The following is a 144,179-nucleotide window of genomic DNA, read 5'->3' on the forward strand; positions in this document are numbered from 1 at the left end:
GCTTAAGGATAACGAGCGTTCGCTCTTTTGGATAACGAGCACTAGTTGGTGAGAAGGTTTGAACGAACGGTCAAAAAGGCTTAAGGATAACGAGCGTTCGCTCTTTTGGATAACGAGCGCTAGTTGGTGAGAGTGCTGAGCGAACGGTCAAAAAGTCTTAATGATAATGAGCGTTCGCTCGTTTGGATAACGAACGCTCGTTCGTTTGGAATGTTGAACGAACGGTCAAAAAGGCTGAAGGATAACGAGCGTTCGCTCGTTTGGATAACGAGCGTTCCAAAAGAGGCCCAAGGCTCCCGGACGTACGCTCATTTCTGGGCCTGGCCCAGTCCAATGCTTTCTAACCTAGAATTTTCTAGGGGTTCAGAGATTCATCCTCATTCCCACTCCTTCACGCCGGTTCACACCTTCTCTAGAGATTCAAGGTCTCTTGTTCAGCACCACAACTGATCATCACCTCTGCCATGGCCGACCACCGTTGCTTCAACCAGAACACACCTTAGGCTCGCCGGCGACAACTTGCACCACCAGAACCACCACCAGCCACGACGCCACCTTCTCCGCTCTTCTCTTTTCGAAAACATTGATCTCCAGGGAGGGTCTTCCTCCGCCGCACATGTGCCAATACTTCTTCAAAACGATCACCGCGAAACGTCGTCTATGGCGTTGCCAGTAGCGTCGCCTGCCGCCGAAGCCGTCGTCCCATTCACCGAGAATAGCACAGAGAACCTTCTCCTCTTCCCCTCAGCACCACTACCCTAATCTAGTGTCCTACAACGGGATGGTGAGCCTGAAGGTGGTGGCGTGTGCCTCTTCCTAGATTGAACAAGAATGAATGGAAAGGAAGATCGGTGTTGCGCGGTTGAAGGCGACAGTGAACGACACAGTGGTCAATCCCTGTTTTGGCTCAATGAAGGTAAAGTATGGGCTTGTGTTTGGATGCTGGAAATTGGTCATTGTTCTAGACTGTGGCTTTGTATAATGCAGGTTGAGGATGATGGTTGATGAGTGAATGAGGGAATGAGGTTTGGTTGAGTAAATGGAGGAGTACCAAGTTTGCGAGACCGTGATGATGGGTGGAATATGCAGCAGGGAATGAAGATGATCATGGATATTGGAAATCAAGTGTTGGAGGTGAAGATTGAAGATGTTTGGTAATAACGAACATATACCAATATCCAGTGCATTCAACAAAATATTCATATACAAATTTAACAACAATCGGAAATATGCTCATGAACCAGTAACCCACTCAGTAGAACAAGGAGTGTTAGATATTACTTACCTTTCGATTGCCAATGCCAACCTTGCGTCTCCAATGAGTTTTTTTCTCCTCCTCTTGCTGGCGTCTATCTTTTTCTCCAGGTAAAAATGGTGAATCCGGATGATGATCCCCAGACGAAGGTCCCCCGTGTGTCTTCTCTCTTTCTTTTTCTCTCTCTCTGATCCCAACAAAATCCCCTCCCAAAATCTTGGGAAATATTCCTTTCTAACCGCCTGGTCCCCCTCACCCCAGACACGCCTCCCACGTAACCCTTTCCCACGTTTTCTATTTTCCCCTTTTTTTTTTAATTTTTTTTATTTTATTTATTATTTATTTTCAGTTTTAATTTCATTTTTTAATTTTTTAATTATTAACTCTATTAAAACAAAATTGAAGATAAGAAAAGTAGAAATTGAATTAAAAGCAAAAATCTAAATACATAAAAATAGAATAAAACAAAAAGTTAAAATAAAATAAAAAAAACCAATAAAAACACTTCTTTTTTCAACCCGGACAAAATTGAGTGTTGACAGCTGCCCCTCTTTACTTAGATATTACTAAATAATATGAAAATTTAATCTTTTCTTATTATTTAAGTAAAGCTAAGTAAAGATAAAGACACTAATTTTGTCCGGGTTTCAATCATGAAAGAAAACAAACAAAATGGTTCAAGTCTCGATGCCAAACGACCAATGTTAAGTAAAGTATCAGTAACAAAAAACTGAAACCTGGATTTGACCATTGCCTCGCAGAGGGCCAAACTCACAGAACATAAATTTAAATCCGACCATTGCCATGCAGAGGGTCAATAACAGAAAATTAAAACCTGGATTTGACCATTGCCTCGCAGAGGGCCAAACTCACAGAACGGAAATTTAAATTTGACCATTGCCATGCAGAGGGTCGATAACAGAAAATTAAAACCTGGATTTGACCATTGCCTCGCAGAGGGCCAAACTCACAGAACAAAAATTTAAATCCGACCATTTCCATGCAGAGGGTCGATAACAGAAAATTAAAACCTGGATTTGACCATTGCCTCGCAGAGGGCCAAACTCACAGAACAAAAATTTAAATCCGACCATTGCCATGCAGAGGGTCGATAACAGAAAATTAAAACCTGGATTTGACCATTGCCTCGCAGAGGGCCAAACTCACAGAACAGAAATTTAAATCCGACCATTGCCATGCAGAGGGTCGATAACAGAAAATTAAAACCTGGATTTGACCATTGCCTCGCAGAGGGCCAAACTCACAGAACAGAAATTTAAATCCGACCATTGCCATGCAGAGGGTCGATAACAGAAAATTAAAACCTGGATTTGACCATTGTCTCGCAGAGGGCCAAACTCACAGAACAGAAATTTAAATCTGACCATTGCCATGCAGAGGGTCGATAACAGAAAATTAAAATCTGGATTTGACCATTGCCTCGCAGAGGGCCAAACTCACAGAACAGAAATTTAAATCTGACCATTGCCATGCAGAGGGCCGATAACAGAGGAGAAAAACTTGAATTCGACCGTTGCCACGCAGAGGGTCAACAATACAGAGCAACGAGCTGAAATTGACCATTGCCGAGCAGATGGCCAGTAATACAACAACGAGATGGGATTAGACCATTGCTTAGCAGAGGGCCATAAAGCGAAAACTGGATTCGACCAATGCCTTGCAGAGGGCCAATATCGTAGGAGAAAAACTTGAATTCGACCATTGCCACGCAGAGGGTCAACAATACAGAGCAACAAGCTGAAATTGACCATTGCCGAGCAGATGGCCAGTAATACAACAACGAGATGGGATTAGACCATTGCTTAGCAGAGGGCCATAAAGCGAAAACTGGATTCGACCAATGCCTTGCAGAGGGCCAATATCGTAGGAGAAAAACTTGACTTCGACCATTGCGAAGCAGAGGGTCGGTATCGCAGAAGAAAACTTGGATTTGAAACTTTCTGAAACGTTGGTAAACACTTAGCAAAACATTGAATAAACTTAAAAGCAAATGTTGTATTAACTTTTTCACAACTTCTCTTGTGCCTAAAGGATTTTTTCAAACAAAATACCTTGCTTATTATGAAATGTATGATGTAATGTCATGAGGGTGCATGAATGAATAAACACATGAAACCTTTTTTTTTTTTTTTTTTTTTTTTTTTTTTTTTTTTTTAATTAGACTGCCTATGTTTGAAACTCATTGTCAACATTGTCATCAAACCTAATGTACGTTCAAAACGTAATCATAAAATGTCAGGAGACAGTGAGCCCTCTAATGAGAAAGAGAAAGGTGTAATCATGAGTTCAAGTTCTCTTTATCGCTTCCTGCAATCCAATTTGGCCTGAACCCGAGAAGGTGAGGGAAAAATAGGGACGAGAAGTAGATAGCTGAATGATTGTATGTGGAGCTAACATTTGTGTTCTCCTCATCTGGGGAGATATGGTTAACATAGAAACATGTAGGGCCCACAAGACTGCCCCAATTTTGTTGTGCACAAAAAGTACGATTTGGGGAGGTGAAAAGGTTTGGGTAGGAAGGATTGCCCCAGTTGAGGATTCCTTCTTGACATGACGATTGACGGGGAGACTTTACATTGTATTTTCACTTTTCATTTTCAATGTCCTTTCTTTTCTTCTAGCGATGTTATCAGTCACTACATCATTCCTTCCCAGAGTTAAGTTCGTAAGAAAGACCAGGACGAACAATCTTCAGTCGGTGTGGACTTTAATCGGCTTGTAACGTGGCTAAAAGGCAAACGGGTTATGCAAGAAATGGATAATGAAGGCCCAAATAAGTGTTTGACGGTTAAAGTTTTTAAACAAGAATCATTTGCAAGATGCCTAGTCAACTGTCTTTAGAGATTTGAACTTCAGGCATCCTTTATTGTTGTTTTTTTCTTTCTTTCCTTTTGGATCAATCTTTTTGTTGCCCCTGCTGTGGTCCTTTATGATACTTTCCTTTTCATTTTTGTTTTGTTTTTTTTTTTTTAGAGATTTCCTCCTCAACTTTGGATGCTTATGATGTATGTTTTTGAGTTGACGTCGATATGCTAATGATTCTTGTCTAGGGTAATGAAAAATGATTACGACTTACGGCTCAAAGTGGGTGCAATTGATTAAACCTCTTTTATCATTTGGATAAAGAAAAACGGCCACACGTCGTCCTGAAGCTTGCTTGACTTGCTTTCCACAACCTTAACCATGAGACGAAATTCTGTAGCGGTTGACACATCGACTTCATTTCATTTTTTTTTTCGGTTTGTTTTTTTTCTTTTTGCTCCCCGATCACGGATCATTGAGCATGGGCACAATGATGACAACTGCCCCAGTGTTATATCCACGACAATCTTTTGTTTTGAAGGGAAATGAAAAGGTTAGGGGTTCACGCCATAAGAAAGCGGATGCTTTAACGAGAAATGAACACAGGTTACCCCCGAAACTCTGAATTAGGAGAAGACTCTGCATCTTTGCCATTTCCAGTTATTGTGTTTTTTTTTTTTTTTTTTTTTTTTGTTTTTTTTTTTTTTTGAACGTACTATGCCCTAGACAACCTAATCGACAATGAATTCAACATGTGCATTTTTATTCTCTCCTTTTTTAATCTTTCACGACATCCCTCAGGAACGAGCTGGTGCCAACCGAATATACCCGTGATGCTTTTACTCATGTGTGCTTGATTATCATTACCTTTATTTTCCTTTATTTACCTAAAAGCTCAGCGCGACATGCAATATTTCAAGAAGCGTGCAACAAAAATTATGAATGAAACCATGCAGTATTTATTGAATGAAATAACACAGAGTACAACAAACTAGATTATCACGCTGAGCACAAAAACTAAACGTCAACCCGTAAGTCATGAATCCTAAAGCCCCGGGTGAAGCTATAGGATTACTGAAAACTATTACATTCTACTCAAATTAAGCATCACGGGTAAACTCGGAATTCCAATTGTTGAGTGGTGCATCTGGGGAGCCGGCCCGCACGAAACTTGAGCATTCAAAGCTATCTTCATCCTCCATGGCTGTTATATAGCCCGTGTTGATCCAACCAGCACTACGAAATTTCTTCCTGATGTCACGAATACGAATCTTTTCCACCCTGGGCTCACGCCTTTCTACACGAGCTAGACCGCGCTCTCTCCTTTCTTCCATCAGCCTTCTCGTTTTGTAAGGAAAGGGAGACGGCGCCCGGATGATGACAGACAACTTTTCTTCAGCCTCTGGCACAGGGGTGGTTCTAGTGAAATGGATCACCAACGGCTCAGGCAGAGTTACGTCGGATTCTCCACCAATCTGTGTAAACACTTTCCCCTCCTTATCCTTGCAGCATACTTGCATCAAACCCCGATCCAGCAGGTCTTGCAAAACATACTCAAATTCACCACATTCCTCAATAGAGTGCCCATCATCCGGATGAAGCGCGCATGTTACATCCTCGTCATAATCACCTTTTAAAAGGCCCACCTTTATTAGCGCCTTGAAGATAAACTTTCTGGAACTTCGGATTCCACCCGCGTCCCTTATATTTTTCATCCTCGATGGCATTCGTCGAGGCACTCTCATGCCCAGAAAGTGGGTTAGTTTCAATGCTGGGTTTATCTTCTTGAAACTTTAACCACCCAGAGTCGATTAGAGTCTGTACTTTGTGTTTAAAAGCCAGACATCTCTCAGTTGAATGACCAACACCTCCCCCATGATAACTACATTTGGCCTCTGCATCATAACCCCTGGGATACGGAGGTTGCATGGGCTTCATTGGACAAATAGCAACCAAACCCCTTTGGACGAGTTGGGGTAACAATTCTGTGTAAGTTGTAGGGATAGGGGTGAAATTAACAAATTGGTTCCTTCTTGGGTAAGTATTTTGGCCCGCATTCTGATTTGGACCTGCAATTGCCCCAGCCCTCCAAGTATCAGTTGGGAGCAATGGCGGTTGATAATACCCTTGTTGTTGTTGAGGCCTGGCCTGATGAGCAAATGCCGTATTAGCTGTAAGAGGGGGTTGCCCCAAGTATGGTCGGAAGCTATGAGCGGGAGCTTGACCTCTCCATACAGGCATTGTCGATGCCGCATGCACATCCCCTTCCTTCTTCTTTCCCGCATTAAAATTGGTTTTTTTGTAATTTGCAGTTGCGGGCGAACTGTATGCAATTTTCCCACTTTTAACCCCAATTTCTATCCTTTCGCCTATTATAATGATATCAGCGAAATTGGCAGACACGTTCCCGACCATGTGCTCGTAAAATGGCGGCTGGAGAGTGTTCACAAACATTGCCACCATTTCTCTATCATACAAAGGTGGTTCGACTTGTGCAGCCAACTCTCTCCACCGTTGGGCATATTCCTTGAAAGTTTCGTTGTCCTTCTTTGACATATTTTGCAGCTGTAAACGATCTGGCGCAACATGTGTATTGTATATATACTGCTTCACAAAAGCATCAGCCAAGTCCGCCCAACAACGAATTCGAGCCGGCTCCAAATGGGTATACCAATTTAATGCCACTCCAGCCAAACTATCTTGAAAAACATGAATGAGCAGCTGCTCATCATAAGCATATGCAGCCATCTTTCTGCAAAACATGGTTAGATGGTTCTTTGGGCATGTATTTCCCTTATACTTCTCAAAATCTGGCGCCTTGAACTTATGTGGAATTTTGACGCCAGGAACCAAGCTCAATCTAGAAACATCCCCAAATCCATAACTTTCATACCCCTCAACAGCCCTCAATCTTGCCTCTAGGCTCTCGAGTTTATCCTTTGCCCCGTCAACATTACCATTTACCCCCTGAAACGAGGTACGTGGTGCAGCCCCTGTAGAAAAGCCCTCTCCGGTAATCACAGGCGGCACCGGAGTTACTCGTATTCCATCAGACATGCTTGCATGCATTCCTTCATTTATCATGGGTGCGGACATTACAACAGGTCCCTGAATACTGATTGGCGGTACGTTGACAGTGGTAGGGAAAGAGAATGAAGCCTGCTCCCCTTCTGTGTATTCTCCCACAGGTGGGGTGTAACCTGAAGGTAATCCATACATTGGGAACGGAACAGATTGGCTCCCAGAACTGAACACCGGAGGGTAATATTGAGCACTTCCCTCGACTTGCGCAGGCGTCGCCCCTCCCGTAGTCTTCAGGGCTTCGAGAGCCGCCAAAATCTGGGCCATCTGATCCTTCAACTGGTTGACATCGGCCTTAATAGATTCGTGTGACTGCTCCCAATTCTCCATGACCTTTGAGTTAGCTCTGGTCCTGTACGGATGTCGTGGAAAATTTGCCGTTGTTTTCTCACTTGTACTGAGAATTATTTTTTATTAAATTATATTATATAAGGATGAAAAATGCAAAAAGAAAACATGATGCATGCTAGTGATAAGTGGAAATCACAGGATAACAATGACAATACTGATGGAAAATTAACACAAGCCGATACCAAACAAACATCCTCTATCTTTCATTTAAAGGAAATTTGATCCATTACATAGTCTAAGGAACAGAACACATAATTCTGATGTACATCAATCCCGCGCCCGGGCAATGAAAGATCTCATCTCTCCCACCAACCATTTACAATGATTAATAAACAATTCTATTTCCGCTGGTGAGTTACAAAAATGAGTGCTTGCTTCAGCATTCGACACCATCCTGGGGATGTCTTCAATTGCCCCGTTTGCCAAAGCAGCCAACTGAGAGAATCTTTCCTTCCAGTGCTTTACAGCCATTTCTTGCTCGGCGATGTGCTCTTCCATTCGCTTTATCAAGGCCTGATGCCTTTCTTCAAAATCTATCGACCTCCATCGCTCCTCCTGTTCCTCGATATATTCCTCCATTTGTTTTATCAGAGTTCGATGCTCTTCCTCTGCTTCTGTTAGCTTCCAACGCTCCCTATTCATATCCGCCTCAAACGACATGGTCATCTCTTTCATCTCATGCCCCGCTTTTTCTATCTGAATCTGCGCTTCTCTTAATCTCTTCAGGGCTTCTCGTTTATCTCTTTTGGCTTCTTCGTAGAGGTGCTTCCACTCCTTCCCCTCTTCTAAAGCCACCTTCTTCTCATTTATCCTCATGGATAATTCCTTACTCGCGACAGCTAGATCCTGTTTCACTCGAAATGTGTAATCCCTCTCAGCCTTCTGGCTTTTGACAAGGTTTTCATAAGCCCGCGACTTTTCTTCATTATCATTTCTCATATCCACAAGATCATTACGCGCTCTTTGTAATTCATTCTCCAACCTAGCATTCCTAATTTTCAATTTCTCCATCTCAGCTTTCAATTGTTGCACCTCTTCACTTTCTGGGGCTTGAGATGGTCCTTCACTAGTTGATTGATCCTTGATTGGCTTGAAAGGCAACTTGACCACTTTCACTCTCTCCAGAATCCAGGTGTGATAACTAATACTGCTATCCACTACTCCATCCCTCAAGTCCTTCTCTGCTCGAACAACATTTTCCCAGGCGCTTTTAACATTTCTTAACAGTTCGATGAAATGCCCGTCTTCGTAATAAATGAATAGGGTAGCAAGGTAATCTGATGAAGGTGCCCCTTTCATGGGATGCCCAAATTGTCTTTGCACCAAAAGGGGGTTGTAATTGATACAGTACCGGGCACCTATGAGAGGCACATTAGGAAAACTACCACAATGTTGTATAGCCAGTTTATTTCCGAGCCAAGGAAGGCGCCATTTTATACTTCTTTCGCTCAAGCCGGCAAGGAATCGGGCCCAATCGTTTCCTCCTTTACCTTTAAGCCCTTGGTGTGACAAATTCTCCGATAGACTCTTGACATCGACCATCTCCTTAAACACGCGAGTTGTCATCCATGTATACAACGCCGGTAAGCAACAAAGAATCTTCTTTCCCTTTCTCTCATGGCAAAAACTCAAAGTCCCATAAACATCCGCAAGAACTGCTGTTACAGGATTCTCTGATCTGGTTTTACTCGCCACGAAGACGTCTATCGCGGTGTAATCCACAAATTCTTCTATTTTGGGAAACAAGACAATGCCATATATGGTGAGGGCTAATACATCCATGAAAGTTTCCCAATCTTCTTTATCAGCCAGATGATGTAAATACTGCTCTAGATATCCCTGTGATAACCCATGCACTTGATTCCTCATCATCATCCTGTCTTCAAGCTCCTTGGGATGTAATTTCATGATGGTAGCAATAGTGGGTATAGAGGCATGATGCTCTAAATGTTGATAGGGAGTGGTGCCCTCCAATGGCAAACCCAAGATATGCTCGAACTCCTCTATGGTTGGCGCCAACTGAAAGTCTTGAAATGTGAAACATCGAAGCGGAGAATCATAATATTGTGCCAAGGCTGTGATAGCGGGTATTTGTACTTCAACCTCCATTAAATTCAACAAATTTCCATATCTTCTCTGAAAGGTTTCTCTCTTTATAGTCTTAAGCCTTTTGCCCAAGTTTATCAGCCCGGTCAAGTTTCCAACATGAGTCCTTAGACTATACTTCTTTCTTAAATCGGAAGAGTCGGTATGCCGTGTAGCATCGGATCTTGTGTTAACATCCATCTCGTATGCAGTCAAGTAGGTACCTGTGATTTCCCTTAAAATTAACATGTTACTAAATGATGTATGAATATGATGCATGATAATAAAATAACATGACAAAACAAAACACATGCATGGTATGAAATGTAACATCATAAAAAAAACGAACAGCGTGAGGGTTACAGAAGCATATATTCCTCCCATCGTGCCCTACCAAAGGTTCACTGCTTTGAGTTCAAGGTCAAGTATATGCAATCTCACAAGGATGATTCCCTGAACCTAAAGGTCAAAGGTCACTAGAGCTATGGCCCCCTTCGTAGCATTTCCACAACAGTCGAGTAATCAACTAGGTGTGAAAACACATATGAAGAGAACAGACTCTAGCTGGAGTTCTCACGATAGCCAAACAGGAAGTACATCCCAGAGTGACACCGCTACACAACTCCTCTAATTCTAAGCTACGCTCAGACCCGGGTATAGGGCCCCACTCATGATATGCCAAAAGTGTGTGTGTGAAGGGAGGAAATTATGCACACCCAAACCCTCACCTGCAAAACAACCAGAAAAATTCCCAGGCAGATATAAACATATTGTCTACCCTAGGGTTCAATATTCCACAGTTATTGCAGTTATTCCAAATATCACACATAGATAGAGAAAAGGGAAAGAAAAACACAAAGCAAAACCACACCAAATTCGCGCATCTAATTAAATGGCTCGACTCTCTAAACTTCCCCAGTGGAGTCGCCATCTGTCGCAACCGGAATCGCGACGGGACGACGATCCAAATAAGAAACGGGTTTTAAAAAGAGATTTGGAGTCGCCACCATAGTTTATTATGGAAAACTATGGAAAAACCTCAAAATGATAAAGCACGGTCCACGAAAACCATATTCTGGGTTCGGGAGTCGGTTACGTGTAGGGAAGGTGTTAGCACCCTACAACGCCTGCCCTAAGGCAGTACCTTTAACTAAATGCGCGAATATGATGTGGTTTTCAAAATGTTTAACTATCCCCTATAAATAAACAAAATATATTTTTTAGTTTTTTGGGCCCGACAAGGATTGACCTTGCTCCTACGTATTCTCATTCAAAATGAGAAATCAGGGTTACGTAGTTCTAGCTGAAAGACTGTTTGTTTGTTTGAAAAAGTAGATGTTTTTAATTTTTGGAGATTTTTATGTTTTTAATATTTTCGAGAAAAAGAAGGTAATGAGTACTAGGCCGACGCGAACGGTCGCACGAGTACTCATTCCTTTAAAGTGATATTTAAATACTTTTAATTAATTATTTTTTTTTGAAAAGAGAGATAACGATATTAAGCACTAGGCCGATGCGAACGATCACACGAGCACTCATACCGTTATCTACTTATTTAGGAAAACTTAAGGGTATTGAGTGCTAGGCTGATGCGGACGATCGCACGAGCACTCATACCTTCGTTTAATATTACATAAATACGAGAGAAAGGTATCGAACACTAGGACGATGCGAGCGATCACACGAGTGTTCAACCTTTAAAACATATTTTTGTAAATTTTATTTAAGGAAGAAGAAGAGGTTTTTAGCACAAGGACGACGCGAGCGGTCACACGTGTGCTTAAACCTTTAAAACATATTTTTGAAATTTTACTTAAGAAAAGAAGAAAAGGTTTTTAGCACAAGGACGACGCGAGCGGTCACACGTGTGCTTAAACCTTTAAAACGTATTTTTTGAAATTTTATTTAAGAAAAGAAGAAGAGGTTTTTAGCACAAGGACGACGCGAGCGGTCACACGTGTGCTTAAACCTTTAAAACGTATTTTTGAAATTTTATTTAAGAAAAGAAGAAAAGGTTTTTAGCACAAGGACGACGCGAGCGGTCACACGTGTGCTTAAACCTTTAAAACTATTTTTGAAATTTTATTTAAGAAAAGAAGAAAAGGTTTTTAGCACAAGGACGACGCGAGCGGTCACACGTGTGCTTAAACCTTTAAAACTATTTTTGAAATTTTATTTAAGAAAAGAAGAAAAGGTTTTTAGCACAAGGACGACGCGAGCGGTCACACGTGCGCTTTAAACCTTTAAAACTTTTCTTGTAAATTCTTTTTATTTAAACTATCAATATTGTATTATTAATATATATCTCAGGATAAGTAAACGTCTAAAATAAATAAATAGAACAAAATAAAATAAGACAATAAATAAACAAAAGAAATTGGAGAGGCTGAACGGACGCTGGGAAGAGATTCAGAATAACGAGCGTTCGTTAGGTAAAGAACGAACGTTCGTTGGGGAAGAGGACGAACGTCCATTGGGGAACATAACGGACGGACGTTTAGAAATGTGAGCTGAATGACGAGCGTTCGTCAAGAGATATGACGAACGGACGTTGAGAACGAAGGCTCAATAACAAACGCTCGTTGAAGGCATGACGAACGGACGTTGAGAAATTGAAGCTGAGTAACGAGCGTTCATTGGTTCGGAAACGAACGCTCGTTCGAGCGCTCTTCAGGGAGAAAATTTGAACGAACGGTCAAAAAGCTTAAGGATAACGAGCGTTCGCTCGTTTGGATAACTAGCGCTCGTTGGTGAGAAGGTTTGAACGAACGGTCAAAAAGTTTAAGGATAACGAGCGTTCGCTCGTTTGGATAACTAGCGCTCGTTGGTGAGAAGGTTTGAACGAACGGTCAAAAAGCTTAAGGATAACGAGCGTTCGCTCGTTTCGATAAATGTTGAACGAACGGTCAAAAAGGCTTAAGGATAACGAGCGTTCGCTCTTTTGGATAACGAGCGCTCGTTGGTGAGAGTTCTGAACGAACGGTCAAAAAGGCTTAAGGATAACGAGCGTTCGCTCGTTTGGATAACGAGCGCTAGTTGGTGAGAAGGTTTGAACGAACGGTCAAAAAGCTTAAGGATAACGAGCGTTCGCTCTTTTGGATAACGAGCACTAGTTGGTGAGAAGGTTTGAACGAACGGTCAAAAAGGCTTAAGGATAACGAGCGTTCGCTCATTTGGATAACGAGCGCTAGTTGGTGAGAGTGCTGAGCGAACGGTCAAAAAGTCTTAATGATAATGAGCGTTCGCTCGTTTGGATAACGAACGCTCGTTCGTTTGGAATGTTGAACGAACGGTCAAAAAGGCTGAAGGATAACGAGCGTTCGCTCGTTTGGATAACGAGCGTTCCAAAAGAGGCCCAAGGCTCCCGGACGTACGCTCATTTCTGGGCCTGGCCCAGTCCAATGCTTTCTAACCTAGAATTTTCTAGGGGTTCAGAGATTCATCCTCATTCCCACTCCTTCACGCCGGTTCACACCTTCTCTAGAGATTCAAGGTCTCTTGTTCAGCACCACAACTGATCATCACCTCTGCCATGGCCGACCACCGTTGCTTCAACCAGAACACACCTTAGGCTCGCCGGCGACAACTTGCACCACCAGAACCACCACCAGCCACGACGCCACCTTCTCCGCTCTTCTCTTTTCGAAAACATTGATCTCCAGGGAGGGTCTTCCTCCGCCGCACATGTGCCAATACTTCTTCAAAACGATCACCGCGAAACGTCGTCTATGGCGTTGCCAGTAGCGTCGCCTGCCGCCGAAGCCGTCGTCCCATTCACCGAGAATAGCACAGAGAACCTTCTCCTCTTCCCCTCAGCACCACTACCCTAATCTAGTGTCCTACAACGGGATGGTGAGCCTGAAGGTGGTGGCGTGTGCCTCTTCCTAGATTGAACAAGAATGAATGGAAAGGAAGATCGGTGTTGCGCGGTTGAAGGCGACAGTGAACGACACAGTGGTCAATCCCTGTTTTGGCTCAGTGAAGGTAAAGTATGGGCTTGTGTTTGGATGCTGGAAATTGGTCATTGTTCTAGACTGTGGCTTTGTATAATGCAGGTTGAGGATGATGGTTGATGAGTGAATGAGGGAATGAGGTTTGGTTGAGTAAATGGAGGAGTACCAAGTTTGCGAGACCGTGATGATGGGTGGAATATGCAGCAGGGAATGAAGATGATCATGGATATTGGAAATCAAGTGTTGGAGGTGAAGATTGAAGATGTTTGGTAATAACGAACATATACCAATATCCAGTGCATTCAACAAAATATTCATATACAAATTTAACAACAATCGAAAATATGCTCATGAACCAGTAACCCACTCAGTAGAACAAGGAGTGTTAGATATTACTTACCTTTCGATTGCCAATGCCAACCTTGCGTCTCCAATGAGTTTTTTTCTCCTCCTCTTGCTGGCGTCTATCTTTTTCTCCAGGTAAAAATGGTGAATCCGGATGATGATCCCCAGACGAAGGTCCCCCGTGTGTCTTCTCTCTTTCTTTTTCTCTCTCTCTGATCCCAACAAAATCCCCTCCCAAAATCTTGGGAAATATTCCTTTCTAACCGCCTGGTCCCCCTCACCCCAGACACGCCTCCCACGTAACCCTTTCCCACGTTTTCTATTTTCCCCTTTTTTTTTTAATTTTTTTTTTATTTTATTTATTATTTATTTTCAGTTTTAATTTCATTTTTTAATTTTTTAATTATTAACTCTATTAAAACAAAATTGAAGATAAGAAAAGTAGAAATTGAATTAAAAGCAAAAATCTAAATACATAAAAATAGAATAAAACAAAAAGGTAAAATAAAATAAAAAAAACCAATAAAAACACTTCTTTTTTCAACCCGGACAAAATTGAGTGTTGACATATATAATTAAAGGTGTGATAAAATGAAAAATATCTTGGAGATAAGAAAAACTTTTCAAATATTAAATTAACCAAACAATTGAATGACAATGAAAAATTTTAAATAAATAAAAAGTTCTTTAATGAAATAAAAGTTTAACATCAAAAGTTAAAAAAATAATTATTTTTTATTATCTAGTAAATAAAGGGTTTATGTGAATGACTAATTACAAGACTAAAATTTTTGTATATATTTGTTTAATTGTCATATCTAACCGGGACAAAATCTCTCAAAAATCACATTATATAATTTAGCAATTTTATAGCAATTTAGATAAACACGTGTGTTTAAGAAATTAAGACAAAGTAGTTACAATATATGTAATTTGAACTAACTTTCAATTACTTTATTATTTGATTCTTTTGTGTTTTTAGTCTTTTAACTTCTTTATTTATGGGACATAGAGGTTTTAATGTCCTAAAATTGATTACAACTTATATTGCTTCTTCTTCAACTTCTTTAAGTCCCCCTTCCTCAAAAACTCTCTTTAAACTTCTTTTTTTATTCTTTTGTTTTTTTCTTCTTTTGTCATTTTCTATTTAATTTTATGTCTCTATAGGCTTTTAAATAAGTGTCAGTCTCCAACTATTTTAAGTAAGAATATTAAATAAAACATTACAAAATAGTTATAACTAAGAAAACTACTGCTTCTCAATTTAAGTAAAGCACTAGTTTTATATTAATTAAAAAAGTTAATTAAGTTTCTTGAATTGCTTTATTTCATAAAAAAAAAAATCTTGAATCATATTTTTTGAAGATGTGTACAGATTTAAACCAAAAGTACTTTTAAAAAAATAATATTAAAGTAGTTAAATTTTCTTATATTACAAAACTGAGTTGTAAAATAAAATTTACATCAATTTATTCATTATAATTTTACTGTATTAATAGTCTATGTGAAAGAGTTTTGATATTATCTTAAAAAATAAATTTTAAATTTAATTTAATTTCATAAAACTAATTTATAAGATAAAATTTTCATTGATATATTATAAATCTACCTTAATTATTTTTAATATATGCGAATTTCTAATAATATATTTTAGAATATCAAAATTAATGTATTTTAAAAATACAGATGAAAACAATACGAAAATTTCATAAAAAAAATGTAAATTATACTTTATGATGAATTGTTTTTTCTATCGAAGAAAAAGAAAATGAAGCTAAATGATTATGATGTGGGGAAAAGATGAAGGAACATTTGTAGGTAAGTTTGGCATTAGCTCTAATAATTCAGATGCAATGATAATTAACACAGTTTTCTATGATATTTGATACAGTTTTTGAGGTCGGTTAAGATAATTAATTTAGAATAATAAATGGGGTTGGCAAGTTCTTTTAATTTGGGTCATCTTAAGAATTAATTAATAGTATAAGATTTTTCTTTTTGTTAACTTTGTTTAGAAATTTTAAAAGACTTGCGTTCCGAATCTTTGTACATGTTTTTGGTGCCTTTGACCACTAAATATCAGATACTGAAAAACATAACTAAATAAGGTCATGTGATGATTGATCTCGAGATACACTCTATTTACTACTATATTATTTTATAAGCTTTCGTGGTTGTTTAGGTTTTGACCTTAAATTGTTTTGTAGTATAACCATGTCATGTATATTTAATCCCTCAAAACTCTATTACTTTTTTCTTTTCATACAAAACTATTCATCTTTTTTTTTCAATATTAAAGTTGGTATTCTTTTTAATACAAAACTCTTCATCATCTTAAAATTGTTGAGTTTGGATTGTCATGTCTTTTTATATAAAAAAAATTAAATAAAAAAATACGTAAATAAATACCAGTTTTAAATTTGTACCCATTTTTCGTAAGTTACATGTATGCTTTTTTATTGTGGTACAGAAATGAAGAGAGATAAATAGAAATTTTAGGTTTAAATCCACTTTTAATCTTTATTGTTTTCTCAGTGTGTTAAATTTGTCCCATATAAGATTTTAATTGCAGATTTGATCATTGAGTTCTTCAAAAGTAAGCAACTTTTGGTCAACCTTAATACATTATTCAATTAGTAATATAATAGAAAATATTAACAAATATGTTGAAATAACATGCATTAAAGTTAATTGTTAAACTTATTATCAATATCTTACATAAATGAGTAATTGACACTATCATTAGTTTAGACATGCATGTGGGTTGTAAGAAATTAAATGATCAAAATTGCTTAATTTTGAAAAAGTGGGACAAAGGTGGATTTAGGCCAAAATTTTATAGATATTTTATTAAAATAAAAAAGTTGGGCTTCGATACAATTTCAGCTGTAGAAAAATGAAGTTTTAATTTCATTACCTCTTAATCATTCCTTTAATCTCAACTATTATATGACATTAGTTGATGGTTCATAGAAGTTCAAACCATCATTTCAAGTAATAAATAAGAGTGTTGTTATAAAATTCTACTATGTGATATCTAAAAAAAACTCTTAATCACTAATGCATTCAAGGGATATGACCTAGGTTATTTTCGGTTATAGGCACCGGTTCCGTAACCGAGGTATATACAGACGAGGTAAAAAATCTACCTCTGTTTTCCTCGGTTGTGAACCGAGTCGAAAAACTATAGGATTTTGCCTTGGTTTCTGCTGAACCAAGTCAATATCTTGGATTCTACTGTTCCGCTTGGACATGAACCGAGGCGTATAATGGTTTTCGATTTTCCAGAAAATGTTCCAGGAAGTTGTAGAAAGCACTGAAGCAGAAAGCACAGAAAATGTTCACGGTCTACTGCCATCCAGTGCCCTCAATCTACCTCACGATCAAACCCAACACAGATGCAACAAGTTCTAAGCTCTCAAAGAAACCCATACGCAGCGAACAGACCCAAATCTCACCTTCTCAGATCGAGACATTCTCCGCCACAGAGACACCAGCGACCACCGAACAGAGCCGCTTCTCCTCCTCCAACGCTGTCATCAAACCCTAATTTGCACCACCACCATCAACATCAAACCCCAATTGCACTGACCTTTTTCACCAAAAAACTCCATCACAGAAAACACTCTGTTCATCACCACCTAGCACTGCCGCCACCATTGACGCACCACCACCAGTTGCTCTTCCGTCTAGAGTCGACGCACTCGCAGGAAATTTTGGAGGCGAGAGCGAGGGGAGGGAGGCGAGAGCGAGAGCAAGAGCGAGGGGAGGGACGCGAGAGCGAGAGCGAGGGGAGGGACGCGAGAGCGAAGGGAGGCGAGAGCGAGGGGCGGGAGGGGAGAGCGAGGGGAGGGAGGCGAGAGCTAGGGGAGGCGAGAGCCAGGGGAGGGGAGGCGAGAGCCAAGGGAGGGCAGGCGAGAGCCAGTGGAGGGAGGGAGGGAGAGCGAGGGGAGGCGAGAGCGAGGAGGGAGCTAGGTTTTCCTTCTAACTTGGGAAAATTTTGGGGAAATAAGAGAGGCTTATATGCCTCGGGTCTTTATTGTGCCTGAGGCAGTAGAGGCTTATGTCTCGGTCCTTCCTACCAACCGATGCCGTATAACTTTTCCACCTCGGGTTTCTCTTAACCGCGTCAGAAACTGCGTCAAACACTGATAATTTGGCACCGGTTGACTTCACAACCGAAGTGATAGCTCTTTTTGGCACCGGTCTAGTCTGAACCGAAGCCTATAAGGTCTCGTTAATTACAAAACTGCCACCGTGTCTGAATAGGCAACGATTTGGTGTAAAAAGAGGTATATTGTGCGAGTTTAAAAGCATATTTTGTACTAGTGTAAAATACAAATAATTAATAAGTTTTTGATAACTTTGTATTAATAAGTTTTTGATAACTTCGTATTGGATTAAGTGTTTATCATTATGAAGTTATTATTGATAATTAGAGTACAATTTTTTTTTCTATTTTTCAAATGTAACGATTCAATGACTTGTTTATTTATGGTTTAATGTCTCAATAGGTCCCTATTTTTGTTCAGAATTTGAAATAGGTCCCTTTATTTTTTGGCGTCTCAATTAGGTCCTTATTTTTGTTAATTTGATGCAAATAAATCCTTTCCGTCAATTTCATCAAACGACGTTAATGAATGTGTGACGTGGCCTTACACGTGTCAATACTGTCCTCAGGCCACGTCACACATTCATTAACGCCGTTTGATGAAATTGACGGAAAGGATTTATTTGCACCAAATTAACAAAAATAAGGACCTAATTGAGACGCCAAAAAATAAAGGGACCTATTTCAAATTCTGAACAAAAATAGGGACCTATTGAGACATTAAACCTTCATTTATCTTTTACCACGGAAACAGTTAATATCACTTGTAATAATCTTTCTATTAACAATTATTTTGATGAGAATTTAACATAAAACACTAACTTTAATATTAATTAAAGATTATATGATTTAAAATTAGAACAAAATATACATTAATATGTTCATAATTAAGAATAGGACATGATTTTATATATAAGATAATTTAGCTTTTGTTATCATAAAAAAATATCTTGAAAGAAGTTAAATCCTCTAGATGGGTACACGAGCATCTAGAGTTTTAACTCTTTCAAAATTGACCCTTATTAAAGTAGGTACTTAAAATATTTGATAACATGTAGAGGTATGTGTTAACATGTGAAACTATCAAAATTAGCACGAGAATAACATTATTTAAAAGTAACAAAATAAATGTCTAGATCAAATTCACATACTTGTTACACGAAGAATATTAAAAATACTAAATAATTTTTTAGGGTATCAATTTTAATTCTGGTCAATTTTAAAGGTAATAAAAACTCGTTGAAATCCAAAATAAATGTTATTTAGCTTATCTTAAAATGAATATTAAGATAGCGATTTTAAATGTAACAAAATAAATATGAAGATCAAATTGACATATTTATTAAATGTAAATACAAAAAATACTGAACAAATTTTGAAGGCACCAATTTTATTATGGTTTAATTGTATAGGTATTAAAAACTTATTTAATCTTAAAATAAATTTTCTTTATCTATCTTGAAATGAATATTAAGATTTGAAAGTAATGATTTTGAGTGTTTGAGAGATAAAGATTATAGAAAAGTATTTTTCAAGAACTATAGTCAAAATTGACATATTTTATATGGACTAAAAGAAGGCATTTCATTTTTTATAGTATAAAAAACAAATCAAAAGTTATTAAGTCAAAAACAGAAACACACTAATTTTAGTAATTTTACAAAGACTGAAAAAATATGTAAAACATTTTTATTACATTAATTGGTTTATATTAATAAACTATAAAACAACAGTTGACGAGATAAGAAAAGAGGATTATTTAAATGAAAACACTAAACTTTTATTAATCGCAAAAATTTATTATTGACTTTTTTTAGTCATTGATTATGTATAAGATAGGATCTTAGTTTGTTTGTAGGGTTTAAGATTTTTATTGTGTCACATATTTTTTATTTTTTCTTGAACGATTCTTGAAAAATGTAAAAATTTAGGAGATTGATTTGATCAGAATTATTAAATAATTATGACAATTAAATAATATAATTTCTTATGTTCTAATCTTATTATTCTTATACATTTTTATCTGCATCGATTTATATGCTTTAAAATTTTAAAGAATATTGAAGATAACAATATCAAATATTTAATAATAGGATTTTTTTCATCTAGTGTAATTAAAAAATTATTATTCCTTTGTTTTAGCAAAAAAATATTATATTGTAGCATTAGTCTCCTATTAATTATAATGACTCATTTATGTTTTGCAAGAGTTTTGTATATCAATCATTTAACCTATTATAATTTATTGTGAGAGTCGTTTAGCTATCTAAATCGCTTCCAACCAGCTTTTGTTAGGATGAGTTAGAGATAAGATGTTATAATTTGCTAGAGATCAATTAGAGATTAGTTAAAGATTTAATTTGTTATGGATCAGTTAGGGTTAGTTACGACTAGTTTGTTATTGATAACAAGATATTTGATACAACCTATTTGTTACAGATCAGTTAGGGTTTGCTACAACTAGGAATGACAAAATGGGTCAGGCCTGGCTAGCTAGCCCTAACCCGCCAACCCACCACAAAAAGATGGCTCAAGATAAAGATTTCAACCCCTAGCCCGCCTTAGCCTATGTCACTCAACCCGTCAACCTAATGGGCTAACCCATGTGTCTAACCAGGCTAGCCCGCAACCCTTTTTCTAGAAAGAAAAAGGTGTGTTGCACTGTTTCCTTTCAATACTTGCTTGCTTGCGAGCTTTGTTACTTAAACACTCTCACATCTCAAACAAATATTGTCATCTCATCTCACTCTCACACTCAGATACACTCATTCACTCAGCCAACACGATGTCGAAGAAGCAACTACCACCATGAGTGTAGGACGAGTGTGTCACGAGCCAATAACACAACATTGCCACAAATGCGATTCAACACCACCACAAACAGAAATTCCTCGAGAGAGAGAGTGACGACCACCACTGATGTGACTCGACGAACAACGACGGTTCTGAGGTAGTGGCGACCACCACGACTTGAGGAACATGTTTCTCGTTTTGTCCTATTTTACATGTTTACCTATTTTCATGATTTGTTCTATGGATTTGTTATTATGCACGATTTTTGAAAGTTTATTTGAGATGTCGTTAAGAATCAAAATGTCAATCTCAGTGATAATTTCACATTTGAATTGGGCTTGCATTTATAGGGAAAAAAACATCTCAAATGGGGCCTTAACTATTAAATCAGTAAAAAAAAATAAAAACTAGTAGGTCAGTCTGCTAGCCTACCTTGATGTGGGTCAAGTTACGTGTTTTAGCTCGTTTTCATTTGGCGAGCTAGTTCGACTTGTTTTCAGCGAGCCAACGATGGACCGAGCTAAAAGGGGCTAAGCTAACCCATTTTTCCACCCCTAACTACAACTAGTTTGCTATGAATAAGTAAGGGATTAGCTACAGTTGATTTGATTCAAATCAACAAGGGATTTGTTACAACCTATTTGTTATGGATCAATTAGGGATTTACTACAACCAATTTGTTATAAATTAGCGAGAAATTTATATTAGTCAGTTTGTTTTCGATCAACAAGGGATTTTTTATAAGTTTTGCTACAAATCAACTATGAATTAGCTAGAAATTGCCATGTTCTTTTTAAAATTCATTAACGAGGCTTTAGAAAGATATTTGCTACAAAAATGACAACAATTAACAACTAAATAGTTCCCTCCCTACTTAGATACCTATATTTTAATTACGTCACATTGTTTTTATTGTTTTCTCATTAATCATTTTACGAGTGATTAGTTAAGTATTATATCAATGCAAATTCATCGATTTCTTGAGGTGTGATAATGGTCAACTAATTTTTTTTAATATTTACTGCTTAATAGATATATCTCATAATATATCTATTATTCAATAATATATATATATATATATATATATATATATATATAGGGTTTGCTAACTTGCGTACCCTCTTTTTTCAGTTGGTACATTTTAGCAATGTGTACCGGGTTTTAGTAGGGGTATTTGAATAATTTTCATTCTCAAAACTAAAAAAAAAACAAGAAACCCCCAAACCCTTACTCACCTCCCTCATTCCTCCAACCCTTTCTCTTTCATCTCTCTCACTCTAACATTTTCTCCGTGAGTCCTACTGTAGCCCCAACTGAAAAAATCAGAAACACTCACTGTTAAACAATTTTCCTTTGTAAAGAGTTAAGTCATTGGCGTATTTGCCTTCAGGTAAAGGTTCATTCAAGATCTCTTCAATTTCATCATCTTCATTAACTTCTCTAATTTCATCATCTGCAGATGTTCTAAAAAAACCCTCTAGGCTAATTACCAATTCCATCGGATGTCATTATGCTTGTGTAAATTAGATAAGACAAAAATTATAAAATGAAAACTCGTTACAAAATCATTTTTTGTAAGAAATTGTTTAACAACGAGTGTTTCTGACTTTTTCCAATTACCAATTCCTTCGGATGTTACTATGCTTGTGAAAATTAGATAAAATTAGATAAGATAAAAATTATAAAATGAAAACTCACTATAAAATCATCTTTTGTAAGAAACTGTTTAACAATGTTTCTAATTTTTTCAGTTGGGGCAACCGTAGAGATGACAAAGAAAATGTTGGAGTGAGAGATGAAAGAGAAAGGATTGGGAGGTAAACAAGGATTTGGGAGTTTCTGTTTTTTTTTTAGTTTTGAGAATGAAAATTATTCAAATACCCTTGACTTTAAAACTTAGAATCCATAATATATGAGGGTATTTTTGTCTACTAAAATCTGATACACATTGCTAAATGTACCAACCAAAAAGTTAGCAAACCCATATATATATATATATATATATAAAACTTAATTCATCATGTTACAATATTAACATTAACTTCATAATGAAGATTGAATATATAGAAAGCATGTTACCATCTTCCACGTTTTCTTATAAAGCATGTTTAAGTTAAAATATAAACATGTATTATATTTTATTTATTTGACATTCAGGAATGAAAAGAAAATCATTTAGAGAATAAAACTACAAACACTTAATCAATTTGATGTAACTTATCAATATATGAAAAGAAATTTGATGTACATAAGAAAGATAATGGATTTGGTTTGTTGTAATAAAAAAATAAGAGTTAGAAAGAAAAGAGAGAAGTTGAAAGAAGTTTTTTGTTGGGTGATGATTTGGGGAATCTAAAAATGGATTTTACTGGCAATCAGATAGTTCAATGAATGTAGATATGATACGTTTGATATTGTACGCAATCAGAAGTTAGAATGTGGAACATGCAGTTAGTTATTGAGACCAATCCTTGTCTGCTTCTCAGCAAGTGTATATAATAAGACCACGTATTTCAAGTGGACATTAGAAAACCACTTTCAAACCATACATGCCTTTGCTTCAACATGCCACACATCAATCCAAAATAAAAACTGCTACAATCAATAAACATAAACTTCATATTTATATTACTTTCTTTATGATTAAAAAGTTTACTTTTCACTAATACGATATTTTAATCTAATAAGAATTCAGATTTTATATGAGATCTTATTTTAATTAGAGTAAAACTAATTTTGTAATATATAAATGAGAGCAAACCCTTGATTAAATAAGATTAAGTTAGGTTGAAAAAAATGTGTTGGAGATCTTAACTTTAGATGTAAGATCAAATAAAAAAAAACAAACCTCAAAATAAAAACTACCATAATCAATAAGGAACAATTTCATATTTATATTATCTTTGGGCTTAATCTCCTTATGATTAATTAAAATGTTTTTCACTAATGTTATATCTTAAGAAGAACTACAATCTTATAAAAGATTTCATATCAATGAAAAATAAACTAATTTATATTTATAAGAATAAGGATAAATAGTTGGTTTAGTGGGATCAAACTTTACTCACTAATATAGTAAGAGACCTTTAGCGTCTATCAAAACCGTTTAAAATCTATCCTAACCAATATTTAGGCCTTTGTGACATTTATTATTGGATTTCCTTTATTTCGACACCAATATTCTTAGTGTAAAGAGTGTGTGAGATCTCACTTTTATTAGAATTAAAGTTAGGTTATAACATATAAATGAGAATAAAACTCCCCTTATTGAATCATTATTTTATGAGATTAAATTATATTTAAATTTTATTATCTTGTTATAATATCAAAATTTTTAAAAACTTATTCCAATTAAAATTTGAGTTTATCATATTACTCACTATTCAAATTCTTCTATTTCCACATTTGATATAACCTAAATTCATGATATTTTTAATACGAAAAAGAATTAAAAATTTCGTATCAATTAAAAATAAAATAAAATTATAATATATAAATAAATACTCTTTTTTGTTCATTATATATTTAATACTTTTTCAATATTTTATTTAACTTTAAGTTTTGCAAACACATCCATTATTTCAAACAAAAATGAGAGGAGAATCTTTGAAAACATTTCAAGTCATAAGAAAGACATCACCCTAAGAGCACATTAAAATGATCTTCGAACATTAAAATTTGCCCTAACCCTAGTTAGTTTCGAAGATCGAAGTGATATAAACTTTGAGGAAAACTTAAAAAAAGAAAAGAAAAGTCTGACACATGAATTATTATATAGAGATGGTATAATAAAAAAAGGTTAGATGAAGATGTATTAAAATGCAACTAACTCCATAACTGTAATAACTGAAATAGTAGGATATGTAGAGTATAATATTGAGTCAAAATGTTCCCTGGTGGGAGAGAGAAAGAGATGTGAAACATGGAGACACATGTGATCACATGAATGTTCGGAGAAAAGGAATACGACAACAGAGGTTGAGACCTTAGCTCAGGAAATGGTCAATGGCCTTTAAATCACCAAATAAGAATGCCATGTGCTTGACAAAATGCCAAGAAACACACACCAAGCCAAATAATTAAATATGCTCAACCTAGCAACCTCCAAAACTAATATTATCTTTTTTATCATCCATCTTCTTTCACAAAAAATCCCTTTTTTATTCCTTGCTTCCTAATAATATTTTCTCTATTTAAAACTCATGCATCATTTTAAAGGAACGATAAAAAATTAGTACCAAAAATTATGCTTTATCACCCACCACTTTTTCTTTCTATGCCTAGTTGAAGGGTGAATATATGTTGTCTATATGTGGTGTATGAAAATATAATTGTTTAAAATAGCATACATACTATAAATATATAATAAGGACTAAAATATGTGATAACAACAAATATTATTGTGCTTTATATACATCAAAATAATCTTCTTATATGTTGAGAATTTAAGTATGAATCTAAATTTTATATTTATTATCTTAAAGTTTTGATTTCAACATGATACTAAATTCTTAGTTGGTATTGTCTGAAACTCCTCAAAAGTCTATTATTTTCATTATCTTTTCCAAATGAAAGGAAAACATGTTCTAGTAAAAGTTCTAATTTATAGTTTCAACTTCCTTTAATTAATCATTATTCCAAACAATTTGAGAGACCTATTTTTTTTTTAAGTTTCCTTTATTTACATAATCAATGTTTTTTATTTCACTTTAACAAACAATAAATATAAGCATTTTTCTGAGCAAAATTTTAAACCAGTTTCTTCATTGTGAAGAACTAAATTATTCTGCTACATTCACACCAAGTCAGCTTTGAGTTTTAATCCACTTTATCATTTTTAAGTTGATATATGTTTACTTAAAAATAAATAAATCTCAATATAGTTTTTGTATTTTTAGCAAGAATTTTTTTACCACAGAATATAAAATATATTGGGAATTTTTGCCCCCAATTTATTTTAACTCATTTCAATTATGTTTCTCAAATATTAAAATTAAACGTAATAAAACTATTTCTTCAATGTAATAAAACTTTAGGGCGGAAAAGGTAACTTTGCTATCTGCACCTCAATAACTATTTCTTACACCCATCCTTTTAGTGAAATGACATAAATAGCCTTTTTAAATCCTTACTCATTTTGAAAATTTTTTATGTGAAATGTATTGAAAATATTTCATATTAAATACTCCAAAGCATTATAAAAAAATATTCTTAATTAAAAATACCAAAAAAAAATGTGTAATTTGAATCTATAATGAAATTTACTCTTATGGAATGAATTTTTCGGAACAACTTAAAATCTAATATGAAATATGCTTTCCAAAAGTATAAAAGTCAAAAAATTCATGTGTTCCAGGAAATTTTTCTTTGTAATAATGAAAATTTAAATTTTGTAGTTACAGAACAATTATTGAAGGAGAGCTACAGAGAATTACCATTATGACCCTCAATTGGACTCAAAATAAGTTCATTGTTACCTTATCAAGAATTACTTTCTGCACCCCATTAACTCCTTCCCACTCCCCATCAAATCATTTTATCGTCTAAAAAAATAATTTTTGGAATAAGTTTTCCAAAATTTCTGGAATAAAATTTCCAAAATCATATTTTCAGAATAAAATTTCCGGAATCATATTTTCTAAATAGAATTTCCGAAATTCATGAAGTGTTCTGGAAAAGTTTATCGGAATAGAATTTTCAGAGTAAACTTTCGAAAATTCATATAATGTTTTCCAAAATGAGTTTTCCATAATACTATACATAAAATATGTTTCGAAAGGGGCTTCCTGAAATATACAAATATATTTCGAAAAAGGTTTTCTGGAACAAGTTTTTTTTTTTCGTATCTTTTATTCTTCCTCTAAAGCATTCTTCTTCTTTCAGGCGGTGATGGTGGAAGTGGGAGTGGGAGTGGTGGCAGTAATGTGGAGCAATGGTAGAGGGTGTTTTAATCTTTGATGGGGTGCACGAAGTAATTTCCATTTTGTTATTGAAGTGAAAGGGTAGTTTGGTAGCAACACAAGTTACGTGTTAGTGGACTGAAATTTTCGGTAGCCCATATCAGAAATTAGATTTTGAAAGAATTGTTTTTTTCTCACATTTCTCAAATTGTGGAGTTTAATTTTCACAATATATATATATATATATATATATATATATATATATATATATATATATATATATATATATATGGGTTTGCTAATGTGCGTACGTCTGTTTTTCAGTTGGTACATTTTAGTAATGTGTACCGAATTTTAGTAGACAAAAATACTCTTATATATCATGGATTATAAGTTTGAAGGTTAGGGGTATTTTAATAATTTTTATTTTCAAAATTAAAAAAAAAGAAAGAAACCCCCAAACTCTTGCTCGCATTCCTCATTTCTCTCAATCCTTTCTTTTTCATCTCTCTCACTCCAACATTTTTCCTGTCATCCTATGGTAATGCCCGCGGTTAAACAATTTCTTACAAAAAGTGATTTTATAATGAGTTTTCATTTTATAATTTTTGTCTTATCTAATTTTCATAAGGATAATGACATCAAAGGAATTGGTAATTGACGTGGAAAAAAAATCAGAAACACTCGTTGTTAAACAATTTCTTACAAAAAATAATTTTATAATGAGTTTTTATTTTATAATTTTTGTCGTATATAATTTTATCTAATTTTCATAAGCATAATGACATCAATTAGTAATTGGCCTGAAGGGTATTTTTTAGAGATGATGATTCAACCTATGCAGACGATAAAATTAGAGAGGTTAGTGAAGATAGTGAAATTGAAGAGATCTTGAATGAACCTTTGCCTGAAGGTGAATATGTCAATGACTCAACTCTTTACAAAAGCAAATTGTTTAACGACAAGTGTTTCTGATTTTTTCAATTGGGGCTACAGTAGAGATGACAGAGAAAAAGTTGGAGTGAGAGAGATGAAAAAGAAAGGGTTGAGAGGAATGAGAGAGGTGAGTAAGGGTTTGGTGTTTTTTTTAGTTTTAAGAATGAAAATTATTTAAATACACTTAACCTTAAAACATAGAATCATGATATATATATAAGGGTATTTTTATCTACTAAAACTCGGTATACATTGCTAAAATGTACCAACTGGAAAACAGGCGTACCCCTCTCCCCTCCCCCCCACCCCCCCCCCCCCCCCCCCCCACACACACACACACACACATATAAACCTAGAACTTCTCTATTTGATTTTATCTTTACTTTTTAAATAAAGTATTCAATAAATCAATTTTTTAAATAAAGTAAGTTTATTTTGTATCTTGTTCTTAGTCAAAATTTGATCTATATGCATGTGGACTTGTTAGTGAAGTTTTATAACTTTTCTTGTTCTATTGAGATTTTAAATATGTGTATAGATCATTAATCTACACTATCTTTGTGTTTTTAGATCATTCTTTGAGACATAGAACTTAGAAGCAACTTTAAATTAAGAACTCCAAAAAAGGTAAGAGAAGCTAGTATTGATTCTTACTTGTTATAATTATTGAGAATTATAGTTTATGAGTGATTAGGTTATATGATATTTTGGTTTGAATTGGTGAAATGATTTGGTATGTGTAATTTTTATGGATAAAATATTTTGAATGAGCTTTGTCAAATAAGAGTATATATGTTTGATTGTGTCTGAAATTGGGGAAAGATTAAATGAAAGTATTGGGGGTTTGAACAATTGGTTTATTATGGTACATTTAAAAACTGATTTGGCATTAAAACTAAATTTGTAAAGGAGAAAAAGTATCAATTAGAACAAATTGAGCAAGTTAAGATGCTCACATTCATTGATTTCCTGAATTGGTGTTGGGCGATAGATGTAGGGCATTGTATGCTAGCTTCAAAATCAAAGTCAAAGAGCTCTAAGATCTAGGGTGGTGGACACTGCATTTACATTGTTGGGAGCTCACTTCATAATGAGCTCGAGGGTCCTAAACTTTAAGGTTGGTATGACAATGTTGGACACTCACTTGACAATGAGTCCCTGAGTTTAGAGCACTGGGTGCCCGTCTTGTACCGTCAAGTGTTACCCTATGTTGTTTGTCATGTTATGTTTTGTTGTTTTCTAGTAATTTTATTATTTATTTGCATAATGTTTGTGCAAATAAAGATGTATATGATTGGATTGATAAGGTACTCATGGAGGGAATTCTACATGTTTTCATATTTATAGTTTATAGCATTATGTATGAGTCACTCTTCTTAGTACGTTTTGAAATACTCTTTAAATTTATTTTATGATAAAAGCAAGATTATATGTAACATTATGAACTTTATTTTTGTGAATTTTTCTTTGCCATGATTATGTAAATTCCACTTAATAGTATACCTTAGAATGTTATAATTAGGATTTACATTTTGGCATGGTCATAAAAAATTTGTGGGTAAGGAATTACTAGGCTTCTGCTATGGGATGTGAGTAATCGTTTAGTTTGTTTGTGTGCAGAATGATATAACTACTCCCTTTTTATGACAACAGAAACATGGCACGTAGGCCTCTGAATCCTTCACCTTCTCTTACGCATGATATGCCCAATTTAGTTAGGGCTATATAGGTGATGGAAGTAGCCTTGCAACAACAAAGTGTGTTGATGGCACAACAACATCAAGCTGCATTACAATAAATGGACATTGTCAGATTTTCAAGCGAGGCCTCACAACAACACTTGATTTTCATTCAACAACTTGAGTCTTCAAGGGTAGCATCTAAATCTTCAAATATATGGAGTTTGGAATATTTTTGAAGACACAATCCTAAGAGATTCAATGGAAAGGGAAGCCCTAATGAAGTGGATTAGTGGTTGAAAGATCTGGAGAGAGGTTTTTATTCCAAGTTGTGTCTTAATGAGAACAAGATCTCTTATGCTACCTACATGCTATCTGGAGAAGTTGAACACTAGTGGGTGAGGACTAAGATATGGTGAAGGAGAAGGTGTACGACATCACATGGAGTAGCTTTAAGAAAAAGTTCTTAGAGGATTAATTTCCTGATAATGTGAAATATGCTAAAGAGGTGGAATTTCTACAATTGGTCCAAGGATCAATAGTCAAATATGCTAAAAGGTTTAAGAATCTTACACATTTTTGTACTTTGTCCACCAATGAGGTGTGGAGATGTAGAAAGTTTTGGGATGGCCTCAGACAAGAGTTGAAGGAAAGTAATTGTTCCCATGACCATTAAGGATTTTCCTACTTTAGTTGAGAATGTAAGGATGGTGGAGAAATTGAAGGAAAAAAGAAATTTGGCAATGAAGACTCCAATGGAAGGCCATGATCCTAGTAGACCAAAGAAGGCGGGATAAAGAAATCTTATTCTAGACCACCAAGCTTTAGGGGTGGGGTGTTTTCTTCTTACTAACCACAAGAACAACCATTAAGACAACAATCATAAAAAGGAGAGAGATGTTTCCAATGTGGGGTTCTCATATGAGAAGAGATTACCCTCAACTTGATCGTTTTGTGAGATGTTTCCATTGTCAAAGAGAATGGAACTATGCTAATCGATGTCTCAACAGAAGGGAATTATAGGGATTTCCATATCACAGTAACAATGACAACAAGGAAGAAGAGAAGGTGACCATTATTAAACAGTTAGGAGGGTTTATGCTTTGTCAAGGGTAGAAGTTGTTTGCTTAGGTAATTTGATAATATGGGTGTGTTTTTTAGCTGGTAGGAATTTGTGGGTGTTGTATGATTTTGAAGTTTGATCTTGTAGTGACAACTTTAGGCTCTTTCAAGTGTCTACCTCCATGGTTTTTTCTAAGTGTTCTATTGTGGTAGAGGGATGTAAATTTAAAGTTAACTTAATTTGCCTATCTCTACAAGAGTTAGATGTAATCTTAGGAATGAATTGGTTATTTTCTATTCATATCCTTAGTGATTGCAACCATAAACGAGTAATGTTTCCTAAGGAACAAATGTTGCCTTTAGTGCTAGCTTAACAGGTTGCTAGTGAGTAAAGAGGAAGGGGTGTACTATTTTGTTATACTCACACGTAAGGAAAAAAGAAATGAAGATCTAAAGGAGGTGATAACAATGGTAAGGGAGTTTATGGACGTATTCCCAGAAAAAGTACTTAGGTTGCCTCCAATCCGAGAAATGGAGTTCCCTATTTATTTGGTGTTAGTAGTTGGACCAGTATCACTAACTCTCTATAGAATGGCTCCAACATAGGTTTTTAAACTAAAGAAGTAGATACAGGAGCTGAGAAACAGTTTATACGACCTAGTGTGTCACCTTGGGGAGCGTTGGTTTCGTTAGTGAAAAAGAAGTATGAAAGCTCAAGGTTGTGCATCGATTATAAACAACTCAACAAGTGACCATAGCAAACAAGTATCCATTGCCAATGATAAATGATATGGATCTTAGGAAAAAAAAATAGTTGTATGACAAACTATCGAAGTGTGAATTTTGGATGAAAGAAGTATAGTTTCTAAGGCATGTTATATCAACTTAAGGTACATCGATAGATCCTATGAAGGTAGAAGCAATATTAAAATGACATTGTCCTAGTCAAGTGTATGAAGTAAGAAGTAAGAAGTTTTTTGGGATTATAAGGATATTACAAAACGTTTATAAAAGGCTTTTCAAAGATTGTGGCACCTTTAACAGTCTCAAAGAGCAGTTGTTTGTGTGGAAAAACATGTATGAGTAGAGTTTTGTAGAACTGAAGAAGAGGTTGAGTAGTGCCTTTGTATTAATCATCGTTCACATAGGAAAACCTTTTAAGGTTTATTATGGTACTTCTTACCAAGGAGTGATTTTTGTGCTTGTACAAGAGATGAGAAGAATTATCCTACTCATGACTTAGAGTTATCCATAATGGTGTTTACCTTGAAGATATAGAGAGACTATCTTTATGATGAACAATTGAAAGTATTTAATGACCAAACGAGTTTAAAATACGTGTTTGATCAAATGATTTATATATGAGACAACATATGTGGATTGAATTATTGAAAGTCTATGACTTTCAGCTAAAATATCACCTAGAGAAAGCTAATGTAGTGGCATATGTGTTGAGTAGAAAGACAATCTAAATCTCATCCTTTATGATAAAAAAGTTAGGGCTAATAGAGCAACTTAGGGATATGAAGTTGAATATGGATTTAGGTGATAATTCCATTAGTTGTAGTCAATTGACTATCACTAGTTATTTTCTTGAACTGATAAAGGACAAATGGTTAACAAATTCAAATATGAGGCATACAAGGAAATTTGTAGTAACTAATCAGGCCAAACACTTTGATATTAAAAATGATAGAATGATAATGTTTACAGAACGTGTTTGTGTGCCAAAGAATAAGATGATAAAGAAGATGATGCTAAAGAAGGACAATAAATACCATATTAGTGACATAATATATATATATATATATATATATATATATATATATATTAAATATTAAATGCGTCCTTCTTATACCTTCTATAAAGTAAGAGGTTTGATATCTTGTAATATTGTTTTTTCTTTTGTTCCTTTTTCTTTTTCTTTTTTTGCTTCTTCGTTTGGAGTTATTCATTATTTATACTAAAATGAAAGTGTGAATTTGTAAAAATATTTTGTGTTCCTTTGAATTAAAGGTGATGAGAGCATGAAAATTTGAGATGTGTCTTTCATATCATCTTATGTAATAAGAAGAGATTTGTGGATAAATTTATTCATTTGACAAAATTACTCTTGGTTTACCTTTAACACATGCAACCATGTTTGTTTATCCTATGTTTTTGCTTTTCTTTAATGAGTTATTATTTTGAGAGTTTCCTCAAATACAATTTAGCTTTCTTTCTTGCACAACATTTACCATTAATTACATTTAAGAATAATAATAATTTCTAGAAATATAAAACATATCTTTTACAATTATTATTAATTATCAAATATTACTAGACTTGTTTCCAAAATAATTAATAATATCTAAATATTTAATAGCAAGAAATAATAATAATAATAAATAATAATAATAATAATAAGGATTAAAAAGTAATTTTACATATTAATATACGTTTTATTATGTCATAATTATTCCATCACTTACAAACTTTTTCAAATTTTATTCTAAATCCATTTACTTTTATTTTCAAATCTCAATGCTCTTCCTCAGATTCATTTACTTAAGTAATGATTCCTAAAGTTTGGATTTAACTACTCAGTTCATTAATCATTAATCAAAACTTTTTGTTGACTATATATATATATATATATATATATATATATATATATATATATATATATATATATATATATATATATATATATATATATATATATATATTAGTTAGTAATAGATGAAGCATAAAATGGGGGTAAGTCTTTATTCCTCATATTCCACATAACCTTCTAAGAGCAATAAAGATCATTCATAGTTTTACCCTACTACATGGGTTTTATTATAATGTCATATAACAAATTTTATAAAAATTGCTATTGACTATGGTACAGTATTTATAAATTTCAAATATATATTACTTCCAAATAATCATTTTATTTAATAAACAATAAATTATAAATTATAATTATTATTATTATTATTATTATTATTATATATATATATATATATATATATATATATTTCTTTCAATGAAAATAATAATATAATTTTAAAATATTATAAAAGGTATTGTAAATATTTAAATGTTACAATGGTTATGTTAATTTTTGTTTAATTTTTGACATAACCCTTGACTAAGGAAAGCGGAAAAACATGGCCACAACCCACTTAATTTTCTACACACATTTATGTATTTTAAAAGAAATTGCTTTTTATCAATTAACGGCAAAATACTAAATGCATATTCACCTTTTTAAAAATGTATAGCAATAAATATATAAAGAAAAAATAAATTATTTATCTATAGTTAATTTGTATGGAAAATAAATAATTATGACAATATATAAAATTTAATGTCATAAAAAGTTTGGAAATATGGCCAATTCTTTTTTTTAAAATTATGATTTTAATTATAAATTGTGTAAATAATTTATTTTACAGTGTGAATAGTTATTTCTTACTTGAAACAACCTTTTCATTTTGTAAAACAATTTTAATTATTTTTACAATTATAAATAATATATATAAAGTTAACTTTCTTAAAATAACTTTTAGAGAAGTATACCACCAACAATTTTACTTAGTTCACAACATAAAAATATTTAATCAATACATATTCATTTAAGTTTTTCAATATTTATATATAATTGCATATAATTCAATTTGAATTAGATTGAATATATATATTGTTTTTAAATCAAATCCAAACATAAATTCAATGAAACTAGAAATTATTTAATTTTTAGATAAGTTTTTCAGTTTTTACTACGTTGGATTTTAAAAAATATTTTATATTGTAGGAAACAACTTCATTACGGTAATTATAATTAAAAAGAGTTACAATTAGTAACTAACTATATCATGATTAATAAATTAAGAAATCGGAAAATATAAATATAATTGATGTTACATATATAAAATTTTTATACCACTTTTAATTTATATTTGAGTTTTTTTGTGTTTAGGTTAAAATTGTTATTATAACGATTTAAGCAATAAATCATCGACTCTAAACAGTTTTGATATCACTTATGAATTTTTTCATATTAAAAATTATTAGGAAAATGTTATATATATATATATATATATATATATATATATATATATATATATATATATATATATTATATTATATTATATTAAGTCTAACATATATACAAATTTTATAGCACTTTTATTCTAAAACCTTAAGGCTTTGTTCTCTTTAGGTTAATTGGGGGAGATAATTTGGGTGGATTTGAGGGTAATTTTGTAGTTGTTTTTTTGAGTGGATTTGTGGGTAATTGAGAATGGATTTGGAAGTAAAATTTGTGAGAATTAGCGTAGGATTTGATTGATGTGATAGATTTAAAAAAATAGTTTAATTGTTAGAAATGAAAGATGACCAAAATGTCCCTAGGTATAAATATAATATAAAATGTAATTTATTAATGTTATATTTATTTGTAAAAATGTTTATATAGAGACAAAAAATATAAATAATTTATAAAATAATTAGAAATTAAATTATATAAATTATAATGTAGTATAAAATAAATTTATTTTTTCAAAATTTAGTATTTGTTTGTATAATAATTTACAAGCAAATCGTAAAAAATTTTATCGATAGGTAAGTGAGAGTGATTAATATTAAAGAAACAAATAATTAAATGAAATTATAATATTGAAGTACGTCAAATAAGTGACAACAATTTAACATACAAATATTTCTAAGGTAATAGGTAAGGTAATATATCAAACACACAATTCAATTTAAGGGAAATTAAATAATGTAATACATAATCGGAATAAAAATTAACTTAGTCATCGAAACGGTGAAGAATCTTGTTAACATTGTGATTGAGGTTAGCAAATTGACGGTTCATGTCCAAAGAAAGGTTTGCCAAGTTATCTTCAATATGTTGAACCCGAACCTGCATTTGTTCCATTCCCTACATTCGATGTTGCAAGTCTTGTACACCTTGCCACATTTGAATCATCATATTAGGATTTGCTGGAGGTGGAGGAGGCTACACAGGGTATTCATGATGGTCTGCTTGGTCTTCTTCTTCATCATCAGCATGACCGTGTTGCCAAACACCGTTGACATTAACAATATGCATCCTCTTCAAAGAATTGATTGAAAAGTGATGTCGGGACCCTATCTGAGTGCACGCGTCGGCATCAACATGAACTCCACAATATTGCAAGATCCGTGTGATAAGGACACCGTATGGGAGGGGTGTGTCACTGGCCTTGCATTTAAGCATATGCTGCATGATGTGATGAGGCCAATTGATAGATATATTATTTTTAAGTACCCATATCATAAAAATATCTTCCTGCAATAACCTAGCAAAATTCCCAGGTCGTGGAGTCAACATATGCACAATAACATAATGCAGAAGCCTGTCATTCATATTCAAACAATCAACTGTTAAAACACCGTGACCGTCCTCCAAATCTGGTATAACCATAGTAGCTAATGCCATGTCGCGGTCATATGGAAAGTCGTCTGGGATATTTGAATAACACAATTTCTTACCCTGGTACTTCAAGTTAGCTACATTCAACCAATCAGCAGGTTTCAATCTAATTCTTTTCTTGTTCACCTCACTGATCAAATATCCATTTCTAGATATCTTCAGATTGGAATAAAATACTTTGATTAAATCTGGATAGTAGGGTCCCTGCAATGTAAGCAATTCCACCACCCCTTGAAATAGAAGATGCTGTTGAAAATATAACCCTGAACCAGTAAATGATTCAAAATTCATTATCTTGGGAACAACTATACTCCTTGTATAGAAATCTGCTGCATAGTTTTCCATTTGATGACTGTGCGTGAAGAAACGACTCTGATCTAATTGTTCCTGTACAGATGGTCTTACATGGGGTGCATGTTCTGCCTCAGTGAGGGTTTCTTTTCCCTTACGACTTTTTCTTGGCCTTTTGGTTGATGATGAGGCCATTTCACAGGTTCTTGAACAAAGTCATACATGAGACAACAACAAAGTTAGTGATAATAAATTACTTATATTTAACAATAAGAGTGAATAAGAACAAAACATTACATCGTAACCATAAACATAATTTTAAAATCAAAGATGGATAAAATAAAGATAATTCGCAGTTAAAGTCACTAAGTCATCAGTACACATAATCATAATAATAGTAGTGATATAAGCCTTCCTAACAATCACCGCCCGATATCATTTTACATAATTTATTCCACCGCTTGTGTGGTGGAAGTCCCATCAACCTCTTTGTACATGTGGGGTTTCCACATAAGAAATCATAACATTGCTCTAGCAAATTTTCATCAGCAATGTTCATAGCACTAAGCATTTCATAAATGTCCACCTCTGTATATGTGTAATTGGAGTTGCGACGGAGTATTTGATTTCTGTCTTCCATAGCTGTTACTTGACGCACGGCTGCATCAGAGATCACACCAAAATGAACATTTGATGAGCTAAGCACACCAACAAAACCATCCAGCCTGGTCGTCAACTTATCAAATTGAGAATCGATAACATCGACCATAGGTGCCTTTCTTTTTGAGCCGCGTGAAGATGAAGTACCACCGGATGGGACAGAAGGCACAGATTGAGTCTGTCCTAGACTATATTCATCTACAGATGGAGGAGGAGATGGTGGGGTTGGGTCTCTATACCTCGTCCAATCAGACTGCTCTGGAGTGTACTCAATATTTTGGTTCAAATCAACACTTACACGAGGCCCAACTCGCTGTCTTCGTGCTTGACGAGCTGTTCGGACACCAGAACCTGTAGCTCGATCAGCTGCCCATAACTCAACCATTAAATCATAGTGTTTTATGCTATTAACTCTCTACTTTGCCGCAGTTGGCTTGGACTGAAACATGTACAAGAAACAAACTATGAAGATATGACTTTTAATAAAAACGACATAAATGTTAGTGTTGGTATAAATACCTGAATCAGGTCCATCCAAACTTCGTCCTCAGCATGAAATTTCATACTAACCGGGTTCCACGCAAATCCACTTAATCCAGAAAACAAGTCATGTACCTCACGCCATTTATCTTTCAAGACTTTCTGACGATTTTTTACATTATTTTTCGTAATTACGACATACCCACAGCTATGAAGATGATCAACTATGTTGCTATATGCCTGGGAAGTCCAGCTACCGTCAACCCTATTACCGATTCGTGATTCCTCAATCATACAGTGTAGAAGATGTGCGTCCATGTCCTCTGTCCACTTCATGAACTCTCTAATAGGAGCAGAGGACTCAATGGCGGCTGCCTTACCTCTATTCATTTTAAACCTATTCCATCAACAAATTTGTAAGAAGTTAAATAGAAACATCCTTAATATAATGTTGTTGTCATACACATAACATGAAATAGTCATACAATGCATTAAAATACAATAACTACGAGTTTTGATAATCTCGCCACATATGGTCGGCTATAGAATCCCTAATATTACTACCAATCCTATGGTCCTCTTCTCTATCTTGAGATGATGAAACATTATGGTCTTCCATTTCATTCAACTCGTTATCAACTTCATGAAGTAATGACTCATCGTTATCCACGCCACGAAGGAAGTTGTGTAATATACAACAAGCTAGTATGATGTCTGTCATTGTCTCCAACCCATAGTGTGGTTCAGTGCCACTTGCAATGATAGGGAATCGTTTTTTCAAAACACCAAAAGTTCTTTCGATAACATTTCACAGAGATGAATGCCGGTGATTAAACAACTCCCTTGCATTTTGGGGTCCTCTGCGTGTATATTCTTTGAGGTGATATCTTACGCCTCTATATGGAGTCAAAATTGTGGTTTTCAACATGAATCCTGCATCACCGAGGTAGTATTTTCCTACAATTTTGCGTAGAGAAAGATAATTAGTGACTCATACAAATAAAATCCTCGACATCGCTATGTAAACACTGACCTTGCGGGATAACCAATGGGTCATCTCGATCGAGAGCATTTTTTAAAATTCTTGAATCAGATGCAGTGCCTTCCCACCCAGCAAGAACGTATGTGAATTTCATGTCAAAATCACACACAGCAAACACATTTTGTATTGGCCAATCTTTTCTTCCTCGAAATCTCGCAGCTTCACTTCTTGGCACCTTAACCCTAACATGAGTACCGTCTATGGCCCCTAGACAATCCTAAAGAAAAAAATCATAACTAATCATTTAATAACATTAAATTTTTACCATCCTTGGTTCAAATAACTTTTACAATCACAGGGAATAACTACCTTAAAGTAAGGATAAAATCGATTGTTGTTCAACACATGTGGATGTACCTCATTTTCTGATGGTTGAATAAGAATTTCAGATTCTAAACTTAAGATAGCGTCCAGGACATTGTGAAAGTGTCTGCTAACCGTCGAGCCTGACCGATGCCAAAAAATGCAACACTTCGATTCTTAACATTATGGCCAATTATATGAAGAAATTCAGCAACTTGTTGTTCCACGGTCGAACGAATGGCATCCTTAACTAACTCTGTTGATCTTAGTCTCTCACAGAGATTAATAAATGCCTCTGGACCCATCCTAATAATGTCGCGGCATCGATTAGTGTGAACAAGATATGACATTAATTGCTCCCTACGACGATCTCTATCAGGTAGGTAATTGCTTATACTACTGCAATCAGTAGAGTACATATTCAAGATACTCAACGCGTGTGCAACAATGCATAACATTGTTAATGCCCCCAATGAAGTGGTTATTTGCAAGTGTTGACGAATCATTGCTATAATATTGAAGTTTACACCAACCACATCGTCATCTACTTCTTCACGGTCCAAATATGATAAATCTATAATTTCTTCCATCTAAATTTACTTAAACAATTAAACATACTACAATAAAAGTTTAAAATTCAAATATTCTATAATAAAATACAAATATACATTAATACATTCAACTAATGATTATAAAAAAAAAATAACATAATACCACAAAAACATTTAATATCTTTCTTATTAACTAGGTACATATACGTATAACAAATTAAATTAATATTTGAAATATTAATACGTTAATATATTTAATAAAATACAAATATAAATTAACATAACATATATGAAATAAATTATCTTATACTCCTAAGGTACAATGTGCATAATTCAATAAATCATTCAAATAATTATATTATACCCGTATAACAAATTAAATTAATATTTGAAATATTAATACGTTAATATATTTAATAAAAAAACAAATATAAATTAACATAGAATATATCACATAAATTATCTTATACTCCTAAGGTACACATGTGCATAATTCAATAAATCATTCAAATAATTATATTATACCCAAATAATGTAAAATACTTACCTCTTCAACACGTTCAACACCTATATGCACACTTGAAGATGCTTTCACCAACAATTAAGCAACCACACAGGCACCTCTTTCCTATGGAACCTGCAAGTTGGCACAAAAAATTGTAAATTCAAACAAGATATGAATAGAATAAATTTTGTAGTACGTGTAACTCAGGGACATTAACAGAAGTTGAAATCAGATTTCAAACAATTGTGACACAAAAATAATTTCAACTTGTGTTTCTAGATTAACTATTGATTCACAATTTTGATAGTTCACATTCATTTTTTTTATAAGCATTTTCGTAAGATTTGAAAAAGTTGCTCACTTCTAACCATATCTGGATTCTGAACATGTTCAACCATTTTTGACATCAATGCAAAATAAACACATTGGGTACAACCTATTTGTTTTCAAACTTTATTTCAAGTACAAGTCTTAGCACTGTAGGTGTAGCCATAACACTACTTTATTACTAAGATTATAGATATAACTTCTTCTTCTATTCTTGCCACCACCACTGCACAATTCATTTCATTATAACAAAGTAATACGAGAAGATGTTGTTCCTTCACCTACACCACATTTCCTACCTTTGGACTTCCAAATCTCCACCACCTTCACGCTTCTTGGTCCACCACTATAAACACCTCAATTCCCAGTGAACACCTGCATCAGAAACCCACTGTCAGACCACGATAGATCACCCAGTACCATCCACTCCTCATATAATCAGTACTCCCTTGCTTCTCCACCATTGTTTCAACACAACTCTATCTTCCCTCTCCGCCTTCTTATCTCTCACATGGCCTCCGCCACCCTCACCTCCTCCATAACTCTCTGCAATGCCAATGAATAACAACCATTACAACATAACTCTTGTTAACCACTCAAAAACACTCACCACTACCATACCTGTCCACTTCGGTTAATCATCTCCTCCTCGGTGGCATCCAAGAACAACCGTCGTGCACCCCATAACCTGCTCCAGACACCGGCCAAGCACCCAACACAATTTCACTCATTTTTCAGTCAACAGTGTAACCGGTTACCTGTGCCCGTAACCGATTACATGACGCAGTATAATTTTCTCATACAGACGTAACCGATTACGTCTAGCGTGTAACCGGCTACGAAGCCTCCACGTCCACTGTTCATCATCTTCTCCGCCTCTCACGCACGACTTTCGTCTTCTTCTTCAACCCTTTGCTTCTTGTTCACATCACCACGCACTTTCTGATTCTTCGTCCCATTCTACACACCTACTAATGCAAACGAACACATACATGATAATGGCTTGAACTTACCTCACCACCCTCTTCCTCGTCTCAGCAAATCGCAAGATACTTTGAACACCAGCAACCACTCTCCACACATTCGCACATACCTCTCAAACTTGCAACCAATTTATTATGCTTCTCCTCCCTCAATAAATACAACCACACCTACCCACTACCATGCGCGTGCTTGGTCCTATGGTCAATGTAGCTTTCATATTCAACACTGCACTTTGACTCTGATGCAGTGCAGGAATCTTTGTTGTTCATTGCTTTTAGAACGCAAGGTAACATCACTGAGCCTGTGTAAAGCACACGAATATTTCTAAAACCACGCCAAGCCATGCACTCTCGTGGTTCAACAGTGTTTGATCTGCACTTTCTGAGCAACGTACACGCTTGGAATTTAATTGATGTCTGAAGGGCACACTGGACTTTTTACATTCAATCCACGCAAATCTCTCCAATTTTGCGAGTGATGAAAATGGGGTGTATCCCGCAAATTCGTCCGCGAACATCCTTCCATTTCAGCTCAAAGGAACAACACAGCAACCGCAAATCGTCGCTCTCAAATTCGCATGAACAGTAATTTCTCTTCATGCGAACACAGGCTAAAATAATTTTTTTCATTTATCATGGTGTTTAACTCTATTATTACTATATAATATAAAATTTTGATTCATAAATTATTCCTAACAATATTAATAATGATACAAAATATTATATTTTTAAAATAAAAATTACCTTTTGTCCTAAGTTTATAATTTTGTAAACTCATATTATCATAATAAAAATATTATAATTTTTAAAATTTCCATGTCAACAAGAAAAGTGATGTAATATCCCAGATTATATAAAATTATATAATATAGTAGTTCACATTTTAATATAATAGAATAGTTAGAAAAGACTTGCAGATAAAGTCTTAAGGTTACAATCATCCCAAAATGGCTATAATTTAAAATTTCAAACTCAAAAGAGTATTTCAAAAATACACAAAAAGTCCTATGAATCCTAACTAGGCTAAGCAGTGGCGTCATCTTCCTCCAATGGCCTGCTCTAGAGGCACTTCACCTACCTCTGTTCACATCCAAATGGATGATCATTGCAAAAAGGACACACCACACACAAGCAGACACAAAACAAACAGAAGAGTGAAGCTAGATATACAAAAATCATGTTATAACAATCACACACAACATACAAGTTTAATTCCAAGTTACTGGATCACATAACATAACTTGTTACACTTTAAAACTTGACTCGTCCGAACTTAGAATGATTGTCGAGCTATGACGGGTCATGCACTCGTGGTGGCTTCTACTGCTTTGCAAAGCCATTGCCAATGGGTTTCACCCTACCACACTCACGAGGTTAGTCTGTACCACGCCTTGGAGCATACTGGAAGCCTCTAAGACTAAGCCCTCCTGATACTGCTTACGACATAGATCAATCCTCTCTAAGTGAGAAGAAAGACTATTGGAGCTTCAGGATAACCCCCAAGACTGAGCTTCCATGCACATCATTCTAAACATACCAAGGGCACCACCATGGATCCTCTCCTTGAGAATCATGGAATTATGTCCATTAACCACACTTTCACTTTAAACCATATACATCACTCTTATATTCATACACTTTCACTTTAACCATATACATCAATTACACTTTACATCTCAAACAACATTGTATTAAAACCAAACCAAGATAAGGAACAAAGAAGCACATACAACTCAAATGATTCGCTCAACGCACCTGATTCGCAAGGCGAGACAAGAGTTGCTCGCACATCGACACCTCTCGCTATGCGAATTAACTCGCAGAATGCACCAGACTTCAAACCTCTCGCATAGCGCACTCAGGTCGTTGTGCGAGAGCTTATGCACAGAGACCAACCCCCTAAAACCTCTCGTTATGCGCCCAATTCGCCTTTCGAATTAAACTGGCAGAGGCTCCAGGCCACCACCAGTCGCACAACGACCAAATTTGCTATGCGAATCACCAGACAAAGAGCAACACTCTCTAGTCATTCGCACAGCGAACCAGCTCGCACAACAAATGACTCAAACAGAGAGCACACCCTACAGGGACTCGCTATGCGAGACCATTCGCATAGCGAGTCTGCATAATCTACAGAACGCAAATTCTGCAGAATTATGCAACTCACACACCCTTTACCATTTCTAGTCATTCTCCCCAACTTCTAACACCCCTAATTCGTGTTTTATACTTAATTAAACTTATCTAGTTGATCCCAACCCTCCTTACCAATCTAGAGTGATTAAGACTCAAATTTAACTCTAAAACACCAATTTCCACAACTTAGGGACCCAAATCCAATTCTACTACTATGAACATGTTATTGACCATTTTAATGACTCAAACAAGTCACAAATAACCTCCATATACTAACCCAACAAGCTACAAGAGCCCTAGACTCCTAACTCTCAATTTCCCTATCTCACTTCCTCCAAAGTAACTTGAAACACTCCCAAAACTCCAAATTTTCTATCTAACCAAAGTTATAGCAGATTCCACACTTCAATTACTTCCAATTTGATCAATTATAACAATTCAAATTCATCCAAATCAATTTCAGACATCATAACACAATTTCATACATTTCAGTTTCAGCACATACCAAACCATATACTTAAGACCTAAAATACCACTCAAAAACAGCACACCAAGTTAAATTTTAGCATACATACATATCATACCACAAATTTAATGAAGTATTCTAACTTCCCTTATCTCAAAGTTGAACTGCCCAGCTCACAAAGACTCCTCAACAGTACCTTGAGTGGTGAGAAACCTAAACAACACCCTACAAACCACCATTGGGTGATCAAGAACAGCTCTTAGAACTAGAGTTTGACAGCAAAGTAGAGAAAACGTTTCTACTTACATGCAACTAGCAGAACCACATGTTCTAGGTTCCAAAAACAGCGGAGGAAACAGGAAGAACTACTTACCGGTCAGAATGAAGAAATTGATCGATCAAATACGGAGTCCTCTACGTTGTAGATACTTGGGCACCACCTGATCGAAAATTAAATGGCTCAAAGAGGAGGAATGGTAGAGAGAAGGTAGAGAGAATTTGAGGAACTAAGTTCTAGAGATATTAGAATGCTTAAGCTAATGGATCAGGATATTTGAAAAATCTATTTAAAGTCTGGTTAATAAACTTTTTTACTCTTTTAACCCTATTTTCGAGATTCTCACCAGTGACATATTATAAAATTATTTATGTAATCTAACAAATAGAACTATAAATGAAAAGGAAAAAGGTAAGGATTAAAGTTTAAAATTACAAGAAAATTGTGAACAATATATCCTTGTTATCTGCAGCAAGGTAGAAGATAGTTATAAAATTTCATTGCCTTTGTTTACACTAAAACTTATCTCAAACATTGTAAATTATAAACAAAGAGAGAGCCAATTTAAATTTAAAGTGATTCATGTAACCTACCTTTTAGACATTCTTTCAACACTAAAGTTATTAGATGATTCAAATTGATTCATAACAAAGTCATTCAACATTTTTAATAAAGATTTATTAGTGACCAAGTAAAATGAACATTTGTGAACTTTCAAGTATTTAGATGCATAACAAAAAAGAAAAATGAAAAAAGAGAGTAAAGAAAATAAAAGAAAAGAAAAGACATACAAATTGAACTTTATAATCCCTACATTTGAATGGAATAAAATAATTTAAACAAAGAATAATATTACTTTTTATTGTAATAAAAATTCAAATAATACAAAATTTAATATTTTTTTATTAAACAACTACTATATTAATATTTATTCAGTGATTATTAGGTTAATATTTACCAATTAATTAATTATTATTTATTAATTAGATAAATAATATATTAATAGTTATTAATTAAATAAATAATATTAGCAATTTATTATTCATTAGTTAAATAATAAATATATTATTTTTTATTAATTAAATAATTATTAGGTTAATAGTATTATTTAAAAAATTAATAAGTCAATTTTTATTGAAATAAATAATTTACAGATTACTATAATATTTGTTAAATAATTTATATATTAATATTTTATTAACTGAATACTTAATAAATTAATAGTTATTAACTAAATACTTAATAAATTTTATTAAGTATATTTCTTCCACTTTTTTATAAAATACACTAAACTTAAACAATGAATCCACTATTAAAATCATAAAAAGAATGAAGAAATAAAGGAATTTAGAACTAAAATTAAAAGTGAGACAATACCAGTTATATTTCTTTCAATAAAGGCCAAAACATTAAAAAATACAAAACAAAGTTTGTTAAGAGGAAGAATTAAAAAGGTACCATAATAACTTACTCTAAGAACAAACATATTTTTAAAATAGTAAAAAAATACTATATATAAAAAAGAGAAAGACACAAAATTTACAAGAACAAAAATTCATAAATAAATTAGGAAAAATAAAATGACAATGACTTTTATATTAACTATTGGAAATACAATGTGAATCTATTATTTTTTATGATAACAATAAATAAATAATATAATAATTTTTTATAACAATAAATAAAAAATAAAAAATTAGATATTATAATTATTATTAAAATGAAAAATATTATTAAATTTAGAAGAAAAATCAATATTAAAATAATTGAAAAAATAAATACTCTTTATTAATTTTTATAATACTAGAATTACAAAGTATTTAAGGAGAAATTATGATAAATTATTATGAAAGCACATAATAAAAGTAAAAGTAGGAACCATGAATTTTTAAAGTCTGAAAATTCACTTGTTTCCACTAATTAGCATTAAATTGATATTTTCCCTTGACTTTCTTGCTTCTCATAGCCGTCATACCCGACCCGATCCATCAAATCTTTGGTTTTCCCATCGCCCTGCCTGCAGTTCAAACCTCTCTTTCTGTCGTGTTTTATACGTTTTATTAAAAAAAAAAAATCTTTTCCCTTCCTCTTCCAAGTCTCCGCCTTTCTCATATTTTCTGCATCCAATTCCACGTTTCTTCTTTCCACTCCACTTTTGATCCCATACCCAAAAGGGTCGTGCTTATTTTACCACCACAACCTTGGTTTTTGTGTCTGATTCTATTTCCATGGTAGAGGAAGTGCAAAGTTTTGTTCTTTAGCTCCAAGTAAAAGTGCTTCAATCTCTACATCAAAGCCATCATTATAGGTTTTGGGTACTCAAAACTCTTTCTCTTTCTTATGATGTATCTATTTTTTTATCGGTAGTTCATATTTTGTGGTCGATTTGCTTGTATATATCATGTTTGATGTAATTTGTGAATGAATTTAGAGTCCTTCTGACTTGCCACTGTATTACTGTTATGGCTTCTAACAAGAAACCCCGCCTTAGACTTAGAGATGTGGCCTTGTGCCGCCTGTTATCTGTGGTTTTTGTTACTTTATGTGGAGTTTTGCTTCTGATTTTTCTTCTTGCATCAAATTCAACATCAACAACAATTGTGACTCATGATACTGACAATGTTGATGCATACCATCATGACTTGAAGTTTGAGAAGTGGCATGATCTACCCCAACAGAGTGACTTGTCACTTAGATTGGAAAAGATAAATGGGTTGCCTCCAAGAAACTTGGATTTGTATCCGACTCTTGCGAAGGATCATATCATTGTTGTTCTGTATGTTCACAACCGGCCTCAGTATCTTAAGGTGGTTGTTGAGAGCCTTTCTCATGTGGTGGGGGTCGGCGAGACCTTACTAATTGTTAGTCATGATGGGTACTTTGAGAAGATGAACAAGATCATTGAGGGTATCAGGTTTTGCCAAGTTAAACAGATATATGCACCCTATTCACCCCATTTGTTTTCTGATAGTTTTCCTGGAGTTTCGGCTGATGACTGCAAGGATAAGGATGATGCCACAGTAAAGCATTGCAAAGGGAATCCTGATCAGTACGGAAACCATCGCACACCAAAGATTGTATCGCTGAAGCATCATTGGTGGTGGATGATGAACACAGTGTGGGATGGTTTGAGAGAAACGAGGGATCATTCTGGTCATATTCTTTTCATTGAAGAAGACCACTTCATATTTCCCAATGCCTATCGCAACTTGCAGATTCTAACTTCGTTGAAGCCTAAGAAATGTCCTGATTGTTATGCTGCTAATTTAGCACCTTCTGATGTGAACTCTAGAGGTGAAGGGTGGGCAACTTTGATTGCTGAGAGAATGGGAAATGTGGGTTACTCTTTCAATAGAACTGTTTGGAAGAAAATACACAATAAGGCTAGAGAGTTTTGTTTTTTTGATGACTATAATTGGGATATCACAATGTGGGCAACTGTTTATCCTTCATTTGGTAGTCCTGTTTACTCATTACGAGGTCCTAGGACAAGTGCTGTTCATTTTGGGAAATGTGGCTTACATCAGGGTCAGGGGGAGAATAAGGCTTGCATGGACAATGGCATGGTGAACATTAATGTAGAACAGCCTGACAAAGTTTCTAACATTGAATTAGATTGGAATGTCCACACATATGAGAATCAACCTGGTTATAAAGCAGGGTTTAAAGGCTGGGGAGGTTGGGGGGATCATAGAGATCGTCACTTATGTCTGAGTTTTGCCAACATGTACCAATCTACACGCATTGCCTCACCTATGTAAGAGTTAGTTTTTCTGGCTGCTGCATCTCTTCTCTCTTTTTTGTTTGTTGTTAAGATATCTTGTGAGAAGATTAGGTTTTAAACACACGAATTGATATTAGACATTCATAGAGGTGTTAGGGTTGTTGATCACTTAGACAGACATCATTGAATCTTGTGTACTGGTTGTAACATTGAATGGATAATCATTAATATTGGTTGTTCCTAATATGAAGGAAGCCTTTGTATTACGTGAACTACTCTCTCACTCTCTCTGTCTATGTGTTAAGTTATAATAAAGTGCATGTTTTTGGCCTTTGAGAATTTTAGTTTTCTGTATTTGTTTCCTACCTTGTTTCAGAAACATGAAAGTAAGATTTATACGCTTCATTGTATTTTTGTTCGTCCTTTGCCGTGAGCTCAAGGATTCAGCCAGACACTGGATTCTACTTTTATTTGTAAGCTAAACAGATGGGGTTATATTACTATTGATGTTTGAACACATAACATATGGATTCAATCATTGATGTCATTGATACTCGGCATGATAAGCATGCCAAATGTAAAATACCACATAAATGCTTCTAATTTTGCTGTTGACTCAAACACTGGAACAGTTCAATTGTGTGTACTTAAGATGGACAGGAATGTGTAAGCACAAAATGTAACTTAATAAAGAGCATCAATTTTGTTTATCATTGCCTCAACAGTGTTACCTAAGAAATAAAAAGTGACAAGTTTTTATAGAAAATAACACTCTTTAACACTGAAATTTTATGCTGTTTGTGGAAGATAGAACATTCTTTTGCTGTTAAATAAAACTGGAGGCTACATTTTATTAGTTCAACCAGTTTTCATTAATTTCTTCAAGTTTTTCAAGTTGTACTATGCATACAAGTTATTCATTGGCATTGTGGCTTAACAATTTTTAAGGGCATATGCATTAAATATCAAGTTTAAAATCATTGAGTTGAGATGTAAATAAATGGGTTGTCAGCATGCAGAAAAGGGTTGAGATTTGGTCTTGAAAGTTGTTGAGTGAAAAATTTGAATGTTCTAAGTAAAGTTAAACTTGATATGCTATCTGACGTTTGTGTCTGGAAGTTAGTTATGAGAGATGTCAAGAGATTTTAGTTATGCAGAGAGCAATGTTATTTATTCGGAAATAGTTTCACTCAAATTGTTATTATTTGACAAGTTCATGTTGAACACCGGTTTTAGATTTTTGTTATTCTAAAGTTATATTTCTTTTGTGATCTGCTTGATTTTTTTGTAAATCCCATTCAAATTCTCCTTCGTAGAAGACATATCTAGCCGTTAGATGGTATTTTGATAAGGAATATTTAAAGGGTAATTTATTTTTATTAATAATTTGAAATGTTTTATGATAAATTATATTGTTTGGATAATTTTAAAAGAAATTGAAATTGTGAAAAACTATAAGAGTAATTTCACGAATTAAAATTAAAGAATTTCATATTTATAAAAAAGGTAAGTATTTTAAGTTATTCGTACTTCCCTTTCTCTTATCTATATTTCTTTTATACTTTCTTCATGGTTTGACTTGATTTTAGTTGGGACGTCATCAATTCAAATCAAATCACAACACCTTAACTTGATTGATATCAAGCATTGTCACTTTGATATTTTTTTAATTGGTATTGGTGGTGCTTTCTTTAATCATGGTTATTTTTCAGATAATATCGTTAGGTTTATTTTTATTTTTTATTTTTTTGCCAATGTTAGTTTTTTTTTGTTTTTTGTTTTTTGTCAACATCAATGGTGCATTTTGGTTAATGTGAAAATATTTTTTTTTTCTGTTGGGGTTATTTTCTGACCAATGTTAACTATAGTTGTTTATTTAACTACAGTAAGACTTTTTTTTATTAACACTGGTAGGATTATTTCTCAATCAATGTTAGTAAGGTTTTTCTATTGACCAATTGTTTTAAACCAATGTAAGTAAATATTTTTCAATCAATATTGATAAGAGTTATTTTTTGGTGGAATGTTTTCTTCACTTATATAGGCCAAGGTTATTTCTGAATTAATGTTACTCAAAGTTTTCTTTACTAATGTCCATAATACTATTTTTCAAATGCATGTTAATTATTTTTTTTTACATCTTTCATGGATTTTAATTTGTCAATGTACATATGGATTTTATGTTAATTATATAAGGGTCACTTAGCCCCAAAGTTTCCTTTTAAAGGGAGATTTCTTCACGTACCTCCATATATTTAAAAAGTTTCAATTTTTTTAGTGTATATTTATAATTATATAATTTATTATGTAATTTTTATTATTTATTTTAAATTGTATAATTCGAAATATATATTTTTATTTTAAATTTAAGATTATATAATTCAAAATATGAATTTTATATCTCAAATTATATAATTTATATATATTTTGAATTGTATAAATAAGAATACGAAATAAAAAATATATTTAAAATTATATAATCAAGTTCATAGGTGAATGTTGCAGGTGAATCAGTCTCTCCAAGTCTTAGTTTCAGTCTCAAGGCCACTTCCTGGACTAAAGTCAAACGAGTATTACCAATAGAAGGTGGAATGTCATATTATTCGTTTAAATCATGAAAGTTATAGACGCATCCTATATGTTATTACTAATTATAAAAAGTGAATAATACATCTGGTTTCTACAAAATTGAGTTTACTTAACAGAATTTTCTTGAACAGAGAAAGTTAATTATTTATTCTGTGCTATTTATACAACCATTGTCAAGAAATTCATGATAATTATTGTAATGAAACTCTTGATAACTTGAATAGAATAATGCAACTGGAAATTCAAGATCTCGAATTATTATATTTTTGACAAACGTGGAAGCAAAATAAACTTGAGATATTCCAAAGGCAAAAAGACTGCCTCCAAAAGAAGGTTTTTCCTATACATATTTATCTCAAACCTTGCCAACTGCATTGCAAGGATTTTATTCTTCTCACCATCTCATCAATGCTTTGGCAGTGTGCATGTCTCCAACTCCTGCTCATGAATAAGCTTCCAATGACAACCCAAAATCCAATAGCATAGCCAATTGCTATGACAAAGTAAAACCAGATTTTCTCCGGTTTATCCTCATTGCCATTTTCATTTTGCTCTTCAACTTCAAGGCCATGTTGGGAATCATCAAGAAAACACTCATTTGGCAGTGGAGGTCCACAGAGAAAAGGGTTGCCAGCATAAATAAAATCATCATCAAGAGTTGTCAACTGGGTTGCTTTGGGAATCGGACCTGAAAGGTTGTTGCAGGACAGATTTAAGTGGCTCAACGAAGTTAAACTAGATATGCTGATAGGATCTAACGAGAGGTTATAATGGGTAATAGATGCAGAAAATAGGAATTAATTGGTTGGGTAGTTAGAAGTGATTGCCTCTATAAGAAGACAAGAGGGGTCTAGTAGATTATTTAAATTAATAAAAAAACTAAAAATTATTTAAATTAATAAAAAAACTAAAAAAGTAAAAATGTAGGGCACGACGTCTTCAATTAAAGTCGTCCACCAACACATTTTTTATTTATTTATTTATTTTATTAATTTAAATCATTTTTAATTACTAATTTATGTTTTTAAATGTATTTAAAATAATGTAAATCATATAGAATTAATAATTTCAGTTTTTTAATATTATTAAAAATAAAAACTTTTAACTATTTTTGTAAGTAGATTAATATACTTAAATAATTTTTAAAAATATTAATTAATTATGTTTCTAAATATATTGTAATTAATCTAAAATATATATATATAACTAATAACAATTATTTATTTTGTTGAACTGTAATTTTTTCTTATTTCATTTCATATATTAAACTTAATTTCAAAACAATAATAGTTTAAATAATATGAAATAGTCTTTTCATTGCTGAGTACATGAACATTATAGTATGAATTAAATGCATGTTATGCTATTGTGAATGAACTGCATCCTCAAGGGCTATATGTTTAGCTAACTACAAGCTTTCAACCTTGACGTAAATGCATGATGCTGTCAGGCTATATGTTTAGTTATATGTTTTGGCAGCATATACAATAAAGAGTGGCATGCGCGCAACACCCAAAATTTCTTACTTTTTTACAACTTCTCTTTGCAAATGTTTTCTATATCCATAAATTCTCGTCAACTTCCTCTCTCAAACCCATATTCCTAATGGCATCCTAGAACTTCGGAGCATCATCATCATCGCAAATCATCAACGACGAATCTTTGATATTAGATAATGTTATGAATTTAGCTCACACGATGAGTTAGATAACTTATTTTGCGATGAAGAAATGATGACCAACAAATCACACAATCATCTCAACATGTCATTGCAGAACTGCACCAGCATATGCAATTCCAATCGAAGGAGGAGACAGTTTCTGCAATCAAACAATATCACATCAACAACGTATATAAATTCAATGTTGTTGAATCAAAGCCTAAAATATATGTTGTACGTTGTCTAGAATACCACAATGGTTGCTAATGGCATTTGAGCGTGGGCTATAGTAAAGTCTGTCAACATTGGGAAATCAAAAACATTGACAACCCACACATGTTTCTCAATCATACCATCTCATGATCATACAAATCTTGATAGTAATCATATTGTCGTCATCGTATCAAACCCTTCCATTCCCATCAAGAGTTTGATTGCAGACGTCAAAAATCAGTTTGGATTTTCTTTGTCATACAGAAAAGCTTGGATGGCCAAACAAAAGGCTCTTGCTATGGAGTTTGGTGACTGGGAAGATTTTTATCACCATCTCCCCATATGGTTACATGCGGTCAAAGATGCAAATCCTGGTGCAATTCTACGAGACACTGGTTCTCTAGTGGAGATTGATGGAGAACCTGGCAGTGATTGTTATATTATAAAAAGAGTTTTTTGGTCTTTCAGTCCTTGCATAGAAGGATTCAAATATTGTAAACTCATTCTCCAAGTAGATGGAACTTTTCTAATGGGCAAATATCATGGAACTTTCCTCACCGCGATCACATAGGATTACAACAAAAATCTTTTAAAATTAGCATTTGCCATTGTGGAAGGTGAGACAAAGGAGGAATTGATATGGTTCTTTCAATTACTTCAAAAACATGTTACCCCTCAACAACATATTTGCATCATCACTGACAAAGGGGAGGGTATCCTATCAGCCTTAAGATCAGAAGAAGTTGGTTGGGAATAGGACGTTTGAACTCTGTTTATTGCAACAATCATGGTTTCTTGGACGAGGCTTACAAACACAGTACATGCTACAAGCAGACCACCAATATCCAAAAGAATTCACTGACATTATTCGCAAAAATCAACAACAATCTGCATTTTGTCATGTTCATTGGAACGATCGTGAAAATTCAGATTTTGATGTTCAGGAAATTTCAACACCCCACCAATATCGCCCACATTCAAGTTCGTTTAATGCTAGGCTAAATGAATGGTGGCGTGATTGTGGTCACTTCCAAGTTACTCGCCTCCCATGTCATCGTGTCATTGCGGTTTGTGCATATTCCCATATACCACTAACCCAATATATTGATCCAGTGTACAATCTTAACAACATTTAAAAATATAAATTAAAAATTAAAAATGATTTAAATTAATAAAAAAAATTGAAAATGTACAGGGTGCACGACTTCAACAGAAGAAGTCATCCCCTACATTTTTACTTTTTTATTTTCTTATTAATTTAAATCATTTTAAATCAAAAAGAATGTTAATAATTAGTTATAATTAGTAAAAAAGTATAGTATAATTTAAAAATTAAACATAATTAGTTGTATGTAAAATTAAATAAATAAATAATTTTATTTTATAATTTAATGAAAATAAATTTTAAAATTATGAAAAAAAACTCATATGTACTTACCTACACCATAGCCTTCGCTACTCATTTGCATGCGTTTGCACCATTGCTTGCAATCATATCTCTGCACCATTGTTTTCCCTTTGTTTTTTTCATTTGAACCACATCATGCATTGACCAAAGATTATTGCACCTAACATTATTGATTCTTTCCATTCATCTCATCAATGACATCAATTGCATCACGTCAAGATGTGCCAGGGGAATCAATTCTCCCCTTCAATAAATGGTTGGAAGCATTTGTGCACCATACCATCACATTATACGGTTTGTAAAGCAATTGTTTGTGGAGCATAAGTTCTTTTTCTTGTCTTTGTTGTAGTCCAAAGGTTGGTCTCTTTTATTTGTTTTACGTCGAAGTCCAAAGACAATGACATTGCGTAATGGAGACACATACCTTCCACTTGCCCCTTGAGGAAACAACTATAACACTGGAAGACGTTGCATTGCAAGTCGGCCTTCCGATTGAAAGCGAGGCTATCACTCGCATCAGTAGTGGTCCACTGTTATTTTACTGTCAAATATTATTGGGGGATGTTCCTTTAGAGACATATGTTAGAGGCAACAAAATTAAATTGTCATGGCTGAATAACAGATTTTGACAATTGCCTCATGATATCAATGATGATCACATTCAACAATACGCTGAAGCATATATTTTGATGATAATTGGGAGCATATTAATGTGGGATACATCTGCAAGTATGGTACATTTGATGTATCTCCCACTTTTAGCCAACTTACACAATATGTCGAACTACAGTTGAGGATCTACAGTGTTGTCCTGCTTGTATCGTGCCCTTGATCATGATACAAGGATTGATCAAGACAATATCATAGGCTGCATGATATTGTTATAGTGTTAGGCATGGGAACGAATTACATGTATTTCTCCATAAATACATGAAGTCACGGATGAGGATATTGTTATCGGTGTTATTTTTCCCTTAGCGAAAAGATGGTGTCAAACCACACAGTCAATACTCCACGACACCACTACCGTTCAAAAATTTCGTCAAAAATTTAACGACCTTCAACCGAGATAGGTAATCAAAATTTCCTTTCTGACAGTATCTTTTATATGTCAGGCAGTGTAATAAAAATATAACTATTCTAACCAATAATACCATTATTCCAATTCATCTGGACTCCCTATAAATGTGATGACAATCGCTGGATGATTCAAGTGGAACTGTCTCTCACTTGTCGGGCAGTAGTGCCTCTCATATGCTTTTCTATAGTAGAATATCAATAATCAGAACGTGTGATGCGTCAGTTTGGGTTTCGACATACCATCCCGTCAACCCCAATGAATCTAGATGATATTCATAAAGAGGATATGAGACGACGAGCGGATTAGAATTAGCAACAACACCATCAACAATGGATTGCATTAAGGAATGACCGGCACAACCGTGTATTTAACGGGGTTCCATTCAACAAAAATGGTCATTTGTGCAATGATACAGAGTATATGCAATGGTATAAAAGTCATCATCCGCTATGTTGCCCTGATTGAACAGTCATCTGATGAAGATGTACCGGAATATTTTCAATTTCCATTTAATAATATATGTTTTCTTCTCACAAACTAACTTAAACAATTTATTGAACAGTATGACATGGATAATGAACAACAATTTCCACCACCACCTGCGTACCATGACCCGCAAGTCATCTTATGATCACCTGCAGTATCCATCACCATATCCAAGCTCCCAACAAAACATCCCACATACATCATCATATCCTCAAGTTGGAAGCTTTTACGACTATTTTTCACCAACAACATTGTTCACTAGAGCTCCTTCAGCATTTAGTGGAGGTTCTTCAACATTTATTGCAAGTCCTTCCTTCGTTAATGGGGTCCGTCAACTTTTGGTGCGAGCCCTTTGCATATATTTGGAACGTCCACAATGACACCACCATCTGCATACCAAGGACGTTCTTTAAAACTTCCATCGACCGACCATGGATTTTCAACCACAACAACAGTCCATTGAATTTGAACACAGTGATGAAGACACGCAGACTCCCCCACCACAACAACAAAGACGAGGGAAACGACAAAGAAGACAGCCAAGTTGTGATACTAGTGGACATATATAGGTAGTAAAAATATTAATCAATTGTATTTAATTATTTCTTTTGTATAATCAATCAAATATATCAATATTCTAATTATATGAATATTAAGGCAGGCATGTCACTAAAGTTGCTTTGAATGAATGCACATCACACATTTCCACTATAAATAGAACCAAACATGTCATGTAGCCTCACAAGCTCAAAACATCACTTTTTCGTTCTTGTTATTTCCTCTGAACTCAATTCTCCATTCTCATTCATTTTCAAGTCATTCCACACGTCATCCCGAACACAACATGAACAACTATGATAGTGAATCACAATTCTGATCAAATTGTGCAGTCAACACCTCAATCAATCACAATTCTACATTCAATGAACTCCTAACTCAAATAAGTGAAATTGTCCAGTGTGGTGATTGTAAAGTTGTCACACATATTGATTATTGTCATGCAGTAAAGGTACGTAACAACCACCTCCTTCATGATACAGCTTAAATAACAGGACCTTCCTCTATAACAAGAGTAACTACAACATGTGGTTCAGGCATCGAATGATAGTTGTGGGAACATATTCAACCACAACCTTCACAGGAAGAACCACCTTGACATCCACAGGAAAGGAGAAATCCAACTAGGAATAGGCAGCGACCACATTGTGGAATTGGACACCATTGTGGGGAATGATTAGCTAATTACTAATTTTAATGTTCGATGTAGTCATAATGTCAATCATGTTTCAGACTTTGTTATGCAAGACAATTATATTAAAAGTAAAGAAAATGTTTTATTCACTGATGTCAATCACTTCGTCCTCTTTTAAAGTTAATTATCGTGTCTTGGCTCAAAAAATGGAAAAATTGACCCGAAAAAGACCAAAAACTATCATGGGGAGTGTTGTTGTTCGAGTTGGAGAGTTACATTAAATTTTTTGTACAAATGACCCTCAGACCCCTGGTAATTGATTACATGAACCCTGTAATCGATTACCAGGGGCTTAAGGGTCATTTGTACAGAAAGTTCAATGTCACTCCCCAACTGGAACATCAGTCCCATGATAGTTTTTAATCTGTTTTGGGTCAATTTTTCCATTTTTTGAGATGGGTGAGTGAGTTCAATGTGAATGAGTGGTGTTTAAGTGCAATGATGGTCCTATTACCCATTTTTGCATTTTTTCATTTTTTGGACTTCACCTATCTTACTCCTATTACTCATATGGCCTTTTTTGTCCACATTGAAATGGAATAAGGTGTTGTTCATGCACTCAAAATTGATGGTGTTCCCACATGAAATTGAACAGACAAAGACGACAGCTTCAACAAGATAAAGGAGAGACCTTCAACCTTGAACAAGAGAAAGAACAGAGTTTGAACCCCAACACAGAGAGTGTGAAGAAAGAACTTGTTTTCTTTCGTGAGAAAGAAATGAGAGATAAAGGAAAGAGAAAGGACTGGAAATAATTTTAGGTTCGTAAAGAACCAAAAAATCTCTTTGTTTAACACTAAAACTCTCTAGTAATCGATTGCAATCCTGTTATAATCGATTACTAGAGAGTTTTTGCCTATATAAGATGAGTCGTGCCCTCCAACACGACTTCAGCAACAAACACAATTTCACCAAGCTATAATCGATTACAAAGCCTAGTAATCGAAGTCCTTATAATTGCTTTTGAGGTGCACGACTTGACCTTTGACCACTACGTTAAGTTGAACTCACAGGGACTCAACTTCTCGTCTGACCCTCCACTGCCCAAATCTTAAAAAATTTTGCCTAATTATGTAAATTCGTTATCGTTTTTGCCTACGTAAAAAAGAAAAAAAAAACGTAAATTGGTTAGAAACTAACATAAGAAGAGTTTGTAAAGGTTACCTGATTTGTGGCTTTGTGGCTCCGGTGTCCAAGATCAGTTTCCTTTCGACGCTTGTGAATTAGCAGACTCACCCGTTTGCATTTAATTCACTCTGCTTTGAGCGTTAACACTTCGTGAAAGTTTCATTAACTGATCGATCTGTTGAGGGGCAGAGGAATTAGAAACTTGATTCTTCCTACCATCGTTTTAAGGTGTCTTGATCTCCTTGCGAGAAGCGTTCTTTCAATTCTACCGTGGAGAAACTTTAGTTTGTTCTTGGAGAGAAGGGTTCGCTTCATCCCTTGCACCAAAAGTGATAGTTTCGTCCATCAAGAAGAGAAGTAACAAGGATCATGTCTGGGTTCTCTCCAGGGTGCAGGTAATATGGGCTTGACGGATTTTGTGTAGCATCGCTGGCTTCAATGGCCATGGTAGAACCAAGAAAGAAGCAAGAAAGAGGTGGGAAGAAAGGGAAAAATCATAGTAAGTGCCGCAGAACGGAAATGACCCGCTTTCATACCATATTATGGTTTATGGCTCGTCATAATGCAATAATAGGAATCTTGACCCATGTCAAAAGCTTCTAAACAGTGTTTGCAGGAAAAGAGAAGGGAGGAAAAGGACACCACGTGAATGATACATCCAAAAAAATATTATTCACTAGTATCTATAATAAATATTGATGGGAGATTGAATTTATAGGTTTTAGTACCAGGATGTTGAATTTAATTTCTCTATCGCTGAAGATAGTCAAAATTATACGACGTAATTTGCAAGCTTTTAGTTCATATTTTCTTTTTCTTTTTTTTTTCCTCCTTTTATGTTTGGTATCGTGAAATATTCAATTATGAGAACAACTCTCATAGTTTTATTCCACAAAGCATGATTTTTGTAATTTTATGGGCCTAAAATATAAAACTATGAAACTAATGCATGCATACTCTTTTTGCGTTTAATAATTTATAGTCTAACTCTCTTTTTTGTTGCATAAATTTCATGAGATGTTTTTTAAGTTGAATTATACATTTAGGCTTTTATTTTAAGTGTAAAATTTCAACTATAATTGAGTTCAATTGATAAAGAAAGATAGAAAAGTTATGTTGCAGCATTTTCCTTGGTAATTCAGTCCACTATATCATGAGGCATCACACACTCTCACAGCATTTTCTTGCATCACACAGCATGCAACAAAGGTTGAAAAGGGTTTTAATAACAAAATGATGATACTCAAATGCTATTGTTTATTCTCAAGAGCTCTTGAATCTGTGACAATGGAGCTGAAAAGTTGAGACCCCAAGGCAAGAGCTGATGAATGTTGTGTGACAAGAAAATTGTTCAAAAATTAAATGACCGATGATGAAGATGGAACCAATGGATACCCAATTTAGAACCACATCAACAATTAAGTGCTCAAGAATCCTCTTCCAAATCCAATCTTGGATCAACAAAATTCTATGTATATTCAATTCAACCTTTTTTAACTTGAAAAATGAAACAGTGACACAGAGGTTACTTCCCTTCCCATCAGAACAGCTCTATACAGGTAAGAATGGTGAACTCAATTATAGTTTTTGTATGGTCAAGAGATTATGAAGCTTCAATAGTGGATAGCAAAGGGAGTTCTTGTCCAGATTCTGGAAATTAACTGTTCTATCTTCGTCCATTACCCCATTGCCTCTTGTGATTTCCGGGTTTCAAATGCGGATTCCGGTGGCCAATACCTTGCTTTGGGAGGTCATGCAACTCCATAACCTGTACTGTCCTCTGCCTCTTAGCTGAAAATGAGAATCAAGAAGCAGTTTCATCACTATATTTAGTAATGAAATCAAGCTCTAAATTTTGGAAGGTTGATCTACCAAATCCTACATTTAAGGCTATACTATCACGAGTATATTAAGTGAAAGTTTGCTATTCTGTTTATGTAAGTTTGTACTCTTTCTTTTCAATCAATGAAAACCTTACTACATTATCAATATGGTAACAATATAGATTTTCTTCTGCTTTCTGAGATATTTTTCTTCTTTATAGATATCTGTCTTGGTTCTCCATGGTTAACATGGATGATTCCAAATCCAATCCCTCTTACTCCTCCCTTCATGTCATCCTCCTAACACCATACCTAAACCAACAATCCATCTGCCTCAATCTCTATTCAAGTTGAAAATTCTTGGCTCCTTGAAGCACTTTTTGGGTTTAGAAATTTCCAAAAGACACTGGTTATATATAAGTCTGTACACTTTCTTCTCAACCAATGTACCACTCTTAACAGCTAAGATTGTTTCCTTCACTCTTTGAGGTTATAAGTTCAAATCTTTTAAACAGTCTCACTAGGACTCTACCATGTTCCCTTCACTAGTGCTCACTAGGTTGCTTGATTTAACTTTATTATGTCAAGAGATCTAGAATCTAAAAATTATACTTAGAAAGAAAAATAGACATAGAGTTTGGAAAAGAAAAGACAAACCATTTTCAACTTGTTGATACCGCTCCTGAAGTTTCCTCTTACTGGCTTCTAACTTCACTTGGACTGAAGCATCATCCGAACACCTGGGTTTCTGATAGACAAGAAATGAAATTCAAACAAAATTCAAATCCACAAACTTGATGACCCAAGAAAATTTTTCCTTACATCTAGCTGACGAACATGAGGATTTTTTGGTATAGTATTCTTCACTGTATTCTGTTGCACCTTCGGCTCAATAGAGCCTTTCTTCTGCATGGTTGATTTTGGTGGTCTGCCAGGACCGGAATCACTGATAACTGGTTTATTTGGCCTCACAGCAACCTCATTTTTCTTTGCTTGCTGACCCTTACCGTCCTTGGCTATAATGTTTGCCTCATTTGATGCTTGAGGTTTCCTCCTCAGGGATGGACTTCTTCCATGATCACGGTTTTTGATGAATTCCCCACTATGTCGAGGATCTGAAATAGCAACCCACAAGCATAATCATCAATCTAAGAAGTGGGGATTCAAATAAAGAACCGTAGAGAAAAAGCTAGCTAGATTAGCATTAAGAAATTGTGAAGTCAACTCACTTCCATCATCATCCATGCCATCAAAGAACTTTGCATCATCAAATTATGTGACATCCAACCAAGTGAAGTTGAAGTTAGATTCTAACTATCAAATATTGCAAGGCATTAATACAATAAAGGTAGAGGAAGGACATTGAAGTAAGTACCTGGGAGAGTTCCATAGAACCTGTTGGTGGGGCAAATAAAGCCCCTTCATCCATAGGAGGTGATGGAAGACCTTCTTCATCATCAATAACAGATGGATTTACTGAATCTGGAGTACCTTCTGAACCTATAAGTATGAATATATTTCAAAATTAGAAAGAAGAGAAGATTTTTATGGATCACTTCAACAACAAGGCAGATAAAATGTTTATACCTGCAATAGCTGTGGTAGCCTTGACCCAATCATCCACCATTTCCTTCCAGGCTCTACAATTCAATAACAATGTTTAGAATGTATAGCTTGTATCTCATGCAAAACTACTACACTAACATGAATAAAATATGTAATAGAAGACTTTTAACAACGTGAGATGTTTGAGCATACAGACTGATAAATTGAACTGAAATCAGTCACGAGTCATGCACCTACATTCAGATCTGCATCAAACATAACTAGAACAGTCTCCATGCTTAAGCACAGAAAAGAACCCAATAGTTTCCGTTTACCAACTCATTTTTTCATTAAAAAACAGAATGCAGAGAGAGAAAAAGAAGTGCACCTAAATTGCATACAATGCTAACATGTGAAATAACCTGGTGGTTGGACACTTTTTATATTTGATAAGCATCACATTTGAGCGAATGAGAAATGATTCACCAAGCTACCAGTAAAAGTGCAATTTCAGAACCCATAAAATGGGTGTCAATCTGGAATAGTGGCACGTAGAAACAAAATCTAAAAAGCCTATATCAGGATGACATGAAACAAAAAAACAAAATTAAAAATTGTCATGACAAACAGTACAAACTCACTGTTTATACACATGATCACCATTTAACCAAGCAATGAGAAGATAATGAAATAAAAATAAATAAAAAATTCATCTATGAGCCATAAGAACATAGTAATAAATTCAGAAAATGAAAGATGATGATGAAATTAATTGAAAGAGAACATAACAAAGTAGATAAAATTACCAATTTAATTAGGAAGCTTAGAGAAACTAGAAAGAATGAAACACTAGAAAATATTGGTCCTATAAAATGTGAAGGAACAAAAGTAAAAACAGAGGCAACCTTAGAAATTGCAATTTTATCCAAATAAAAAAATTAATAACATTGTTTTGGGGGTTAAAATGGGTTTTATTGAAGCTGATATTTTTGTTATATTGAAGTAACAATGGCCATAATGGAAAATCCCTCCACTATTTGAATCCCCTAGCGGCCAAAGGCCACTCTACAATAATGCGCCATTTACTACTATTCATGCCAGTGAGATGAATGGATTAGAAAAACAATAGTGAATGAACTCATTGACCTTTACTAAAGTTCACAAATAATATCACAAAGAGTAACAAACCACTAATTGGCAAGGAAGGAAACTATTTACAAACATCAATCAATCCATGTAGGAGATGATAAAAAACCATTTATCATTTATAGATCCTGAGGATATACACATGAAACACAACTATCAAAGAAAAACCAATTCATACTCGATAAGAGTCCGCGCTAGTAGACAAATGTCACTTGATCCATGCTTTCGAAGAGGATTGACAGCCTTTCCAATCTCAGTTGCCTGGCAAAATTAATTTTTCAGACAACGGGAGGAGAAAAACACATCTGCAAGCCAAACAGCAGGAAAGAAAAATGGCAGTCTTAATGAATGAGCAAGTGAAGTGATGACTCAAATCAAACCTTCAAAAGATCCACTGTGAGTTCCATCAGCTGAAGCCTCCTCAATGAATCAAACAAAACTGAATCAGACTGTCACAACATGAAATATAAAACCATGAATCAGGGGACCGCAGGACACAAAACAATTTAGTCTTTCATGTAAGAACTTCACTCCCATCCAATAAAACCCTTTACATTCTAAGACTAGACGTTTAAAAAACGGCCACTGTGGTTGCAGCAAGACCATTCACATGATGGCAATCACATTAGCAAGGCTTATCGAACATCAAAAGTTGCAATGACCATAATTTAAAACCTTATTCTATAAATATAACTAACCAGAACCCTTCTCAGAAGTAAGAGAAACTTATTCTTCATTAAAACTCAAAAACAAAAACCAAATTGCAACACAAAGAAGCAACTATTGATGCAGAAGTAAACAAAAAAGGTAGGGGTGGAGTTGGTAGAGAGGTAATCTGGCACATAAAAACCAAACATTGCGCTAAAATAAATACCATACCTCTTCTTCACAGTTAAGCAAAACATCCTTGATCCTGAATACCTCTTCAACATATTGTGACTCTTCTTCAATCTCATCAGTCAACGCCTCAGCTTCCCCATAGCTGTAATTGCTAGCTCGGTTAGTGTTCATCACTCCAGGATCATCAACGCTGGCACTATTGACCTTGCTCTCTTTACTTGCGCCTGCTTCAGACTCAAACTCAGCACCGGCCCTTTCAAAGCCATTCTTACAACCACCACCATCATCATCCACTGGGACAGACAATTCCACCCGCTCACACCCCAAACATCGACTCAGTCTGCAAGAAAACAATCTCTCTGCAATCCCATCCCTCCTCATCCTGAACTCCTCGGGGCAATCAGAAGCAGCCACCATGATCGCATGGTCAATGATGCCAAATATGTCAGAGTTCGCAGCTCCAAAGTAATTCCTCCAGTAATCAAGTGACTCTTTATTCATTCTCAACATCAAAAACCCAAAAGCCACAACCCCGGATCAATAGATCGAGGGAAAACCAAATCCACCAACCACCCACAAATCAAAATCCAATTTTTTTAATGCCAATTGCCACTGATCAATGAAAAACAACAAGGGCCTCGATGCAACCTAGAAAAGCACTAGATTGTTGTCCTTCCCCTTGTCAGAAAACGGATTAAAAGGGTTCAATTTGGGTGGTCGACAGTCGATACCCAAAGCTAAAAGCTACGTTTTTTTTCTCTTTCTATTTTTTTGTTTAAGAAAATAATATTTTTGGTGTTGCGTTGAGGCAAAGGTTGGGTTTTGATTCGGGTCTAGGCAATGGATAAACGTTGGATTAAGAGGGGATGGAGGTTCACGGTAACACCACAAAATCAGAAACAGACACACAAGTCTAACTTTTATTATTAATATTATATCAACAAACGTCGATGTTGTTGTTGTTTCAGATTCTGGCGTTAAAGTAAAAACCTCCTCCAAGAGAGAAACACCACCTTGGCCTGGTTTTTCTCGAAGGTAAAACAAAAAAAAAATTATAAAATCTTACGAAAAATGGATGGTATTCACTGACGAAAAATTTGGAGCACAAAAACAATACAGAAGTTTCAGTAGATTCTCTGTCTACTTAATGAAACCTATGTGCGTATGTAATGTAGAGTTCTTCTGTTTCTGTTTCGACAAGCTAACAACTAAGTGATGCAAGAATGGTAGAGGAAAAATAGTTCAGAAAAAACGCAAATGGGGTTCTCCCAAACAGTCCCATTGAAAAGACAAAAGATGGTTTGTTGTGGGTGTTTTTATGTGAGGGTTCTGAATTTTGGTGATATTAGCCTTTTTGAGTTGAAAAAAAAAAATTGTGGCTACAAAAATACGAGGAAATAAATTGAGAATTTCAGAGGAAATGTTTCACTGTCTCTCTACATTTTTTTCTTAAAAAGTTATACAAATATTTCTAAAAAATTGATTTTCCAAATAAACCTGGGAGATCATTTTTTTTTTCTTCTAAATTCGATTTCTTATCTTCAATTTCCCCATCCAGCACTAGAAAACGGGTCAAATTTCTGTTCTTGAATAAACATTTTATAATTTGGGTTGAGAAATGGTCTTATAGGAATACTTTCTTACCTTCTAATTCACTGTTGATATTGGAAAAATTGATCGAAATTCTACTATTTCAAAATTGAATTCTATTTTATTCACTTTTTCATTTAAGGTTTATTGGTTTTAAGTTTAATATGAGAAAAGCTATTGATTAATTTATTTAATAATTAATATATTTAATGTAACTTTAAAAAAATGGTGTGTAAAAGTAATTAATTAACGTAAAAAAATATTTGTTTAATAAGAATTAAGAGTTTATAATTAATGATTAATTATATTTAATTATAAATTTTTGAATACGATTTAAAATATTATAAAATACAGCTATCAGTAGTAATAATATTAATAATTAATAATTATTTTAAAATTGTGCCAACATAGAAATAATAAAAATATATATGGTTAACTTTTAAAATATTATTTAAATTATTATGTAGTGAATTGTAAAGTTGAGAATAATGACTAATTTAAATTACACTTTATGCCAGTCTTAGTATGAAATTTAAAATGTTAGCTAAAATTATTATAAAGCAAATTATAAAGTTGAAATTATTGACTTAAATGTTTGTTGAATATTATTAATTGATATTAGTGATTTAAGTATATACTGATAAGAATTTAAATTAAATTATTAATTTTATTATTAGATTAATTAATAATATTTTTAATAATTTATATAAAATACCATAATAGTAAATTTATAATTATTAATATAAAAATTTGATAATTCATTCATATTAATAAATTAAAGTTTTAACGAAATATGTGAAGAAGAAAAGTTGTTGTTTTTTTTAAGTTAAAATGTTGGGTTAAATATGTTTTTAGTCCCTAAACTATTGGTCGTTTCTGGTTTTCGTCCCTCTTTCAAAGTAAGGTACGATTTGGTCCTTATTCTTTAAAAAAACGTTCGTTTTAGTCCTCAAAATTTTGTTTTTAGTCCTCGTTTTAGTCCTCAAAACGTTCGTTTTTTCGACTAAAACGAACGTTTTTTAAAGATTGAGGACCAAATCGTACCTTAGTTTGGAAGAGGGACGAAAACCAGAAACGGCCAATAGTTTAGGGACTAAAAACATATTTAACCCTAAAATGTTCTCAATTTTAATGGGTTTGTGTAGTTTTTGCGTCATTTATTTTAATAGTTTCATTTAAAGGTAAATATTCGATATTATTAATGTTAGAGATATTGTGTAGAAATTAGTAAAAAGAAAAAAAATGTATTGATGATATAATTAAAATCATGATACACGTAATATAGTTTAGTATTTATTTAATGATTTAAAGTTGAAGTTAAAAAATTGTTGAGAAGCTTGTATTTAGTGACATTAATATTTTTTATGATTTTTTTCTAAATATACATTTTTATTTTTTTATACTTGATTTTAGGCGAAATTTTTATGATCTCCATATTTTAGGAATTAGATACAAAATGAGCTGTGTGTATGGCGATTAATAGTATTTGTTCCTTAATTATTCTTGTGATATGTTATAAAGCTTGAATACTTATTTGAGTTTCTAGATATTATTATTGTATATGTTTGAATTGGATTATGTGTACTGTATGGAGTAAGTATACATGAAAGTGAATTCAAGGTTTATCTAAACTTCTCACACTCATACCATGATTCATTTATTTTGATTATGAAAATTTTCAGCTTGCTACACCTCTATCAATTTATGATTTCTTCTATTTAAATATTGTGGTTGATATATAAAATTCAAGCTCTATATGAGTGTTTATCTTTCATTATATATCTCTAATGATTTGGTAGCTACTTTGTAATATACATCTTTAATTGGGTGAAAAATTTATTATATTATATGTATGCAGCCTTCACCAAGAAAGAAATTGGAAGGTTTCTAGTCTTTTTCACCATATATATTCACTCAATCATATTGATTGTCATGTATCTCTTATTAGCAATGTTTAGTGGAGAGTGGAGAGAATCTTGAACTCTCCAATTATATATATATATATATATATATATATATATATATATATATATATATATATATATATATATATATATATATATATATATATATATATATACAATTTAAAATATTTTTTTAAAAAACTTTAATGTATTTTATATATTTGACGACTTAAAAATTTGTATACATTTATATAAAAAATTTGACTTTTCTAAAATATTTGTTAACGATCTGTCACTATCCTTAATGTAGTCTATTATCTTATACAAGTATCCACTTGATCATGGATTGTGTTCAATCATTTGTTGCTTCCTCATTTTCAACATTTACTATGTTGTAACAGAAATAAAATCATTCCATATGTTGTGCAACAAAAATAATAAACTTACCCATATTAGAAATATCTTTTGAGTTATGTATTCTTAAGTATCCTATAATATATCAAATGCAATCCAATTGATCGAATTTTATTTGGTCCAAACACTACACTCCCATGAGTATGCATTTCGTATAAAATTGTGGTGATTTGTTTAGAGATATCCTTATTAAAACATAGATTATTAATTCATGTAATTTTTGGGTGGAGATTAAACACAATAAAATATTTGAAAAAAAAAATAATATTAAGAGTTAGCAACAACCCAAAAGAAACATTTAGAAAGAACTTAAAAGATTTGAAAAATTAAAAAGCAAAATAATTTGTAAAATTTTAAGAAGATTCTAGAATGTTTTAGAAGTTTGTAGAAATGTATACAATTGTCATGAACCTAATAGAAAGATGAATAGAAATAGAAGATACATAAATTTAATTAACTACGAATTTAGGTACTTAAAAACAAGTTTATGCACCTAATTAATGTTATAAAGGTTGTAACTTTCATGATATGTCCCCCATCACATGTGTCACTTCTTGCCAGGAGTCTTTATAGAATTCCTGTATTCATTTTAAAAGCATAAAATAGATTATTCTCGTTTGTTAAAATTAAAATAGAGAGGGAAAATAATTATCATTTAAAAATTAGAATATATATATATATATATATATATATATATATATAACAAAATTATCAACAATAAAATTTTAAAAATGATTTAAATTAACTTTTATAATTATAATTATAATTATTATTATTATTTTGGTTTAAACCATCGTTTGGTCCTCATATTTGAGTGTCAATTTCAAGTGGGTCATCGTGTTTTTTTGGGTCTCAATCAGGTCCTTATACTTGTTAAAATGAGTCAATCAAGCCATCTCCGTTAATTTATCAGTAACGTCGTTTGCATTTGATTACATGATGCACAGATAATGAGCTCAGTTTAAAATATTTAAATACATGGATAATAGTTTTATGAAAAAAATTTATACGTGGCAGGGAATGAGGGAAGTAGTGATTTTGAGTGGCTTTTTATTTTAAGTTAAACAGAAAAACTGAAATGGGAATTAGAGATTTCATGAGTTAGGGATTTTGCTTTGGTGAGTGAGTGTGAGAATTAGGGTTGGGTCGACTTTGCGAAGACGAAGACAATCACGCGGTGGTGGAGGAACAGAATTGAAAGTGGGGGCCAGTTAAGGTTAGTATCCTATGTTTTTCGCTTTTGACCTTTACGAATATGTAGTTATTTTGCTTTGTTTATGCTTTGTTGTGGTCCCGAATTTGTTGTGTTGTGGTCCCGATAGTGCTATGTTTTTGCGTTTAGGTTATAGTTGATTTGGTACTGTTATTTTGTGATGAGTCCCGAGATTGGTATGGGTTATGGGTCCCAAGATTTTTATGTCACTGTTTGTTGAAAGGTGTAGAGTGTTGTGGTCCCAAAAGTGCCTTTATGAATTGTTTAGAAGTTGTGTTCAACTTTTATGTCTGAGTGTTTCCTTAGTGGGGATGTTAGTTTGTTCCGTTGTCTCGTTGATGTCTGAATGTTTGCTTAGTTAGTAAAAAGTGAGAAATAATAATATTCCCCCCCCATTGTACAGGTGTTAAAAGCTTGTGGTTGAATTATAATATTGCATGGCTGAACATATTAAAGTTGTGGTCCATCATTGTGGGCATTTTGTTAGTGATGAGAATGGAAATTTAAAATTTGATGGCGAGATAGCAGAATGGTCTTGTGATCTAGACCTGTGGTGCTATTTTGGAATATAAGTTTCAGTGAAAGACTTAGGTTATATAGACATAAAAGAACTTTGGTACAATTTAGGAGGTCAGTCAGTGGTGCCAGATAGGTTAGAATTATTGACTGATGATAGGGGTGTTATGCATATGCTGAATATAGCAAGGTTAAATGATGAAGTTCATTTGTACGTGGTTCATAATACCATGGAACCATAGATAATAGAAATGATTGATTGGGTTGATGGTGATGGGGTTGATGGTGATGGGGTTGATGGTGATGTTAATAATGAAGTTGATGTTGCAAGAGAAGTGGAGGGTGATCCTGAGGGTGAGGTTGAGGGTGAGGCTGAGGTTCAGCCTGAAGTTGGAACAGAAATGGAGGAGGGTCACTGTGAGGATGAGGTTGAGGTTGAGGGTGAGGCTGAGGCTGAGGCTGAGGTTCATCCTGAAGTTGGAATAGAAATGGAGGAGGGTCACTCTGAGAATGAGGTTAAGGGTGAGGGTGAAGTTGCTAAACAGATTGAGCATGTGGAGGATGGTGAAGTACATCATGTAGAGGAGGTTGAGGTACATGATGTCAATGATTTTGAGCTGGAAGATGTAGAAGAGGATGAGATTGAGGATGATCGTGTGGCTGAGGATGAGGGTGAGGATGACGCTGGAGATGATGGTCAGTATGAAGAGGCTGGAGATGATGGTGAGGATGAGTCTGTGAGTGAAGATGGTCAGGATAAATGTATACGCATTTAAATACTTGATTGCAATTCCACCTAGGTATGTAATCACTTTTCTCCAAACCTTATTGTGCTTTTACTGTTATATTTGCTTTGACAGTTTTATTTACTGACATTTTAATCTTCCAGGTTTTGGTCAAGATCTAGATTCAGTCCTAGATCACAATCAGACACTCTTGTGAACAACATGTGTGAGGGGTTCAATAGTGTGCTAGTTAGTAGTAGGTGTAAGCCACTTCTCAATGTTAGAAAACATTAGGGTTTACATCATGAAGAGATGGGCTACGAACAGGACAAAAATGGGTTTGTATCAAGGTTCTGTGTGCTCTAAGGTTCTCAACAGATTTGAAAAGTAGTCATGGTTAACCAGATATTGGTTACCAAGGTAACTTCACACCCACATTTAATTTTTGCTCATCATTAAGAACATGTTGCTAACTGTGTTGTCATTTTTGTGCTCATGACAGATGGTCATCGCATCAATTATTTGAAGTCTTAAATTTGGGGAGCAATTTGTTGTCAATATTGAAAACAAGGACTGCAGTTGTACAAAGTGGTTAATAACTAGAATTCCTTGCACTCACGCAATAACCACAATGAAATTCTTAAATTTAAATGCAGAAGACTACATTGGCCATTGGTTTAGGAAGTCAACTTATGAATAGACTTACAACACCATCATTTATCCTATTAATGGTCAACTTGTCTGGGACATAACTTCATATCCAGATGTATTACCCCCAAAGAAGAGGACAATGCCAGGAAGACCCAAGAAGAAACGAAGACTAGGGCCTTGGGAGTTGAAGAAGAATGACATTGAATTAAGAAAGGGTGGCAGCAAAAAAACTTGTGTTGTCTGCAAACAACTTGGACACAACAAAAAATCATGTCCACAACGACCTACAACACAATTTGTGCCTCCACCAGATGTGTCTGCTGACCAACCTACTCAACAAACACAACTCACAATCCCTCCACCAAGAGATGTGCCTATTTCTCAAGAGTCAGCTGAATGTCCTTGTGATGAATGAAGTCATATTTAATCTTAACTGTGATGAAGGACCAATGTATTATCATTTTTTTTTTGTGTAATGTGTATTGCTCAAGACATATTTAGTGATGAAAACAATGTAGTATAACTTTTATTTTGGTCTATGTGTACTTCATGAAGACATATTTGGTGTAATTTGTATTGATGAAGTAATATCAGGTTTATTTTCTTATGTTATTGACTGAGTAAGATTGATGAAGTAATATCAGGTTCATTTTCTTATGTTATTGACTGAGTAAGATTGATGAAGTAATATCAGGTTTCTTTTCTTATATTATTGATTGAGTAAGATTGATAACATAATATCAGGTTTCTTTTCTTATTTTAATATCAGATTTGTTTTGTTATCTTATGCATTGAGTAAGACAAACTTGCTATCAGGTTTTTTTCTTAAATGATAATGAAGTCCACTTTTTATTCAAGTTGTCATCATATGTTTATGATATTTAACAAAGTTGTTTTCTGATGTTACCTTTGCACTTCCTTTAACAACTACAATCCACATGAAATTTCATTAATCAAATAAGACAATATTAAACATCATTACAAGTCAACTTTATATTTAAAACAGACAACAACATTCCAAACATCCTTCCAAAGATCAAATTACATTCATATAAACCTACTTTCATCGTACTTTCATCAACCTAGTTTCATCAACATTGATATCACAATTACATTACAAACACATGTAACAAACCCGATTGAGACCGAAAAAAACACGATGACCCACTTGAGATTGGCACACAAATATGAGGACCAAATGAGGGTTTAAACCTATTATTTTTTATTATTATTAAAAAATATATTTAAACCCCCGGATGATCCTCATATTTGTATGGGAATCTCAGTTGGGTCCTCATATTTGAAACTATCTCAATTGGGTCATAATATTTGTAAAATTGAGCCAATTTTACCATATCCGTTAAGTTGTCCCCAATGCTGTTAACTTGAGATGAGCTGTATTTTTTTTATGGTCTGATATTGTGCGTTAAATTGAATGAGTGTTGTGTTATGCTTCTTCTTCCCTCCAACCAATGATCACCTTTCACCTCTTTCACTCCTCCACCTAAGTTGCTTCAACCGAAGTTTGCAAGTTACAACTTTTTCTTTCAATTCTAGATTCTATCACAACATAATCCATTATCTTAGTCAACACAATGAGCAACCCAACCCTTATAGGTCCACCTGAACTCTACATCGCCGAACCCACCGCAACCCTCGCCTAAACAATCCCCGACCCAGCTTCAATCCCAACAGTTACATGCACCACTCCAAGTGACCCCTTCATGAACCTAATGGTGTTCGCATTCAACACCACATCAACCCCAAACATGACCTTGATGGAAAATTTATCCCCAACATTTCTTACCACGGGGAACCCATGTCTGGACTTCTTCTTCCACGTGGTTCCTGACACCCCACCAGCGACCCTCCTCCAAAGACTCCAACTTGTGTGGGCCCTCACTTCATTGCCACCACCCCAAAACCCTCGCTGCTAACATTCCCTCCCTCACTGACTTTGGATACTTCAAGGACCTCCCAAAAATCCTTTACCTCCTTCTATAAGGTTCCGATCCCCGGGAAATTCAAAAAAGAGAGTGGTGCAAGGAAAAACTGTGGTGCAAGGCAAAATGGCGGATGATCAACAGAAGAAAAAAACGTAGGACTACTAAGACGCAAAAGGGGAAAAGGGAGGCTTTGAATGAAACAGTCGACGCGGCAAAGGAGAAAACTGAGTCTTCCGAGAAAGAACTTTCACATGTTGCCAGAGAAGAGAAAAGGAAGGCATTGGCGAAGAAGCTTGGTTATTGTTATACAAGTGACCCAGATTTTCGATTCCTTCATGATTGCGTCTCTCATCATTTTGCCAAGTGTTTAAGGAAGGATCTCAAGTTTTTGAAATCTGGGTCGGTGACGAAAATCAGTCTTGCCGTAAAATGGTGTCCCTCTGTGGACTATCTTTCGATCAACAAGCTTTGTTGTGTGAAACAATTGTGAAAAGGGTTTTTCCTCGTGAGGAATATAATGAGTACGAGGGGGTTGAGGAGGCGCATTATGCTTATAGAGTTCGCGATTGGTTGAGGAAGGAGGTGTTGGTGCCTTTGAGGAAGGGTGTTGGAGTTGCTTGAGGTGTTCATAGGGGACAATCGTCGGGATTTGATTCCTTACAATAGGGTTGCTTCTGTGGCTATGGAATTTTATAAAGATAAGTTTTTGAAGCATGACAAGGAGAGGTTTGAGGCTTACTTGAAGGATGTGAAGTTAGGGAAGAGTACTATTGTTGTTGGTGCTTCGCTTCCCCATCGGATCATAAGGTCATTGGATAATGGGGATTGCGAGGATGTGACTGAGTTGCAGTGGAAGAGGGTGGTTGATGATTTGAAGAAGAAAGGGATGATGAAGAGTTGTTTGGTTGTTTGTGATGTGTCTGGGAGTATGGATGGGTTGCCCATGGAGGTGTGTGTGACATTAGGGTTGTTGGTGTCTGAGTTGTGTGAAGATCCTTGGAAGGGGAAGGTTGTGACTTTTTCTAATGACCTTAAACTTCATTTGATTAAAGGGGCTGATCTCAAGTCCAAGAAGGAGTTTGTGAAGAACATGGATGTGGGCTGGAACACTGATTTTCAGAAGGTGTTTGATATGATCTTGGAGGTGGCTGTGAGCGGGAATCTGAAACCGGATCAATTGATAAAGAAGTTGTTTGTGTTTAGTGACATGGAGTTTGATCAAGCCTCAACAAACCCTTGGGAGACTGATTACCAAGCAATCACTAGGAAGTTTGGAGAGAAAGGGTTTGGCGATGTGGTGCCTCAGATGATTTTTTGGAATCTGAGAGACTCTAAGGCCACCCCAATGCCAGGAACTCAGAAAGCAGTGGCATTGCCCTGTGGGTTTTCTAAGAATTTGCTCACATTGTTATTGGACAAGGAGGGGGAGCTAAACTCCGTAGAATCCTTCATTTCTCTACTCTCTTTTTTTTTCCTTCTCAGTCTTTTACAATGTTGTCTTTGGACAAACACTCACGCAGGGGAAGAGGAGTTCGACAAACGCCGACGGCGGCGTTTTTTAGTTTGAGAGGAAGAAAGTGTGTGTGTCTAGGGAGTGAGAAGGAAGCAGTTTGGGCGGAGGAGCGGAAGAGGTGAAAGGTGATCAGTGGTTGGAGGGAAGAAGAAACATTACCGCCACGTGGATTTGATGATTCTAAAACACATCACTCATTCAATTTAATGCATAATGTCACACTATAAAAAAAAAATACAGCTCAGCTCAAGTTAACGGGTGTTTGGGACAACTTAACGGATAGAGTAAAATTGATTCAATTTTACAAATATTATAACCCAATTGAGACAGTTTCAAATATGAGGACCCAACTGAGATTCTCATATGAGGACCATCCGAGAGTTTAAACCTAAAAAATAAACACACGTTCTATGATGTATGTGCTTTCATTGGTAAGAGTTTCCCTGTTTCCGTGTACACAAAATTTTTTTCAATATTACATCTAAGTTTTCATTTCAATTAATTGTTTTTAAAATTTTAATTTTTCTTACCGTTTTTTTTAATTTAATTATTTTTTAAAATTAAAATAATGTTTTATAATAAAAAATTATCTACTAAATAAATAAAATTATTTACAACTGTGAAAAATATCTATATTTATTTTTATAATCATAAGTGAACACACATCCTATATTATATTACATATAAGAGAGGTTTTCCTTTGGTACACATGTTTTTTCTCTTCTTAGTTTTAGTTTACGTATTCTCTTTCTAATTTTACTCTTTAAGTATTTTTTTTAATTAAAATGATTATTTTACAAATTTTATGCTTTTTTTTAATTTAACTATTTCTTTTTAATTTGACCATTTTTTTAAAATTTGGTTATTTTTTGAATCAAAATAACTATTTATAATTTAAAAATTATTTAAAAACAATTACCCATAATAAAATTGTATTAAATTTATTTATCACAAATAAGTGAGATTCCTTCTTGTGTACATTTTGTTTCCAATTAAGTATTATTTTAAAATTTAAATAATTATTTTATCTATTTTACTCAATGATCTTTTGAATTTAACTTTGTTTATTTAATTTGATTTTTTTTTCTAAATCTAAATATTTTTTAAATTTAATTTTTGTTTATCATATAGCGCAAGTGTTTATATATATATATATATATATATATATATATATATATATATATATATATATATATATATATATATATATATATATATATTGATTTCTATTTTTATTAATTATTTTAAAATGGTTATTAGTTTTTTGGATTTTGAAGTGGTTTTGACTTTTTTAATTTTTGTTTAATTTAGTCTTTTTTTCGTGATAGCGTATAAATCGTTAACGACATAATATCCACATAGTGAATGACGTGGCTATCACATCATCTTATCTTCTTCCCAACATCCTTAACTTCATTGTCACTGCATAATCGGTCATCAAATTCTCCCTCCCCCCTCCCACCGTCATCTTTTTCCTCATACTACATCGCACCGTCATCTTCTTCCTCATACTACATCCTTGTACTATTATCGTGAGACAGTCAGCATCTTCTTCAAGCAAGCCGCAAATCGCAGATCTGCAACCTCAAAAGCAACTTGGAAAAAACCCTAACTCGTGCACCAGAATGCGAGAACCTCTACGCCTAGCCACCCAAACCAAACATGAAGTCACCAACAGCACAACCATGAACCACTACAGAAACCTTTATTAGCCACCACTTCCTCGCATCACCAACAAAAATCACGACGAAACCCTAACAACATATTTTGTGCCTCCTCTATACAAAACCTCATTGCGAGTTTGAACCTACAAATCAAAAAGTCAAAGACCACAAATTGAAAATGAAACCCAACATCTCCATCATTGCAACTTGAATCAACCACGACAAGGCACCATTTTTATTCAACCACCACAAATTCGCATAGCCGTGAAACCCAACTCGTGAATCATTATCGTGATCAACCATGGAAGCATCAAGAACCACGAAACCCTTACATCAGGCACCTGCAAACATAATCCCCAAACTAGACCAGAGAATTTCAAACTAAATCGTTGCAACAAGAAATCCATCTTCACACCGCCATGGAAAGCCAAATCATGAACTAGAAAACCCTAATTGTTTCACTGCCATGGCAACCACGTTAGACAAAATGGTAGTCACATCATTCACCTCACGTGGATATTGTGTCATTAACAATTTAGACGAAAAAAAGACTAAATTGAACAAAAATTGGGACCACCTTAAAAGTCTGAAACAGTCGATGACCACTTTCAATGAAATTGACGAAAATAGGGATCAAAATATGTATTAAACCTAAATATTTTGATTTTATTCTTATTAATATAACTTTTTATATTTAAATTTTCTATCTACTAATATAAAGGAATTCTTTTTTATAATTGCAATAGTTTTTTTATACACATTTTATTGTTGATTTTATCTTTATTAATATAATTATTTTATCTTTTAAATTTTATATCCATTATTTTATAATTAATTTTTTAGGAATATATTTTTTATAAATTTAATAACATTAAAGTAATAAGTGGGTAAAAGATACATTAATATTCGCTCAATTACGAATGAGGGACGAGTATAATATTATCTGTATGCATCGTGATTCGTTATCCATCTAAAATTATAATTTTATCCTGAATTTGTATTAGTTATCCTCTGTTCTCATTTAGGTTTTTCATCTTTCTATTTATTAGGTGATTTATCCTCTGAATTTCTCTCGTTGTCTAGATTTTCTCCACCACATTACACTCTTGTTGCAAATAGTTCACCGCAAGGTATAGTGGCATCATTGTTTCTCACAAACAGATGCTACTCATTTGGTTATAACCATTGTGATAGAACGCCCAGATGTTTTCAACAAACAAGTCTTTCGAAAGGACCTAAACTCTCCCACCCATTTTCCCCTTAAACTTCGAAAATTGACACTACCAATAACCTAGACACAAACTACTTATACTAGTATGTTTTACAAGGTTACAAATGTAAGAGGGTATGTTTTCTACTTCTAATAAGCTTGACATCCCAACTCGGTAATCTGCTTGGCATCCCAACTCGGCAACCTTGCTTAGCATCCCAGCTCTGTATCCCAGCTTGGCAACACGGCTTGGCAACAAGATCAACAAAAAACTGATAGAATATTAATACCCCGCCCTTGAAGTTCCATGGAACCTATTAATACCATGGCCTTGAAGTTTCACCTTGTTCTCAAGGTGAAACTCTAGAAATTCTTTGGTGATGACGTCTATAGATTCCTAGTTATTTTCACTCTCAGAAAGTTGTTGCCATTTTAGTAAGACTTCCATTTCACCCGCTTCATTCTGACGGGTGCATGTTGATAGGGGAGCAATATAAGTGTTAAACTCAATCCCTGATGTGTTTGGCTTTTTATGATGACAACACATTGATTGTAACAACACATATATGTTTTCATAAAAACAACATAAATGTGCATTTGTGATTAACACATGTGTTGGTATGTAAATGTTTCTTTATGATTGATACATATGATGATATGTTGTCTCGTCTGCATACTTCTATGATCATAATTGGATTTATATCTATTGTATGCAAACTAAATGTTTTGTGTGATAAAACCACAAGCACAAAGTAACTCTATATGAAATAATCGATTACAATGATGTTGTAATCAATTAAGTTCATGAGATAGCTTATGTTTTAAATTGTAGTAAAACAACAAATTTTAACCGATTACATTAGTGTAAAATTGATTAAAACTCGTGTTTTTGCAAACATCTTTTTGAAATGTGTTGTGATGAGTTTTGTGTTGAAAATGTTTTCAAAATGCCTAACTGTTGTACTTAACCGATTACACATTTTATGTAATCAGTTAAGTTTTTTATACTTTGAAAAATGTTTGTTGACAAGTCTTAACTGTCTCAACGGTCATATTTTTATATGTTTTGACTTACATGATATAGTAAATCGATTACATTATGTGCCTAATCTTTTAAATATGTTTGAATGTTTTTTAGGTGTAACTCTATTACTAATGTAAAACCGATTACATTATTATAGTAATCGATTAGATTGCGTCTGTTATGAGAAAACTATAAATTGACGCATTGCACACTGCTCTATAGACTTTTGATCATTCTAAACTTTCATATCTAATACTTTGTGAATTTATAAAAGAGATACAAATGTGCTGAGACGCTCCAAGAAACAAGATACACAAGAGTTGATTACCTTGAAGGATTCTTGAAGAACATATTTGGGTTTTCACTACTGATCAACTATTGACTACTGAGGTGTAGTCTTGATTGATCATATTTTGTTTTTAGCAATCTTGGATTGTGTGGTTCCCTGTGCGTTCGACCAGGAAGAAGAGCGAGGAGTTCTTTGAACTTTGAGAGGTGTCTCAAAGGGTGACTGCAGAAGAAGATTGTTCTTGCTACATGATTGTGTTGTTGGCTATATTAGATTAGTGAGTTAGAGAGGTGGTTACATTTGAGAGGTGGTCTCTGTAAAGCCTTATTGTAAAAACTCATATCTTTATAGTGCAATTGGCTTTCAATCTCAGGTTGATTGAAAGGACACTGGATGTAGGCATTAAGGTCGAACCAATATAACTTATCTCTTTTATTTTCATTGCATGCACTTTATTGCTTGGATTTCAAGATAGATTAAAGATCATTCTTAGTTTGCGAAAAGATTGAAAAGTAATTGTTTTTATTGATCACCAATTCAACCCCTCCTCCCCTTGGTAAGAGAAACTAGCCATTTATTTTCTTACAATTGACACCAGAACTGGTTTTCGAAAATTACTCAAAAAATAATCGATTACATTTTTTGTGAAATTGATTAATTGATCTTGATGGCCTCTGTTTCTCAAACTTTGGTGAAGGTGCTTCTACAAACAGACCTCCTTTGTTTGCGGGAGAAAATTGTCCTTTTTGGAAAATAAGAATGAGAATTTTTCTTGAATCTGTAGATAAGGGCGTATGAGATGTTGATTAATGGTCCTTTTGAGCCTACAATATTAGGTGATGGAAAACCTATTTTGACAAACTTTTCTGAGTGGAATCAAGAGGAAAATAGAAGGGTCAATATGATATAAAAGCTAGAAATGTTATTTCTTCTACACTTACCATTGATGAGTTTTTCAGGGTATCAACGTGCAAAAGTGCAAAGGAAATGAGGGAAGTCCTAGAAGTGACTCATGAAGGGACTGATGAGGTAAAAAGAGTTAGAAAGAATTCTCTAATCCAAGAATGCGAGATGTTCAGGATGAAGGCTGGAGAGAATATCTATGATGTGTAGAAAAGGTTCACCCACATAATAAACCATTTGATTGCACTTGGCAAAGTATTTGAGAAATAAGAGATCAACATAAAGATCTTGAAAAGTCTTAATAGAAGCTGACAACAATAGTCATATCTGAATCAAGAGATCTTACTAATATGAATATGGCTACTCTTTTTGGAAACTCAGAGAATATGAATTGGAGTTGGAAAGACTGAAAGAGGAAGAGGAATCTAAACAAAAACATTCTATAACTCTCAAAGCGATCAACAAGAAAGCCTCCAGGAGAAATGAATATGATGATGATTCTGATACAGACATTCCAAAGAAAGAAGTGATGAACATGATGGTAAAAAAATTTACTAAGTTCATGAAAAATAGAAATATTGTATCTGAATTTGCAGGCAATTCTAGAGTAGGCAACAAGAAAGGAAAATCTACAACTTTTACATGTTATGAATGTGGAAAGGAGGGACACATCAAACCTGACTATCTAGATTTGAAGATGAAGCATAAAGCTGATGAGAAGCACAATCAAGACAGAAGGAAGAATAAGCAAAGAATACATAGCATGGGAAGACTGTGATTCAGGAGGATCTTCAAGTGATGAAGATGACCAAAGCCTAGAGGAGGAGACGAATTTGTGTCTCGTGGCTAGATCAATTAACTCGGAAAGCAACAACAGTTTCGAAGATGAGCCTATTAAGGACAAATACTATCAACTGTTGGATGCATTTCAGGAACTCCATAATGAAGCAATGAAACTTCAATATAAGGCTAATCGACTAAACTCTGAAAGAAGAGATTTTGAATACTGAATCAATAACATTGTTGAAGAAAATGATAAGCTAAAAATTGAACTTGACAAAACTTTACAATCTGCTATAAATGTTAAATTTGAAATTAAAGTTGTTGAGAAGGATTGTAAAGATTGTCATGCTCATATTGAAAAAATTGAATATCTAACTAATACACTGACTAAATTTACTCTTGGTAGATCTAACACAGATAACAATTATATTAGTATCCGTTGAGTTATGTTTTGAGAACAAATATCATACTATCCGTACAGTAGATATTACACGTCTAAAATTGTAATTTTATCATGAAATTTTCTTAGGTTGTCTTCTCTTAATTAGGGTTTTTCCATCTTTCTTATTATTTTTGCAATTTTCTCTCCCATTGCTTCCCATCTAGATTCTTTCCCACACCATATCACACTCTTACTACGCCTCAGGCCACATCACGTCATCATTTCTCACAAATTTGTGCTACTCATTTTGTTCTAACCATTGTTTTGTTTTCTCTCTTACTTTTAACTTGTTTCTTCTAGGCTTAATACCCTATTTTGTCCCCAGTTTCGCTCGAAAATGTCAAATTAGTCCATCCTTTAAAAAATGCGTCAATTACGTCCTCACTTAATAAAATTTGCATCAATGAAATCCCTTCCGTTAAATCCGTACAAACGACTTTACTTAACAAGAGAGAAAAATAATTAACGCCGTTTGTGCGGATTTAACGGAAGGGATTTCATTGATGCAAATTTTATTAAGTGAGGACGTAATTGACGCATTTTTTAAAGGATGGACTAATTTGACATTTTCGAGCGAACTGGGGACAAAATAGGGTATTAAGCCTTTCTTCTACTATCATTTTGTACCACTATTTTTGCTAAGATCTTTCTTTATAAAATTAGTATTTAATTAGTTTGATTTAATTTTTAAGTTCATGTAATTGTTACATTTTAGATTTTTCATATTGAATTGTTAAGATGGTTTATAATTTTTTATGTTTAACTTCTTTTCTATCTCACTGGTTACCCTTGCTATTTAAGCACAAAAGACTTCTCTAGAAAAAGAAAAAAAATCTCAAGGCTAAGTTAAAAGTTGATTGATGACTATACTAGTTGTTTGATGCAAGGTTCACACTTTTTAAAGTGGATAAAAATATACAATCTTCCTTCCTCTTAAATATTTTCTTCATGCATAGGTGAAGGATTCATGGTTATAATTTCTTGTTTAAGTTAATCATTTGACAACGAACTATTATTAGTGCACTTATGACTTCAACATTTTTTTACATGGACTTGTAACATTGATGATGTCTCTCATGAATTTGCCTTACTAAATTCATCAATGTTCTTGCGTTTTCCTTGTATAAGTATTTAAAAGGATCATTGAAAATGTGTGTTTCATCAATGTTCTTGCAAGGTAGTGTTTTCCTTATATAAGTATTTAAAAGATCATTGAAAATGTGTGCTTATAGAGTGTGTTTCACATGAATACCTTTCTTAAAGGGTCATGACTTTCTTCTAGCATCATATGACTTGTTGTCTTCTTACTTTTTTTTTCTATGATGCAAGCTTTTGACTCTTCACCAAATTAGAGAATTTCTTGAACATCTTCTCTTCTCTTGATCTTTTTCTATAAAGATTGGAGTTGTTTGTTAAAGATATAATCATATAGCTTATATGAAAGATTACATTTAACAATAATGTTTATCTGGTTAAAGGTTATCTAAAAAGACCACATCTACTTTTGTCTTTTTTTATAAAGACTTAGTCCAAGTCATAAATAAGTATCACTACATTAGACATAAGACTATTTTATTTATGTTTATTAAAACTAAGGTGCAAATGACAAGACTTTAAAATATTTAGAACTTTTATCTTATGCTAGCTTATCTAAATTTTACCTTAATATCCTATCATCCATTTAATATGGTTTATTTTGAATAAGATTCAACTAATATATTCCCATTCATTTGCCCAACGAGCTTTAACCCACCCTTTTGATTACGTCATAAAGAGTAGGTCAAAATTAACTTCCGCTCCAAAGTGAAGAAAAGGACCTAATCTTCAAATTCTTCAATGGTCTAGTCTTGTGAGATATCCCTTCTTGGATTAGTCCTTCCCACTTTCCATAAGGATCAATGGAGATTACTATATGATTCAAATGTAATTAACAGAAGAATGACTCCAATAGTTTATCTTACTTAAGTGAATAGTAAGCATATAATGAAAGTAGGCTATTATTAAAATGGGGAAGTTTTTTATGAAGTTAATCTTAGAAGAAGAACCTTAGGCTTCCGAAGGAAAACTTTATTGGCTAATAATGATGATTAGAATTTCTAACTTGCAATTATGCCTCAAATGTTGCATTAACCTAATTAGAATTGTAACTTGGACTTTCAATGAATTGAAGAAATAAGTAGCCATATTGCACTAACTTTCTTCAGGCCACGTCATACAGAGAGAGAAACCCAAAGAAAATTCCAGGCCAGTGGTGACAGATTTGAGTGCTTCAGATCAATAGTGCTGAAGTTGACACTAAGGTATAAGGTTGATTTGCAGGATAAGTTTGGTGATAAGATTTGTGACCGAGTGGAAGGAAAATTGTGGCTTGGTTCAAAGTTTGGTGCAACTCCACTCCACATACGACTCAAATGCTCGTGCCATTCATTGACTTGGTTGTGACTTTGAATGTTAAGTCTGGTTTCAAACTGTGTCCGCTTTCTCTTGGATGCCATGCAACTTTAATAAAGTACCCATGTCAAATTCCAAGTTGTCCTTTGGCCTAAACCCGAGATGCGCCACTAGCAACCTGCAACGTAGACTTAACAACCATGTCACTTAATGGAATGGAAAACTAATCTTTTGATATACAAGGGAGAAAAACGTAAGAAGGAAATAAGAAGGTCGAGTGGAAGTAAATGAGAAATTAAAGTTGTTTGTTGGGACAAAAATAGGAAGGAGATCAGAAGAGAAATATATGAATATTGAGTAAGTACAATAAGCTCCACCATTTTTGAAATTATTTCTCTTCAACTATACAACCAATATTATTTCCACCTTCACTCATTTTCTCCTATCATCATGTGGAATGATAATAACTTACGCACCGAAGAGAGAAAATAACATTCACAATGACTATGATCATTCGAAATCGTGTGAGCTTAACATTCAAAACAGATAAAGATAGCAAAGGGTACCTTTGTGCATTAGAAGGTGATAACAGGTCACCAAGAAATCCATCTCCATGCAATCTTGTTACATTTGAAGGTGGTCTTCACATGAACAGTCCTAATTTGACAATTGTTTTTAGAGCTCGTGGTGTAATTAACTAGCTCTAACTCTCATCTTTCGTATTGGGGTATACATCAAATATTTGACAACAGGCCACTTATCCTCATCTCATACACCTCAAATGTTTAACATAAGAAAGTAAGGAAAAAACCTTCAGAAGAAGAAACTATAAACTTTTAAGTCTCATTCATTAAGACAAAGATTCGAATATCAGGAGATATCTCACATTACCTCAACTATAAGGATTTGAATACCTTTTAACGTAAGTAAGATACTTTAAAAGTAGTTGTTTTAGGTAAATAAAAAGGAAAAAAATAATGCAGTAATGTAAAACCAATTAATAAAATATATCAAAATAGCGGAAAATAAGTCCACTTCACTAAAACTTGTCACTCATTCTCAATCATCTCCTGAATCTCACTTATTACTATATGTGCTTTATGGCCACCAATAACTTCAGCTTGTTTCTTGCTGTCTTTCCACAGCTGCAACAACAAACATTTAAATCACTGACAGAGAAGAATATAATAAATTTATCAAATCAAACAAAAATGTGCTTACTTGTATGGTTGGCATTTTCTGCAGTAATTGAGAGCCGACAACATATGAATACATGACAAATGGAATCTAATAAGTATCAAGATAAATGTCTACATAGCAAACTTAGTTGAAACGAATATAAAAATGGTTGCATATCAATTGTTTGACTAATCAGGTAGAGGTATAATGTAATTATCATATATTGCTAGTGAGAGGTCAAAAAAACCACAAATTTTCCTCAGCTGCTCCTGAGTAAAGCATTCAAAGAACAAACAAAAATAATCATAACAAAAGCCTTTCCCATTAAGTGGGATATGGATTGAAATTCAAATAACATCATTGTGCTGACATGTTTTCAGAAAGTCCATTTAGACAAAAGCCTCATGATCAACTCTTCTTTCTAGGACTTTGATTGGTCTTCTCCAAACAATATATTAATTAAAGATACCAGAACATTTTCCCAAAGCACAATGCATATGATGTAACTGCATAATTTAATGGAAACTAAAAATATTCATCCAACGAGTTTGAATATAGGTTTTCCTAACAGGCACACATGATGTACCCACATGGCAACATCTGTTCATGGAAAGACATTGATAAATTCATGATGTAAAATATCAGACAATTTTCAATACATTACCCTAAGATAACAATTGAAGGAGAAAGAACATAATGGGGAAGCTACGAGAAACTCACAGTCACACCTGCACGAGCAACAAGTTTGTGTGAAACTGTATTAACATCTACACTGTAGAACTGCAACCTGCATGATATCCACATTAACAAATCCTAGATTAATGCGTTGATAAGCCTTATCACGTATTATTAAACAAAGTATGAATTAAAATATCATAACATAACCAAACAATTCCACATGCGAGGTATCATCTCTATGTTCTAAAATACAAATACCTCAGTAATGTATTAGTTAACATCTTGTGCATCAACCTAGATTCAGTAGCTTATGAGTAGCTTACAATCATTATAATACTAAACACATCTCAAAATATCAAGCAGCTACATTGATGTTGTAGTTATTGCAGTCAATTTGATCTACAGTTAACATTTCTAGATTTTTAGCTTAAAGCACAGGTAGAATAAAATGGACCATTTATACACAATATGCATCGCTTCTCAATTACTCTATTTGAAGGCAGTATTTGAGCATTACCATCCACCATGAGCTGTATCTATTGTCCGTACTAAGTTCACATGGAATTCCATTGTATATTAGGTTTTCATTTTGTTACTAAGTCAGAACCAGTTCTGTCCAATCCCATGTTCATTTCAGGTTAAGTCCTTCTGTTACATTTTAGGTATGTCATGACCCGGTCTTTGGAAATGATAGAGCTTGCTGCTAGTGAGGGCTAGATGCCCCAGCCTAATAATGTAGCTGGTGACATTTATCAGTCAGTTTGAATCTGACAATTGGTGGTTCAGATTTTGGTATATCAGTAGAACATTTATATAAATAATAAATTTGGTCTCAATTTGGAGAGGGACAATATAGCTCTATTTTGAAAAAAAAATAGGACTAAGGACTAAATTCAATCTGAGAGACATATATAAGAACTAAATTGAAATCAAGACAATGACACTCTGATACATGGCATTGCCCTGTCACGTGGTACTGATAGTGTCACATATCACATTAGAGACCTGACACATGACAACAAAAGTTTTTGCAAAAAAAGTTTAAAAAAAACTAAAAAAACCACAAATTGACACATGACATGTCGTTAAAGTCGTTAGTAATTTTGTTTTAAAAGGACCTAATTGAGACACTTTTTCAAGAGTTAGGACCCAATTGAAACTTTTTCAAACACAGAAATCAACTTGAAACTTTTTCAAACACGGAAATCGACCAAAGTGGGGACCAAACAAATAATTAAGCCTAATTATCTTATTGTAGTTCCATGACTTGGGAGAAGCTATAGTTGTTGTGTGTCTTCGATGAAAGTGGTTCAGATGTAGCTTTGCCATTTTTCATTGCAGAGATTCTAAAAAAATTATCAGGGGATTTGTACTTTGTAGTTTAGTTGTAGTTAGCTGTCTGAAATGGTTTCAAACAGAATTAAGGAAAAAACCAGTGCTTCTTTAATGATTTCAAGTGTCAGTTGAAGTTATTGGGTTGATCTCTATTCTGCTCTCAAATAGGTGTGGATTGAAACACTTTAAGCACTAGTACACCGTGAGTTACTTGTATGAAATCCAGTTCTAAAATGACTAGGTTGGGATTGAGGGGATAACTGGAGAGAATGGTCAAGAACTACAAAGTCTGGGTCATTGTCGATCTGTACATGATAGGACTGATAGTATGCCAAGAAGAAAGCTAGACCAAGGTTGAGGAATGAGGAGAGTAATGGTCAAGGATCTCTGATAGTTATCTGCCAAGGACATCAACAAAATCTTATTATTCCATGGGTATGAAATTAGCATGACCTCGTTGGTTGAGAAGGCCTGGGGCTCTTTTAAGATTTTGGCATTATTTGATTTTAGTTTTCGGAGAATATCACATCCCATTCTATGCTTGATAATTAGTACAATAGGGTAAAGCATTACAAACACGTCACACATATACAGCACAATTTATTAAAAGAAAAAAACTGCAAACCCTTTCTCAAACTTTTGAAAGCATGAAGTTTCATACCTTTTTCCTTTGCTATTACAACTTCTGCAGACAAAGTTGTAAACTCTCCCTTACTTCATTGCTTAAAATTTAGAAAACAAACATACGCACTCATTAATTTAGAACTTTCCTAGTTTCCTATTTTAAAAAAAACAAATATTCCACCTATCTCAGCATTAATAGATTATTATAGTCAATTTGAATCTACCAATAAAACAGTAAAGTATGAATGAATGTGAAAACAGGAATTTGGGTGAAACCCAATATTCTGTTTTGTTCATATTTACTTTAATATATTGCAAGTTTAATAAGCTTCAGCTTTAAAATACTAATCTAGATTCATTAGTATATTTAGCACATCTGTGATGTCAATCAAATACACAAGTCCTAGACTAAAACCTCTAGTTAAAGCACTTATAGGTAAATAAGCTGGATTGCATGCAAACATGCCACAATTTCTCCAAAGACTCTTGCTCAAAAAAAGAGATTTATGTTTCAAGACGTGCTTTTATAGACTATACTACATTAAATAACACCAGACGTGCTTTTCAATCAACGTTAAGGATTATAAAAGAAAACTCCCTCACATTGGTCAATGTAGTATAGTCTGGATTCCATTAGGTCAAGCACACCTATAAATGATCGATAAGCTCAGAAATTATTCTAGTTCTGTAGATAGAGGAAAACAAATCTAATCTCACCTTGGATAATAATCTGCTGCCAACTTTTCCAATTTTGGTTTTAAATATATACATTTTCTGCACCAATTTGCCATCCTACAAACCAGATAATCTCACCTCAAAGGCCATAATGGTAAAATAAAGATTCACTAATCAGAAAAATGAAACAAATAAGTTTATCTTTTATGTAATGCACAATACTATACATCTATTCAAGAAAACAAAAACTCAGATTATGGAGAAACCCATTCAAAGATGCCCTTCACCTACTAATAAAGGACTAAAATTTGTGCTTAAAAAATTGCACAGCTATCATTTGTCAAACAGACAAGCCAGTGCCCGATTATTACATAGCCTCCTCTATCCAAGTGCGTCACTAGTTGATTTTTACAAGTTAAATTCTGAATTATTAAGATTGCTTTTGTTCACATAAACTAATTTTAGAAAATACAAATTAAAAAATTGCTATTATTAATGATAATTTGGACTACACAAACCTGTAAGTAAAAACCGTGGTTTCACTACCTCAAAATGTAGTTTGATTAACATATTCACTTAAACCAAAAAGAAAAAACAAAATAGATTGAGTGATGCTCAATTACTTCTAGAAAATCTTTCTGTAAGGCCCACAATTACAATAGACCAGGCTCAAGGAGCACATTACACCATACACATTCATATATCTTGTTATTTTCCCTTTGGATGAAATCTCTCTCCCTAAATAAGATTGGCAAATACTTCTGTTTCCCTACAAAGCTCCTAGCCTGAAACTTGAAAGATCAGAAGTTTCAAAAAGGAAACAACAATCCAAAAAGTCATGAATAACAATAAAAATAGTTTAATTTTGATATACTGTTATTTTAAGGTTTTTACTCCTCTGAACCAACAGAAATCACCTTATAACTTATTTTTATTTTTATTTACTCGTTATAAAAAAATACAAAATGACAATTCACGAGGTTCCAGATTTTCCTGAAGAAAGGTATCCTCATAGCTACAAACCATGACACTGATTTCCCAACTCAAAGCAGAAGAACAAGCACCAATTTCCATCAATTTAAGATTATATAACATGTAACATTTGCTCTCTTTTTTTTCAATTTGGAAGCAGACTCAGTCATGGAAAGTAGGAAAAAAATCAGATTTTGGGGAAAGTAATAAGAAATAGTTTCTACAAATTACTTCATCATTTTCCTTTTTTTTTTCAGTAACAGAAAACCATAATTTATAAACAATAAAACGAAATTCCCTTGACCAAAACCTAAAATTAAGTTAAAATGTAAAAATTTAAGAAAAACTAAACAAGAGAATGTCTACAAATTAATTTATCCAGAAGTTAAGAGAAGTCAAAGTCTTTTTTTCTTTCATATTTTTCTCAAGTTGCTAAGGAAAGACTCATCTAAACAAAAGCATAGTAAAGATTTGAAGAAAAGGCAAAAGGAGTCTTAACGAAGAAGGAACCTACCAAACCACAACGACAGCTTGGTGGAGCCTTTGAGCCTGGTCGAGGAGAAGATCAAAGTGGGTTTCGCTTGAGACAGGTTGAAAGAAAAGGGAAACAGGTTTTCCTTCCTCTTGCAAAGACGCTTGATGACTGAACCGAACCGGAGAGATTTGGCGCGCGCATCCGCAGGAGACGGAGCAATGGAAGCCGAAGCTGAAGCGGAAGCAATGGAGGGAGAAAGAATGTGTATTGATCGTTGGGGTTTTCCAGGAGAGTGGTGGTAGTTGAAGAGTGCGAAGATGGTGTGACATTGCAGAACGAGAACGGAAAGCTCTGAAAGATACAAAGAGTATTGCTTGGTCAAACCCGACAAATAGTGCAGCCAGCACAAGGTGGTGTTAGAATTTAGTTTATATCATCATTTTCTCACTTTCTCAAAATCAGTTTATTTCAAAATATCTAACGTGATAATATAGTTTTAAGAAAAAACTTTTAAAGCAATAATTTTATATTAATGATGACTGAAAAATAATTGTGTTTTTTAATAAAAAAAATGTAATAATATTGTACAAGAATCATATCCACTTGTAAATCATGAACATTGTCTAATTATATTTTTTTTATTAATGTTAAATAATGAAAATGTTTTTAAAAATAAAAGAAAAATAATTTAATGTAAAAATAATATAAAGGGACATATAAAAAATAATATCTCTTTTATATAGTATAATAGTATAGATAACTATTATATAATGTTACCTTTTACCATCATAATTATTTTAAAAGCTAAATTAATTATAATTTTAATTGTTAAATAAAACTTTAGAAAGATCTTACATGTCCTATATTTCATCATTTCTAGTTGATCGATTATAACGAGGTTTAGGCCTTATTAGGATAAACTTTTCTTGAAGCATTTTGTAGATGAGCTTCGTTAAATATTTACGTGTATAATGTTAATTTTAAATTAAAAGTTTAATTAAATTTTAAGTTTTCTTATAAATTTAAGTGTTTTTAATTAAATTATTGTTTTAAACAATTATTTATTAAATAACTAAGTTTTTTTTATATTTTTGAATGATTATTTGTTATTAAATGTTTTTTGGATTAACATTTTTTCATTAGGCCAAAAGTTATTAGTTACAACTCTTTTTATTTAGGTTTAATTGTTTTGTTTGTCCTTACTTTTATTATTGTGTGTCAACTTGGTTTTCATTTTTAAAAAAGCATCAATTTCGTGGCGCATCAATGAAATCCAATTGTATTGATGATGTTTAAATAAATAAGGTTGACTTATTTGTGAAACTGTATTGTGCATATTTTGTTGTAATGATATTGTTGGGGGATATTTATTGTGACGTGTAAACCAATAAGAGGATGACGTAGAAATTTTACAATTAGGGTTTAGGTTTGGGAAAAAAATTAAATGTTATAGAATTAGGTTTTCGAACAAAGAAAACAAATTTGGAGATTTCTAATAAAGGAAGACAAATTAAGTTTGTGATTTGGAACAGAAAAGAATATGATTTATGATAAAAAAAAAGCATCGCATTTGGAGATTTCGAAGATCGAAGAAGTGAAACTGCAAAATCAACTCTTCCTATAAGGAAAGTTGTAGCCATAAAGCGAGCTAAAAAAGAGTCAAAGTAGGGAGCAAAAGAATTCAAACGTGAAATTGAACTTCTTTCCCAGGTCACCACAAAAATCTAATTAGCCTTTTGGGATTCTGCTTTGAACACGAAAAACAAATGTTGGTTTAGGAGTTCGTTCCTAATGAAACTTTGAAGGATACTCTCACGTCATATGTATGTATATTAAATATATTCAAATATGTAAAAGTAACAACTTCATCCAGTCATAAATTTCAACAAGATCACATTAATGAATCTGTTGGTTCAAGTGTAAAAAATTTATATTCAAAACAATCAAAACTTCTCCTTACTGTACCCATGTAAAATCCAACAAAGCGAGGTGATTATAAAAACCATATATCTTGAGGATTTTGTAGTAGTGTCCTCCACCTATCTTGGTCAAAATTGAATTGTGAGCGAAAAAGTTTACCTTTTTATTTGTTGTTGCATGAGTGAGAAAAGTTATCTCCTCTCTTGAGTTTGGAAAGAAAAAGAAATTGGTTGAGTTTGACTACGTTGAAAACATTACTTAATGTAGATGAAGTTGATATTTTTTTAAAAACAAAAACCAAGTGTTTCGGTGTACATTTGTCCGGTGTGTACCTGCAAAGATACTCCGACGCTCAAGTCAGATTTGAATTATGGAGCCTTAGCTCTCAAGGGAATAATTATGATACTGCCCTGAAATATTATTCAGGGTCTCTAAAGCATAAAGAGAACGTACCTCAACTCTGGTCCTGTTACTGTATTTATAAGCCAAATAAAAATAACCACCTTACCTAAAAACGTGGTTAGTTACTTAACTGTTTAAAATATCTAAGATATTTTATATAAATATCTTATTACATAACACCAAACATTAAAGTTATGTGGATAAAGTTGATATTTTTTAAAAACAAAAACCAAATAGATACCTACTTTAAAAATATGAACCAACATAGCAATTAAAATTTTTATTTAAGAATGCTATAACCCAAATGTCACAATTTGATTCTGACTTAATCTATTTGACCTCCTTTGGTGATGGAACAATTAATTTCAATATATAACTGAAGCTGTCATTTAGGTCAATGACAAACAGATTGATTCTGTCCCCTCTAAAAATATGTCTTGTTTTTTTTTTTTTCATTCAATTAAGGGTTATTTCAAAACCTTTGGCCCAAAAAATCCCATTTGAAGGGATTGAGACGGGATTTTGGTAGGAATAATCCCTTAATATTAATTTACTTCAAATTTTCACTTTCTTTCATAATTATTTCAAGTAAAATACTAATTTATTTAATTGAAAATTATATATATATATATATATATATATATATATATATATATATATATATATATAAAAGTATAACATGTAAAACATAATATTGATATTTTAAATTAACAATCCATAAAAAAACACAAAAATAATCTAACTAATATAAGAAATAAGTAATGTTTTCATTATATTGGTTAATTTATCATTACATCATTATAATACGTTATATACATACATACATATATATATATATATATATATATATATATATATATATATATATATATATTTCTAATATATTTATTTTAATTTACATTCTCAATTATATATTTTAAATATATTATTAAAGTACTTTAAAACTATATATATATATATATATATATATATATATATATATATATATATAAATCATAAGTTGAATACAAATATTAATTAAATATTTACATTATTAATGAATTAATTATCATTTATATACATATAAAATTATATATTTTATTAGATGTTTTAATATATTGTAATTTATTATATTTAAATTAATGTTTTTATATTATGTTATTAGATAAAATATATATAATATATAGTTTAATATAATTATTAATTATAATATATTTATTAATTTTATTAATTTCTTAAAAGAGAAAATTATAACATTTAATAAAACAGTATGTAATTTGGTAAATTTTCAAACACCACAAAAGAAATGCAGAGTCTAGTAAAAAATTATTATTCATAATTTCTTTATTTTAAATTTTAAAATTAAAATATTTTATTTATTTTGTATTCAAATATGTACGGATGTTTCACCAAAAAAACTAAATAATTACCTTATATATACTTTAAAATATGTTTAGTCACGAAAAAAAATTAAATATGTTTAGGATTTCAATTTTTTATATTATTGTATAATATTAACCAAACAATCAAATTTATTAAAACGTTTTACAACCTATTTGTTAGTGTGATTAAAATATTCGTAATATAATTATTTAACAAACTAAAAATATTTAAATTTTCAACATCTTAAAAATTACAATAATGTGAGAAAAACCAAATGGATAAGTTTCATATAAAAATTTCTTCCTCAATAATTATCACTAAAAATTTTACTATTAAATTGTGACTTGATCCACCACAAGGTTAATCATATATTATTTTATTTATTATATTAATTAATGTTTATATTCATTAAAATATATAATATCTTTAGCTAACACATACAAAACAATAAAAATCATTTATATTAATCGTGATATTATTTTATAAATAACACTGAAAATGGTAAAGTAAGGTAACAAATTAATATACAATTACCACATTTAAGTAATGGAAAATAAAATAATAAAAATTTAATTAAAAATATAAAATTTTACTTATTCAATATATTGAAAAGAATAATAAATATTTAATTAAAAATATCTAAATCTGTGAAAAACTTAAAACTTAATTAAATTTAAATTTAAATTAAAAATTACATAAAGTAAAAATTAATTTTCATTTTTTTAACATACTAATTTCTCTTTGAACAAAAAAGATTAAGGTAATCTCTTTTAAATTAGCTACTTATCCAAATAAAAATGTATAAGCATGAGTAAATATCTATTAGATTTTTCTCAACCATTTAATAACACATAATTATTATCATTTATTAAACTTTTATAATAACAATCTTATAATAGTGATGATGATTTATTTTATTGATAATGTAAAATTTTGAGACTGCACAATCATTAATTAATATATTTAAGTATGTAATTCCATAAAATAATTCTAAAATTCATATTTCAATATAAATTAACTTATTTATTATAACTTACATTTTTATAACATATTCTTTGAAATTTTAAATTTTCTTCAATAACTTTTTAACTGAGTTACTGAAGAATTGTCACAACATAGTATTTAAATTCATATAAATTTTTTAAACATAAAAAGTGGTTTCCATATAGTTGAAATTTATTAGCAAATAGATATTTTTAAACGCATATATATTTATGATTAATAGTTTGTAATTTGATGCATTTTTTACCAACAGTGAAAAAGATATTAAAATTAAAATTAAAAATATTACAATTGTATCATTACATCATTTATATAGAGCTTTCTTTTTTCTTTTTTTTATTCTAGAAACATCTCATACCCAACCCAGTTTCTTTCTCATTGGTGGCATTCTCCATTTTAGAACCCCAAATTCAGAAAAAGAATACGGAAGTTTCACCAAAGCACCATCCATACCAAGGTAATCTTCTCTTCTCTTCTCTCCCTTGCAATCACGATATACAGGTTTTCAAAACGTTGGTTTTGATTGCGCGTTTTTGTCTTTTTTGTTACGGATTACTTTATTCAATCACCTGAAAAATCGGGTTTTATCTTGAATCAATTGACTTAATTCCTACATATGATATCTTGATAATAAGGCAGTAGAAGAACAATAATCTTATGCACTCTATTTACACTTTGATTTATTCTTATCCAGAAAAGGTTGATTATTAGTCATGTTTCCCTTTGTCTGTTTGGTGTTGTGCCCTTCTTATGTGTTATTTGTGTTTTGGGGATTGCTTATGAGGTGGGTAATTTCATTTTTATGTCCTTATCTTTGGTGGTTCAATTCTGTTTGACTTTCGTGAAATTCTTTGCTTCTTGTTGCTTACTATTTGTTGTTCGAGTAAGGTGGGCTTGAAATTGTTATGTGCCAATTTCTCACAACAATGGTTTGGGTGACTGCTGATTTGAACTGCGTTTTGGCTTCTGTTGTGGCTTGCGTCAGTGTTTTTTTTCTATGTTTACAACCAAAATTAGTTGTAATTTATTAAGCCGCATGGTTACTGCTACATCAATAATTGAAAAAATCATCAAGATTTAATAATGCTCTTGTAGTATCCCTTTCCTTGGGGAATGTTTGGGGTGAGATTTTGGACTTTGGAGGGGGACAGGAGGACAGTTTTTATATTTTCAATTTAGAGGTGTGTGATGTTTGTAAACATAAACAAAAGATTTGGATATTAAGGTTGGGCTAATCTTTCGTCTTGTTTCTTTCATTAAATTATCAACATTAGAGAATATTTAGTAGAAAAGATAAATTTGTCTCCGGAACACACCCTAAACCTGAAATTTTTAGAATTTGATCCTCAATTGTAGTTTATTTTTGGTTAATATTTAAGTCAAATTGCCAGAAAAATTAGAATGAGTTCTGCAAAATTTTCAAATCCCATCATAAGTTGTAAGATTTGAGAGTTCACAATTCATTGGATCTTAGGAAGAATGTTAATAATATCTGACAGTTATAAAAGTTAACATCTGTAAAAAGTAACAATGGATATCCACACTAGTTAGAGATAAGACCAAATTATAATATATAGGTAGATATATATTTCACCTGATAAGCTGATGTGGTTTTGTTAGACTGAGTCCATTTTCTAAGATGGTATTAGAGTCATTCAAAGTATATCCTAGTCAAGTTTGTTGGGCCTAATATGTCACTTGCTATCAAGTTCCCCCTAGGCCCACATTTGAGATATTCAATTCTCAACATGAATTCAAATCTCACTATACAAATCGGTTTTTGTGAGGATAAGTTAGGTTTAAATTCAACTTTTTAAGAGTTGCGATAACAAAATATTTGAGATCTAATTTCAGTTTGTTTAAGCATGTCAGTTTGTCTTCTTCTTTTTTATGATTATGTTTCAATTTGGGATTCAGTTTTGTTTCCACTTTATCTCTTTCTGGTTATGAGCTCTATGGGCCTTTTTATGTTAACTATTAGGTCAAGTCAACTTCAAAACTGAAGTCATATAAAAAGTGTAGACAGGAGACTACAATAGCCACCACTTCCCTTTTGTTTGTTAAATTTACCTTGTTTAGTGTTGTATATTGAAATTTGACAAGTCAATATTTTGATAAAATTTGGTATGTAGTAATCGTTTTTCAACTTCTATCTGCTTAATGTTGTATCATCCTACAAACATAAAATAGCTTGGTAATGAATGTCCAAATGTTCTGTATTCCTGTTTGTTAATGTTGATGTCTTTTGCTCAACTGGATGCCAAATCATTGAGGACCAGTCTTTGTTTTATGACTAGGCTTGTTTCATTCAATATTTCCTATTAGAAGTTAGCTGCCGAGTTTCTTGGGCTATTTCATCATACCATAAGGGATGCATTTAAATTCTTAGAATGCACTGTTTTTCTGTAACTGAAAATTTTGTAGCTTTTACTGTACTTGAAGTATCGACCTTCCCTATCTAGAAAACTACATTGTAATTGATCACTATATTTAGGATTATATTCTCTTAAGCTTGTTATGTGTACCTTCTCAAATGATGGAAAACACTAGAATTCGTTTATAATTCAAGAATGAATTAAACTGAATTCTTGCTAGGAATTAGTTCAAAAATGGCCTATACGTACACTGATGTAAAATGAATTAAAGTACAGCACTGAGCACTTATTTCTCCATCTCCTGTTTGTCATCTACCCCTATTCTTTTTGAAACTAATAATTTGTTATCTGCCTCATCATGCAAACAGATAACATTTGGTCATAATCAAGAAGTGGACCACAATGGCAAGTAGTGTTGGCACTTCACCTCTACTTTTTCTAGGTACCACGATTGTATACATCTTGACAGTGCTCACTTCTAGCAACATAAAGCCATGACTTTAGTGCCTTAGCAGTTGCTTAAATCATGGAATAAGTTATTGTTCATTTTTATATATGCAGTTGGCATTAGAAGTCAGCCTGAAGCTGATGTTAAGCGTAATGGACCAAACATTGTTGGGCTGAAACCCTTACCATATAACATCAGAAAAGGAGAACTTAAGACTGCTACATTGCAGAGTTCATCATATACTAGACGTGCAGCTGCTTTGGTAAGTTATTATTATTCTTTTACTTTTTTGGTTCTTCTTACCTATTATTTGTTTGTTTTATCCATGTTATATATTGATGTAGTTGTAAAGAGGATGCGATGCTTTGTATTGTTTGCAATGTAGAATTAGCTGGAACCGAAAAGTTTGTGAGGTTCAGGTAGAACACTAGTAATCTATGAATATTATCCAACAATAGGAATCTGGCTCCTTACAAGAGAGGAAACCCTCTTGAAAATACAGGAGACCTCCAATCTTGCCCAGAATTCTCTTGTACTAGTACCTCCCCACAACCCACAAAACCATTTGTATAGAGAGCTCTCTATCTTATCTTGTCAGGATCCTTTCCATTCAAATGCAGCTAGCTCTCTGATCTTTTATGCTTCTATTCTCTAATTAAATCCCCTACTTGTTTGTTATCATTAGTTGAAATTCCCTCAGTACGTTTTTCCCGTCTTTCTATCTTTTCACATACACATGTAAGCTCTCATTGGGCTTATTACTCTTCAGTTCACTATCATTCAAATATAACACCGAAGCATAGAAACAAAAAAAAATGTCAATTGAGAGAGAGCTGCTGAACAAGTATTTGAGCCATTAAAAGACCCTCCTTGTTGCAATTCATAGAGACTTTTGAACTGGTTTTCTGTTTTCAAACCACCAAACTGCACCAACAAAGCCGCCTTTAAGATTTCTTTGCTACCTCCTTCGCTAGATAATGCAGTACTGACATGTGAATAATCAGTACCTTATGATATATGAGTCTCCATCTTCGTCTCCTCCATCAATCCTTGAAAACAACTTGGGACATCCAACATTGTTCAACCGACTTCACAGCAAAGACAAAAATCCTCGACAAATTCACTTTGCATCCCCTTCATTCCACCACAATTAGGTGTTGGTCTATCTTTTCTACCTCCTTCGCTAGATGATGCAGTACTGACATGTGAATAATCAGTCCCTTATGATATATGAGTCTCCATCTTTGTCTCCTCCATCAATCCTTGAAAACAACTTGGGACATCCTCCTACATCTGCTCTTGCACCTTTTTTGCATTTTTGGAAATAGACTTCATAAATGCTTCCAAAGAAGAGACTCGAGCACCATGAATGACAAAACTGATTCCTTTTGCTTTCCATGTAACTTCCAATGAGCAAATCTGGCAGGTTGGACCAATGTTACGAATCTAAATGACAAAATATCAAAAACTAAAATAAAGAAATGTTACAACCCTATAATCTCAAAATCAAACTCCTCAGACAGACAATTCTTTGGTGCCCACTAATAGAAAATTCCCCAGAACCTGATTCTCCTCATCCATTCACATTCTCAATACTCAGCTTAGCACCCTGATATTTTTCTTTTTCCTTTCTTGCCTATCCTTTTATACAGACCAAACTTTGGACTCACTTGTATTTTCCTTTGAGTCCTTTTTCTGATTGTGTATACCCTATATCACATCCCCTTCTAGAATCAATTCACGTGTTCTCATCTATGTTTCCTTTCCTGTAATTCAAAAGTAACATCAAAACAGAGAAAACAAAAAAACTTGTTAATTAAGAGAGAGAACAAAAGTTGTATATTAAGAGAGAATTTAAAGATTTATTTTTGTGATTTTTTTTTTCTACTGGAGGGATAAGGTAATGGATAGGCATAGGGTAGCAGGTGATTTCAGTTCTCCCCTTGGTTGTCGGTTAAGTTGTTTATTAGGTTCAGTTATTCTTAGTGTTTTGTGTTGATCAATGTTCTGGTGATTGAACTACTTTAATTGTGGTAAAACCGGTAGTAATAGTTAATAGATAACTAGTAGTAATTATATTTAGATCTTTAATATTATACAATATTGTGGTAATAAAATAAAATAATCAGAAATGGTTATTTTAAATATTTTAAATTAATAAAAATGGCTAGATTATATGTTTAATAAAATAAAAGTTAGTAATAATTCACTAAATAATCTATACTTATGTGAAATTTTTAATTATGCTTTTTATATGTATCTTAAAACTATTTTAACTTAAATTAAATTAAGAGATTGAGAAACTAAAACTTACGGATTGTTTGCAGCATACAAAACCAGTTTTGGGTTATCTACCTGTTTTGAGATGCTCTGTTTTAGTTTTATGTTAATGGACCAGTAATAAGATTGATTCCCACTTAGAACTTTCTAGTCTGGTAAGGTTTTCAAAAAATGGCGTTTATTTATTATTCATACACATTAATAATTTATCTTTTATCCTTTGAGAAGGAAATCTAAGTCTGCAATTTAACTTATGTGGGAATTTGATTTTTTTTGTCTGGAAATATTTTTCTCTGAAATAATGATTTTAAAAAGAATTTAAAATTCTAATAATTTGGGGAAACATTTCCAAATACTTAAAATTATAAAATTTGAAATTCTTGGTACTCACCACCTCTCCCTTCTTCTCTATCACATCTTTTTCCTCTCTCTCTCTCTCTCTCTCCGAAGGTTTAATGTTGAAATTTTAATTTTTAAATTTGTATTTTAAAGAAATACATAAAGTGGAAAGTAAATCTAGTAGAAATTAATAATTTGAAATTTAAAAAAAAAAACATTCAATTGATTCGTCCAAACAAAATGTTTTTTGAAAATTAAGGAAATTTAAGTCAAAGCAACCCAAATTTGATGGATTTCAAATCATTTGAAATCTTGAATTTGTCATCCTAATACAACTCTTAATTTTAGATTTATATAACAGAAGATTTTTAGGTCGTTATTTTTGTCGCTAGTTTCAGTTCAAGTCTTGATGCTGGGCTTAAATCTTTAATGACTATGATTGTTTGTTGTGAACAGAATACTAAATGTGCTGCTGCAGCTGCAAGTGCATCCCAGACCCTAACACGCAATGCTCGGTCAATGACTATAACACCTGGTAATAACCTCTCAATGTGTTAGCCCCTACCATTTGATTATATTTGTAATCTTCCTTTTATTTTTCTTCCCAGTCACATCCATCTGTGTAATTTCCACATAACTAAAACAGCGTGGAACTGTTAGTTTATATTAGGAGTGAAGGTGAGAACTTAGGTAATTTAAGAATTACGGCATATATTTTCAAATTCTTGCTTCGGGCCGATAGCTGTCCTATAAAGTGCATAGTTGATGATTTTCTTGAATTATTTTCATTATAATTATAAAACTGAAAGTTAGAGGGCTTAAAAAGTCTACTTATCGTCTTGAATCCGTGAGTGTATATATTGGTTAAACCATTTATTTGGTCAAGAGGCAATGGTAGCTTTTGTTCCAAGTATGTATTGTACGAGGAGCAGAAGGCTAAACTGGATTATTATAGCAAACTAGTACATTACGGAGTGTCTAAAGGATTTAGAGGGCTTAAAAAGGTTCTTTTTTTGAAGCTTCAACGCTGTCTTCTTTGCTGAAAGGTAAAGGAAGATAGTGTTGGGTGTTCTTATTAATTTATTTATTTCCTGTTGCAGAGGGGTTTCCTAGTAGACTTTTTGCGCTGTTGTGCTTGATCCTTTTCTGTTTTTCTTCTAATGTGTTTGTTTTGAAGAAAACCTTATAGTTTATTATCTATATTGTATTTTACCCTTGTACAATAATATATATATATATGTATGTATGTATTTTGTTTTCTCTATCCTAAAATGTTATATAGATGCCACCCTTTGGCATAAACGATCCATTACCCTTGTGTTATATGTTTCTATACAAGTATAAAATGCTAATTCATTATCTGAAATGGCAGACAAAGTGAAGTCCCCTAAACTTGATAACAATGGACCTGGTTTGCCACCTCGAGACGATGATGGAAATGGTGGTAATGGAGGAGGCGGAGGTAAGTTTTCAGGTGGTCTCCACCTTTTGGGTATTCTTGGTGTGCTTGATATTCTAAAGGACATTGAGAAACAATGGCAAAGAAAACACAAGAGATGATCTTCAAAATCAGGATTCATACGGTAAGATTGAAATTACTTTACAAATCTGATGCAAACTCCTACTTTACAACAGAGACAGTGCAGGGATTCATTTTCAAGTATACAAGCAACTTGGAATACTTCAAATGCTTATAGAAATTAATTACTGAGGAATGGCTTTACGATTTTTTTTTTTATGAAGGTTTATAAAGATAGAATGACTATGAGTAGAATTTCGATTCAATATTACGATTTTACCTCGAAACAGTATTCAGATTTGTATCTGTGGATAATTTTAATACATGTGTCTCCACAAACTCTGCGTATATTTCCGTATCCGAACCTATTATTTAGATTCACTAAACTTTAGTATGGATTTTATTATACGCAAGTTTTACAGAATAATTAAATTATATTGCAAACTTGCGTATTAAATTACAGAATAATTATTAAATATAATGATATTATGTAAATGGACATTTTAATATGTTATATGTAGTTGAAATGCCACTAGACTTTTTAAGGTTGTCATACTTAATACTTAATACTTAATCAGGAGGTCTAATAATTGTACGCATTAAAGTTGTATTCGTAAAAGTGTTTTTGACATTAAAGTAAATATAATGAGTAAGTTTGTATTTGTTTTGGTCAATGTTAAAAGTGATTTTTTTTATAAATAAGGAGATGTAAGGGTTAAATATATTTTTAGTCCTAAATTATTATGCAATTTTGGGTTTAGTTCTTATTTGGAAGTTTTGTTCTTTTTAGTCTCTTAGTTTTGAAACTCATTTTTAATCCTTAAAATTGAACAGTGTTAAATTTTTTTTGATGTGGTAAACGGCGAACCATGTGTTATGCTACATGTCCTTGTTATTGTATGTCACGTTTCTTTTCTTCTTTGCGATTCTATAGTCACCTCCACTTCACTTCCTTCGGTCCTATGTCGATGACACCTTTTCTACATATGCAATTGGAAGAAGAAGAAGAGAAGACGCGAATAGAAAAACACAAAGGTTCCCAAGTAGTTAGTAGAAAAAGAAAACTTAAAACCTGCGTTTGAGCTCGTCATAACATTAACCTGATCTAGTTTTTTCAAAGTTATTCATCTATTTAAATTGTTGCCACCCAGATGTAGCTCCCAGCTTGGTTTATGTTTCTTTTTTTATTCAGAATTCCATACACTTGATGAGCCAACACTACTAGTGTCCCGGGAAGTAAAAAAAATCCAATTTTTGAAATCTTCAAGATTTTGGTAAGCATATTAACAAAAGTCGAGATAGATTCTATGGAGTTTCAATTATGAATGCATTTAAAAAGGATACATAATTCAAAACCTGAACAAAATTTTAAACTCAAGATTCAATCAGAATATCATAACAATTTCAAGAAGCCTAGAACAAAAACTGTGGGGTTGGGAACAAAATGTGAATGGACTCGTCTTGACAAAATGAATGATGTATATGAATGTGAGATAAGAAATGTTATTAGGATGATCGAGCAGGGAAGAGAAGATATTGTTAGAACTTAATCCACCCACCGCTCGGTCTCAGTCATGCACCGCTCGGTCTCGATCATGCACCGCTCGATCTCGGTCATGCCTCCGCTCGGTTGCCAGGACTCAATCCACCCACCGCTTCACCGACCGCTCGGTCTCGATCATGCCTCCGCTCTGTCTCAGTCATGCCTCATTGGAAATGCATCCTAATCGTAAAAGCTTCATTCAGGATAAACAACTCAATGCAAATGAAGTTTTCAAAATCAACAACACAACAGGTAGTCTTGTTGAACAGAACCTAGACCCTCTTCCACAAACCCCTAATAAACAAATCTCAAAGAAGAAAAATAGTGGCACCAAGAGACCCCTAATTGCTGAAGTTGCTTGTGTAATTTTTGGTGTCGTTTTCCTCTCCACCGTTTTGTTTCTAATCAAATGCAGAAAGAACGTCTCTGTTAAAAGGACCTACTGAGAAACCTCCAATGGAAGTCCTGCTCACCGTCTCATTGAACAGGTTTCTTCCTTCTCCTCCCGTTTTTCCTCACTTTATTCCCTCACCATTTCTTGATCTGTTAATTGCGTCAGTTGGTTGTGATTGCGAATGTAGCACTCCATTGATTACTGGCTCTGGGGGGATCTCATCGCAAGCACCCCAATCTCGAAGAGGCTCTTGAACAGTGTTATTAGGATTCACCAGGAGGAGGCAATCACTTTTCCCCAATTAAAAAATAAAATAAATTAAGAATCCTAATCTGATTTGAGAAACCAAAATGTCGTGGCACAGTAACTTGCATCAGACGTGGCTCGTCGTTTGCCACATCAAAAAAAATTTAATGTCGTTCAATTTTAAGGACTAAACATAAGAGTTTCAAAACTAAAAGGACTAAAAGAAACAAAACTTTCGAATATGGACTAAACCCAAAATTGCGTGATAGTTTAGGGACTAAAAATATATTTAACCCGAAATGTAATGGTAACGATTGAAATATCTAAATATTTATGCTTAAAACTATGGATTTGAAGCGAATGTCTGACAAACTTTATCAAAGATTATCTTGCATTATTTTCTTATTATAATATTTACAACCTTATGTTCTTAGTATTAAGAGAACTCCAAATTATATCAGTATAAATTGTTTGTTATTATGTCATTAATTATGAGAAAAGATATTTTTTTTAAGTTTGAGTATAAATTGTTTTTTTTGAGACAGACTGAGCAGTGATAACTAAAAAAAATAATGTTTTTATTTATATTTACATTAGTGAAATTATTTTAAAAAGTTGAGAAGAATTAAGCATAAGAGTATCACATTCTATTTAACTTCTTTTAATGTCAACCTGTATTTTTATCTTAGGTATGATCATTTATCTTTAGCATCAATATATTTTTCAACATGACACAATCTCATTACCATTTTCTTTTTTGAAGACCTTCTCTCCATCAATCCAACAGACTTTGTCTCATTCATCTTAACCTTTGGGACTCATTATATAACTCCATCACCACTTTCATTTTCTTACAACACCAAACCACCCATCATCAACACAAATCACACCAAACAAAATCATCATTATTCATTCATCTCCATATACCTTTATCCAAAAAAAAACTATCACATATCATCTCCTCATTTCAAATTCAAAAAACTTTAATCTCATACCTCTATTACAAATTCATAAAACCCCAATCATATGTCTCCATTTCGAATTCAAGAAGCTTCAATTGATTGTGTATGGTTATGTATTGGTTGATTCTTAAGTGGAGAAGAATATAAAGTTGATTATGGTTGAGAGCAATGTTGGATGTATTGATTTTGTGAAAAGAAGATAACATAGAGAAAGTTTTTGTGTGTTGTGTTGATGATGTGTGGTTCTATGTTGAAAAAAGATGAATGTGTGAAGATGAATTTTGTGCGTGAAGGAAGAAAATAGAGTATGAAGATGAAACAAGAATTTTGTTGAATGTACAAGTCCTGTTTTACCTCTCTCATTCAACCAAGTCTAACATGTGATCCAATATAATGTCTCATTTCTAACGTGACATTTGATTGCTCTCTCCTAACAAGTCCACCAATATTAGCACAACAACAATAAACTCCAAAGTCATAATCGAAAAAAAGTTTCTCATATTAGGGAGATGAAGTGATACAAATACATTATTCACATTCAGCTCACCACCTCTCAACAAAGACTGATAACAATCCTTATCGGTTATTTCATAACTAATGTTGAATAAAGGAAATAATCAAGAATTCAGAATATATTTCTCAATATTGCCATTAAGAACTTTACTCAACTTAACACTAATTTCAATTCTCTCGATCCTAGACATAATGTTTGTGTTATACTATATAAAATGCAAAATTATCATCAAAATAACATCAAAATATTTTATTTACTAATTTCCCTATCCCATATCTTCAATACACATGATCAATGCAGTCCATGTGCAATGATGTATTCGATGGACCTCGAGGAAACCATTATTGAGTCTTTCACTCACAAAAAAGTTTGTTTTTTAAGTATGATATTTTAGGCCTTTTACGTATGACCTAAATATGATTGTGGAAAATGTAAATTTACGTATGGTAAAATATTATACATAAATTTTGTGGTCTACTTTTATTATATTTTTTTTGGCAAAATTTACCTCCACTGAAACCATGAAAAATAAATATATAATACAATAATATAATACAAATTTGCAAAATTTTCTAAGCTTTGTGGTATTAGAAAAATGGGTAAAAAATACTAAGAAACAAAAATGTAAATTATGGAATTTTTGAAATTTCAAACTCTTAATCCCCTTCGAGTACTAGTTAGTACATTTGCCACCTCATTTCCAACAAGTTTCATTTTTGGAGCGTCTTCACCCGATGTTTTTAACTAAAGTTATGACCATTTGAAGTTTTTAATTGCTAAATCTTGACAACTTCAATTTTGTGACTAATATATCATATGCGAACACTCTACATTTGAATACAACCTAATAGAAGTTATCGCAAAAAAAAAAATGAGTAAAAAATCATCGTCTACCTATTTTTAGGAAATTTTACAAAATCCAAGATCATATTAGTTAAGCTAAAATAGTCACACATAGGAGAGAAGATGAGAAAAACTAACCTCAATAAAAAAAATGCAACCTTTAAGCACATAACAATGATAGAAAACGCAATCTTGGTACAAAACACAACCTTATACAACAATGGTAAAAAACTCACACAATGTTTCATGTTTTTGTCCAACTGTTAAGGATTTTTGTTTGCACAATAAAAAAGTGAAGAAAAAAGGAGATCATGCTAGGATTACATCTGACTTATAAGTGTTTAGGTCTAACCCATGGGTCAGACATAAATTTATGTCTAACAGTTATAGGTTAAACAAATTTTGACAACTTAACTAAAATAATATCACTAAGTATTTTTCAGTTTGATTTTTATAGGTCAAACATAAATGGTGTGACATAATAATCCATTTTTGTGTTAGTTTTTTATCCCTCATCAATATCTGAAAGTGCATATGCAAGATCAACTACAACTATATCTAAGGATCTACATAGAAAGATTCACCATAATTTCTCCTTAGAATGGATCTTGTGAGTTTTTATCTTTCATCACCTCTAGTACCTTCATTTTAGGTGCTCCACCTCTAATTGTTATCATATATTTCTTTTAGAATGTTTTTTTAGAAACTTATTTACGGTTGGATTTTGAAAAAAGAATCTACAATGTGTTTTAAAATCCAATAACACTTTTTAAAAAGACATTCTAGATAATATTATTTTGTTTATTATAGAACAGTCATTCCAAGATATGTTTTTAGATTGGGTAAGTACTATTTTATTTGTTTGGAAATAAACATTTTAAAATGCTTTTCTAAATCTAAATATGACTTCCGAAATGAGCATTCCGGAACAAACAAAATAACCCACGAGGGCAACCCTCCCCCACCACATTTAACCACCACCAATGTGGTAACAAATAAATGATACAAGAAAACAGTCATTATTTTGTCATTCCTAGTCTGAATCCACTTTGCTAAAAGATAAATAATATAAGATAATAAACGATAAATGTAGTAAATGTATCAGATCAATTATCATGAAGCCATTACTTAAAAGAAGTCATTAATTAATTGAGATAAAATTTAACATATATTACTTTTGTCTAAGAAAACAGTTTTCGAAGCTAGAAAAGAATTATTTACATTTTATTGGGAAAAAAATACACTTCGCCTAAAATTTTATTATAAAACTAAAATAAAAATGTGATAACAGGGATGTGAAAAAGAAACTAAGAAGATAAATTATAAACATTCGGAAATTTGTGACGGTATAGTCATGATGTCGATATAATAAACCGAGAGGAAAAAGAAAAAGAAAGAATAAGTTAAGCAAGAGACACGTGGAAGCGGTTCTATAAACAACCAATTATTCTTGCTTCGTAACCAAGAAACCTTTTGAAACACCAAAAGGCAGAAATCTAAACAAAAGAGAAATTTAGTTAGATCTCGAAATTTCAATTTTTAATATATATAATTATCCTGTCTATTTCAGATTCAAAATCACATCACTTTTATTCAAATCCTAGAAATGTAAGTAAATAACCATTGTTTATACCAACGTAGGTTAATATAAATAAATTACATTGGTTTGGATTATTATGTTCATTTGATGGATGTTTGGAATGAACGAGGATTAATGCTTAGTTCACTTGAACAGAAAGCATTTTTTTAATGAAGATTTGAGAGTGATGAATTGAAATGATTTTTTGTTTATTTCAGTTGATTTGCGAAGACGGAAATGAACTGATTTGTGAGATATTTTTATTTTAACCATCTCACTATTTTGCTCGAATTTGTAGCGATTTACATGGAAATATCGTATATGTCCTCAGTGATTTGTAAAATACAACACTTTAAAATGTTACTCGAGTTTTGAATTTGAAAACGAAGAAGAATAGTCTTAATGGTAAGCGAAGAAGGTACTTTTATTCGGTTTCACAAATCTTGTATTCGGTTTCCGACGATGCAGACGCGGTAGCGGGTGGCAATATTGTCCTTGCGGAGGCCAAAGATTTTGGTGGAGACCTTGTGCAGCCTCGATCGTAGTCGACGAAGCCTTTCGTTTCCTTCAATGCAATCTTGTTCGATTTCTTCTTGTAGGAAATGGAAGTTCTACGAAATGGTGGTGCCGACGAGTTGGAGACAGTGAGTTGCGATGGTGGCCATGGATTATGACTTGGAGGGAGTGTAGTTGGAAGAATGGATTGTGGAATTGTGCTCACAAAAATTAGATTTCTTTTGGCAGCTTCCTCCGATAACTCTACACATTTCCAGCACAATGCTTATTTTTGTTTTATCTTCTTCCTTTGAAAAATATTACAAAATAAATTCATTTTTAAAATATTACATTTAAAAATAAAGTCATTTTATTAAATTACACTTTTTATACATTTTAAAATTAATTTTAATAATTAATGTTAATTTTTTACTTTTTATAAACTTTTTTACAATTAAATATAACATTAACAATTATAATATTATATTACATTAAAAACTAGGAGTATCTTGGTAATCTTCAATTTCTACCAATTAAATAAATTGTTTAAATCTGTCATATCAATCAAATCCTATAGTAATTCTTATAAACTTTACTTCCAAAACTTTATTTCCAAATCCACTTTCAATTACCTCCAAATCCACTCAAACAAACAACACCAAATTTATCCTCCCCTCAAATTTCTTAAAATTCATTAAAGCACTCTTCCCGAATCATCTCTCATAAATTATCTCAAGTGAAATAACACGTCTATGATATGAGATAATATTTAAGAAAAAGAACAAGGAAATAAAACTTTTTTATTAGTATATAAACTAGTTTTATAGTATTATTTATTTCATATAATTTTATATTTTAGTTTAATTTTTAGAAAATTATATTTTACTTCTTTTTAAAGGTTATCTTATCACACAAAACAAAAACTCTTCATCCATTTAACCAATCAAACTTCCAACAAAGGTGTTACACACCATATCTGGAACTCTCTCGCACAAAGAACCGTAAACCCTTTCTTTAGTTTTTCCACCGAACCTCAACCCATGGCCGCCGCAGCGCCGCCTCCGGCCCCAACTCCGGCTCCGGAGCCCGTCACATCGTTACCGGAAACCACCCCTCTCTTCACGCGCATCCGCCTGGCCACCCCCTCCGACGTTCCACAAATCCACAAACTGATCCACCAGATGGCCGTCTTTGAACGCCTGACTCACCTCTTCTCCGCCACAGAGTCCTCCCTCGCAGCTACCCTTTTCTCCCCAACCGCCCAGCCCTTCCACTCCTTCACCATCTTCCTTCTAGAAGCTTCTCCCAAACCCTTCGCCGTTTCAAACGTGGACTCGAACCCGTTCTTCACACCCCTGACGAAGTTCGTGAATCTGAGTATCCCCATTGAGGACCCCGAGCGAGAGACGTTCAAGACGACGGATGATGTGACGGTTGTGGGGTTTGTGTTATTTTTCCCGAACTACTCAACCTTTCTTGGGAAGCCAGGGTTTTACGTGGAGGATTTGTTCGTGAGGGAGTGTTACAGGAGAAAGGGGTTTGGGAGAATGCTTCTGTCGGCGGTGGCGACACAGGCGGTGAAGATGGGGTACGGGAGGGTGGAGTGGGTGGTGCTCGATTGGAATGTGAATGCCATTAAGTTTTATGAAGAGATGGGTGCCGATCTCTTGAACGAGTGGAGGATTTGCAGGTTAACTGGGGAGGCTCTTCAGGCTTATGGAGGTGCCCATTAGAAATCTTTCTTTCTTTCTTTCTTTTCTTTAATAATCACAATATAGGTTTTAGGGAAGGTTTTACTGCCTTAGGAACGACTGTTGTCTTTTTTCAGATCGTGATCGTGTTACTTTGAGTTGTTATGTTGTGATGAAAGTGTTTGATCATGTTTTAGAAGCTCGTGATCTTGTTCTTGGAAGGGAAAGAGTTATGGGTTTGTCCACTGTTGAATTTCTCTTTTGTTCTTCTAACAGACAATGTTAATAACATGTTGTACATTAATCACCGCATTGTTTGGTTTTGAAGTTCATGTCTCTGTCATACCTACCAATTTCCTTTTAAGAAAGTTTTTTGTGGAGTAAGAGTGGCTTCTAACCATATGAGAAACCAAAAGAATGTTTTAGGGGAATTGAGAAATTATGAGTGTATAATGATGATTTAGAGTGACTTTGGTAAAAACGGGTCTTGACATTTCTTAGACAAAGTTAAAATCATGTTGTTTTCTATTGAATGTGAAGTGATGCTTATCTCTAATGTTGTTTTGCCTTTTCTATACATTTCTTTCTCAAGTGTTAGTGTTTGAGGATATTGCAGTTGTTGCTGGTGATTAATTTGAGTTTGTCTGAAGCAAGATTTCATCTTTTGGATATTAAGTTTGGTTCAAGTTCAGTTAAAAAACAAGTTTTTCTCCAGATTGCACCTTTTGGACAAGAGAAGAAAAAGTTCACTCTTCAATGTGATTTAGTCATAGTTTATTTAAGGATTAACTTGACGTTTTAAAAAGATTAATTTGTCATTTAGTTGTATACTAAAGTTTAGAGACCAATTTCTTACTTGTATTTGTTTTTGGGAATGGGTTTCAAAGAGTAAGATCTGAAGAGAAATAAAAAAAAAAGGATGATGAAAGTTAGGGAGTATATAATGATAAAGTAATTCAAATTAAGTTATAAATAATGTAAATTATATTATAATGATGTGTATGAGTAATTATTTAACATGAAAAAAAATTTAGCTTTTTGATAAAAATATACTAAATTTATTCTTCCTGTCAGTGAATATTACGTATAATTTAGTATAATTCTTCCTGTTTCATTTTTTTATTACCCAATAGTACACTCTCACAATTAATTATACGTAATACCAATCATTGTTTCACAGAGAGAATTCTGGGCTAAAATGTTGGTTTTTATATATATACAAGATATGCAGATGATGAAATTAGAGAAATTAGTGAAGATGGTGAAATTGAAGAGATCTTGAATGAACCTTTGCCTCAAGAAGGTGAATATGTCAATGACTCAACTCTTTAGAAAGACAAATTGTTCAAAGGCAAGTGTTTCTGATTTTTTTCAATTGGGGCTACAGTAGGGATGAGAGAGAAAAGGTTGGAGTGAGAGAGATGAAAGAGAAAGGATTGAGAGGAATGAGAGATGTGAGTAAGGGTTTGGGGGGTTTCTTTTTTTTTTTTTTTTAAGTTTTGAGAATGAAAATTATTAAAATACCCTTAACCTTAAAACTTAGAATCCATGATATATAAGGGTATTTTTGTCTACTAAAACTCGGTACACATTGCTAAAATGTACCAACTGAAAAACAGGCGCACGCGTTAGCAAACCTCATATATATATATATATATATATATATATATATATATATATATATATATATATATATATATATTAGTATAATAATTAAAACAAAAATTCTTTATACTGTCTATTTCAGATTCAAAATTACATTCAAATCCTAGAAATGTAAAAAGGTAACTAATGTTTATACGAACCTAGGTTATTATAAATAAATTAACTTGATTTGGATGAATTAAATTTAAGTATTTTAATGATATAAAACTGTTATATTTTTCTATAAATTTAATTTTTTTAATTAAATTTTATCAAAAACTTTTTTATTAAATATTTAAATTTATTAAAAAGCTTATGAACCTCATCAGGAGTGAAAAAGAGATGAGGGCAGATATGTCTTTTCAACTTACTTATGGAGGTGTAGGAAGAAATCTCCTCCAACCCATTACTATCTTAGTTGGATAATTTGGATATTAAGTTTGTCTCAAGTCCATTAAGAAATAGAGGTTTTTCTTAATAGGCAATTGAATCCTCCATTTCATTAAATTTTTTCTCTCACTCCATAAAAAATTTCTGGAAAATACTTTCCGTCAAAGGAGAAGATGTTAGACTTCCGAAAAAAAAATTCTGAAATTTTTTATTGTGTTCCGTAAAATAAATTTTGGAAATGATGGGATGAAGGAATAAAATGATAGGATGTAGGAAATAATTGCCTTCTTAATATTCCACTTTATGATAAAAGAGGAAAAATATATATGAGAAATGGTCATTATACTCTTTCCAATGTAATTTAGTCATATTTTTTAAGGATTAACTTCACATTTAAAAAGATTAATTTGTCATTTAGTTGTATACTAAAGTTTAGAGATGAAATTGTAAGTGTTATTATTTTACGTGCTTGAAATTGTTATTATTATAATGATTTCTTAATTTTAAATGCTAGAAAAGTTATTTGAATAAATTTGACCAAAATTATTTTTTTAAATAATAAAAAAATATTAATAATAATGGTAATAATTAATTTGAAATTATTATTAACAAAAATAATTTTTTCATACTTTTTTATACCAGTAAAAACTGATTAAGAAAGAATGAAGCGGAAAATTTTAATTTTAAAATTGTAAAAATAAAAGAATTGGAAATTGGCATGAGATATAATTTGTTTTATATATTTACTAAAATAAAAAATAAAAAATAATGTAATAATATTTAGAAAAAAACTTAATTAAATAATATATAAAGATATTTTAGCATTTATTTAGAGTAATTGAAATTCTATTACTTAATAGTCAAATCTCCATGAAAGGAAAAGAAAGAACATGAACATACACTACATTATACTGAACTTTCAAAAATAGCATCTATAATGACAATTTACAATCTTCATTTTAAGCGTAGTTGTAAAATGGAGCAATCGATGATTTTAGAATGATGTTAAAAAAGCACAAATATACTCAAGATTGGCAACCATTCTTAAAAAAATAATATAGATGACAATTGCTACCCTAATAATAGTTATAAGTCATTTTTTTTTCGTAAATTTTTAAATACAAATTCATTATGCAACAAAACAGGACAACTCATTAATATATTCTAAACAAAACTTAATAAAAATATTAATTTTCTATGAACAAATTGTCTACTAAGTTATTATATATGTTAACTCTTAGTTCACGTATTTTTGGACAAAGGCTAATGGATTTGAAACTATAGTTATATCCTTAACTATAATATTTGTTGTATTCCTTCTATCCGACTTTTAATAATGGGATTGACTTAACCATAGTTGAAAACTTTATTTTTATTATAAAATTGTTATTACATTTCATTCGATGGATGTGATATTTTAATCATCTTTAATTTATATCATGAAAGACTTTTTTGTACTAGTGATAAATTTAATTAAAATTAGACAAATAAAAGTCAAGTGTGAATCTTATGTCAATGTAAGTATTACTTTGTATGTTATGAATAATTTTTTCAATAAATATTTGGTATGAGCAAAAGTTTGAATGTCATCACATGATTTTTCAAGATGCATACTTAAGTAAAGAAGTTAAGTAATTTTCAATGATTAATAATATATATGACATGAGCCTGAATTTTGATTTCCATGGTTTATTTACAACTTTTGTATTGTAGTACTTTTGTTATGATGTAAATTAATTTATTGAAATACTATTTGTGTTGAATTGTATTATTGAAATTAGAGCGAAATTATTTAGATTTTCTATTATAGTGACTCGTTGGATATGTTCTCCAAAGTAAAATATTGTTTTGGTAGAAGTAAAGTATTGTTTCAGTAGAACTAACGAAGTTGAAATATGTAGAAGAGATTACAATAGACAACTTTATAAGCATAATAGTTTCTTTTATATATATTTAAACTTATTAGACAATTCATTAACTATATTAAATATAAATTGAGATTTATAAGATATCATTTAACATACATATATATTTGTAATATTTCAATAGCATAATTGCTTAACTAGGCATTGGATTGTGAGTTGAACTTGATGATGATAAAATTCTTCAATGTTATGTTATTGGAAAGGTAAGTACATATTTTTTTTCTTTCGAGTAGTAATGGAAAGAGCAATTCTACGACATTAGAAAACAATTAGGGCACACATTGAAAATAAACACACCCTATGATTTGACCGTTTGTAAACACAACAACATAAGAATGAAAATAATTCTCAATGTTTTTGGCTCAAACCTTTTCCATTTGAGGATTAATATTGTGTTGCATGATGCATCAATTATCCTATGATATAGATAATGGATAATGTGGATCAATTCATAATTGAATCATAATGTTTAAATTATTACATTAAGTAAAAGAGTAGTTCCCTGATTATTAAACATAGGTTTTGACGTTCAATAGAACAAGTGGTATAAAAATCAAAATCATTAAGACATATGTTTTGAGAAAAAAAGATTGCTGCAATCATCCCAACCACCTAATGCAATTCAAACACGCCCATGCCTTTCATTTTGTTTTTAAATTCGTTGAGAAACTTGTAAAATTTTTCTGTAATTAAATTCTTTATTTTTGTGATATATATATATATATATATTTATATATATATATATATATATTTATATATATATATATATATATATATATATATATATATATATATATATATATATATATATATATATATAATATTGACTTTTCTTATAATGATACGGGGAAAAATTAAATTCAAATCATAATATATTAAATTCTAATATCACGAAAAACATATTTACTCTAAAGTAAAAAAATACATATATTTAATTTGGTAGAAAGCATTAAGATTTAAAATTCAAATCAAAATTAATGAATGTAGGTAATTGTATTTCAAAGAAACAAGAAAATGAAAGTTAAAAATAAAAATAAATAAAATATATAATATAAAATATATGACACAATAAGTTTTAAAAATATAGTTTGAGAGAAACGATTAGTCGTCAAATTTTCAAGTTCAAATCTTGTGATAAGTGAGACACTAGAACGTTAGTTTTTTTTCCGATGATAATCAATCATTAATCTAATGAATATTTCATATTGGTAGCATTATTAAAAAGAAATATAAAATAGTTAGGTATAAACGCAAAAAAAGAACTCGAACATAGATGTATAATTGATCATATATATAAAGAAGAAAAGTATGAGATGCAAATGTAATCATATAACGATAGCAAATGAAAAAGTGCCAAACTCCAAAAAGGATTGCTTAGTGGTTAAGTTTGATTTTCTTTTTCCTTCGAAAAGATTCAAACTTTTAAAAGTTGGTACCTAAAACAAATAATGAAGTTCTCTATATATGTTGTGTGGTTCCATAAATTCAATGAAGGAACCATATGGTTTGTGAAAAAAGGGTAAAAGGAAAAGAAACTGACGGGAGAAAATATTTCAAAATTATTTTTTCATAAAAAGTGAAAGAAAAAAAATATATTTATAAAGCAACATAAATATTTTGAAATAGAAATGAAATATAATAATTTTGTTGTAATCGCAAAAGGTGCAATTGTATTTATTAATTTTTCTCTCTCTTTCGTATGATTTTCTTTACAAACAGAAAATAAGTATTATTTTTGGATCCCTCTTTCCGATTTTCTTATATACCTAACAAGAGAGCTTTGGAATTTTGATGTGTTTGGACTTATATATAAGGAATAATAAGTAATTAAAGAGTACCTAATCACCTAATTTTAATGGACCCGTGATGTTATTTAACTGCGGAGTCAACTAGATATTTTGGAAAAAATATAGGCAAATGGAACTTCCTTATGCTTCTAGTGTGTTAATGAAGATGATTTTATTCAAAATATCTCATCATAAGAGTCTGATGTGTGCTAATCAAGGATATATATATAATCTAATTTAATTTAACTTTATTAAGATATCTAGTGTTAAAATATAAAACATATTTTCATATAAAGACTAACTAATTTTAGGGTAATGTAAACTCATTTAGTCTCTCAAGTTCAATGGATAAAAAAACATTTTTTAATTAAGAAATCCTAAAAGATAAATGTATTAATTTTAAAAATATATGTTCGTTTGAAAATAATGAATTTAGATTCTTTTTAGATTTAGATGTGGTTGAAACTAATTCACTTTTGGCTTATAATAATCTATTTATGTTTGATATAGCGACTTTCTATAATAAATCTTTAAATTTGGAATCGCATGGAACTAAACGTAAAATTGATGATGTTACTTCAAGATCATTGTAACATAAACGTTTAAGTTACATATTTAAAAATAGAGTTGAATGACTTGTATAAAAAGGGATATTGGATTTCACTAATTTCACTAAATTTGATGTTTGTGTTGAATAAGTTAATGGTAAACAGACACAAACAATGAGATTATGGACATATAGAGCTACAAATGTCTTAGAATTGATGCATACGAACATTTGTGGGTCATTCCCTACATCTTCATGGAATGCCCAACAATAATTTATATCATTCATATATAATTACTCTAGATATGCATACCTATATCTTATACATGAAAATTCTTAATCTTTGGTCGTATTCAAATCATTTAAGGCTAAAGTTGAGAATTAGCATAACAAAAGGATAAAAAGTGTTAGATATGATCATGATGATAATACTATGGTAGATATGACAATTTAGGTGAACAACCGTCCAAGGCCTTTTGCCAAGTTCCTAGAGAAATGTTGAATCGTCCTACACTACATTATGTTGGATTCATCTAATATGAATGGTATGGTTGAAAGACGAAACCGAACTCTTCAGGATACGATATAAAAACATGATTTGCCATTCCACCTTGTTATAGTCACTCTAAGGAGAGACACTAAAGATTGCAACTTTCATTTTAAATAAAGTGTCAACCAAGGCAACTGCCACAACATCTCATGAGCTTTGGGTTGGGTGAAAGCATAGTCTAAAACACTTTCGTGTATGGGATGCCCAACTGAATTAATGTCTTATAAGTGAAATGAAAAGAACATATGTTACATAAAAGGGTTATCGTCCCTGTTTGTTAGTACGTACATGCATTTTTTTTCTTGTTCTTTTCTTTTCATCCTCATCAGAAGAGAAAATCAAGAGAGAATTTGAGGTGCTTCGTAGTTGGAAGATCGGATACCATTATCCATCTACATTGTTCCAATGGCCAATCCAGATACGTTTATGCATACTACTATCGAATATTTAGGATTGTTCATGGTATGAAAGGCTTTGATTGCTCATTAATTATGAATCCATGTTGAATGCATAATCTAACATTTTTTGGTGTTACTTTTGGCTTATATAAGTACAAAAGACCTCTTTAGGTTATCTCTTAAACTTTCCTTGAAATTAGTAACAAGTAAACAATGTCTCTTCAAATTAAGCACAAAACATCTTTCTATACTAAATACCCAATGCCTCTTTAGACTAAGTACACAATGCTTCTTTAATTTATAGAATAACAAAATTGTTTTTACAAGGTTTCACATTCAACCAAGTGGATATAAAATACAAACTTTTCTTCTTTACAGGCTACTCACACAAACATGAAAGGTATATAAATTAAACACTTTGTTTTCCAAGTCATCAAGCAAAGCATTACAAGCTATTAAAGAATGAAACATACAATTTTTAACATATATGAATTTTTTATAATTGTTTTATCAAGTCTTTAAGTGGATGATAAGTTTTTATTTATAGGTGACACAACAGATCCATTATGACCTAATGCTATGTACTCACACTCCATATTTATACTCCTTTTCTTGAGTAAAGGACATGTTTTTATCTAAGTAACTATGCTGACCATAATAATCACATTGAAATGAGAATACATCACTCAAAGAACATGTTGTGTTATGATCTTCTTTAAAGCTTTTGAGTTTACTATTTCAAACTTGTAAATGATGTTTTAGTACATTGGAGTTGTCTATTGAGGTTTTGATCGCCTAACACTTTGTGTTCTTCTTGTTTCTAGATTGATCATCTTAAGATTTAGTATAAGATGTCCAAATCTGGAGTCGTTTGATAATGATTTATGAGACTTCTTAAGCTTTTTGTTTTGCTTATTGTCTAATCTTTGGTGATCTAACGATTCTTCTCTAAATGTCTATTAAATGAGATGATGTCTATTTAGTCTTAAAGAAATTTAAGTTTATTTACCTTTGAAAACTTGTTAAATATACCAAAACTTTATATTATTTATTATAATTGAAACTTATTATAACTTGTTAAAAATTATGTAAACTTATCTCTAAGTGTATATGCCTTAACAATCTATCCATAAGTGCTTGAAAATTTTCTAATATGTTAAGCATTAAGAGTGTTTAATTGTTAAACTCCTTGAACATATGAAGATTTCATGGAGATAACATCACACAAAATCTCATCTCTATTTTCTAACGAGAAGGTATCAAACATATATATGGTTTAGTATGAGAAGTGATAATTAAATAATGTATTCTTATACATGTCACATTAGTAATATTTCTTCTATCAATGATGAGAAAATAAAATTTATTATTGATTACACCTTGTATGAAAAACATTTCTTAATTTGATTCAACCAAATTGTAGACATAACCAAACATTCATATAGAATAACACACTCACATCACTATAGAATGCTAATAAGAACAAGAACTAGAAGGAGAAGGTGGAGAGGAATTCTCACTTTCAATCTTTCCTCCCTTTCTCTTATGACCACAAATCTTAATTGGAAAATTAGAAACAATATCTTCATGTCTTAAATAATATATATATATATATATAACCATGTTTAAAATTAAAATTTGAAATATTCATTAAATATGTTATTTGAATCAGCATGTATCGATCAATTTCATCCATTTTTAAACCCGTTCTTGCAAAATCCGGTATTTAATTTGATTAGACTATTTTCCAATTACAAGTCCTATTCTATTACAGTATCCATTAAAAAATGTTCTAATTTCTAAAATAAATTTCAAATGCAATGAAAACTTATTGGCTAGGGGTTTACATCCACAGAATTAGATATACTCTATTACTCAAATAATTCACAACATTATATATTAAAATAAATTGAATAGAAACTAAATCTAAATCTATATTTTTCAAAACGACTGGTTTGAAATTTTATAAAATTCAAATTCAAATGCACAGTCTTCTAAAATAAAATAGTTTTAATATTTATAAATTTGTTTAACATCGATTTTAAAGTTGGATTTTTATTTTCAACTGTAAACCTAAAATAATTTAAAATCAAGGATAGTATATAGATTTAGTGGATACTGAAATTTATTCAACATAAATTCACTATGAAACGTTATAGATAGATAAACATCGTTTATTTAAATAAATATTAATTAAAGATATAAAAATATATTATTATTCACTTTTACGCAATTTCATTAATTGCATTTATTTGACATACTGGGAAAATAAGAAAACAAATCAAACATATTTTGTACTTTTATATTTATGGTTTTTTTTTCAACGATAATAAATGCATAACACTTTTTTCTTACATTTCAACACTAAACTCTTAAAAGAGTACACTGTTTACTTTAATTAACAAGCCACACACTCAATTTCAGGACACATGTACATGGTAAACAGGTATCTAATATAAACAATGAATTATTTTTTTAAATTATTAATTATTAATAAATTAAATATGTTTTTGATTTTAAAATTAGAATTTGTATATAAAATTATGATACATCTTGTTTTTCAAACTTTAAAAATAAATAAATATAATTTTTTTAATCAATTATATTAATTTTTTATGTGTTGAACATATTTTTTTAATTGATATTAAAGTGAGAATATGTCAGACAAAGAACTCAAATATTAGCATAAAATTCTTTTAATATAATTTTTTTTAACATAATTATATTAAAAGGTTGTATATAATTATTTTAAAAAATTTAAAAATCAAAATATATTAATATTTTGATATAAATGAATTTTAATTTCATATTAAAATTTAATGATTAAAAACATATTTAATTTATTATTAATTAATTAATGTTATACATTTGCAAAATATGGACGATTCCACTAAAATTTAAATCTAATTTTGTTTCTTTCAAAATATATAATTATTCTAAATTTAAAACAAACTTCAAAAAAAAAATATCAACTCTAAAATCTACATCAAACAAAGTTATAAACATCCGAACTATTTTATCTTTTAAACAATATGAATTTAAATTCAAAATAGAATCCAGTTATTTAAAATTAGATAAACTATATCATTTCATTTTAGAAAGTATAAATTTAGATTTAATTTGAATTTAATTATGTGGATTGAGATTGAACTTTTGATTCTATTCTAATCCATGACCACCCTACTTTTAGGGATTTTCACTTCCAAGTTAAATCCTTCCAACACCTAATCAAAATCCTACTAACATGTCTAAAAATATTTAATCCACACTCAAAATTCAACTCAATCTTCCATTTTTCGTCAAAAGCAATTTTGACCAATTAGGCCCAACCCATTTGCTTTGCTCTATAATAGTTGAAACATAGAGAGAACCATTTGGCATTTTTAATCATTCAACCAAAGCCATAAGAGTCAATCATCATGGCAACATCAACAAGAGCATTGAAGTTCTTCACTTCCATCATCTTCCTCTTCCTTATCATCAAAGGTATTTCTCCAAAGTTTAAATTTTTCTTTCATCCAAGGCAACCCTTTTGCAATTTCATCATGATCTTCTATTAATTTCTGTTTTCTGCATAATTGGTGTTAAAAATTTTGATCAGGGTCCTGTGAATGTTCCTTGAACAACATCAACATAGGCACAGCAAGAACTGGTAGAGTAATAGGAGGGCAACCAGAGTGGAATGTTACTGTGATCAACAATTGTTCTTGCCAACAGAGTCAGATAAAGTTATCATGCAAAGGGTTTCAAAGCTCAGAAAGTATTGACCCATCAATTCTTTCCATGGAAGGTGATAACTGTATCCTCATCAGTGGAAATCCATTGAAGGGTTTTGACACTGTTAACTTCTCCTATGCCTGGGATCCTCCCTTTTTCATGTTCCCTTCAAGCTCTGTCATAGGTCCTTGCACATAGGGATTTCCTTCACACAATACTTCAACACTCATAGCTCAATAAGTTCCTCCTGTTTCCAAAATTCTTCTTATTAAATTTCATGTCTCCAAACAAAACCTTAGTGTTTCTGATATAAAACATTTACTAAACTTGTTTCTTGCTAATGTTGTTTTGGAATATTAGTTTTACCAGCATATATATATAACATGTTAGCATATGTGTGATTATATATGCAAATAATATCATGTTCGTCAAATATTAAGTATCAAAATAAAGTTAAATTCTTTTGGAAATAGGCATTTTAATAGGATTAATTTTTGTAGGTATACAAACTTATTTAACCCAAAATTTATTGGTAAAGATAATAATAATAATTGGGAGTAGATATATATATATATATCAATATCATCCTACAAAAGTGCTATTTTTTCAAATTAAATTAAATTTTATATTGTTTTAGTACTTTTATGATATTCAATATTCAATAAATATGTTTATTCGTTCCTAATATGTTCTTTTAAATTGTAACATGTCAATATATATAAATATCTTAATACGATTCCGTGGGAATAGTATAAATAAAAAATTAATAACCAAAATAACATATTTATTAAGTATTGATTTTAAAAAAATTAAATTGAAATTGTCTGGAAAGAACAACTTTAATAGGATGAATTTTGTTGTATGAAAACTTGTTTAACCTAAAAGTTATGAATGAAGATAATAATTGTGAGTGGATGTATATAGAAGGAGATGATACTAAAGACCTTTGAAGTTGGTTGATTTAGTATATTTTTTGGTTTTGATAATCATAAATACTAAGAAAACAAAAGGACATGTAATATGATTTGATCGAGAATTAATGTATGATTGAATTATTGTTGAGGGAACTTTATATTCTAATGTTGTTACATATGTTTGTGGATATAAGCAATTTAAAGGTCCTAATCCAGGAACATATACAGACTGTCTTTAAAGTTGTCATTTACTTATTTCTTTATTCTCTTTATTTTTTGTTCTATTTTCCTTTTGGCATTATTAATGTATAGTTACGTAAGTTGGAAGGAAACATGGGACACTCAACAATCCATATCCGTTTGAGAAATTCTTCCCAATGGATAGCAAGACAAGAAATTTCTTATGAAATAATTATTATTCAGCATTGCTAAAAATGTTTTTGAAACAGTGTTAAATAATGTGTTTTTAGTTTCTATTATAGATTATTGCTTTTAGTTTGATAAACTTTTTTTTAATTGTTCTTATAATTCTTTTTTAATTTTTATTCTTGTTATTTCATTTTGACCCATGTGGTATTTTTTAGTTTGTCTTTGTACTATGCGAATACAGTTTTGGTCCAATAATTTATTTTCAAAGAGACTTACGCAGCATAAACAAAAAGGCTGTAAGCTAAAACTAAAAATATATATTAAAAGGAATAAAACCTAATTACAAGAAATAAAAATAGAAAACCATACAAGGGTCATCCAAAAATTATTTTGCATAGAGAAAAAAAAAGAATACATTTTTTGATAACAAAAAATATACTTCAAAACTAACTTAAAATATTACAGTGTATATATAAATTTCTCGAGTTATTTTATCATAAACCATTTTTCAACCTTAACTATTCAAAATTGATTTAAATATATTTTAAGTTCTAGCAAATATAATTTTATTTTACCATAATTCATATAACAAATTTGGTTAATTTGTTTTCTTAGTATTTATTTTGTTTCTTAACATTAGTAACAGTTAGTATATTATTTTTATGTTCAATAGTTTTTTTAATATTATATATATATATATATATATATATATTTAAATATTAGATTTAAATATATTTTTAGTCTCTCTATAAATTTAGTAAATTTGTTTTCTTTTTAAATCTCTAATATTTTGATAGAGTCAGCAACTTGATCTAATATTAAAAGTTTCATGACTAGATTAAAAATGACAGAATGAAAAGAGTATAATGTTAGGTATCACGTTAGTTCACTAGTGGGTTTTATTTGATTACTGATTTAATATGTAATTTGTGGTCCTCTATTGTAACTCTTTTATGGATTTTTATTAGGTAAATTATTATCATAAAAAATGTTTTTTTTACGTCAGACTTAGTTTGATCTGACGTATATTTTAAATTTTGACTTAAATTAAAGTTTGAATTATAAATTTTTTAATATAATACAACTTTTAAAGTAAAATTTTCATAAATAAAAATCCAATCTAAAAGCAAATTTAACAAAAAATTACCTAAATTACTATATAAGGATAGGAAGGTTGTCCCCTGTTTTATATAATTTAAACAATTACATCATTTTTAAAAAATAAAATGGAGATTTATACCACTGACCTTAATCATAATTTAATTGGACAAAATGCAAAATCATTCACAAAAATGAAAGAACAACCTTTGGATCATCAATGAAGAGAGAAACAAGTTTGATGAAGTTGCAAAGAGAAAGTGAGAAAGATGAAGTTGCTCACAAAGATTCGAAAGACACTTGTCAAATGTTCTATAGTCAGATAATTTCAAAATTTATGTCGGACCAAAGCACACTCCAATGTAAATTTTGAAATTGTGTTGAACCCTAAGTATCCCATGTAAAAAGTTCTTTTAATTACAAATATATTAGACATAAATAACTCTTAAATTAGGAATTTGAGTTGAAAAATGATTCAGAAATTTCTTAGCCTTCCGAATAAAATCAGGTGTAATATTTGCTGTTATTAGTTTAATATCTCGTGTGCAAGTTTAGTGTATTTTTTATTCAAAGTGTACTTGTTAGGATTTTGAAGTGTTTATTGATGAAGTAAGATTTTTGAAATGAATTTCTATAAATTGGTCTTGTAAGATTTAAATTGATCTAAATTTTGGTCAAGTTACTCTCAAAGTGTTTTTCAATTTGAAATTGATTATAATGTGTGAGGATTAAAATAAAAATTAGGACTTTTAAGGTTTAGATTTATATTTTGGATAATATATAAAGTTATAATTACAATTTTTACGTCTGTTCCAATGCTGCTTTGATACTCCAACACATGAAAAAGCCTATAGAGTCTTTAGGATGATCATAGTGGAACAGGCAATTCATGTTAAATTCAATAACCATAATTTAAAAAGGAATTATCATAGTTATATGATGTTTTTTCTAACTTAATCCAAGTAAAATAAGAAACATTACCTATAACACTATACCTTAAAAGAGAATTTGACTCGAATTTAACTTTTTATTACATACAAACGTACATAAGTGGTGGATGTGTGCAGATATGTAAGGTATCGTAAAAAGAAAAATTCTCACTATTAATGTGTTTATAGATCTTCCAATTAAAATAAAAGACATCAAACAATAACAAAGATAAATAATTAATCACAAACATCAATCCAATTCAAATCAAGAAAAGAAACTTCCTCAAAATAGTAAAATTTAAAGACAAATGTACTTTAAAGTGAATACAATGGTTATCAAATTTAAAGTTTTTACTATTTTTTTCAAATTTTTTAGTATATCCTTAAATCATTGCATGATCCAAAGACACCCAGTTAGACAGCAATGGTTGGAAAAAAAAAACCAGACATTGGGAAGATCATTTGCAGTGGTTCCATCAATTTGAGAGTTGTGTTGTTGAAAGATTTATAGAGCAAGAAAAGGAAAAAAACATTTTGGATATGAAGCATTTAAAGAAGAACCAGAAAGACTATGATTGTTTTGCTCTGAGTCTGCTATTCCCAGAAATTTGTTGACAATACTTCTCACAAGCTGGGCCACACACAGCAATGGTAGCACCCTTCTCTTTGAGACACACAGGCATGCATTGTTTGGCACATTCTGACAGAGTTTCAGCCCTTTTAACACAGGCCATGCTAATCACCAAGCATATCAACATGCCAGCTATTGTTTTCTTTGAGATCACCATACTCTTCTTAATATACTTTTTCCTTTTCTTTTTCTAACCAGGTTATCAACTTCACTATTATCTTCTCTTTATATATGTCGATTAAAGCTTTCTCTCGCATGTGTGGTGAAGAGAAAACTACGCCAATGTTTTCAGATTTCCGCTTGTCTAGGGCTGCATGCCATGCATCTATAATTTTAGGAACCTAAAAAACAAACCTTTTTCATTCACCTAAATCTTATATCCTTTTTTTTTTAATATTTTATAATTAATATTCTAAGCATGAAAGGTCAATATGTGAGACGATTACAAATAAAATGATAGATACCACTGTCACTAATTATTGTTAGTGAATTTTATTTAAATGTTTTTTAAAAAAAATCAAGGGATAAAAAGTTGCTGTGCAGTTAAAATTTTCTTTCTAGATTTTTTTTTGTATTAATATTTTAATGTGTATTTTTATTTGAATTGAATTTTAAATTAATTTTTTTTTATTTTATATTTTAAAGATTTATTTTTAAATGTTTTAATTTGAAATATATAAAAAATATCTATAAATATTCATTTATATAAAAAATTTCACATACACAATAAATAGATGAATAATAGAGCAAATTTACTTGGACATAGACATAAGTGGTAACTGTCATTACCTGCCATCATACCTAGATTCATTACTAACAATAAACATAATTGAAAAAATATGCTATTAATATATATATATATATATATATATATATATATATATATATATATATATATATATATATATATATATATATATATATATATATATATATATATATATATATATATATTGTTTACAATAAAAATTGAAGCAAAGTTGCTCAATAGCTATCAATAATATTATAAAAAATTACATTTAAAAATTAAGAAACGAACTTATTACAAATCTCTTTTTGTTATCTAAGGCTGGCAAGAAAACACATTATCCAAACTAAAAACATTACATACATATATATAAACTTGCCCCATGTTGAGCTTGCCTATTCAAAATTTGTTGGGTCACCAGCCCATGATTATGCAGGCCCAAGCCCAAGATCACCATGCCGAATCCTAAGTGGTTGAATGAGGTCTTTTCTTCTTGCACCCAATTATTACTAACCGCAATCCTTGTTAAAAAAAACTAAAATACCATATCTCACTGCATCACACCACCACTGTTATTACCGGAAGAAGAAGAGAGATCTTATTCTGCAATGCATTTTATGTGTTACGAAAAACTCATTCCGAAAATATTTCATGTGTTCTAGAAATCTGTTTCAGAAATAAGGCTTGTTCTTGAATGTATTTTTATGCATTTCAAATTCTTTTTCTGAAAATTCTGCTCTAAAAGTTTTATTCCAGAAATAATGTTTTAGAAGATTTTCAAAACAAATAATCTAAAAATCATTTTTAAAAATGTAAAATAGTGATTTTGAAAATTATGTAAGTGCAGTTAGAAGTTATGAGGATATAGAAGAAAATATCTTGAATGATTGCAGCGGCCTATAGGTCTACTACATATTCTTTGTAAGAAGGGTAGAAGCAACACATATTTAAGTTGTACGACCCCTTTCTTAATTGCTGAAATCATGAAGTTGCTTTGCATTTTTCTTTTATTTTAGGTTAAATTCATTCGGAGGTCTCCATTGGGTTGTTTCAATTACATCCCCGTCTTTTAAGGTTTCCCAATTAAGTTCTTAATATTAAAAATTGAATCAATTGGGTCCCTGCCGTTAAATCAACTTAACGAGGTTAAGTTTTTGCTTACCTGTGAGGGTGGCGTGGATAATTTTAGAGAAGTGACGTGCACAAACCCTTATACGTGGTTTTTTATTAATGAAACCCTTGTATGTGACATTTTATAAATGAAACATTTTAAAAATTGGGGTTTTCTGAAAGATTTTAAAATTAGGGTTAATTGAAGTTTGAATTGAGAAGAGAAAATGTGAAGCTTCAAATTGCCAGGATGTCAACCATGGAAGCATCTCCGTTCTGCGTTCACCATCAAGCCCAAATTCACCTGCAAACAGAAACCAACCCAAAATTGTGCCTCCACATCAACAACCAAAATCACCATCTTCATCATGAACCAAAAGACGCGAAGCTCCTCCCATGGCCGCCATCTCCTTCGCCAACCTGCATCAGAAATCGGGACCAGAGAAAAGAAAATTTGCGCAACATCCCAAGAACCCCAAATCAAACCCTACAAGGAACCCTAAGCGCAAATTTCATCTACCCCTCTTCTCCATCTCGCGCCACTCAAACCTTCATCCGGCAACCATGGCAACCAATCAAACCAGAATCGCGTCACCCAGGAAACCATCAACACCAGTCCAATTCACTGAAGCCATGACAGAACGCGAGCAGCCGCCAGAAGCAAGAGAGTGTTTTCCCCTTGCCAATATGAAACCCTAATTGATGAAACCCTTGCACAGACCACTTCCGATTTTCTCTGCCATGGGCTTCAGTCTTTGTCTGTTGGTAACTGCGCTGACCTTGATGATATGGGGTTGATTGAAATTTCCATAGGGTGTTCTAGGCTGGTTAGCGGCACCGCAAGAATTGCGAACTCCTTGCGTCATCGAGAGACCACGCCGTGAGAGCTCCAACGCCTTCGTTTCTCCTCCTCGAGCAATTGCGAAGAATCATAAAATGTTTCAGAAAATCCCCAATTTTTAAAATGTTCTTTTAGGAAAATGCCACATGATTATTAAAAACCACGTATAACACTCTCTACAAGCCACGTCTGAAATTACATCCACATCACCCTCACAGGTCATCAAAAACTTAACATGGTTAAGTTGATTTAACGTCAGGGATTCAATTGAGTCAATTATTCAATAAAAAGGATCAAATTGGCAAAAATGAAAAGACGAGAATGTAACTGAGATAACCCCACAAAAATAGGGACCTCCGAATGGGTTTAACCTTTATTTTAACTTTTGTCTTTTATTTTAGCAACCTTATAATTAGGTAGTCCTTAGTTCCATCTGTATTTTCTATATTTTTTGTGTTTTTTATTTACAGTTGAATTATAACAAGAAAGTTGTTCATAAACTTATTAAAAGTTCAAATAGTTACTTAATGTAATACTTAAATTTAGATATTATTTCAATCTAATGAACTTATTTTCTTTTAGTTGAATTTTCTTCTTGTCTTTTTAAGATTTAACAAAAATTATAATTAACGTCGTGTTCACATACTTTCTAAAAGGTTTTTTTTTAAATAATCATACACCAACTTAAAAAAAATTCTTTTGTTTAAAATGTTACACTAATTTTAATTTATGTTAAATGATGAGATTGAAAAATTAAGTCTCTTTTTCACTGTTATCTATGGATAATAAATGTCTAGTTTCAAATTCGAAATATATATCTTCACATATGAGGAAAGTGTGTTGAAAGTTCCACATTATCTAGAGATAAGACAATTTCATAATATAAAAGAGGGTGCAAACCTAATTTTACATGTCAATTTTTTGATGTTGAGCTAGGCTTAAAATTCACAAATTAAAATATATATGTGAGTGCAAACCTCATTGTACAAATCCGTTTTAAAAGTTTTAATTACATTTAAAGTTTACTTCTTTATATTATAGTCAAAAAATTATATTTATGTTATATAAATATTTTTATTACTTCACTATCACTACAAAAAAAAACTGAAATTATTGATAAATGTATCTTGAAGGTAAAGTCCAAGTTTCATTAGTAATTCAATTTTTTCGACAAATTATCGATGGACTAGAATCCATTGATAATGTCCTTATCGAAAACTATTATCGACGAATATAGGTCATCGATAATTACCGACGACCTATATGTAGAGAGATTCAACACATACAAAGACCTCCACACTAGTAAGATATTGTCTACTCTAGGTCAAACCCTCATGAATTTTCTTTTGCAACCATCAAAAGGTCTATTACCAAGAAATGTATCTTATGTGTATATAAATCTATGTCCATCTCTTGTTTTATCCAATGTGGGAATTTATTTTTATCCTAACAATCCTCTCCTCAAATAAAGGATTATGGTTCTCCACCTCTCCTAAGAAGTTTTCCTCGAGTACATCATGGTCTGTAGACCCATGGTCACACCACTAAGCATCTCTTGCTCTCCACCTCCCATGATTCATCTGACTGTTTGTCATCGACTACTTGTTAGGACTTCACCTTACCATGGAGATACGTACTCATTTGAGCCCAATCACCAACATTAACCATCGGTTATGATACCAATTATAGAGAGGTTCAACACACATGTATACCTCCACACTTGTAAGATATTGTCCGTTTTGGGTCAAGCTGCCACAAATTTGCTTTTGGTACCACTCCGAAAGGCCTCTTACCAAAGGAGGTACTTATGTGTATAAAAATCCATGTCCATCTTTTGTTTTATCCAATGTGGGACTTTGTTTGTATCCTAACACTATATCCATTGGTAATTACAGGTGGATATAGTCACCAGTAATTATCGGTGGATGTTGGTCTTCGGTAATTATCGACGGACAAATCTATCAATTATTCGTTGGTAAATGGTGTAACAAGTTCAAGTAGTAGGCAACATTTGATACCCACCACATTGAACTTGGACATAATTAGAAGCAATCAAAACCAAAGAATGTAGACAACTAAGACATCAATCAACCAATGCAGTTGACAATGAAATCCATATCATTAAAAACATAATTATAATGTCATTAATACAAACATAGAAGTCTTAAAGTAAATCTACATAATTTAACAAAGGTCCTAATAATAAGCATAGTCATCATAATTATTTTATTTCATCTCGTTGTTGTTGGAGAGGTGGCTCGACTAGGGTGGGCTACACTTGAGAACGTCACTGTTGGGGTAGTGTTACTGTACATCTGGAGGCAAGGATCTCGTGACCAGATTTTGGAGATTCTCAAATCGTTGTTTTAAATAGTACTGTAAAAATGGGTTGAAACTCGTGAGCTAACCCGATCACTACGAGTTCGGGCCAGGTTAGGTTGGAAAAAAATGCAAAATTTTTGATGCGAGTCCATTTTGACCTGACTCACTAAGAATCCAGCTCACCCAAGTTGAACCCTGGTGAGCTGAGTTAGTTCACCAATCCACTTATTTTTTGTTTTATTAATTATTCAAAACGAAGTCTTACTTCGCAATATAGCCTTCACGCTGCGTTGTGCTACGTATCCAAAAGTTCCCCTCTTTGCAGAGCAAACCCTTACGCTGCCTTCATGCGACACAACCCTTCCTCTTCGTGTAGCATACCCTCTCCTCCCCCTTCGTGAAACCCTTGTTGTCCTCTAAAATATCTTACACTACAAAAATACATGGAATTACCAACGGAACTTTACCGACGAAATCATTTCCGTCGGTAAACGATGTATTACCGACGGATTTTATCGACGGATGAAAAAAAGTGCTTACCGACGGATTTTGACCTTCGGTGATTACCGACGACCAAAATCCGTCGGTAAATCCGTCGGTAAAAAGAGCGGCAAAACTCCCGCCCATTTTTCCTCTCTCACTGTCCGAAGAAGACTACATTTCAAGAGCATTTCTCACCGAAGAAGACTACGTTTCAAGAGCATTTCTCACCTTCTCTGCAACCATTTTTCACTCTTGTGCAACCATCTTCCGAAGAAGACTACCGTTTTGGAGCACCATCGTTGCCGTTGGAGAGCCACCACTGACCACCACCGCTGCCGTTGGAGCGTCACCACTGCCATAGGAGAACTCTACCATTGTCGTGGGAGAACCACGCGGAACGTCACCATTGCTGTGGGAGAGCGCCACCAGTGTCGTTGGAGAGCGCCACCGTTGCCTTTGGAGAGCGCGACCGTTGCATTTGGAGAGCGCCACTGCAGTCGTTGGAGAGAGTCACCGCTGCCATGGGAGAGCGCCACCAGGAGAACGTCGCTGCTGCCATGGATGCTCAAAAAATAATTTAGGAATTTTCCAAATTCTAGGGTTTCTAAAACAATTGGACAACTTAAGTTTAGTCTTTGATTTTGGTTTTGGAATGAATTGGATTGTTGTTTTGGTTTAGGAATGAAGAAAATTTGATAAAAAAAATAAAATTTGAGGAAACAGACGAAGGGGAAAGAGGAAGAAGATGAACCAGAGCGACATATTTACCGACGGATTTACCGACGGCTTTTTCCTTCGGTAATTACCGACGGCCATAAAAGCCGTCGGTAAAGTTTACCGACAACGTTATTACCGACGGAATTAGGTCCGTCGGTAATCCGTCGAAAAAATACCATTATCGACGGATTTTTGACGTTTCCGACGGATTTTGACCGTCGATAATAAATGTTTTTTTTGTAGTGTTAGCTAAGCAACGATTTTGATTTTTACAGTTTTCAGATCTCGTTTGCTCATGTATTTTTTGCCATAATAAAGTGTACTTAGTGGGGTGTTTTATTTTGAGAGTGAACCATGCATTGGGTATGGGTTTAGAGTCAGATTGCAGCAGTTAGTTAGAATCAGATTCAGGAGCTTAGTGCTTGAGTTTCATCTATGGATATTTTGATTTTGGAGCAATGATGACCCTGATTGAATGCGGTCATAGCAGTCCTAAGTCGAGAAGGTCACGTGCTCTGTTCGGCTCATTCACACTAGTACAAAGATCAATTAGACAATTACATAAGGCTTATTTACTTTAACTTACATAAATTGAATTAAGAACTTCTAATATTTCCTTTCTAAAATTTTCATCATACGCAAGTGTTTTTAACTCCACAAGTTGCTTTGATCATACTTTAATTCTATACTAATTATTCACATCATACACTTTTTCTAATTGTTTTCATTTGGAACTACTAATGTAAACTCAATAAAAAGGTATAAAAATGAGAGGAACAGTAAGAGAGTGAAACTAGACAGTTAGAGATTAGGTTTATGTAACTAAGATTCTTCAGTTTTTTTTATATTAATTATTTCAAAATAAACGCATGTTACTTACGATAAATAGGATTCTTCAATTTTTTTTGTATTAATAAATACAAAATAAATACATGCTACTTAATAATCTAGATTCTTCAGTTTTTTCGTTTCTTTATCTGTTTGATCATTGAATGAAATGTGGAATGAATTGTTGTTTAAAAATATATTTTGTGTATCTTTTGTTGTGACTGTTATATTACTAATATTGTATAATTATTACATAAGAAAATGAATTTTGAAACAGTAAATTATCAAATTATTCATGATAATTCGAATGATCACTAGTGCACACAATGGCACTTAGTCTATAGACATTGGTTCTTGACTCGAAACATATATAGACAAGGTAAAAAGTCTGCACTTTTATGCATCGACTGTGAACCGAGGCAAAATAATATAGGATTAGAACTCGGTTTAAAGGGAACCGATGCAGTATGGTCTTCCTATTTTTTCCATCAGGACGCCGTCGACCACCACGAGATCGTCATATTTGAACCTTCGTTGAGTTTGAATTATCTTCCACTCCACATGCCGCCAACACGACCATGCGCCACCATGATCTACCATTGCAGGTTCGTCTTTCTCACCCAAAACACCACCGTAAACCATCTTCGTCCTTCGCGAGAATCGTCTTGCCACCCAATTTGCGAACCACCATCTTCTTCGTCCATCATCAGAAATTTCCAGACCTGCAAAAACACCTAGCCAAGAACCCAGTTCATCATCCTTCTCAAGGAATGCCTCCATCAATCATCTAACCACCTGTAGTAAAAGCCAAAACCCACTCACACCAGAAATCTCATCCTAGAAACCACCATGAACCCTAATCATAGAGCTTTCCTCGCCATTGTGAACACTACAAAAAAATAACTTCTTCTCCAACGCACCACCCAAAACCTCCATCCGAAGAAACCTACAAATCAGAATCACAAAATCAATTCGAAAATTACCAAATTCGCATAGCCAAATCGTGATGCTTCACCATCACCACCGTGAGCCAAATCGTGAGTTCCTTCATCTCCAACAACCTCCTCATACTTCGTCCATGAAACTTGCATAAAAATCCCCAAATTAGACCATGGAAACCCTAATCGCGAATTCGCACCTACACAGAAAACCCCAATTCGTGTCGCCGCAAGGAAGACCAAACCCGATGCAATAGGTTTTTAATTTTAGGAAGGACTTTGCCGGAGACAATGGAGGCGTTGGTGGTAGACGAACTGTGGCGGCGCGACCTTTGGCGCAGCGAGAGAAATGCAATAGAAGGAGCGACGAAGGAGGGGTGAGCACACGACGGAGGGGCGAGCACGTGATGGAGGAGCGACAGGGGAGGTAGCACCGTGGGCTCCTTGGACGAAGCACCAGAGGCAACAGCGGTGGCAGTAGGGAGGCACCAGCGGAGAAGAAGAAAGCGTGAGAGAGAAAGGAAGAAACCAGCGCAAGGAAATTTTAACCTAACAAAGGCTACTACCTCGGTTAAACGAAAAACCGGTGCCTAAACGCTTAAGTTTTTTTTTCAAATTAAACTTATATGTCTCGAGTTACAGCTTAAGTGACGAAGAAAGTCCCTACGGCCTCAGGTAGGCGCCAACCGAGGCAATACAAATTGTGTTTGGCAGGCCATACTGCCGCGGGTCTGAGTAAAACTGAGGCAAAAGGCTTGAAAAAGTCTGCTTTTGCAGATGGGGCAGACGTGGCTGGTGAGGTGGCACGTAGTTTTATGTTTCGGTTCTCGTAGTGACTGCGGCAGTATAGGGAATAGGCATTAGGTTATGGATAACCAAGGCATATAATGTTTCAATATTTACAGAAATGCCACCGCATTTTTATACACTTCGGTTTTGTAATAACTGAAGCGTATATAGCACGTTAAAAGCCTCCTTTTTTACTAGTGGATTGTTTGTCATCCAACATAGAAGACATTGAGAATGAGGGTAAAGATTTTGATAGAGAAAGTAAGAGATGTAGGGTAAGTACTTCAAAAGTTTGGGATCATTTTACGAAAATTGGTATTCAAGATGGTAAAGTAAAGACAAAAAGCAATGCATGTGGAGTAAAGTATGTTGCTGGTGGTATGAAAATAAGGACCTCAAAAATGTTCTGTCATTTGTCAAAGTGTTCAATCCTAAAGAAATTAAAAGATAATGACGTAGGGAAAATGATAATTGATCATGTTGAGAAATTAAGATATAGAGAAATTGACTAAAAAAGTATATAGACGGTCTTATTTCAATGACTATTATTCAACATGGAGTTCCATATAATTTTGTTGAATATAAATGAATTAAAGAATTACTTCTATATCTAAATCCATAAGTAAGAGTTCCAAGTAGGAATACAATTATGCCTAACATTCCAACGACTTTATACGTAGTTTCTTGGTCAAACGGTTGTGTATGTCTCATTAAATTAAATTGGCAAAATTTTATGCTTGATAGCTTAGAATATATAACAATAGAGTTCTTTTATTTCATGATCTTTTATATCAATTGTTCCAACTATTATTGTTTCAATTTGATCGATCAAAGTAATATGTTATAAGAATCTCAAAAGAAGAGGGTGAAAAAAAGTTAAGTCTCATTGATGAGTGCATATTTATGCCCACATTTATGCTTTAAAATTAAAATTTTTGATGAGATTCATGTGCTTAAATGATTGATTTAAAGTGAATTTGTGATGATTGGAATTGTTGGGTTTGAGAATTAAAGAGATTTAAAAAGCGAGTTTTAGCGCATAAATTATTCTTGGATTTTCTAATATTTATTTGTGCAGCTGAAATTAAAGCTTTATTGGTCTAATTTACAAATTAAGGCCCAAAATCAGGTTTTATTTGTAAAATAATGTACAGATGGGCCAAACAGACAACTTTTACCCTTGCACCTCCCCATTTCCCTACACACACCCCCTTTTCTCTTAACCAGGCCCAATACTAAGCCAAACAGTAACCCTATTCTGAATACACCTCCTAAATTTCCCTACCCATACCCCTCCTAAGCTAAACTCCACCAGATCATGCCACATGTCCAAATCCTCCCCACACAGATTTAGCCAACCAGATCACCTCTCTCCGCCACGTCATCATCATCTTCCACCCATTGAAACCCTAATTCCCAATCCAAACCCTAGCCGTCGTTCCGCCTCCACCAGGCTATGCGCAGTCATCCGCCATCGTACCATCCTCACCATCGGCCAACTTCTTCTTCCTCCATCAACATCCACAACTGCCGTCGGTCACCATCGCAAGTTCCACCGTGACAGCCTCTTCCACATTCCCACGCCATCGTGCCATCACGCAACAACCGTGCTCGTCTTCACGTACCGTGAAACCGCGCCGCTCCACCAGCATCGGGAGTCCCTCACGCACAGTTGCCGTCACGCACGACCAATCTATCTTCTTCGCGCCGGATTAGCAAGCCGCCGCGACACACCTCTAGGGATTTCAAAACATGCACTCAGAAACCCAGGAACAGAACGCAAGGGCGACTCATCTACAACCTCCAACTGAGAAACAAAATCGCGTCAGTACAGCCATCACTGTGAGCCGCGAGGGCCTCCACCAGATTGCGAGTTCGTCCAGTCTCGAACCTTTGTTCATCTTCTCCATCCACCACCGCCAGAGCACCGCGAGCCGTCACTATTTTCGTCAACCTGCGAAAACCCAATCAGAAAAAAACCCAGAATCCCACACAGTAGTTCACATAATCTCCACCACAAATCGTCGCCATCTTCAATCATCATTGCACCAGCCACCGTCGCACCTGCTAGGAGGACAATTCAGAGAAGACCAGCGCCTCCAGAAAGCGAAACCTCTCTCCCATGCTAGCTGTAACACCCTAATATTTTAAAGGGTATTACTAATAGTAGAGACTAAATTAATTTGATATCTCATATAAACAATCAAACTTTATTTCAATTACTCCAAAGTACAGTACCAAACTTACAAACTTTAAACAATATAGTCTTCACCATTGAAATTTCAACTTATAAGTTTTACACAACATAATCTTCCCAATACAAATTTATTCTTTTTACAAAAATCCCTGAAAGTTTTTCCCCGCATCTCTCTCATCTCTAAGCTTTTTCAACCGCATCTGCAACATTATCTAATCACATATAACATGAGTTATATGATCATAGTACAAACAAATAAGGGTAAGCCAACCATATCATAAAATCATTAAACTTGTAATAAAAATATTATAATCATGTATTTCTGCAATTGATAAAATATCATTATTCCGATGTCATTAATTCATCATTATCAAAATCATCTTTTCCATTTCCATAAATCTTACAAGTGTACCATGCTTACTCATGAAGCCTTATGGTCAGACCGCTCTCTGCCTGCTTCCTTAAGCCTCACTTATATACTATGTCTTACTTTCTGAAGCCTTATGGTCAGACCCCTCTCTGCCTGCTTCTATATAACTTACGAATCATATGTTTATGTCAAAGCCTTATGGTCAGACCACTTTCTGCCTGCTTTCATAAACCTCAGGTGTTACATTGCTCATACCAAACTCTCATGGTATAACTCGAACATACTACTCCCGGTAGTAAACATCATTTCATAAGTAATGATTTCTCATATCCACTCCAACATTTCATAAAACCAACAATTCATACCCTCTTATCCACCTAACTCAATCATGTTCATTCTTTAATCATGAATTCATAATAACCCGTTTTGGTATCAATAAATTAAACATATTGCCATATATCATGCTTCATATTATAAACTCATTTTGCCCATAACGAGTATAACTCAACATATTTTCACCAAACAAAGATCATGGATCAACCAAAATATATCAACATATCGTAGGAACTACATATTAAAGTCTGGGCTCAATGTAATGATAAATAAAATATATATGAAATTTTTACCATGATAATATTATGCATCTACAATCAACTTGTTTTATTTTATTTTCATCCTAGTAGAGATTTTTCTTTACCCCAATTGGTCACCGGAGAGGACCCAGATGTCTGAACGCATCAAACTCACCTTCGACGCCAGCACATATGACTAGTCACAACTGACTGGACCAGACCAGGGCTGCTCTATGATCAGGGATGTGCCAACTCAGGTTTTTAAGGTTCCTCTATCCTACCAACAAAGGGAGGCCCTCAATAATTAATCAATTTATTTATTTAATTTATCTACCTTGTTGTCTTATGCTCTAAATCTAAAATGCCTAATTTTAATATTTTTACTTCCTCTCACAACAACCTCAAACAGTATCTGTATATCTATTTAATACTCATATATAAGCTATTACAGAACCCTTACTCCAGACCTTCTAACAAGATCAATTTCAGCCAACAAACTCATTCAATAAATTCATCACATCAGAACATGTACAATTTAACAGTTTCAGTTATAACACCCAATATAATAAAAGTCATAAAACAGTTTCGCAAGAGAACACCAGTTCAACATTCGTATATTTATAAATTCATACAAAAATAATTAGTTGCCCTTACCATCAAAATAATATTAATATAAAAATTCAGGGGAAACAAGAAGTTGAATCTGGCAGAGCCGGTTAGACAACTTCTCATCCTTCCACAAAGATGAAATAAAAAGAATAGATAAAACAATAAAATTTCTGGGGAAACAAGAAGTTGAATCTGGCAGAGCCGGTTAGACAACTTCACATCCTTCCAAAAATACAATATAAAGATATAAAAAAAAAAACAACAAAAGCTTTGGGGAAACAAGAAGTTGAATCTGGCAGAGCCGGTTAGACAACTTCTCGTCCTTCCAAAAATACAATATAAAGATATAAGAAACAACCAAAGTTTTGGAGAAACAAGAAGTTGAATCTGGCAGAGCCGGTTAGACAACTTCTCGTCCTTGCAAAAATACAAAAGAAACAAATAAATGTTCTCATTCAAAATTCAAGACCATACAGCAACAAAATACTACATATTCAAGATTTAGGATTAGAGAAAAGCAAAGTATAGGAGTGGCTTCCCTTACCTCTATTACAGACTTAATCTCCTCGCTCTCTGAAAACTTCCAGAATATCCCCTTTGCAGTTAGAAATTCTTCCAACTCTCTTCTCTCAACATTTTTCTAAGTTCTTTGGTGTAAATTTTCAGCCTCCCCCCTTGGCTATTTATAGTAAAAAAATTTACTATTCATTTGTACTATTCATTTGTACTATTCATTTTTTTATTCATTTTACTATTACAAAAATAATTTTTTATTTGCAAATTGGTGAATTCTGATCTCAAAGCTACGTGTAACACTTATCCTTTCCAAAAATAATTTTTTTTTTTTACTATTCACTTTTTACTATTTACTTATTCACAATTTACTATTCACTATTTTTTTTTTAATTTTTTTTTATCTAGTATCTAACTTACAAATATTTTCAAGGATCTTACAATCTCCCCAACAACAATTATTTTCGTCCTCGAAAATTATTTATTTAAACAAAGACTATTTAACAAAAGATTACTTACAAAAGAGATATGAATTTTCGAAAACCATTGCTCTGATACCCAATAGTGTAACACCCCGATTTAGGCGTTACAATTTATTTTTCCACAAAAATGCATATATTACTTTTCTTTAACAATTTTCAACACCAACAAAATATTAAGTGTTGTATTACAACACAAGTCTTCTAAAATAAAATTTCACACAGTTCATAAACTTCTTAAATTTAAAATTCCACACAGTTTGAAATTTCAAAATATATTTATTTAGAAATCCCCCATGTCTCTTTTTTTTTTTTTTCACAGATCTCTCATCTTCTAAGCAAGTCTAGAACCATATGCTAATTCATCTGAAATAGTTTATGCTCCCGTATAATATGACACATTATACGATCATTGCATTCACATACACAAACACAAACAATAGGGTGAGCTAACTGAAACAAGCATACAATCCATTCACAATCCGTTAATAATACATCCACAGTATTCAATACAGTTAAGCACACCCACTCAACATATTATCACAATATCATTGCTCAACAATTTTACTATTCCACTTATCAAAGTGTTACAACTTCACCTCATCCGACCTACTTACCAAAGTAGTACAAACCAAGTTATTCTCTCTACTTATCAAAGTAGCACCGCAAGACAATATTGTCTACTTATCAAAGCAGCACAGCAAGACATTATTGTCTACTTACCAAAGCAGTATGGTATAATTAATTCGCCTACTTACCAAAGTAGCATAAAACAAGATCTTCTGCCTACTTACCAAAGTAGCGCAGCAAGACAATACTCACATAGTTAATCTGCCTACTTATCAAAGTAGCCCGATTTATATCATTCTCTTTATCTCTTCATTCATCATCTCATCCTGCCTACTTATCAAAGTAGCGCAAATCACCCTGCTTACTTACCAAAGTAACGCAGACCCAACATCTACTCGCCTACTTACCAAGGTAGCGCAAACCAACATCATTTACATTATTTCAACAAATTATTCATAACCAACCACAACCCATCCAAAACTAATCATATTCAACAAACATAAGAGAACCGATGAACTTTTCTCAATTCCCTTCTGTCTACTTACCAATGTAGCATAAATTAACAAAATTACATTTTCCTAACATATCATTCATAACCAATCACATGTCATCTCAACCACTAATACCAAACCAATCATGCTCAACAAGCACATAATAACCAATCAACATATCTCAGTTTCAATTCTGCCTACTTACCAAAGTAGCACAAATTAACCAAATTACCTTTTTCAACATATTATTTATCGACGATCTGAACCAATCAAACTAATCAACAACATGTTTAGATCATATGGTAAGCTTTTCAGTCCAATCCAACAGTTAATGAGGCGGAAATCATCAATTTTTTTATAAATGATCCAAAAACATAAATTAAGCAATATTGAGATCCCTGAGAAGTTACAAAATTAATATCTCTAAATCGGTACCTCCGATCTAAAATCCGAACGGTCGAAGTATGTTCCTATCTGTTAGAAACCTCATACTAAAGTTTCAGGTTAATCTAACGGTTAACTAAGTAGATATGAAGGTTTTACCGAGGTAACTCAGAGACAGAAATTTAAGTGATTCTCGGTTAAACTCAAAATACGGAATGAATTCCTCTAAGCACAGACATCTAATTCCAAATCTGAACGGTTAAGATCACCTAATATGTCTTATGAACTCCATACTAAAGTTTGGGCTCAATCTAACGGTAAATGGAATATATATGAAATTGTTACCATTATAACTTAAGAACAGAATCACATTGTTCATCAAATATTTCAAACTTTCGAAATTTCTTTCTCTAAGCATAGACCTTCAATTTCAAATCCGATCGGTCACAGTGTATTAATATGTCTTAGGGATTCTATATCAAATTTTGAGGTTGATCTAACGGTCAAATAGGTCAGAATTCTATATTTTACTGAGACAACTTAGTAATTACAGGGGTAACTAATTTACTCAAACTTATAGGATTTATTTCTCCAAGTACAGACTTCTATTTTCAAATCCGAACAGTCAAAGTTTAGTAATATGTCTTAGGATTCACATATTAAAATTTTAGCTAAATCCAACGGTGAAAACAATTAATAGAAATTTATCACCACAGTAACTCGAAAATAAGAAATTATAATCATGAAAACCAAATTTTACACAAATCAATAGATAACTACCATTACCAAATTTTTAACATATTCATATTCTTATTCATGATCATAACAAGAAAGGATTAGCTCCCCTTCATCAAAGTCAAGCAATTGGAACCATATTTCTAACTACAAAATTCTAGAAATTAAGTTGAGTTAGCTCCCCTTACCTCATGAAGACTAAAACACCTTAAACTCTTCTTCAAAAAGAGCAACTCCTCTCCTCCTTGCTAGACCAAGTCAGCCTCCACACTTAGGACACTTAGGATTTCGTTCACCTCCCACCAAGGACCTCTCTACTCTCCTCCAAAACTCCAAATCTGATTTGGAATTAAAAGAAGATGCCTTAGACAACTAAGGACCCATGCACTTGGCACTTAACAATAATAAACAACCAATGGACCATCCTAAACCATTTTCCAGCCCTAAAACATGGAAGGAAAGTCTCCAAAGGGTCTCAAAATGTTCTCCCAGTGCAGAACACAACCTACTCACTCCAAAAAGTTGCAACTTGTAAAAATACACCTAAAATTAAGGTTGGACGCTAGCCCCTGGACAGTAAAACTGTCACGTTTTCCCCAGCTCAGTTAGACTCCTTCCCGAAGTCCAAAATATGCGTATGAGTAGTCAAATTGAAGCTCTTTGAGTCTAGTTTCCAATAAAACAAGAATCAACTCAATTGATATTTTACTAAGAATAATAATTTCACTCCCCAGAGTCCCAAAATATTTTCGAAAACCATTGCTCTGATACCAAAATGTAACACCCTAATATTTTAAAGGGTATTACTAATAGTAGAGACTAAATTAATTTGATATCTCATATAAACAATCAAACTTTATTTCAATTACTCCAAAGTACAGTACCAAACTTACAAACTTTAAACAATATAGTCTTCACCATTGAAATTTCAACTTATAAGTTTTACACAACATAATCTTCCCAATACAAATTTATTCTTTTTACAAAAATCCCTGAAAGTTTTTCCCCGCATCTCTCTCATCTCTAAGCTTTTTCAACCGCATCTGCAACATTATCTAATCACATATAACATGAGTTATATGATCATAGTACAAACAAATAAGGGTAAGCCAACCATATCATAAAATCATTAAACTTGTAATAAAAATATTATAATCATGTATTTCTGCAATTGATAAAATATCATTATTCCGATGTCATTAATTCATCATTATCAAAATCATCTTTTCCATTTCCATAAATCTTACAAGTGTACCATGCTTACTCATGAAGCCTTATGGTCAGACCGCTCTCTGCCTGCTTCCTTAAGCCTCACTTATATACTATGTCTTACTTTCTGAAGCCTTATGGTCAGACCCCTCTCTGCCTGCTTCTATATAACTTACGAATCATATGTTTATGTCAAAGCCTTATGGTCAGACCACTTTCTGCCTGCTTTCATAAACCTCAGGTGTTACATTGCTCATACCAAACTCTCATGGTATAACTCGAACATACTACTCCCGGTAGTAAACATCATTTCATAAGTAATGATTTCTCATATCCACTCCAACATTTCATAAAACCAACAATTCATACCCTCTTATCCACCTAACTCAATCATGTTCATTCTTTAATCATGAATTCATAATAACCCGTTTTGGTATCAATAAATTAAACATATTGCCATATATCATGCTTCATATTATAAACTCATTTTGCCCATAACGAGTATAACTCAACATATTTTCACCAAACAAAGATCATGGATCAACCAAAATATATCAACATATCGTAGGAACTACATATTAAAGTCTAGGCTCAATGTAATGATAAATAAAATATATATGAAATTTTTACCATGATAATATTATGCATCTACAATCAACTTGTTTTATTTTATTTTCATCCTAGTAGAGATTTTTCTTTACCCCAATTGGTCACCGGAGAGGACCCAGATGTCTGAACGCATCAAACTCACCTTCGACGCCAGCACATATGACTAGTCACAACTGACTGGACCAGACCAGGGCTGCTCTATGATCAGGGATGTGCCAACTCAGGTTTTTAAGGTTCCTCTATCCTACCAACAAAGGGAGGCCCTCAATAATTAATCAATTTATTTATTTAATTTATCTACCTTGTTGTCTTATGCTCTAAATCTAAAATGCCTAATTTTAATATTTTTACTTCCTCTCACAACAACCTCAAACAGTATCTGTATATCTATTTAATACTCATATATAAGCTATTACAGAACCCTTACTCCAGACCTTCTAACAAGATCAATTTCAGCCAACAAACTCATTCAATAAATTCATCACATCAGAACATGTACAATTTAACAGTTTCAGTTATAACACCCAATATAATAAAAGTCATAAAACAGTTTCGCAAGAGAACACCAGTTCAACATTCGTATATTTATAAATTCATACAAAAATAATTAGTTGCCCTTACCATCAAAATAATATTAATATAAAAATTCAGGGGAAACAAGAAGTTGAATCTGGCAGAGCCGGTTAGACAACTTCTCATCCTTCCACAAAGATGAAATAAAAAGAATAGATAAAACAATAAAATTTCTGGGGAAACAAGAAGTTGAATCTGGCAGAGCCGGTTAGACAACTTCACATCCTTCCAAAAATACAATATAAAGATATAAAAAAAAAAACAACAAAAGCTTTGGGGAAACAAGAAGTTGAATCTGGCAGAGCCGGTTAGACAACTTCTCGTCCTTCCAAAAATACAATATAAAGATATAAGAAACAACCAAAGTTTTGGAGAAACAAGAAGTTGAATCTGGCAGAGCCGGTTAGACAACTTCTCGTCCTTCCAAAAATACAAAAGAAACAAATAAATGTTCTCATTCAAAATTCAAGACCATACAGCAACAAAATACTACATATTCAAGATTTAGGATTAGAGAAAAGCAAAGTATAGGAGTGGCTTCCCTTACCTCTATTACAGACTTAATCTCCTCGCTCTCTGAAAACTTCCAGAATATCCCCTTTGCAGTTAGAAATTCTTCCAACTCTCTTCTCTCAACATTTTTCTAAGTTCTTTGGTGTAAATTTTCAGCCTCCCCCCTTGGCTATTTATAGTAAAAAAATTTACTATTCATTTGTACTATTCATTTGTACTATTCATTTTTTTATTCATTTTACTATTACAAAAATAATTTTTTATTTGCAAATTGGTGAATTCTGATCTCAAAGCTACGTGTAACACTTATCCTTTCCAAAAATAATTTTATTTTTTTTTTACTATTCACTTTTTACTATTTACTTATTCACAATTTACTATTCACTATTTTTTTTTTAATTTTTTTTTATCTAGTATCTAACTTACAAATATTTTCAAGGATCTTACACTAGCGGCGCAACGACAAGCCCTTTCCCGCAATCTGTAGAACCCTAATTTTGGGTGGGAAAGGGGCTGACATGTGTCAGTCCCTAATTGGGCGCGCCTTTCTCTGGTCAAAACTGGTCAACATATTTGAATCTGGTCAAAGTTTGGGAAAACAGGGGTTCTGTTGCAATTTTGGAGAATGCTAAAGGGGCTAAAGTGCATATAGAGGAAATTTCAGGGTATTTGTGCAATTTTGGAAAGCCAGAAAAATTAAAAGATAAAATTCAGTTGTTGAATTAATTTAATTTGGGAATATCAACAGAAAATATCTTCCAAATAATGTTATAATTATTTAAATCTTTTAGTTATTTGGAAGATATAAGATAAAAGATTCTGTCAGAGTCCAAGCCCAATCAAGCCCTATATAAAGAGACCCAGGGGAAGCAGAAAAGGACTTCGCTTCATTCATTCTCTCATACTTCTCTCTCTCTTATTTCATCTTGTATTCAACTCCATTCATGGAGAGCTAAGCATCTAGGGCTATTCTGCTATAATTCCATTATGGATTTTGAGGTTAGATTGAGTTAATGCAATTGTTTATTTTGATTATTGATTTAAGTTGTTCTCTCTCTATGTCTTTCATCTCTTTATCAAATTAAAAGAAAAGATTTTTGCATCATAATGTGTTTGAATCTACATGCATATTGATTATATGAGTTCTAGGGTTTCTAGGTTTAATTGAGAATCTACTGTGATTTAATTTAGGAACTTTCATATGATTAAATGGTTTTTACTATCAATTGAGAATGCACTTTGATTGATTAGTAATAATTTCAACTATAATCAATTGAGAATTTACTTTGACTGATTAGCTTTTAATTTGGTTAGGAGATTTAAGACTAGACATGATTAAACACAATAGGATTTGATTGAGAATGTACTTTGGTTGAATTCATTGTGAATAATCTAGAAAGATTTTGCATTTGATTAAGAATTTACTTTGGTTAAATGCATGATCCCCCTCAAATTAATTAAGAATGTACTTTAATTAATTTGAAACTTAAATAATAATCAATTGAACAATTATCTGTGAATAACCGATGATGAATCTATCTTGGAAAAGTACTGGAATTAGCCTATTTCATCATAACTGTTTTTAAGTTTCTTATTTGTTCTTTAAACATTCTCCAAACATTACTTTTATTCTTAAGCATTGCATTGCATTCATAAGATTGAAATATTGAAAGGCAATTTCGTATTCATTAGGAGACGACTCAGGGTTACTTTAACCCTATCTACTTTATTGAATACTACTTGGCAATATTGAAGTTAACTTGAAAAGTAGTATTAATTTGATAGCTTCAACGACAGCCTATCACTCGTTTAACCCACCAACCCGTGGTGGGTCGGGCTGGGTTCAAATTTTTTCGGCCCGCTAATAAATAAGCTGGGTTGGTTTGGCTCACTAAGTTGTCAACCCGTGGTGGGTTGGGTCGGGTCGGGCCGGGTGACCCATTTTGACAGCACTAATTTTAAATAATCATAAGCTTGGTCATGAGCTTGTAGTTATTGTCTTAGATCATCATAACCAAGGTCACCACTGTTGGATGTAGATGGTTGATGCTTCAATATACATCTTCTAGCAGTGTAATTGGTAGCAAGTTGTCCTGTCCTATATAATCATCCTTTATTTTTTCACTGACGACATCCACCCAGCATTGTGCTTATGATGCCATCGTCATCGGTATTTTCATGTCATGCATCATCAAAAGGCCCTGATCCTTGCTCCGATCTGACCTGTGAGAGTCTAGTTAAAAATTATCCTTGTTAAAGAATATGCAAAGTGTCAATAAAAGGATATAGTTTAAAAGGAACAAAATAGTACAAGTTTGAAGTTTGTAAAAGAGTTTACTTACATGTGTCGTCTAAGATCTCTCATCAACAAACTTGTTGGTACCAACGAGTTGCGTAGCAGAGTAGTAAAATCGATCAAAGAGCGTTAAGTGTGTAGTGGTCAATAAACAAGATAAAATAGTCTGTTTAAAAATCTTGATTTTCTTAGAGCACTTTTATCAAACAGTTGGTATGCTAAAAGTGTAGAGAATGTAGAATTCAAGAAAATCAACACAAAAGTTTTATCCTGGTTTGAATCAAAAGATTCTAAAGTCCAGTCGTTAATCACTATAAATAGTGATTAACCTTTTCTCTAAAATATTGTTCACAAATTACAATAAGATGAAATAACAAATAAGAAAAGAAAGAACCTTCCTTCGACAAACGAACCGGAAGTAAACTGCTCAGTCAACTTGAAGAGAACTGCTCCGACCTTAGACACACTAAGCGCGAGTTTCTCCTATTCACAAGACTTGACAAGAGCACATTATCACCTGAGAACTTCCTCAGACAAACTTTATTCTCAGAAGGGCATAGATGTTTTCTAAAGAGTTTGACAAAGAGTATATAAAGCCCAAAGATCATATTTTAA

The 144,179-nt window shown here is 32.7% G+C and overlaps 6 protein-coding genes, 1 long non-coding RNA gene and 3 pseudogenes across 14 annotated transcripts; 5 read left to right on the forward strand and 5 right to left on the reverse strand.

The window, feature by feature from the left end:
- Positions 1-35,157: 35,157 nt before the first annotated feature.
- LOC148194014 (uncharacterized) lies at positions 35,158-36,309 on the reverse strand (annotated as a pseudogene).
- Positions 36,310-37,189: 880 nt separating this feature from the next.
- On the reverse strand, positions 37,190-39,189 carry LOC148194015 (protein ANTAGONIST OF LIKE HETEROCHROMATIN PROTEIN 1-like; annotated as a pseudogene).
- A 6,629-nt stretch (positions 39,190-45,818) lies between these two features.
- Positions 45,819-47,834, forward strand: LOC124832096 (beta-1,2-N-acetylglucosaminyltransferase II). Its single transcript, XM_047306219.2, has one exon. The coding sequence runs from the start codon at positions 46,307-46,309 to the stop codon at positions 47,603-47,605; it is 1,299 nt and encodes a 432-aa protein (XP_047162175.2). The 5' UTR covers positions 45,819-46,306; the 3' UTR covers positions 47,606-47,834.
- A 2,558-nt stretch (positions 47,835-50,392) lies between these two features.
- LOC148194016 (uncharacterized) lies at positions 50,393-57,401 on the reverse strand. The gene is made up of 2 exons (XR_015781554.1): positions 53,469-57,401; positions 50,393-50,845 (listed from the first exon to the last, which is right to left on the reverse strand). It is a non-coding gene; the product is annotated as an uncharacterized LOC148194016 (long non-coding RNA).
- A 1,180-nt stretch (positions 57,402-58,581) lies between these two features.
- LOC124832095 (putative mediator of RNA polymerase II transcription subunit 26b) lies at positions 58,582-64,044 on the reverse strand. Its single transcript, XM_047306218.2, has 9 exons — positions 62,779-64,044; positions 62,280-62,348; positions 62,078-62,160; positions 60,796-60,848; positions 60,584-60,708; positions 60,438-60,465; positions 60,031-60,323; positions 59,866-59,956; positions 58,582-59,176 (listed from the first exon to the last, which is right to left on the reverse strand). The coding sequence occupies exons 1-9, from the start codon at positions 63,247-63,249 to the stop codon at positions 59,052-59,054; spliced, it is 1,338 nt and encodes a 445-aa protein (XP_047162174.1). The 5' UTR covers positions 63,250-64,044; the 3' UTR covers positions 58,582-59,051.
- Positions 64,045-71,347: 7,303 nt separating this feature from the next.
- LOC124832092 (uncharacterized) lies at positions 71,348-79,079 on the forward strand (annotated as a pseudogene).
- A 3,661-nt stretch (positions 79,080-82,740) lies between these two features.
- On the reverse strand, positions 82,741-88,274 carry WCRKC2 (WCRKC thioredoxin 2). 5 transcript variants are annotated; one of them, XM_047306217.2, is made up of 5 exons: positions 87,895-88,273; positions 86,451-86,525; positions 83,825-83,883; positions 83,139-83,156; positions 82,741-83,062 (listed from the first exon to the last, which is right to left on the reverse strand). In XM_047306217.2, the coding sequence occupies exons 1-5, from the start codon at positions 88,182-88,184 to the stop codon at positions 83,034-83,036; spliced, it is 471 nt and encodes a 156-aa protein (XP_047162173.1). In that variant the 5' UTR covers positions 88,185-88,273; the 3' UTR covers positions 82,741-83,033. The 5 variants fall into 5 exon arrangements, with proteins under 5 accessions (XP_047162173.1, XP_047162171.1, XP_047162172.1 ...); XM_047306215.2 differs by having other exon boundaries at positions 83,817-83,883; positions 87,895-88,271; XM_047306216.2 differs by lacking the exon at positions 86,451-86,525 and having other exon boundaries at positions 83,817-83,883.
- Positions 88,275-92,860: 4,586 nt separating this feature from the next.
- Positions 92,861-99,852, forward strand: LOC148194017 (uncharacterized). Its single transcript, XM_088095828.1, has 5 exons — positions 92,861-92,998; positions 95,285-95,358; positions 95,478-95,626; positions 98,440-98,518; positions 99,356-99,852. Exons 2-5 carry the CDS (start codon positions 95,319-95,321, stop codon positions 99,541-99,543), a joined length of 456 nt encoding a protein of 151 aa, XP_087951954.1. The 5' UTR covers positions 92,861-92,998; positions 95,285-95,318; the 3' UTR covers positions 99,544-99,852.
- A 7,157-nt stretch (positions 99,853-107,009) lies between these two features.
- On the forward strand, positions 107,010-109,275 carry LOC124824105 (GCN5-related N-acetyltransferase 8-like). 4 transcript variants are annotated; one of them, XM_088095876.1, is made up of 2 exons: positions 107,010-107,800; positions 108,993-109,275. In XM_088095876.1, the coding sequence occupies exons 1-2, from the start codon at positions 107,119-107,121 to the stop codon at positions 109,049-109,051; spliced, it is 741 nt and encodes a 246-aa protein (XP_087952002.1). In that variant the 5' UTR covers positions 107,010-107,118; the 3' UTR covers positions 109,052-109,275. The 4 variants fall into 4 exon arrangements, with proteins under 4 accessions (XP_087952002.1, XP_087952001.1, XP_087952003.1 ...); XM_088095875.1 differs by having other exon boundaries at positions 109,001-109,272; XM_088095877.1 differs by lacking the exon at positions 108,993-109,275 and adding an exon at positions 108,386-108,417.
- A 9,031-nt stretch (positions 109,276-118,306) lies between these two features.
- On the forward strand, positions 118,307-119,068 carry LOC124824104 (Beta-1,3-N-Acetylglucosaminyltransferase family protein). Its single transcript, XM_047296477.2, has 2 exons — positions 118,307-118,496; positions 118,612-119,068. The coding sequence occupies exons 1-2, from the start codon at positions 118,430-118,432 to the stop codon at positions 118,923-118,925; spliced, it is 381 nt and encodes a 126-aa protein (XP_047152433.1). The 5' UTR covers positions 118,307-118,429; the 3' UTR covers positions 118,926-119,068.
- The last annotated feature ends 25,111 nt before the right edge of the window (positions 119,069-144,179 follow it).

This window comes from Vigna umbellata, chromosome 8 (assembly GCF_029865625.1).
Source record: "Vigna umbellata cultivar VRB3 chromosome 8, Vumbellata_1.0, whole genome shotgun sequence".
Taxonomy (NCBI): domain Eukaryota; kingdom Viridiplantae; phylum Streptophyta; class Magnoliopsida; order Fabales; family Fabaceae; genus Vigna; species Vigna umbellata.

Excerpts from the sequence above, each read along its gene's own strand:
- LOC124832096 (XM_047306219.2), top strand. The coding sequence starts at position 46,307 with ATGGCTTCTAACAAGAAACCCCGCCTTAGACTTAGAGATGTGGCCTTG.
- LOC124832095 (XM_047306218.2), bottom strand. The coding sequence starts at position 63,249 with ATGTTGAGAATGAATAAAGAGTCACTTGATTACTGGAGGAATTACTTT. Across the intron at positions 60,849-62,077 it reads CTAGCGCGGACTCTTATCGA|AGCCTGGAAGGAAATGGTGG; the intron begins GTATGAATTGGT and ends ATTGAATTGTAG. Across the intron at positions 59,957-60,030 it reads CTCATGTTCGTCAGCTAGAT|AAACCCAGGTGTTCGGATGA; the intron begins GTAAGGAAAAAT and ends CTTGTCTATCAG.
- WCRKC2 (XM_047306215.2), bottom strand. The coding sequence starts at position 88,184 with ATGTCACACCATCTTCGCACTCTTCAACTACCACCACTCTCCTGGAAA. Across the intron at positions 86,526-87,894 it reads CAAGCTGTCGTTGTGGTTTG|GATGGCAAATTGGTGCAGAA; the intron begins GTAGGTTCCTTC and ends TCTGGTTTGTAG. Across the intron at positions 83,884-86,450 it reads GCAGCAGATTATTATCCAAG|GTTGCAGTTCTACAGTGTAG; the intron begins GTGAGATTAGAT and ends GATATCATGCAG.
- LOC148194017 (XM_088095828.1), top strand. The coding sequence starts at position 95,319 with ATGGCAAGTAGTGTTGGCACTTCACCTCTACTTTTTCTAG. Across the intron at positions 95,359-95,477 it reads TTCACCTCTACTTTTTCTAG|TTGGCATTAGAAGTCAGCCT; the intron begins GTACCACGATTG and ends TTATATATGCAG. Across the intron at positions 98,519-99,355 it reads GTCAATGACTATAACACCTG|ACAAAGTGAAGTCCCCTAAA; the intron begins GTAATAACCTCT and ends CTGAAATGGCAG.
- LOC124824105 (XM_088095875.1), top strand. The coding sequence starts at position 107,119 with ATGGCCGCCGCAGCGCCGCCTCCGGCCCCAACTCCGGCTCCGGAGCCC. Across the intron at positions 107,801-109,000 it reads GGCTCTTCAGGCTTATGGAG|ATGATGAAATTAGAGAAATT; the intron begins GTGCCCATTAGA and ends CAAGATATGCAG.
- LOC124824104 (XM_047296477.2), top strand. The coding sequence starts at position 118,430 with ATGGCAACATCAACAAGAGCATTGAAGTTCTTCACTTCCATCATCTTC. Across the intron at positions 118,497-118,611 it reads CCTCTTCCTTATCATCAAAG|GGTCCTGTGAATGTTCCTTG; the intron begins GTATTTCTCCAA and ends AATTTTGATCAG.